Below are 144,179 nucleotides of genomic sequence, written 5' to 3' on the forward strand. Positions count from 1 at the left end.
ATTTTGATGTAGTCCCATTTGGTTATTTTCTCTTTAGTTTCTATTGCCCTAGGAGCAATATCCGTGAAGAAATTTCTTCAGCATATGTCTGACATTTTGCTGCCTGTGGATTTCTCTAATATTTTTATGGTTTCCCATCTTATGATTAAGCCCTTTATCCATTTTGAGTTTATTTTTGTGTATGGTATAAGTTGGTGGCCTAGTTTTTTTTTTTTGCATGTATGTGTCCAATTTTCCCAACAACATTTATTGAAGAGACTGTCTTAACTCCATTGTATGTCCTTGCTTCCTTTGTCAAATATTAATTGAGCATAGTGGTTTGGATCGATTTCTGGGTTCTCTATTCTATTCCATTGGTCTATATGTCTGTTGTTGTGCCAGTACCAGGCAGTTTTGAAAACAGTGGCTTTGTCATACAGCTTGATATCTGGTATTGAGATTCCTCCTACTTTTTTCTTCTTTCTCAGTATTGCTGCAGCTATTGAGGGTCTTTTTTTATTCCATATGAATTTTTGGAGAGTTTGTTCTAGGTCTGTGAAATATGACATTGGTATTTTAATATGCCGCTGGGGAGTGCATTGAATCTATAGATTGCTTTGGGTAGTATGGACATTTTAATGATGTTAATTCTACCAATCCATGAACACGGTGTGTTCTTCCATCTGCTTATGTCTTCCTCTATCTCTCTTTTCAGTGTCCTGTAGTTTTCCGAGTACAGGTCTTTTACCTCCTTGATTAACTTTATTCCTAGGTATCTTATTTTTCTGGTACGATGGTAAATGGGATTTTTTAAAAAATCTCTCTTTCTGTAAGTTCACTATTGCTGTATAGAAATGCCATAGGTTTCTTGGCATTAGTTTTGTATCCTTCTACATTACTGAATTCATTTATTAAGTCTAATAATTTTTTGATGGAGTGTTTAGGGTTTTCTATGTACAGTATCATGTCATCTGTGAATAATGACCAGAACTACTTTTGTTGTCCTAAGTATGCTATGCTATCTCATGCCTCATAGCTCCATCTCTGCTGGCAGGAACTGTCTTCCTCATCTGGGGTTCTCAAAAATGTAGCACAGCAACATATAATAAAGAACTGCACCAAAATGAAGTTACCTGGCTATCTTCTGATAACAAAATAACTACTTGATGACACTTGTACATTTTATACATAACTTATTTAATATTTAGCATCTCTTCATGTATGCAAAGAAGTATGCCAGGCTGATGTACTGACATCAAAAGGTTTCTATGGCATAATGTTAACGAAACAACTATCTGAAGAATGTACCTAGTATGATCTGTCAATATAAAAATAAACCCCAATAAAACTATGTGTATCCATATATATGTCTATATGTATATATGTTATATAGATATAGATATAGTTAAAGCAGAGAATGAGCCTTGGAAATATAGATAGCAAAATGTTAATAGTGGTACATGTCAGGAGGGGCAAGGCCAGGAGAATGACATAATTTACTCTAAAAAAATCTTTATGGTTTGAATTTTTACAGAATAAATGTATTCACATGTAAATTGTGAAGTTAAATTTATAAAATTTAAAAGACTGGAAGAGGCATAAGAAAGCATGTGGAAGATAGAATCTAACAAATGTAGATTCAAGTCCCTGCTCTGCTACCCAATAGCTGTGTGGTCTTGAGTGATACTCTCTGAGGCTCAGTTTCTCATCTGTGAACTAGTGTTTCATTCATTTGTTCTTTTACTAACTCACCAAAAATTTGTTGAGCACCTACTTGAGTGTCAAGCACTGTTCTAGGCACTAGGGATCCAATGGTGAGTATATAAAATTATGTCCTCATGGAGCTACAATTTAGTGGGGCAGGTAGACAGTAATCAAATAATCAGACAAATCAGCATAAAATTGCATGTGTGAAACTGCTGGAAAAGATCAATGGAATAGAATAGAAACCACAGAAATTAACCCAAGCCATTATGCTCAATTAATACTTGACAAAGGAGGCAAGAATATACAATGGAGTCAAGACGGTCTCTTCAATAAATGGTGTTGGGAAAATTGGGATGATACATGCAAAAAAATGAAACTAGACCACCAACATTCACCATACACAAGAATAAACTCAAAATGGTTAAAAGACTTAAATGTAAGCCATGAAATCATAAAAATCCTAAAAGAAACCATAGGCAGAAAAATCTCAGACATCTCTCCTAACAATATATTTACAGATACAGCTCCTAGGGTAAAGGAAACTAAGAAGAAAATAAACAAATGAGACTACATCACAATAAAAAGCTTCTGCACAGCAAAAGAAACTATTAATAAAATGAAAAATGAGTATTGTATGAGAGAACATATTTGGCAATGACACATTGGATAAAGAGTTAATATCCAAAATATATAAGGCACTCCTACAACTTAACTAAAGGAAGAGAAAAAATCCAATTAAAAAATGGTCAAAGGACCTAAATACACAATCTCCAAAGCCGACATACAGATGGCCAAGAGACATATGAAAAAGTTCTCAAAGTCACTGATCATCGGAGAGATGCAAATTAAAATGACAATGAGGCATCTCATCACACCTGTCAGAATGGCTATCATAAACAGATCAACAAATGACAAGTTGGCAAGGATGTGGAAAAAAAGGACCTATGTAACACTTCCAACAACAAAGATTTAATTTTTAAAAAGTGCTAGAGAGAAAAGTCCATGGGGTCAGGACAGCCTGTAACAAGATAATTTGATATAATCAAGATCAGAGAAGCCTGGGCTTTTTAAAGGGTGGTAACTGAATGAGAAGATGGCTTGAAATAGATGAAGAAGGACATTCTAGGAAGGGAAACAGCATGTAAAAAAGCCTTATCATGACAATACATGACTTATTTAAGATTCTAAAATGAAGCTAGTGTGCACTCATCTAGGGGAAAAGATGAACAACATAGACTGAAGAACAAGAACAGCATTGATCAGACTGTCAGACCTCAGAGGGAAGGTTGGGGTGGGTGGGGACAAGGGAGATAGATCAACCAAAGGACTTTTGTGCTTGCATATGAGCCTAACCAGTGATCACGGACAACAGGGGGATGGGGGCATGCGTGTGTGGGGGATTTGGGATGGGAATGGGGGGGTTGATGACAAATATGTGATACCTTAATCAATAAAGTAATTAAAAAATAAAAATAAAATGAAGCTAATGTGGCTGGTGTGTGTGTGTGTGTGTGTGTGTGTGTGTGTGTGTGTGTGTGTGTGTTTGGGGAGAGACAATATTGGTATAAAATGAGGCTGGAGAAGGACATTGGTGTCAGACCACATACAGGTCATTGTCCTACCCATAAGAACTATGTGATGGCATGGTAAGCTCTAAGCAAGGTGCCAGCATGATCAGATTTGAGTTTTGAAAAGTTCATCTGGCTTCTTTGAGGAGCATAAATTAGATGGGGGCCAGAGTAGAAGTAAGGAGACCAGTTAGAAGGCCATTGCATTGGTTCAGGTCAGAGCTAACTGGGGCTTGGATCACAGTGGTAATAATGGAGATAGGGGGAAATCTTATAGTCTCAAAAGAAGCATTTAGAATTTGGTGATGGATTGGATATGGTGATAAGGGTGTGGGGAAGAAGAAAGAGTAGGAGTCAGGGGTGACTTCTGTGTTTCTGTCTTAACTAATTCAATAGTTGGTAAGGTCATTTGTTGAGAATGAGATCACTGGAAAAATATTAGGTTTTGAGCAGAAATTGTGGGTTGGGTTTTGGACCTGCTGATTTACAGGTGATTTAGAGGCTTCTCTCACCTCCCGTATTCTAATACTACATAATCAAATACTATTTAAAAATTCAACACTCTGCCAATATTTCATATTTTCTTCTCTGCTCTATTTTTGTACCTTAGCTCTTAAGTAGGCAATTGAAAATACTGGTCTAGAATGCTCAGAGAAGTCTGGGCTATGTAAGCTGTACTTAAGAGGGGTACTTAAGAGTTTGTACCTTAGCTCTGACCTGAACCAATGCAATGGCCTTCTAACTGGTCTCCTTACTTCTACTCTGGCCCCCATCTAGTTTATGCTCCTCAAAGAAGCCAGATGAACTTTTCAAAACTCAAATCTGATCATGCTGGCACCTTGCTTAGAGCTTACCATGCCATCACATAGTTCTTATGGATAGGACAATGACCTGTATGTGGTCTGACACCAATGTCCTTCTCCAGCCTCATTTTATACCAGTATTGTCTCTCCCCAAACACACACACACACACACACACACACACACACACACCAGCCACATTAGCTTCATTTTATTTTTATTTTTTAATTACTTTATTGATTAAGGTATCACATATTTGTCATCAACCCCCCCATTCCCATCCCAACCCCCCCACACATGCATGCCCCCATCCCCCTGTTGTAACCAATGTTGGTGGTCTAGTTTCATTTCATTTCCTATTACTTTTTAGTTTCTATTCGTCTTGTTTATTGTGTTCCCCCACCAGAATGGAAACTCCATGAAAAAAGGAGTTTTGTCTATTTTATATATGCCATAATCATCAGCATCTTGAACTGTGCTTGGTATAGGTAGGTACTCAGTAAATATTTGTCAAATGAATGCACAAATTAATTTAAGTAACAAGTCAAGTAGGCAATTGAAAATACTGGTCTAGAATGCTCAGAGAAGTCTGGGCTATGTAAAGATGTTTGTCATCCACCTTAAGAGGGGTACTTAATGTAGCTGTGGGTTTGGATGAGATCACCTAGGGAGATGGAATGAAGTGAGAAAAGGGAGCAAATTAGTACTTGCCTCAGAGGATTACTGTAAGGATTAACTGAAATAATAAAAGTCAAGGATTTAGTTGGTGCCTGGCACCTGGTTGGTGGTCAAGGAAGGTTAGTTGTTAATAGTGTTGTAATTACAGACTCATGGGACTTTAAGAACAGTGGACTAAGTGAATGGCAAGATGTGGCCTCTAGCACCCTTACCAGTGAGCTCTCTACTTTTGTTAGGTGCTTATCAAACAAGCACGGTTCTGCTACTGGCTCTGCTGTGTGACTGCATCCAGTTACCTAAGTTTCATGAGCCTCAGATTCCTCACCTGTAGGTCAGTGATGATGGCAACACTTTTCCCACAGGACCAACGGACTGTTTTTAGCACTTCGCAATCTCTGGCGCCTTGCCCAGTGTTACTGGCACACAGTAAGGGCTAAACTAGTTATTCATTGATAGAAGGTGCATTGGCCTTGGCATCAGAAAATACAAGCCTTTTGATTTTGCCCAAAATCATAGCTAAGTCACAAGAGTGTTTTACGCACCAAATGAGATTGTGTATTATTTTTTAGAAGAGTCATGGTAGTTCCCAGTGATATTTTAACTTCAATGGGAAAAAGAAAAAAATAGATGAGAAAGCTGAGGCAGAGATAAAACAATGGTGGGGAAGTAAATTAGGAACCAGAGCTAAGAAGAGTATCAAAAGTCTATTCCATGGGGAATTCAAGCCTAATAAAATATTGTGACCAGACATGACACATGGAGGTGGCTAACCCTCTCCTGTTTGCCTTCTTCAACCCAATACAAACCAACATAGATACTCAGGTGAGGTTTAAAATAACACCAGCACTAGCCATGCCACCCTCCTCACCAAGACCCCCTATAGTTCTCAGCAGAATTTGGGGTTGTCCCTCTATGTCTACCCTCTCTCCAATGGTTCCTTGGCCTGTTCTGAGCAGATGACAATGACTAATTGCCTTTCCCATCTCTTCAAGATATATGGAGTGTTCCTTTAACCTATTCATGGGCACTTCACATGACTGCTCTAAGAAATAAATCCACTAATTGCACTAGTTTAATCCAAGTATTTTGATAGTGGCCTAAAAATAATCTTTTTTCACATATACATACACCACAGCTCAAGGGGGTCCCCCAACTCAAGGGGCTATTTGGTAAGTGTAGGCATTATGTGGTCCTTATGCTCTTAGGGTTATGCTGCACGTTAGATCAGCCGATCAGATCTGAACTTTTGAGCACCCAGAATTGCCCTATTATCTTCAAGACAATGATTCAAAGTCTGGTCAAACTTTATAGAGTACCTACCATGTGCATCTCACTAAATTGAAGAGGGGCAATACAAGCATTAACAATAGTCCCTGACCTCTAATAGCTCACAATTTAGGGTGGTCATTACAGAGCCATACTACAAAAATAGCTACAATTTATTGAGTACTTGGTATGTATCAGGAACTTTACATATAGTATCTAAAATTCTAAAAATAACACTGTAAATTAGATAATAGCATTATTTCTAGTACACAGGTGATGAAATGGAGGGCTCAAAGGGTTAGTAGATTTACCTAAGGTCACATATGTGGTAAGCATTTCCAAGTTTGGTCTCCTAAGTCCATGCTTGTTTTCTTAACCATCTGGCTACACAAGGAAGGCTGCGTCAAGTTCTTAACAGAGGTATTAAGTGCCCTGGGCATAAAGGGGAAGGGGAGATTAATTTTATATGGAGGCATGAAAGTGGAGATGGTAGATATACCCCAGGGATCACGTCTATTGGAGTAGGGATTTGACATTAACTGCTTGACTGGACTATATATTAAAGGCAGATGTGTGGGAGAGCACTCTGGGTGATGGGACTACACCTGGAAAGGCCCAGAGGCAGGAAAATACAAGGCATGTTTAGTGCAGTGGGTAGAGAGTAAGATGGGGCTACAGTAGGGGGCCAAATAATAGCAATGAAGTTGGAAAGGGAGATAGGGGCCATATGTGGGAAGAGGGTGTCAGTAGAGCCTTAAATGCCACAAGTTAAGAAGATTAATCATAACTGGCCTATGACTCAAAAAGGGCACTTATTTGGCTCACTGCCTTGTACTGACTATGCCTCTCATAGCATCTGAACATGTCCATGTTGCCATGGTCCAGTGGCATCTTGCTGGTCATCTATTTCAAGGTCTTTACCCTGAACAAACTCGTTGACTTTCTTTAGGAACTAGATCATGCCTCCAGTGGGAAATACAGCTGTTCACATCCTGATATCACTGTTCCCTTTGGAGTATACCCTGACTACAGGCCCCTCTAACTGCCTGGACCACGCCTGGCTCTACCACTCGACTGTTCCTCTATGGCAGGTTATGGGGTGCATTCATCTCTGCATCCCTGGAACCCAGCACACTTCAGGGCTCAATATTCTGTTATAGAAGGAAGGAAGGAAGTGGATGATTCTCATTCACCCTGATAACTTCTTTATCATAACTCATAACATTTAATACCACAAAAGGGGAACATAGCAATTTTCCTGCCTCTGCTCCCTCTGTGATTTGTGCTTAACAACGTTCACAACAATAAAATCCACTTCAACTTGATGAGCAGTTCCTGGCTTCTCTTGTGCTGGATGGATGCAAGCTTGAAGGCCAAGGGACACAACGCTCATCCCAGCAAGCTCTGGAGGTCAGATGGACATAGGCTGTATAACGCATTAGGACTCTGCAGGGTTGCTCTCCTGCTACTACTGCACAGCTGGCTCATGTTGGACATCATGTCCTTGCCATCTTTATTCTTACTCTCCACCAGGCACCCAAGTGTTTCTTGTTGTACAGTGGCTGTTCGAGTGGTAGTGGGCCGACAGGGACATAGCTTCCCTCCCACATTTGTTCTAAACAACACAAAGGGAATCACTTGGTGATGACTCACTGCCTATTTCCTAAACTCTCCTTCCTGGCTTTCCACTTCTTAGAAACAAGGCCCAGGAAAATGTGTCTGGAGTTAGGAAAGGTACTATTCCCCCTTCATTCTCCATCCTGAGGGGTGAGGCACAGGGGCTGGTTAGAAAGTAGGACACAAGGTGAATAGAAGAAATCCAGTACTCCTTGGAGATCAGCAGGCCATTTGCTCCTTGAGTCTTCACAGTAAATTTGCCAGGTTTAAAGTATTCTCCCTACTTTAGAGGTAAGGAAACAGAGGTTCAGAAAATGTAAAGCCATCAGTTAGTAAGGAGGGAGCTAAGATCTGAACTCAAGTTACCAGGCTCCAGAACTGTGGTTCTAACTACTCTACACTCTATTGGCCATAAACATATGGTCTCATTTGATCCTTTTTACACTACTCCAGGACATGACAAGGAACATAGGGTTCAGTGCCCCTCTTATCAACCTCTTCTAAGCAAGAAGAATGGTCTACAAAAGATAATGAATTTTGTTCTATTCTAATTCTGTCCTCACAGTTATTGCCTACTCTCCTTTCCTGCACACCCTCCCCTGTCAACCCACTCATTAAGATTTTATCCCCGCTGTATTTCCTATGTTATACTTTATATCCCCATGACTATTTAGTGACTATTTTATGACTACCAATTTATACTTCTTAATCCCTTCACCTTTTCACCCAGTGTCCCAACCCCCCTCTTTTCTGGCAACTATCAATCTGCTCTCTGTATCTATGAGTGTGTTTCTATTTTGTTTGTTTAGCACTGAAGTAGATGGGCAGCATGGTATGGTGAGAAGGGCATGGTTTTATTTTCATTTTAGTTTTTAAAAGTTAAGGTGGCTTTTTCCCTCTGATAGTTCAAACAATGTACTAAGTTGTAAAAAACAAATACTGCAGAAGTATAAAGAAGAAAAAAATCACTCCTAAGCCCACCACCCATGACCACTGCCAACATTTTGAGCTATACTCTTACAGATATTTTTCTAAACACAAACACATATTTGAAGAAATGGAATTATACCATTCATAATATTTTGTAGCCTGCCTTCTAAAAAATGTTAGAATACACATATTATATAATTTATTCCTCACAACAACCCTGTGTTGTGGATATAATTATCCCCTTATTAAGTTGAAGGAAATTAAGGCCCGGAGATATCATGCAACCACTACTTGGTAGAACTAGAATTTGAACTAAGATCTGTCTGTTCTAAAACTCAAGCTTTCCCTATCACATGTTCTTATTCATTAAAAAGTATTAGCATACATTTACACTTCAATAATTAAAACACTGTGGTACTGGTGCCAGAATAAACAGACTAACTTCTTCCATTCATTTGTATTTTTATGAGTGGTTATTGGGAACCTACTAGATGCCAGGCTCTATTCAAAATACTGGAGATAGAGAGTAAACAAGACAGTGCCCTTACTCTCATAGAGCCTTTAACCTGGTGAGGAAGGCAGGTAATAAACACATAAGGAGATATGTATGTAATATCAGGAAGTGATAAGTACTGTGAAGAATATAAAATTAAGGGGACAGAAAATGACAAAAGGAGCTATTTTATTTCTTCAAAGAAGGCAGGCATCTTTGAAGAAGTTATATCAGAGCAGTGACCTGAATAAATTATGGAAGCTAGATATCTAGAAGAAGACTCTTCCAGGAAGATGGAATAGCCAATGCCAAGATCTTATGGCAGAAGCATGGTTGGCATGTTTGAGGAACAGCAAGAAGACCAGGGGAATGCAACTTGCAAGGAGAAGAGCTGAAAGAGATAGATGATGGTGGAGATGCAGGCAGGGAATTAGGTCATGCAGGACCCTGCAGGCTATGGTCAGCCTTTGGATTTGATTCCAAGTCTAAGGCAGTGTTGGGGTTTGGGCAGAGGAGTAATATAACCGGAATTACCCTATGAGAATTCCACCCTAGTTGCAGACTGGAGAGGGTAAATGTGAAAACAGGGAGACAAGTGATAGGTGGGCAGTGTGTGGACAATGTCTTAAACCACTTGGGAAAAATATGTGCCTAGATTTAACAAATGACTATAAGGCTTGGTTATAGAGACAAACACAACATTGCTGCTTCCTGTAGAGTTCACAGTGCAGTAGATGAGACCAACAATTCCATGTGAGCCAGCTGTGGCAGACTTATGTATATGAACTCTGGAAACTAGAGGAGAGAATGCTATCTCGTACCTGTGATCTGGGGTCAGAGAAGGCTTCACAAAAGAGGCTTGATTTGGGTAGAATCCTGAAGGCCCAACAGGAGGTGGGAAGGAAAGAAGAGAGGATGTGTAATGGGGGTGGACATTCCAGGAAGAAGGATCGCAGAAACAAAGGTCAGAGGGAAATACTCTCAGGATGCTTTCTAGAAATGCCCTTTAATTAGTTTATGCCAGACCTGTTCAGAATAGACTACAAGCAAATGAATCAAGGTAGTAAATATAGCTGGCTTTATTTTAGATTCCTGCCCAGGAACTTTAAACATTTTAGAACATTTTAAATTTTAAACAACCATCTAGTGCAAGGGTTGGCAAGCTTTTTCTGTAAAGAGCTAAATATTTTAGGGTTTGTGGGCCATATGTTCTCTTTTGTAAATACTCAACCCTGCCATTGTAGTGTGAAAGCAGTCATGGCAAATATGTAATGAATGGACATGGCTGTGTGCCAATAAAACTCCAATTACAAAACCAGACAGTGGGCCAGATTTGGCCCATGGGCTATAGGTTTGGCAACCCCTGAGCTAGTGTCTCAGCTCCCCAGTGCTGTGCTCTATACCCCCAACACTTACCCCACAGATGCCTGTTGAAAGGGCTGGCAGGCTGACCTACAGACATACATTCTGAGTGGCAGACATTTATCAATCCCTTCTAGAGATTACTGATGCCACAAAATCAGTTAAGTAAAATATGAAAATGTGGAGATTGTGTGCCAAAGAGAATGTAATGCTTGTAAGAGGAGACTAAACTAAGGATCTGGGCCTAAGAACCATATCCGAAATAAATTAACAATTATTTCCAGGTGGGTAAATCAGAAGATAAAAACATATATTTTTGCTTTTATGTTTAATATGGAATCCACATATAGCTCTGGCAATGTCTTTCTGTCTCTCTGTCCATGTTTTAACATTTCAGTGTAATTTCAAATTAATTTCTTACATTGCACTATTGAAATAGGATCACTAAGATAACAACTGTTTGTATATCTATCTGTCTATCTACCTATCTATCATCATCTATCTAGCTATCATTAATACATTTTCCAACTACGATTAAGGAACTCAAAAGAAAGAAATATACATAGTGCAATGTCAATGACTTCAGGGCACTAAACTCTGTAATTCTCAACACAATTATAACAAAATCCAGTTCTTATCACAAAAAGGAAGACTTTGCAAAAGCCAGATCCTGTTCTTGAAGTGGACCGTTAGCTTCCATACTGGGCCAAGTATTGATTAGTTGCCACAGTTTATTTGTCATTTTCCTTTTAATTTCATCCTAGAGCATCACCCTTGGCTACATATCTTGAATGGCATCACTTGATCAGACATGCTGTCAGTTCCAACATTTCCAGGGACTTGATGCCCAGAACAACTGACTTGCCTTTTCTCACATTGGTAATGATGACCAATGGCTTTGCATTGGAGATATTTTCTCCACAGTCTTTCCACAAAGCCTCTCTGAGAAAAGAAAGGTTTTTTTAAATAGGAAATTTAAAATAATTGATTTGGGCAGGATGATAACTTTCAAAAAGGACAATCTCCAAGCTTACATCATCATCATCTTCATCACTCTCACAAGGTGCTTACTCTGTGCCATGCACTGCTCTATGCATTTTTATGTCTTTTAATTAGTTAACACCTTACAACAACCCATAAGGTATTACTTAGTTTTACTGAGGAATGAAGAGGGTATGTGATTTGCTCAGACTCTCACGACTAGAAGTGGATGATCCAGGTTCTGAACTCAAGCAGTCAGGTACAAATCCAGGCATGTTTCTGCTAAGTCAAGCAACATTGCCTTTTGATTGAGTTTTAGAAAAGAAATATCTTAGTTAGGAATTATTAGCCTAACTTGATTAAAAGTAATTAAGTTCCTTGTTATGTCTTGAAGTATTTCATACAGTTAAACTCAATTTGTTAGGCAAAAAGCAGCCTCCTTTTATCCCTGTGGGATCAGTATATCATCTCCATAAAATAAGCCCATTTCAAGATACCTGAAACTTCCCATAGCTTTCTAGGTTTTATTTCTTATAAAATATTCCTAAGCATTTTCTTGTAAGCTATTTCAATTGATGCAGACAACATATAGATGAGGTAACTGAAGCCCAGAGTCATTAAATAACTTGACCATAATTTAGTAAGTAACATGCCAACATTTTTCCTTCCACCTGACTGTCTCCTTCCTTGGGCATAAATTAAACTTGATTTTTTTTTCTTGGATTTGATGTTTGTTATTATTTGTTACTCTTAGAAAATCTCATTTTTTATTGCACTCAGATTTAGAGGTAGACACTTTCAGAGAGGACAGCCTATGTCTCCTGGCAATCTGTTTCTGATATTTTTCTTTTACCTTCTTCATGGGGAAACTTTGTTGTTCTCACCACTGATTCGAACCACATAACCCTTCCATTCTCTACCCAGAATGTCAGGAGCAACTTCTGTGGCCATACACTTCTCATAAAAAGTATAAAATTTGCATTCATTGTCCACTTCAATGAGTTTCTGGTAGCCAGTGGATAGGAAAGAGATATTCAGCTTCATATCAAAGCAGCTGACCACTTCTGAGAGAACTTGATTGATTTTGCTATATTTGTGAAAAATTACATCGTTAACTAGTATCTCTGGAAAGGATAATAGTTTTAAAGGTGCAAATTTATTCTAAATTACTGTGGAATCATTTATTATTTATGCTTCATGGCATAAAGGGGATCATGCAGGTTGGAACTTGTTCATCTGTGAGATCACATTTTGTGTTTTTCAGTAAACATGAAAATCCATGTAGCCCATATGCTTTTTCCATATTTTTCTCTCTTAATTTTTTTATTTTTTTAGTTTTATTGTTAATTTTTAAAAATCAAGATAATGGACATATAATATTATATTTGTTTCAGAGGTACAGCCTAATGAATGGATAATTGTATAGATTGTGAAATGATCACCACAAAAAGTCTTGTTAATATCTATTACCACATAATTAAACATTTTTTTTCTTATGATGGCAACTTTTAAGATCTACTCTCTTAGCAACTTATAAATATGCAATTTAGTATTATCAACTACAGTCATCATACTGTACACTATATCCCCATGACTTATTTATTTTATAACTGGAAGTTTATTCCTTTTGACCTCCTTTACCCATTTTACTCACCCACCACTCTCTGCCTCTGGCAACCACCAATCTGCTCTCTGTATCTATGAGGTTCTGTTTTTTTGTTTGTTTGTTTTTCAGATTGTTCATATAAGTGAAATCATATAGTATTTGTCTTTCTCTCTCTCACTTTTTTCATTTAGCATAATGCCCTCATGTTGGTCCATCCATGTTGTCCCAATGTCAAGATTTCCTTACTTTTTGTGGTTAATATTCTATAGTGTATGTGTATTTTTTTTTATCCATTCATCCATTGACAAAAACTTAGGTTATTTCCATGTTATAAATAATGCTGCAATGAACATGGGAGTCCATATATCTTTTCAAGTTAATATTTTTGTTTATTTTTAATAAATACCCAGAAGTGAAATTTTTGGATCATATGGAAGCTCTATTTTTAATTTTTTTTTGAGGAACATCCATACTGTTTTCTATAGTAATTTTACCATTTACATTTCCAGCCAGCAGTGCACCAGGGTACCCTTTTCTCTACATCCTTGCCAACACATTATTTCTTGTGTTTTTGTTATAGCCATTCTAACAGGTGTGAGGTGATATCTCATTTGTGGTTTTGATATGCATCTCTGTGGTAATTAGTGATGTTTGGCACCTTTTTATGTACCTGTTGGACCATCTGTGTATCTTCTTTGGAAAAAATGTCTACTTAGGTCTTCTGCTCATTTTTTAAATTGGATGTTTTGTATTTTTACTATTGAGTTGTTTGAGTACTTTATATAGTTTGGAGAGAATACTGGGGTTCTCAACACCCTCATCTCCTACTGACTTGTAAGACAGGGGTTCCACAGTGGAAGAAGTAAATTGAGGAGACCAGAGTCTACCATTCCCATCCAATGCTTGAAGTAATGACTCAGAGGGAGTGTCTATCCAAAAGAACAGGAAGCTCTGAAGCGCTCTAGAAAGAAACTGACTTTATGAAACAGTATGTGGAAATCCCAAGCTAAGGGTTCTCTAGAAAACAGTGGAGGTTTTTATAGTGAGCAAATAAGAGGAAGCTGGTAATTCTTTGAGAGCAACAAGCTAAAACATAGGCCATATTATTTAACAAATAAACCAGCTAAGAAGAGCCCTCCTAGAATTAAAGTTCAAAGACTTGCACAACACGAACTCTACCTGAATTAAATTGAATCAAACTATGCAGCAATTTGCGTCCCCCAAGAATTGTTGGAAACAATAGAGAAATTAGCCAGAAATTAGTGAAGCCTAATAATAGGAGGCAGACAGTTTACTAGAGATATCAAGGAGGGAGACAAAGAGTTCCATGATAAAACCACTGTTATCACAAGGTGACTGTGTTCATGCCCAAGTTGTGCCATCTTAGGACTGACAACAGAGAGGCTTTGATTGTATGGTATGTGAGTTATATCTCAATAAAGTTAATACTTAAAAAGTGACACAAATAAGAGCAAAACCAACACATTTTTCCTCCCCTCAAAAGTCATTTTAGAAGAACATGGGCCTGCAATTCTTTTGTGTTTATGTTTTGTTTTGTTTTTAATTTGCCACAGAGACCACAATATTTGTAAAAATAAAAGTAGATTTTGTAACAATATTGCCAATTTAATCTCCCTCCCAGAGTATTTTGTGGCATAGTTACTTAGACACCTTAAGCATTGGAATAGCAGGAACACCAAATAGGGAGACACAGAGCAGGTTGGAAGGGTGTGATGAGGTTCATTTTTTCATTCTATACCTGACAGAGTCCCAGACCTTCTTTGATGTCTCTTCTATATATATTTAAGATTACTGCATTGGACACCCCAAATTTAGATCAGAAAAGGAGAGAAAGTAGCAAGTATAACCTCTTTCACAAAATGTATTTCTTTGGAAGTCACTGTTACACCTGGTGACACAGAGATATCTCAAATTCAATGTGTCCAAAATTAAGTTCATCATCTCCCTCCCACCTCCACCACTCCTGATCCTTTCCCTAATATTGGGAGGACACAAATCAGAAAACTGGAAGTCATCATAGATGACTCCTTCCCCAATGATTACCAGCCATGCATTCAAAAAGTCATTTATCAGTCTACCTCCCTAAAAACACCACATATCTCTGATCTCTTACTGACCTAGCTCAGGCGCTCATCAATTTTTCCTTGGATGTTCATAGCCCCAAACCATTCTAGCTTATACTCCTACCTCTAGACTTATCCCCATCTGATTTGTCTTTAACAGAGGATCAAATCCAAGTTTTCTAATTTCTTACTATGGCATATAAGGCCCTTTATTATCTGACCCCTATTTATCCTCCAAAGTTCATCCCACAACACTCCATGCTCAGGCTAATCCTACCTAATAATAGACAAATATGCAAATTGACCATACCTCGGACACACCCACAAGCCACGCCCACCATCCAATCAGAGTGAGCATGCAAATTAACCCAAACCAAGATGGCTACAGCCACAGAGAGCAAGGTTTCCTAGGTAACAGAGGAAACCAAGTTTTCTGCCTGCCCTTGCCAGGCCTAAGCCTCCACTCAAGCTACAAAGTTTCAATTATAGAAGGTAAACAAATTCAAACAAATGGCAGCAGAATGGAGCTTGAGAGAGCAGGCCAGGGTTGCCGCCGGCAACAGGGGAAGCAAAGCTTTCTGCACACCCTGGCCGGGCCCACCCGCTTAAGGCAACAAAGTTTCAATTATAACCCCAACACAAATGGCTGCCTGCTGCGGAGGGAGCAGCAGGCTTGGCTCTGCTCCAGGCTACAAAGTTTCAATTGTAGAAGGAAAATAAATTCCAGATACCAGGGCCTCCGCTTGGGTTGCCAGGGGGCGTGGCTGGCCTGCAAACCACCACAAGCCCCTCGCTCAGGCCTCCCCACGCCCCAAGGGAACCCCTACCGGATCCAGGACACCCTTCAGGGAAAACCAGCTGGCCCCCACCCCTGTACCAGGCCTCTATCCTATCTAATAAAAGAGTAATATACAGATTGATCATCACTGCAACACACAGTATAGCTGCCCCCATGTGGTCAAAGATCCTGCCTCCATGTGGACACAAGATGGCCACCACAAGATGGCCAGCAGGAGAGGTCAGTTGGGAGGCACCCAGCCTGCAAGGGAGGGCAGTTGAGAAGAACCAGGCCGGAAAGGGAGGGCAGTTGGAGGTGATCAACCCTGCAGGAGAGGGTAGTTAGGGGTGACCAGGCCGGCAGAGGAGGGAAGTTGGGGGAAAACAGGATGGCATCAGATTGGTTAGGGGGTGATCAGGCTGGCAGGCAGAAGCGGTTAGGGGCAATCAGGCAGGCAAGCAGTTGGGAGCCAGCAGTCCTGGATTGTGAGAGGGATGTCCGACTGCCCACCAGATTGGGCCTAAACGGGCAGTCGGACATTCCTTGAGGGGTCCCATATTGGAGAGGGTACAGGCTGGGCTGAGGGACAACCCCCACTCCGTGCACGAATTTCGTGCACCGGGCCTCTAGTCTCTATATACTTGACTATGCTGTTCCCTCTGTCTGGCTTGAACTTGCCCATATTTTTCAACCCATTAAATCCTGTTTATTCCTTCAGAATCAGCTCAGGAGTTATTTCCTCTGGGAAACATTTCCTGACCCCTGGGCTGCATTCATGTCCCTTTCTCTATTTTCCAACAGTTATTCGTGCATGACCCCATCTCTGCACTGTACTGAAAGTCTTAGCTTACTTGGAGGTTTTCCCTATTAGACTGTGGGCTCCTTAAGGAGATGGATTGTGTCTTATTTTTTCTTATATCTTCAGCCCCTAGCACAGGGCTTTACCCAGAGGGGATGCTGAATATATGTGCTGCAAGAGCAACCCCCAAGTTGTTGCTCAGTCAATGTTTATTTAATTTAAACTCCCTGACCCTAGAGACTTGATGATGCAGTTGGTCCGATGCACCTCCTTTATGCTCCCAGACGGTTCCTCTACCACCAGGATTATCACTCTCTCAATGTCATTTTGTTGTTTACTTACTTGCCTAACTCCTCACTAAATGGTATCAGCTCTTGGACAGAAGAGCTCAGGTCTTGCTAACTGATGAATTTTTAGTGCATAGCTTACCCAGTATGCATGGCAGAAAGTAACGTCTGTGTAGGCCAGCAGATGTAAAAGAAAAGACTGCATTGGGCACACGTAGTTATTCTGTCCCATTGCACCAAACAGATGGAGTGTGGATAAATTGCAAATGTCATCCTAGCAGAAATCCCCCTCCCCAATACAAACACAAGGCCAGAAAATGAAGAATCCCACCAACAATGATTACCAGCTAAGCTAGATTAAAATTGGGCCACTCCCCGGGTGAGGCTGGGTCCCGGGCCCGGGTGAGGCCACGCGCCCCTGGGTCCGGGAGAGGCCGTGTGCCCCTGGATCCGGGTGAGGCCACACACCCCTGGGTCCTGGTGAGGCCACGCGCCTCTGGGTCCGAGTGAAGCCGGATCCTGGGTCCAGGTGAGGCCGTGTGCCCCTGGATCTGGGTGAGGCCACACGCCCCTGGGTCTGGGTGAAGCTGGATCCCGGGTCTGGGTGAGACCATGTGCCCCTGAATTCGGGTTAGGCTGGGTCCCAGGTCCGGGTGAGGCCTCGCGCACCTAGGTCCGGGTGAGGCCACGTGCCCCTGGGTCTGGGAGAGGCCACGCGCCCGTGGGTCCGGGGGAGGCCAAGCGCCCCTGGGTCTGGGTGAAGGTAGATCCCGGGTCCGGGTGAGGCCGTGTGCCCCTGGATCTGGGTGAGGCTGGGGCGCGGGTCCGGGTGAGGCCATGTGCCCCTGGACCCGGGTGAGGCTGGGTCCTGGGTCTGGGTGAGGCCACGCGCCCCCTGGGTGCGGGTGAGGCCACATGCCCCTGAATCTGGGTGAAGCCGTGCCCCTGGGTCCGGCTGAGACCAAACCAGAGGGAGTCGGACCTGCATTACCACCATTTGTCCACTATCCAGAGCTGAGGGGTCAGTGCCGACATGTACACATAAGGAACTGGTGGACATTGATATTGGGTCTCAAAAGAACTGTTGGTCCAGAAAGAAACTCACTACAGACTGATTCATTTGCCTGTCAGCATAACTATTATTGCTCGTCTCACATTCAGTTCTTATAAGTATATCTCTAGTGACACATGATCTCGCTCATCTAGGGGAAATGATGAACAACATAGACTGATGAACAAGAACAGAACCAGAAACAAGGAGGCATCGACCGGACTATTGATGGGGGGTGGGGGGAGGGGGGAGAGATCAACCAAAGGACTTGTGTGCATGCATATGAGCCTAACCAATGGTTAAGTTCAACAGGAGGTTGGGGCATCCGTGGGGAGGGGTGTGGGATGGGAATGGGGAGATGAGGACAAATATGTGACACCTTAATCAATAAAGAAATTTTAAAAAAAATTGGGGCACTCAACTTTCAGTATTGTCCAGTTGTTTCCACAGAAAGTTTTTGGAAGGGATTTTCTTCTTTGGCAATTACTAAAAAGTTAGAGGCAAAGATAGAATCTAGAGAGAGAATGTAAAGCTGTTCCAGAGGGCTGTGCTGAGAATTTGACTGGTCATTGCAGTATGGGCAGCAATTGTAACCACACTTAATTTTAAAAAAATGGGCTTTTAAAGGAGCAAATATGTGGTTAAGTAGCAATTAATCCACAGGATCATGAAAGAGTGCCAGGGTTCAGTGTTGGTAAGGTATAAAATGCCTCCTCTCCCATACTCACTCTTTCATGTACCCTGCTCTCCTTTATCAAAGCCACAATTTTAGCACATGATCAAAAACAAAATTATAGGTGTCTGTTAAAACTATGAGAAAAAATTGACCATTTTTCAGTGCTGTTAATGTGAAAACAAAGACATACTAGTACTGAATATTTGCCAGTGCTGATGTTATATTTGTCAGCCCACACAAAGGCACAAAGGCAAGCAATCTTTGTCATTCCTCTCAAATGAGCCAGTGACAAAGGAAAATATTATTTACTTCAGGAGGCCCATGCCACTTTCACTTTGAACCAAAGATGCTGGTCCAATGGTCCAGTGTAGATCATTACTGAAAAAAAGCTTTGTCAGAGAGAAAACTGCTGTGTGGTTTGGACTCTGGGATGTCCGAGTTTGTTTGGTATCCAATCTATCTCATCCACCCCCTAGATGTTCTATCTCTGATATTAATTTCTAAAGTGAAGGTTAAATAAAACTATTTTTTGTTTGGAAAATTTCTTGAGATTTCCTATCATGACCACAGACACTGTAAAGTGGGATTGAGCCTTAAATCTGGGCTTTGTTCCCCTAGAAGGGAAGTGCACTGACATTTGTTGAGTTTCCACTGTGAATAAAGCTGAGCTGTACACTTTACATGTGTCCTTTCTTTAACCCTTGAAGTCACCCAATGAAGTTTATATTGACATCCCCATTTTCCACACAAGGTGAGCAAGGCTCAAGAAGAGTAAAAACTTACCCAAGGTCACAAGGTCATCATTGATAGAACAAGTATACAAAGCCAGCTCTGGCTCACTCTAAAATGCATGTCCTTGCTTACTACTCCACCACACTGGTTCCCTGGTTATTGCATACTTGAGAGAACCACATGTAGTCAATATTCAGGAAGTTTATCAATTCAGACCTCAATTATTTTAAGACAGCTTTTACATTTGCAATGCAGTTGTGACTGTTAATTCCCCACTAATCAGAAGAGTGGTATGTTGTACTACTTTAATCATCACAGTGCTTGAAATAAATACTACATAACTTCAACACCTCCTCTCAAATCTCAAAACAGAGAGATGATGATACACTAATGAAGGCTCATTTAGCCTGTTACCAAATTTGTTGAATCATAAGTCAAACACTGATTTGAAGGGACTTATTAGGTAAACACAGTTAAAATACATATCTTTCCTGAAAGGTTGTTGATGGTGGATGTTCAAAAGGCTGTGCACAGGTGCTATTAACTTTGAATTTATCATCTGTAGAGTTTGTACTTCCAAATAACTTTTTTTGGGGGGGTTACTAATTGGGAAGTGTTCCAGAATGCATATAAGGATGGGAGAAATATTCCAAACCCATACCTGTTCAGATAAGTGGAGATATCATTAGCAACAAGAAGTAAGTGATCATGGCTTCTCTCGTTTTTCATAAATTACACTAAATAACCATAATGCTGCAATTTAGTGGTCCAAAGTTCATTCTATTCAGCAGAACATCGATACTTAACTGTTTAAAGAAAAGGGACCCGCTGAGAAAATAGTGGTCTAATCAGATGCCATAAAATTGAGCTGATGAGATGAGTCCCATTTCTTTTTTTATATGGGGATTCTAATGAAGCAACGCTCAGAGGGGATATATAACTTTGGGCTCCCTATTTCATTATTCAGATCAGCTGCACCAAGTTTCAAATGAAGCTAAGGAATCTAATCCCACTGGCTATTTGTAGACATGCTGGGTTTTGCAGGTGACTTATTAAATCCCAAATTCCTAGCTTCCAAATTGTCTTGGCTCCTATAAGGATTATGATCAAGCTTTAGGAAATAAAGCAAATTAAAAGGAACAGTAATCAAATTAGAAGTAACAAAAGATGGTGCCTCAAAAAGTAATTCATCAGATGCTAAAAGTGGAAGACAAGGGCTTAGTTCGTGAACAGCTCTCACAATAAGGTAAACACCTTCGAGGGTCAGGTAGACAAACACGAGCAGGTTTAAGAGGGAAGTTTCCATGACATATCTAGCACACCTTACTCTCTGGAAAGAGCCTGAGAAGGGAGGGAGAAGACAGGGTGACTATCTACCTAGCATCTGCCAGTCAGGCTCCTGGGCTGGAGAAATCATCCACCTGTCAATATATATCTCCTCCCAGGGAGGCGTAAACAGCCCAACTGATAGTACTTAAATTTATTCTATTAATACTCTCCTATTGGAATATAATTTCTCATGAGGATGATATTTAAAGCAATTCCAATATGCTAAATAGAAAATGGATATATTTCCTTTTGATAGCATTGAATAGATCAATGATATATTTTTAATGCTTCTCCCTTCAGCACTGGAAGACAGACAATGAAATCAGTCAACAGCTCCTGGGGAGCAGGGTGCCTTCCTGCTGTAGTTCTTGGCTGCTTCCTCCGCATCACTCTGCCCCCCCCACACTGGGTTGTGTCCTACTACCTTACAGGAAAAATTGAGGCCCTGGAGAGAAAGGAGCTCAAGCTGTTATTAAGATTAAATGAAGCAATGCATGCAAGACCCTTAGCAAAGTGCTTGGCATATAATAAGCACTCAATAAATGAGAGCTAATATTATTATTACTACTATTACTATCACCATCATTGTCACAGGGGGAGGTATAGCATATTTTGTTTTTTAATATATATTTTTATTGATTTCAGAGAGGAAGGGAGAGGGAGAGAGAGATAGAAACACCAATGATGAGAGAGAATCATTGATTGGTTGCCTTCTACACTACTCCTACTGGGGATTAAGCCCACAACCTGGGCATGTGTCCTTGATTGGAATAGAACCTGGGACCCTTCAGTCCACAGGCTGATGCTCTATCCACTGACCCAAACCGGCTAGGGCTATTGTCGTTTACTTTTTATTTGTATATTTGGAATTTCTTGTATATTTTGGAGATTAACCCTGTATTAGATATATGGTTTAGAAATATTTTCCCCATTCCATAGGTTGCCTATTTTCCTTGTTTTTTGTTTGTTTGTTTTTGCTGTACAAAACATTTTAGTTTGATGCAATCCCACTTGTTTATTTTTTATTTTGTTGCCTGTGCCTTTGTTGTCATATCCATGAAATCATTAGAAAAACCAATGTCACGAAGATTTTCCCCTATATTTTCTTCAAGGAGTTTTACAGTTTCCGGTCTTAAATTTAAGTCTTTAATCCATTATTCTTTCCCCATTGTTAATTTTTAGCACCTTTACCAAAACGTAGTTGATGGTATATGCATGGAATTATTTCTGGGCTTTCTATTCTTTTCCATTGATCTGTCTGTCTTTATGTCAGTACCATACTGTTTTCATTACTGGGATTTTGTAATATATTTTGAAGTAAGCAACTTTGGTGTTCTTTCTCAAGATTGATATGAGTGTTTATGGTCTTTTCTGGTTCTGTATGAATTTTATCATTGTTTTTCCTATTTCTGCAAAAAATAACTTTGATATTTTGATAGTGATTACATTAAAACTATAGATCACTTTGGTAGTATGGACATTTTAACAATATTAATTCTTCCAACCAAGGAGCACAGGATGCTTTCTACTTGATGTGTCTTAATTTCTTTCATAAATGTATTATAGTTATATATACAACATTTTTACCACCTTAGTTAAGTTTATCCCTAAGTATTTTATTCTTTTTGGTGCTATTGTAAAGGGGATAATTTTCCTAATTTTTTTTCAGATAGCTCATTGTTAGTGTATAGAAATGCAACTGATTTTTTAATGTTGATTTTATATTCAGCAACTTTACTGAACTTGTTTATTTGTTCTACCAACTTTCATGACGTTTTTAGGATTTTCTATATGTAAGATCACGTCATCTGCAAAGGCAGACAATTTAACTTTTTCCTCTTTTATTTGTATGCCTTTTATTTCTCTTTCTTGCCTAATCGCTCTGGCTAAGACTTCCAGTACTACCTACAATAGGAGTGGCAAAGAGTGAGGATTCTTGCCTTACTCCTGATTTTAGAAGTAAAGTTTTCAATTTTTCACAATTGAGTAGAATATTAGCTGTGGGCTTGTCACATATAGTATTTATTATGTTGAGGTACATTCCTTCTACACCTAGTTTGTTGAGAGTTTTTATCATGAAAGGGTATTGAATTTTGTCAATTGCTTTGTCTGCATCTATTGAGGTGATCATGTGATTTTCATCCTTTATTCTATTAATGTGGTGTATCACATTAACTGATTTTCATGTGTTGAAACATCCTTGCAGCCCATGAACAAATCTCACTTGGTCATGGTTTATATAACTCTTTTAATATGCTGTTAGATTTGGTTTGCTGCTATTTTATTGAGGATTATTTTTAATAACTGGTTTTGCTTTATTCTGCAGTTAACATATGACAGCCCCAAACCCAACACTTAGATTTTTCTCCTCTGAATTTTTTGTTTTTTCAGATCTATGTCAACAGAGCCCACTTTCCCCAGTAGCATATGCAGTCTGATCCTCATGCGGTGGGGACACACAGAGCCTCAAAGACCCTGGCTCTCTAGCACTGGAACCTAGGTCTGCCTCTTGGATTGCACCCATGTCTGTCTGTGCTGGGCCTCTGTCCTGGTCCCAAGACCCTGAGGTGTCCTTAGGCCAGGAATATCAAACATGTTCCATGTATGTGTCAATTCTCAATAAACATTGGGGAACTGCCTGGAGCCCAGGGGTGACACTAGTGAGGCAGGCAGTGTCTAGGTTCCATTACAAAGAATGTGGTGCTTATCTGGCAATGTCTGCCATAGCAACACCCACTTGACATGTGTGGAATGAGGATATTGGAAGAACAGACTTCATGCCAATCACCAGTTCAGCTCAGAAAGGGGCAAGGCATTCATTCCATCCTTGCCTTGGGTGGTTATTCTTCCTGGCCAGGTGGCAGTCTGAAGGCCACAAAGCTGCAAGTGGCTTCCGCAGGCCCTAGATGGAACAGCATAAGCCCAAGCTAGAGGGAGCTTCGAAAGGCAGCCTATGCAGGGCCCCAAGGTGATCTGCACATGGCAGCTCCTCCTCTGGAGGCAGTTTCATCCAGGAAAGATAGCTGGATGGCTGTCAAAATGAGTTAGACACCCATGCAACTTGGGTGTAAAAACACTTCCATGGCATTTACATAGAAATAACCTTAATCTCTAGATAAACTCTCAATAGTTTGTAGTCTAAACTAAAAAAAGGTAATCTTTAATATGCTACTGAGAAGCTAAAATAGAGTAAAATGATAGTCTTACTTTAATCAAGTTCCAGAATGAGGGCACACTGCTTTGAAAAGCACTGTCTCAGCAGAAAACTCAAGGGTGTGTGTAAAAGAATGTTTCTAGAAAATACCAAAGGTATCAAACATAACCCAAATCTGGCTTCTCATTTCCCCTTGGTGCCACTCCATACCCCAGGTGGGGAGGCTACTTTGTTCAGCTGACTGCGAATGTCATAGTGTTTCATGAGTGTGTCCAGTCATCTATTGAAGTTGTCCACTCTTTGCTTGTGGGTTTTAGAGCCTTTCTTCAGGATCCTTTCCATTTACTGCTTCTCCTGCATCTTCTCAAAGGCCTCCTGGGCCGGAGTCTGCTTGTCCAGGCCACGTCTCTTCTTCTCATTCTCTTTGCTCATTCCCATGGCTTCCAGGAGTTTTGGCTTGTCTTTGACCTTCTTTTTCTTCTTCTGCTTTATCATGTAATCTCTGTGATGCCTTTCAGCTTCAAGAGCCCCTTTAGGACCTGTTTGCAGGCCACCATAGTACCTGTAAGCTCTTGTTGAGGATTTTTGTGTCTGTATTTATCAGTTTTATTTTGTTGTAATGTTTGTCTGGTTTTGACATCAGGGTAATGTTGACCTCATAAAGTGAGTATGAAAGTGTTCCTTCCTCTTCAATTTTTTGGAAGAGTTTGAGAAGGACTGGCATTAATTATTCTTTAAATTTATTTTAAAAATACATTAATAACTTGATGTGATTATAACTAGTTTCCCATTTGTAATATAGAGTATTGTATTCATGGTGGTTGCAGCGTTGTGGGGGGAGAGAGTGGTCCTAATATGAGGTGACAGGAGATTTGACTTTGGGTGATGGACACATGGTGCTATATACAGATTTTGTAACTTAGAAATCCTCACATGAAACATATATGTTCATGTTGACCAATGTCACCTCAATAAAATTTAATTTTAAAAAGTAGTATTCTCATAAGGGGTCCAGAGGGGCTAGCAGACTGCCAAATGAAGCCAGGAATAAAAAGGTTTTGAAGCTCTATGCTGCATTAATTCACTGAGTACTCACAACCACCTTCAATGATGGGTACTACTACCAGCCCCTGACCACCCAGTCTTTACACAGGTGTACAATGGGGAAACAGAAGTCACACAGCCAGTAGTGGGGTTGAAATTTGAACTCAGACTATCTGAGTCTAAAGTCCATGCTCTTCTTAGTAAATATCCTACCTTTATTTTAAGTGTCATTATCCACATATTATAGTTGAGGAAACTGGTTCGTTTTTTTATAAAGGAGGAAGCTGAGGGTTGTTGTGAGTAGTAAAATGAGCATTTCTTGAGCACCTACTGTGACAGACTCTCTCTCTCTCTCTCTATATATATATATCTCATTTTATCCTCTTAATAACTCTCAGACCCAGGGAGGGTAAAGCAGTAAAGCAACTTGCTCAGGATCACACTGCTTTGAAGTCATGGAACCCTTGTCTGCTAACTTTCAGAGTTTCTCTCTCTATTTTCCTCCCTATTTCTCTTTTACATTGTGCTACATAATTAGTATGTAAATTATCTCCTGCAATCCTGAGGTCTTATTTCATTCATAGGTTTTTCAGTAAGGGAAAAATATTGTAAGGAAATATTCATGCCCTCTTTCCTACTAAAACCAATAAATTTGTCATCAAAACAGGTGGACTAAATTAGTGTAGATTTGCACGATGAATTGTTAAGAAAAATTCTCAAGTGAGGTATAAGAATGTCACAAAATCACATGTAAGAATGAAATTTTAAAATAAAGTAATAGATTTATATTATTATGATGAATGTTTCAGAGTGAAAACAAAACACTGGCAAAGGATATTTTCAAGCAAGGCAATTCACATCAACATAAAGAAACTTTTAAAAAAGGAATTGCAATACATTATATTGCAAACCTGTTTCAAAGATTTCATATAAAATGGTTTAAACAATAATGACTTAACATCAGAAAGTATACTCTTGCTCAATTACTTGAATGTGGTTTTTTTTTTTTCAGTAAACTTCAAATCAAAACAAAGTTTTAAGTATTTTGTATCAGTTTCAATTTACAAAGACAGGGAAACAGGTATGGATAGGAAATTCTTTTTCTGGGTAAGAACCCCTTTGCTTAAATTTGAACTGTTTATACTTACAAATCACAGTGCCGTTCAGACATTGTTTAAGCTTTTCCTTAGCAATAATGCTCAAGTGGGTTCTAAGAGAATGCAAAAACCCCACTCCCAGAAAGCCTTTTCTATTAGCCTTCTGCCTCTTCTTGTTAGGAGACCTTGGTTTCCCAAGGCTTTCAGTGGTCACAAACCATGTTTCTAATGCAACTTAAAGATTCATCTTCACGGACACTTAATGATGCCTAGTGTGTCATTATGACAAAAACAAACAAAACCTTGTGTCTTCAGAAAGGAAATCTGGGGCCTCATGGTCATGAAATGAACACAGAGGACTGAAATGAAATAGCCTGTATTTGAAGAAGCCCTCCAGGGTTCTATGGGATGTAGGGAAAGAAGCCCTGGATTTGCATTTGACAGATTTTAGTTATGGCTCTGTAACATTCAGCCCCTCTGAATCTCAGCTAATTTGTTTGCTTAATGGCATTGGAATCCATCAGCGGCAGATCCAGCCATTTATTTATTCAATACCATGTACCAGGTCCTGTGTTAAGTATTGGGTGGTTGTGGTAAACAACGCATGTGAGCCATGTATGTGAGAAGATAACTTACTGGTGTTTTGTGAGGTATCATCATCATTATATTTCATCATCTCAGTGTCTCTGAAGCTTCCCTCTTCAGTCTCCTCAGTTTGTCTTATTTCTATTTTGAACAATGTTTTTTGATGTCTCTAAGTATATAAATAATTTGTGACCCTATTCAGTGATCTGAAAAACACAAAAAGGTACAAAGAGGAAAAATAAAACACTCATAATAACGTTCAAAAGAGACAATGCCACACGGTCAAAAATACTCATTAGACAATTGCCTAAGCAGGAACAGAAGCCCATCTGGTTGAACCACACATCTATGCATGTGTTCTTCCCATGTCCATTCAATTTCTGCCCCTTCCAGTGTCAGAAACTGTAGGTAGGTTCTGGGTTTGTGAGGAGCATAGCATGGTATTGCATGGCATGGTGTAGAACCAAAGTCATCTGCATCCACTGACCCGCAGCTGCTCCCCAGAAAAGAAGCAAAGAACACTTTGTTGGCTGCCCCCGCAGCATGCCCGCTACCCACAGACTGGGGAACCCAATGGATTCGAGGGCTCATTTAATCTGGAGGGCCCTTACTCAAACACGGAGATTCCTCCATTTCTAAGAGAAGTGCCTAATCTGTGGCTGGCGGCCCTTACAGACCCTTGCACCCCTCCTCCCTTCCCCTCCCATCCCCCACTTGTATCCCTCCCCTAGGCAGCCTTTGGCTCACTCGCTTGTTGGTTTGGGATTGGATCAATGCAGTGGAGTGCTCTTTGCTAGGCCTTCTACCCTGTGATCGCCCAGCCTGGGGTTTTAGGGGCCGAGCATATCAATTCAAACCCACTGAACTGTATTTCCCCAGCCCCAGTCCGCCCCTGGCCTTTGTGCCGCACCCGCCCCGCCCCCTTTGCTCACTCTCCCTTCATGCTTTGTTTGGCAAACACAAAACTCCCGGCCCAGCAGCGGGTCCTTTTCAAGCTTAACAGCCAGCACTCGAAAACGCTGGGAGGCGTGGGTAGCTAGTAACACCTCCAGGGATGGAGTGAGTGGATGCCCAGCTGCCTGAGCCCCCATAGAGCGCGCCTCCACCCCACCCAGCACCAACCCGCGAGATAGCAGGGCCAGAGTTGGGGCTTCCCCATCACACCACCCAGATGCCTCAGAATCACTTCTTCCAGGCGCACGGGTTCCCTTTGAAAAGCTGGGGCGTTTGGGGGCGCCTTCACCTCCCTTTTGTGTTTTAAATGGCCCAGAAGTTCTCAGGCCCAGAGTTTAGAGGCCTGAGAACTGCTTTGGATGATACCCCAGACCTCTAACCTCAGTAGCCTGCACAATGGCCACTAATGACTGCAAAAGTGTGGCTCAAAATAAATAAATAAATAAATAAATAAATAAATAAATAAATACATGCAGCAACATAGGCAGCAACAGCAGCTACCATTTATTGACTACTTACAATGTGCCAGGTATCATGCTAAGTGTGTTACAAGCATGGTAACATTTACTTAATTTACAACAACCTGGTACTATGGAGATTAGGGCCTCTTTTTTTGACAAGGAAGCTAAGGATCAGAGACTAAGAAGCTTGCTCCTAAACCCTAAGGTATAAGTCCTCAGTTCCCATTACTTAAATAGTGGAATCTGTTATCTTTTAGTTCTTTCAAGAAATTATTATTTTCCATTCCTAAACATGCCATGCACTGTTGTGCTTTTGCCAGTTGTCTTCATAAGCGGAGTTGAAGAAACTTTTTAGGTGTTGTCATATAATAATTATGATTAGAGTAGACACACTTTGTTGAAGATTTATGCTACTTAACCAAGTTATTAAATACATCTTTTCATTGGCTCCTCACAACCATCTTCTCTTGTGGGTTCTTCTATTGTATCCATTTTACAGCAGGGGAAACTGAGTAACTGAAGTCACTTGTCCAATGTCACACAGCCAGTGAGGACTTGGTAGAGCCAAGGATTTTTGAAGCTAATGCTTATTCTCCAAAACATTCATTAAGTGATATTGCCTTCTATTATTACTAATTATGTTTTAATTATACATTTCTTCAAAGGATGGCCTTTCATTTTCCAAAAATTGCCTTTCATGTTAATGAGCAGTCACTTGCTTCATGTTATTTAAACACCCTTTGAGAAGATTAAAAATGGCAGCACAGTAGGTAGATGCTGCACGGACATGCTCCCATGAACAAGCAGGAATTTCAACTGAAATATGGAAAAGCTTCCTGAAAAATCAACAGAAACTCACAGGAGAGAACCCTGATACACAAGGACCGAAGGTGGAGACCACATAGAGACTGGTAAGAGGGGTGGTGAAGTGAAAGGGCTGGCCAGGTGTCCACAGGCAGGAACTGAGACCCAGGGAGATATCTCAGTTGTGGGGGGCTGCCACTGAGAACTCTGGGATCTAATCCTCAAGCAGGGCTCCCCAGCAGAGAGCACCAAACTGAGGAGGGTACCCACATAACATCTAGCTGTGAAAAGCAGCAGGGTGATGTCTGCCAGGGAGTGGCAGCTAAAAGTTCGGGCACCCTCTTGAAGAGCCAACACAAAATATTCCCAGTGGAGCCACCCATCTTGTGCTCTGGCAGAGGGAGGATGAAGTGGAATGGAGCTGTGAGAGTAGAAGCCAGGACTTGGGACTCAGGGGAGACAGCTCAGAAGGCAGACACCCCAAGTTTCCTGGGCTGAGTCATTCCCTCATGCAGCAGTGGACATCTTTCCTACATACACATTTGCCTTGCCTAGGTGGAAGAAAATTGACACACTCTATTGGAAAACACTTTGTCCTGAAGCCACTTAAGAGATTAAAAGTAACAATTAGCCTCCAGGGAAAAGCAACTGCCCCACTCTGTTGAATAGAACCTCACCACGCCTGAGGACAATTGCCTGGGGCTATTCAAGTCACAATCCTTTTAGTCTGTAGACAGAGGCAGTCTCTGGAGGCTTTGAGTCTTTGCCTGATCCAATTAGTCAGACACAGCCTTTAACACTGTCCTGCACTAGAGATTGAGAGGTGTAGAGGATCTATCTAAAACATAGTCACAAACCCAAACAGACAACCAAAGTGAGGAGACAAAGAAACAACCCTCAAATGAAAGAAACCGAGAATTCTCCAGAAGAAGAGATAAATGAAGCAGAGATAAGAAATTTATCTGAAACAGAGTTCAGAGTAATGATGGTAAAAATGCTAAACAGTATAAAAAAGATATAGTAACTATAAAAAAAGAACATTCTGAGATAAAAAATGACATAACACAAATAAAAAACACATTGAAAGGAATACAGAGCAGATTAGGGGAAACTGAGGATCAAATCAATAAATTAGAAGACAGAGTTGAAAATATCACTCAATCAGGAAACCAAAAAAAAAAAAAAAAAGCAATTAAAAAACAGTAGGACAGCTTAAGGGAGCTGTGGGACAATGTGAAACATAACAATATTAAAATAGTAGGTGTGCCAGAAAAGGAAAAAAGGGAGAAAGGAATAGATAAGATGTTTGAAGAAATAATGCTAGAAAACTTCCCTAACCTTGTAAAGGAAAAAGTCACTCAAGTTGGGGAGGCTCAGAGAACCCTAAACAAGAAGAACCCAAACAGGCCCACGCCCAGACACATCATAATTAAAATGCCAAAAATTAAAGACAAAGAGAGAATCTTAAAGGCAGCAACAGAAAAGAAACTGTTACCTACAAAGGAGTTCCAATAAGGCTGACACCTGATTTCTGTTCAGAAACTTTACAGGCCAGAAGGAATGGCATGAAGTACTCAAGGTAATGGAAAGCAAGGATCTGAGACAAAGATTGCTATATCCAGCAAGGCTATCTTTCAAAATAGATGGTCACATAAAGAGCTTCCCAGACAAAAAAAAAAAGCTATAGGAGTTCATCATCACCAAGCCAGTATTAAAAGAAATGCTAAAGGGATTGCTGAGAAGAAGAAACAGAGAGGGAAACCTAGCCATACAGAATTAAAATGGCTATAAATAAGTACCTCTCAATAATAACCCTAAATGTAAAGGGATTAAATGCTCCAATCAAAAGGCATATGATAGCTGAATGGATAAAAAAATGACCCAATTATATGCTATCTACAAGAGACCCACCTCAAAACAAAAGACACACGCAACATGAAAGTGAAGGGAAGGAAAAAATTTTTCCATGCAAATGGAAAAGAAAAAAATCTGGAGTAGCAATACTCATATCCAACAAAATAGACTTTAAAATGAAGGCCATCACAAGAGACAACAAAGCTTACTACATCATACTAAAGGGAACAATCTAACAAGAGGATATAACCCTCATAAACATACATGCACCCAATATTGGTGCACCTAAATATATAAAAAATCTTCTAGAGGACTTTAATGGAGAGACTGACAACAATATAGTCATAGTAGGGGACTTGAACACCCCTATGACTTCACTGGACATATATTCCAGGAAAAAACTTAACAAGGAAACAGAGACTCTAAAGGACACACTGGATCAGATGGATTTAATAGATATTTATAGAACAGTTCACCCCAACACAGCAGAATATACATTCTTCTCAAGTACACATGGATCATTCACAAAAATTATGCCACATGTAAGGACACAAAAGAAGTCTCTAAAAGTTCAAGAAGATTGAAATCATATCTAGCATCTCCTCAGATCACAGTGGAATAAAATTAGAAATCAACTACAGTAAAAACACCCAAAAATATTCAAATACATGGAAGCTAAATAGCATGTTATTAAACAATGAATGGGTTATCAACAAGATCAAGAAAGAAATAAAAAACTTCCTGAAAACAAATGAAAATGAACATACAACAATCCCAAATCTCTGGGACACAGAAAAGCAGTCCTGAGAGGGAAGTTCATAGCACTACTGGCATACTTAAAAAAAAAAAAAAGAAAATGAAAAATCAGCAATAAACTATTTAACTCTACAACTTAATGAACTAGAAAGAGAACAACAAGAAAAGCCTGGAGTAAGAAGAAGGAAGGAAATAATAAAAATCAGAGCAGGAATAAATAACATAGAGACTAAAAATAATACAAAAAAATCAATGAAACCAAGAGCTGTTTCTTTGAAAGGATAAACAAAATTGATAAACCATTAGCCTGACTCATCAAGAAACAAAGACAGAGGACCAAAATAAATAAAATCAGAAAGGAAAGTGGAAAAGTAACAACGAACAGCACAGAAATACAAAGGATTGTAAGAAAATTCTATGAACAACTATATGCCAACAAGCTGGACAATGTGGGTCAAATAGAAAAATTCCTAGAAAAATACAATCTCCCAAAACTGAATCAGGTTTCTTATGCAGAAAACCTGAATAAGCCAATAACAACAAAAGAAATAGATGCAGTAATAAAAAAAAAAAAAAAACTCCCTGGATGGATTCACAGGGGGAGTTTTATCAAACATTCAAAGAAGAACTAAGAAGTACACTCCTCAAACTATTTCAGAAAATCCAACAAGAAGGAACGCTTCCAAACTCATTTTATGAAGCCAGCATTATCCTAATTTGAAAACCAAAGAGAGAGAGAGAGAGAGAGAGAGAGAGAGAGAGAGAGAGAGAGAGAATTACAGGCCAATATCCCTGATGAACATAGATCCTAAAATCCTCAAGGAAACATTACCAAACCGCATCCAGCAATATATTAAAAAGATCATACACCATGATCAAGTGGGATTTATTACAGGGATGCAAGTCTGGTACAATATTTGCAAATCTTTAAATGTAATACATCACATAAACAACTTGAAAGACAAAAATAACATGATTATATTAATAGACACAGAGAAAGCATTCGACAAAATCCAACACCCATTTTTGATAAAAACTCTTAGCAAAGTTGGAATAGAAGGCGCAAATCTCAACATGATAAAGGCCATATATGGGCCAACTCAAAAAAAAAGAAGATGGCGACTGGCAGGAAGGTAGGGAGAGAGAGACTGTGAGTGAGAAACCCATAGAGGAGAGTGTTGATGTGTGTGGTGTGTGTGTATGAGCTAGGGTCAGTTAGATTCTGCACGTCTTCCAAGGGGCTGCCTAACCGGGCAGTCCTAGACGGCGGAACCCCCGGCACAAAGTGGGCATATCTCGGCGGCTGGTGAGAACGCGGAGACCACGCCATCTTTAGAAACAGAGCTGCCTGAGACTCGGATCCTGGCTTCTGACACAAACCAGGACCCTGCAGCCACTGGGGACAGAGAACTGCTATCACAGCTTCAGACCAACAAGCAACAAGAATCGAGACTTCCCGGCAGAATTCCATGAGTCAAAGAGCCTATCCCCCTCCCCACAGGCGCGCAGACAGCGCCATAGTAACTGAAAGACCCGCCCCTCACCCAAGCCACAGAACTTCGCACAGGGACTCGCTCCCCCTCAGGTAATTTGGCCCGCGGAACAGAAGCAGCTCCCTGTTGGGGAAATCTGTCAGTGTGCACAGAGGGCTCCCCTTCAGAGATTTTGGGGGAATTTGGCTTGTGGGTCACAGCTCCCCCTTCGGGGAATCTTAGTGCTTGCACAGAGGGGCTTCCCCTTTGGGGAATTTGGCGCGCAGGATGGACTCCGCCCCCCTTCCGGGACTCCTGTAGAGTGCATGGAGCCAGCTCACCTTCAGGAAATTAAGAGTGTGCGCCCTAGCCAGTTTGGCACAGTAGAGAGAGCACACACAGGACGCAGCTCCACTTCAGGGAATTTGGCACGCCGGACACAGCTGCCTGGGATCCCTGACTCACAGCGCATTCACACTAAGAGCCAGTGACACCAATTGTGGGTGCATGCACACACAGGGACCCTGATTCCCAACGAGAAACCGCACAAGGCAACAGAGACTCTGACACTCGAGGCTTGGTACAGACACAGGGAAACTCTGACTCCTGGCACATGCTAAGGATCTCATTTTCGGCACATACCAACAGTGTGGTGCAGACAGGGACCCTGATTCTAAGTGTGCACACGAGACCACACGGAACACTGGGGACACTGACCCTGGGCAAGTCTGGTTCACACCAACCAAAGGCAGCCACACGTCCTAGTGTCAGAGCACTTCAGTGAAACTCTGGTGGAGCGAAGTCCCCACAGCACATGGCCCAGGTCCAGGCAAACTGAAGCTTGAGCTTTCTGGTGATAGCCAGAATGGGGAAACAAAATAACTCACAGAGGAAAGAAAATGTGGAGTCGCCAAGAAAGGAAATCAGTGAAACTGAAGCTTGCAACATGACCAAAAAGGAGTTTAGAGTAATGGTCATGGAATTTATACATCGGATGGATGAGAAAATCAACAACTTATGCAAGAATCAGGAAGAAATGAAAAGTGATATAGCTACAATCAAAAACACCATGGAAAGTTTCAACAGTAGACTACAAGAAGCAGAGAACCGAATTAGTGAATTAGAAGATCAGGTACAGAAACAAGCTCAATCTCAACAGCAATTGGAGAAAAAAATTAAAAAGCAGGAGGAAAGCCTAAGGGAGCTTCGGGACAACATGAAACGAAGTAACATACGTGTAATAGGGCTGCCAGAAGGACAAGAAGAGCAGCAGGGATTAGAAAATCTATTTGAAGAAATAATGACAGAAAACTTCCCGGATATGGGAAAGATAAAAGTTACGCAAGTACAGAGAGTCCCAAGCAGGATCAACCCCAAAAGACCCACACCAAGACATGTCATAATTTCAATGGCAAATATAAATGATAAAGAGAGAATCTTAAAGGCGGCAAGAGAGAGACAGAGAGTTACCTACAAAGGAACACCCATCAGATTGTCAAATGATTACTCAACAGAAACACAACAAGCTAGAAGTGAATGGAAGGAGGTATACAAAGTGTTGCAAAGCAAAGGACTGAATCCAAGAATACTATATCCAGCAAGACTATCAATCAAAGTTGAAGGGGAAATCAGGAGCTTTGCCGACAAAAAAAGGCTCAAGGAGTTTATCACCACCAAACCAGCAATGCAAGAATTGCTAAAGGGAATACTGTAAAAAGAAGAAATAAACAGGTAAGAAGGAATACAGACACAAAAATAGATATGAGTACAAACAAATACCCTTCAGTAATAACTTTAAATGTAAATGGACTAAATGCTCCAATCAAAAGATATCGAGTAGCTGAATGGATAAAAAAACAAGACCCATATATATGCTGTCTACAAGAGACCCACCTCAGAACAAGAGACTCACACAGATTGAAAGTGAAGGGATGGAAAAATATCTTTCAGGCAAATGGAAATGAAAAAAAAGCTGGGGTAGCAATACTTATATCTGACAAAATAGACCTCAAAGTAAATGCCATAACAAGAGATAAAGAAGGCCACTTCATAATACTAAAGGGAGAAATCCAACAAGAAGAAATAATTCTGGTAAACATATACGCTCCCAATATAGGAGCACCCAAGTACATAAAAAAAACTTCTGGAGAATTTCAAGAGAGAGATTAATAGCAATACAATCATAGTAATACAATTAATAGCAATACAATCATAGGAGATTATAATACCCCACTATCACCACTGGACAAATCCTCTAAACAAAAAATCAGCAAAGAAACAGCAATCCTAAATGAATCACTAGACCAGATGGAATTAATTGACATCTTCAGAACATTTCACCCCAAAGCCACAGAATATACATTCTTTTCAAGTGCACATGGGTCATTTTCAAAGATAGGCCATATGCTGGGTCACAGACAAAGTCTCTTCAAATTCAAGAAGATAGAAATTATATCAAGCATCTTCTCAGATCACAGTGGCATAAAACTGGAAATCAACTACAATAAATACAATCCAAAGAAATCAAACACATGGAGACTAAACAGCATGCTATTAAACAAGGACTGGGTCACCAGAGAGATCAAGGAAGAAATAAAAAACATCATGGCAACAAATGACAATGAAAACACAACAATCCAAAATCTATGGGACACAGCGAAAGCAGTCTTGAGAGGGAAGTTCATAGCTCTATAAGCCTATTGCAAAAAACAAGAAACAATGGTAATAAATTACTTAACCCTACAACTCAAAGAGCTAGAAAAAGAGCAGCAAGAAAAGCCCAGGGTAACCAGAAGGAAGGAAATAACAAAGATCAGAGCGGAGATAAATGACATAGAGACCAAAGAAACAATACAAAAGATCAACAAAACCAAGAGCTGGTTCTTTGAAAGGATAAACAAGATTGATGAACCTCTAGCCAGGCTCAGCAAGAGGCAAAGAGAGAGGACCCAAATAAACAAAATCAGAAATGAAAGAGGTGAAATAACAACAGACCCCGCTGAGATACAAAGGATTGTTACAAAATACTACGAACAACTCTATTCCAACAAATTGGACAACCTGGAGGAAATGGACATATTCCTAGACAAATACAACCTTCCAAAACTCAATCAGGAAGAATCTAAAGAGCTCAATAGGCCAATAACTATGGACGAAATTGAAGCAGTCATCAAAAAGCTTCCGGCAAACAAAAGCCCGGGGCCTGATGGCTTCACAGGAGAGTTTTACCAAACATTCAAGGAAGAACTAAAACCTATCCTCCTCAGACTATTCCAAAAAATTTAAAAAGAAGGAACACTTCCAAGCTCCTTCTATGAAGCCAGCATCACCCTAATACCAAAACCAGATAAAGACAACACAATGAAAGAGAATTACAGGCCAATATCCCTCATGAACATAGATGCCAAAATCCTCAACAAAATTCTAGCAAAACGGCTCCAGCAGTACATCAGAAAGATCATACACCATGACCAAGTAGGATTTATCCCAGGAATGCAAGGATGGTACAATATCCACAAATCAATAAACGTGATACATCACATAAACAAGTTGAGAGATAAAAATCACATAGTCATATCAATTGATGCAGAAAAAGCATTTGACAAAATTCAACACCATTTCTTGATAAAAAGTCTCAGCAAGCTGGGAATAGAAGGATCATACCTCAACATAATAAAAGCTATATATGATAAACCCACAGCAAACATCATACTCAATGGACAAAAACTAAAAACATTTCCCCTAAGAACAGGAACAAGACAGGGATGACCACTCTCACCACTCCTGTTTGACATAGTACTGGAAGTATTAGCCATTGCAATTAGACAAGAAGAAGAAATAAAAGGCATCCAAATTGGAAAAGAACAAGTAAATCTGTCTTTTTTTGCAGACCACATGATATTGTACATCAAAAATCCGAAAGACTCCGTCAAAAAACTAATAGACTTAATAAATGAATTCGGCAATGTAGCAGGATACAAAATTAACGCCAAGGAATCTATGGCCTTTCTATACACCAATAGTGAACTTACAGACAGAGAGACCAAAAAGGCAATCCCATTTACCATCGCACCAAAAAAATTAAGATACCTAGGAATAAACTTAACTAAGGAGGTAAAAGACCTATACACGGAAAAGTACAGGACACTAAAAAAAGAGATAGAGGAAGAAGTAAACAGATGGAAGAACATACCATGTTCATGGATTGGTAGAATCAACATCATTAAAATGTCCATACTACCCAAAGCAATCTATAGATTCAATGCACTCCCCATTAAAATACCAATGGCATATTTCACAGACCTTGAAAGAACTCTCCAAAAATTCATCTGGAATAAAAAAAGACCCCGAATAGCCACAGCAATCCTGAGAAAGAAGAATAAAGTAGGAGGGATCTCAATACCAGATTTCAAGCTGTATTACAAAGCCACTGTTATCAAAACAGCCTGGTACTGGGACAAGAACAGACATATAGATCAGTGGAACAGAATAGAGAATCCAGATATCAACCCAAACCACTATGTTCAATTAATATTTGACAAAGGAGGCATGAACATACAATGGAGTAAAGACAGTCTCTTCAATAAATGGTGTTGGGAAAATTGGACAGATACATCCAAAAAAATGAAGCTTGATCACCAACTTATACCATACACAAAAATAAACTCAAAATGGATACAGGACTTAAACATAAGACGGGAAACCATAAAAATACTAGAGCAATCCACAGGCAGCAAAATCTCAGACATATGCCAAAAGAAATTCTTCACTGACACTGCCCCTAGGGCAATGGAAGCTAAAGAGAAAATTAACAAATGGGACTACGTCAAAATAAAAAGCTTTTTCACAACAAAGGAAACCATCAACAAAACAACAAGAAGGCCTACTGCATGGGAGAACATATTTGCAAATGGCATCACTGATAAAGGTTTGATCTCCAACATCTACATGCAGCTTATACAACTTAATAAAAGGAAGATAAATGATCCAATAAAAAAATGGGCAACAGACCTAAATAGAATCTTTTCAAAAGAAGACAGAAGGAAGGCCAAGAGACACATGAAAACATGCTCAACATCACTAATTATCCGAGAGATGCAAATCAAAACAACAATGCGGTACCATCTCACACCTGTCAGAATGGCTATCATCAACAAATCAACAAATGACAAGTGTTGGTGAGGATGCGGAGAAAAAGGAACCCTCGTGCACTGCTGGTGGAAATGCAGACTGGTGTAGCCACTGTGGAGAACAGTATGGAGTTTCCTCAAAAAACTGAAAATGGAACTCCCATTTGACCCAGTAATCCCACTCCTGGGAATATATCCGAAGAAACTAGAAACACCAATCAGAAAGGATATATGCACCCCTATGTTCATAGCAGCACAATTCACCATAGCTAAGATTTGGAAACAGCCTAGGTTCCCGTCAGCAGATGACTGCATCAGAAAACTGTGGTACATCTACACAATGGAATACTATGCTGCCATAAAAAGGAAGGAATTCTCATAATTTGCAGCAACCTGGATGGAATTGGAGAACATTATGTTAAGTGAAATAAGCCAGTCAATGAAAGAAAAATACCACATGATCTCACTCATTTATGGATAATAAAGAACATTATAATCTTGAACAAAAAGACAGATAAAGATACAGTAAAGCATCAAACAGACTGTCAAATTACAGGGGGAAAGTTAGGGAGAGGTGGGGGAGATAAGAGATCAATCAAAGGACTTGTATGCATGCATATAAGCATAACCAACGGATGCAAAACTCTGGGGGATGAGGGCATATATAGGAGTGGGGTGGGGGGTGGCAATGGTAAGATATGTACACATATAATACCTTAATAAAAAAAATTGAAAAAAAGAAAAAAAAAGGCCATATATGACAAACCTACAGCCAAATAATACTCAATGGGCAAAAACTAAAACCATTTCCCCTAAGAACAGGAGCAAGACAGGGATGCCCACTTTCACCACTCCTGTTCAACATAGTACTGGAAGTGCAAACAAGAAGAAGAAATAAAAGGCATCCAAATTGAAAAAGAAAAAAGAAGTTAAATTGTCATTATTCACAGATGACATGATATTGTACATAGAAAACCCCAAAGACTACATCAAAAACTACTAGACTTAATAAATGAATTCAGTAATGTAGCAGGATACAAAATTAACACCTAGAAATCTATGGCTTTTTTATATACCAATAATGAACTCACAGAAAAAGAAAGTAAAAAACAATCCCATTTACCATTGCATCAAAAAAATTAAGATACTAGGAATAAACTTAACTAAGGAGATAAATGACCTGTACTCAGAAAACTACTGGACATTGAAAAAAGAGATTGAGGAAGACATAAACAAATGGAAGATTATACCATGTTCATGGATTGGTGTAGAGAGCACCTGGAAAGGCACATGAGCATTTCTTTAATTATTGTCAGCTGAATCCAGTGGATTGGCAAAGCCATGTCCTGGAAACACACTTTGCCAGAGGCAGGACTGTTGTCAGCTTGACCTTCAGCCCAGGTGCCAGGGGTGGGTTTTGTTATTTAAATCCAGCCAAGCACCAGGAATGAATATGACTCGGGCCCACCCAAGAATGCACATAATCTCCTTTGTCTTGACTTTTAGTAAAACTTCCTATTTTTTGCTGTATAAAATAAACATGCTGTATTGGCTCTGGGTCCCCGTCCCTGTCTCTGCATGAGAGGACAGCATTCCCACCCAGCACCAGCATTTTTCTTCCATCTCTGTGTCTATCTCTTTCTTTCATTTTCTCAATCCCCAACCGCCCCTACTCAGGAACCAACTGCTCTCTAGCCCCACTTGACGTGAAGGGGAGAGAAATATTTATAGATTGGTAGAATCAAAATCATTAAAATGTTCATAATACACAAGACAATCTATAGATTCCAAGGAATCCACATTAAGATACCAAAGGAATATTTCACAGCCTTAGAACAAACTCTCCAAAAATTCATCTGGTGACTAGTGGGAGGGAAGATGGCGACCGGCAGGAAGGTAGGGAGGGTGAGTGTGTTATCAAGTGAAGGAGGGATAGAGGTGTGTGTGAACGTGTGTGGGTGTGTGTGTGAGTGAAATAGGGACAGTTAGACCCTGCAGTTCTTCCAGGGGGCTTCCAATCCAAGCAGTCTTGGTTGGAAAAACCCCGCGGCTGCTGCAAACACTCCGGGGAGGACACCAGTGGCACAGAGACCCCGCCATCTTTAAGAACGGAACTGCTAGAGACTAGAATCCTAACCTTACCACCACCCAGTCTGGTCTCAGAAGTGAACCTGGTCACTACAGCCACTCTGGTAGAAGACCTGCCACCCCAGCTGCAGATGCACGAACCCTGAGACCTCCACCTCCAAAAGTGCTCCGCTGAAGCAGTAAGTACAACCTCCCCCTCCCCAGTGCCTGAACTCAGGATTCGCCACATCCCCAGCCCATAGGCACCCAGGCACTCCAGTACCCAGGCAGTGCTTGGGAACCACTGAGAGCCCCTGAGGGGGTGATTTTGCACAGTCAAGGGTGCACGGCCCTGCAGTAGAATCTCTGAACTGCCTCTTCCTAAATAACTGCCCACGGACACCCCTGAGGTGCAACTTCAGGGCCAGGGTGTGTCAGAGCTGTGCACTGGCAGTGCGCCACCAGTTCGCGCACACTCAAGGGCAGGCAAACTCACGGCCACAGCAAGGGAAGGCGCCCTGAGCCCATATATCCATAGGGTCCTCTGGTGAGCTGCTTTGAGGCCCTGCTGGGTGTGATTCTGTACAGCCAAGGACACGCTGTCCCATAGCAGAAACTCTGAACTCCTTTCTCCTGAATAACTTCCCACATACACCCTAGCTGTTTAACTTCAGTGCAGGGTCCCTCAAAGTGCATCACAGCTGTGTGCTGGCAGGCGCTCTACCAGTTCGCGCACACTCCAGGGAGGGCAAACTCACAGCCACAGCAAGAGAAGGCACCCTGAACCCATATATCCACAGGGTCCTCTGGGGAGCTGCTTTGAGGGCCTGCTGGGTGTGATTCTGTACAGCCAAGGACACGCTGTCCCATAGCAGAAACTCTGAACTCCTTTCTCCTGAATAACTTCTCACATATACCCTAGCTGTTTAACTTCAGTGCCAGGGCCCCTCAGAGTGCATCAGAGCTCTGCGCCTGCAAACACACCTCCACAGAAGGGAATTTACAACAGGCAGGCACCCTGAGCCCATCTATACACAGGGTGCTAGTGGGAGCCACTGGGAGCTCTCCCAACAGACAGTTCCTGGGTGCCATGTGATTCCCCACTGGACACATGCGATTTCCACTAAGGGTGCAAGACAGCAAAAACTGGGACAATCCACTCCATAGCTGCTGACTTTTATACACCACAGTTGTGCCTCTCAAGCTTCCAGGCCTACATCAAAAGACCCCAAGTAGCTCTAGTAGGGAGCTATACTAGATTACCAAGCCCAGGAGAACTGAGAGATTACACCAGTAGCACCATCCCCAAAAGAACCTGGGTAGCAAAGCAAGCGGATCTACAATGAAAACATTACAGGAAAACATGGGGAGAAAAAAAGGAAATTCCCAAAGGGAGGAAAAAGAGGAATCACCAGAAAGGGAGTTAAATGAACTTGAGGCTAGCAGCTTAACAGAGAAAGAATTCAGAGTATTCGTTAAAGGATGTTTAAACGGATGGATGACAAATACACACAACTCAATGAGAACTATAAGGAGCTGAATGAAAATGTCACCAACATGAAAAGAAACCAAGAGGAGATGAAGAACGACATAGCTGCAATAAAGAACACAATGGAAGGCTTAAAGAGTAGAGTAGAAGAGGCTGAGGACCACATCAGCGAATTAGAAGACAAAGTAGGAAAAAACACACAAACACAGCAGCAACTGGAAAGAAGACTTAAAAAGCAAGAAGAGAGCCTAAGGGAGCTTCGGGACAACACAAAACGAAACAACCTTCGAATAATAGGGATAAAAGAAGGAGAGGAAGAGAAGCAAGGAATAGAAAACCTGTTAGAAGAAATAATGACAGAAAACTTCCCTGTTGTTGGAAAGAAAAAAACTATCCAAGTCCAAGAAGTACACAGAGTCCCAAACAAGTTGAACCCCAAAAGACCGACACCAAGACACATCATAATTAAATTGACGAACACCAATGACAAAGCAAGAATCTTAAAGGCTGCCAGAGAGAAACAGAAAGTAACCTACAAGGGAACTCCTATCAGAATATCAACTGATTTCTCAACAGAAACACACCAGGCCAGAAGGGAATGGAATGAAATATACAAAGTGATGCAAAACAAGGGACTGAATCCAAGAATACTATACCCAGCAAGGCTATCATTCAAAATTGAAGGTGGAATCAGAAGCTTCAGAGACAAAAAAGGGCTAAGAGAGTTCATCACTACCAAGCCAGCAAAGCAAGAAATGCTAAAGGGGCTGCTGTAAAAAGAAGAAAGAGAAAGGCAAGAAAAAACACAAACACTAAGGAAAAATATGTCAACAAACAGGTACTTATCAATAATGACAGTAAACGTAAATGGATTAAATGCACCAATCAAAAGACAAAGGGTAGCTGAATGGATAAGAAAACATGACCCATATATTTGCTGTCTACAAGAGACCCATCTTAGAGCAAAAGATTCACACAGACTGAGAGTGAAGGGATGAAAAAACATTTTTAGGCAAATGGAAATGAGAAAAAAGATGGGGTTGCGATACTTATATCAGATAAAATAGACCTAAAAGTTAAGGCTACAATAAGAGATAAGGAAGGCCATTACATAATACTAAAGGGAGCAATCCAGAAAGAAGATATAACTCTGGTAAACATATATGCACCCAACGCAGGAGCACCCAAATACATAAAAAAATTTGCTGGAAGATATCAAGGGAGAGATCTACATCAATACAATCACAGTAGGGGACTTTAATACACCACTGACATCAATAGATAAATCCTCTGGACAAAAAATCAGCAAAGAAACAGCAATTCTAAATGACACACTAGATCAGATGGACCTAATTGACATCTTCAGAGTATTTCACCCCAAAGCCATGGAATATACGTTCTTCTCAAGTGCACATGGGACATTCTCAAAAATAGACCATATATTGGGTAACAAACAAAGTCTCCCCAAATTCAAAAAGATTGAAACCATATCAAGCATTTTCTCAGACCACAATGGCATAATATTAGAATTAAACTACAATAAAAACGTTCCAAAAAATTCAAACACTTGGAAACTGACTAGCATGCTAGTAAACAATGATTGGGTTATCAATGAGATCAAAGAAGAAATTAAAAACATCCTGTAGACTAATTACAATAAAAACACAACATTGCAAATCCTATGGGACACAATGAAAGCAGTCCTGAGAGGGAAATGTATAGCTCTACAGGCCTACCTCAAAAAACAAGAAAAAATGGTAATAGATCATTTAACTCAACAACTCAAAGAATTAGAAAGGGAGAAACAAGAAAAGCCCACAGTGAGCAGAAGAAAGGAAATAATAAAGATCAGAGTAGAAATGAATGACATAGAGACCAAAAAAACAATCCAAAGATCAACAAAACCAAGAGCTGGTTCTTTGAAAAGATAAACAAGATTGATGAACCTCTAGCCAGGCTCACCAAGAGGCAAAGAGAGAGGACCCAAATAAACAAAATCAGAAATGAAAGAGGTGAAATAACAACAGACCCCACAGAAATACAAAAGATTGTCAAAAAATACTATGAACAACTCTACTCCAACAAACTAGACAACCTGGAGGAAATGGACACATTCCTAAAAAATACAACCTTGCAAAACTTACTCAGGAAGAGACTAAAAATCTCAATAGGCTGATAACTATGGAAGAAATTGAAGCAGTCATCAAAAAGCTTCTAGCAAACAAAAGCCCGGGGCCAGACGGCTTCACAGGGGAGTTTTATAAAACATTCAAGGAAGAGCTAAAACCTATCCTCCTCAGAGTATTCCAGAAAATTCAAGAAGAAGGAACACTTCCAAGCTCCTTCTATGAAGCCAGCATCACCCTAATACCAAAACCAGATAAAGACAACACAATGAAAGAGAATTATGGGCCAATATCCCTCATGAACATAGATGCCAAAATCCTCAACAAAATTCTAGGAAATCGAATCCAGCAATACATCAGAAAGATCATACACCACGACCAAGTAGGATTTATCCCTGGGATGCAAGGATGGTACAATATTCGCAAATCAATAAACGTGATACGTCACATAAACAAGTTGAGAGATAAAAACCATATAGTCATATCAATTGATGCAGAAAAAGCATTTGACAAAATCCAACACCATTTCTTGATAAAAACTCTCAGCAAGCTGGGAATAGAAGGATCATACCTCAACATAATAAAAGCCATATATGACAAACCCACAGCCAACATCATACTCAATGGGCAAAAACTAAAACAATTTCCCCTAAGAACAGGAACAAGACAGGGATCACCACTCTCACCACATACTGTTGGAAATACTAGCAATTGCAATCAGACAAGAAGAAGAAATAAAAGGCATCCAAATTGGAAAAGAAGAAGTAAAACTGTCATTATTTGCAGATGACATGATACTGTACATAGAAAACCCTAAAGACTCTATCAAAAAATTACTAGACTTAATAAATGAATTCGGCAGAGTAGCAGGATACAAAATAAATGCTAAGAAATCTATGGCATTTCTATACACCAATAATGAACTTACAGAAAGAGAGATGAAAAAAGCAATCCCATTTACCATCACACCACAAAAATTAAGATACCTACAAATAAACTTAACTAAGTATGTAAAAGACCTATACATGGAAAACTACAGGACACTGAAAAGAGAGATAGAAGACATAAACAAATGGAAGAACATACCATGTTCATGGATTGGTAGAATCAAAATCATAAAATGTCCATACTACCCAAAGCAATCTATAGATTCAATGCACTCCCCATTAAAATACCAACGGCATATTTCACAGACCTAGAACAAACTTTCCAAAAATTCATATGGAATAAAAAAAGACTCCCAATAGTTGCAGCAAAACTGATAAAGAAGAAAAAAGTAGGTGGGATCTCCATACCAGATTTCAAGCTGTATTACAAAGCCACTGTTCTGCCTGGTATTGGCATAAGAACAGACGTATAGATCAATGGAATAGAATAGAGAACCCAGAAATCGATCCAAATCACTATGCTCAATTAACATTTGACAAAGGAGGCATGAACATACAATGGAGTGAAGACACTCTCTTCAAATGGTGTTGGGAAAGTTGGACAGATACATGCAAAAAAATGAAACTAGACCAGCAACTTACACCATACACAAAAATAAACTCAAAATGGATCAAGGACTTAAACTTAAGACACGAAACCATAAAAATACTAGAGGAATCTATAGGCAGAAAAATCTCTGACATATGCCAAAAGAACTTCTTTGCTGATACTGCTCCTAGGGCAATGGAAGCTAAAGAGTAAATAAACAAATGGGACTACATCAAAATAAAAAGCTTTTGCACAGCAAAGGAAACCATAAATAAAACAACAAGAAAGCCCACTACATGGGAGAACATATTTGCCAATGATGTCAACGATAAGGGTTTAATCTCCAACATTTACAGGGAACTCATGCAGCTTAACAAAAAGAAGATAAACAACACAATCAAAAAATGGGCAACTGATCTAAATAGACACTTTCCAAAAGAAGTCAGAAGGAAGGCCAAAAGACATATGAAAACCTGCTCTAAATCACTAATCATTGGAGAGATGCAAATCAAAACAACAATGCGCTACCATCTCACACTTGTCAGAATGGCCATTATCAACAAGTCAACAAATGACAAGTGCTGGCGAGGATGTGGAGAAAAAGGAACCTTTGTGCACTGCTGGTGGGAATGCAGATTGGTGCAGCCACTGTGGAGAAGAGTATGGAGTTTTATTAAAAAACTAAAAATAGAACTCCCATTTGACCCAGTGATCCCTCTTCTAGGAATATATCCCAAGAAACTGGAAACATCATTCAGAAAGGATATATGCACCCCTATGTTCATAGCAGCACAATTTACCATAGCTAAGATTTGGAAACAGCCTAAGTGCCCATCAGCAGATGAGTGGATTAAAAAACTGTGGTACATCTACACAATGGAATACTATGCTGCAGTAAAAAAGGAGCTCTTGCCATTTGGAACAATATGGATGGAGATGGAGAATATTATGCTTAGTGAAATAAGCCAGGCAGAGAAAGATAAATATCACATGATCTCACTCATTTGTGGAATATAATGAACAACATAAACTGATGGGGGGAAAAATAGATCCAGAAACAGAAACATCAATCAGAACGTCAAACCTCAGGGAAGAAATTGTGAGGTAACCAGAAACCCAAGAATGCCTGAGAATGCCATTCTAGCCATGCTAGCAATCATCAGATGTACGGTAATTTTACCTGGGACAAGAGGGTAAGTATTTTGGTCTTATGCTCCTGACCCTTCATGGGTAAGACCCCTTAAGTGGGCTGATCCCCTGACTAATGTAGTAACCAATAATACCAAACACCCTGGTCATCCAGGAGGTCCATGGGTGGGGCAAGAAAGTATAAATACACAGGGGTCTCCACCCAGCTTCCCTTTTGTATGACACGAAATCAAAACAATGCCCCTTTGTGTGTACAATTAAAGAGAGGTTTCTGGCTTGTGTGGACACCAAAGAAAGGGTGTCACTACTATCACTACATGCCCCCAGTAGAGGTGCAGAAAATGTAACTAAGACCTTGTCTATATAAAAAGAAATGGACAGCCATTTTGAAAGGGAATTGCCATGGACTAGAACAAAGAATATCCTTACATGATATTATTCTACACTATCATTAAAATTTTTCCCGGATTTGGATCACCCCAGTACTTATATTAGTTCCTCGAACTCTTCGGGATTAAAAAAAAAATCATCTGTTTTGTGCTTGGAGACAAACTTAACACATCTCTTGATACTTCAGAATTACAACAGGATAATATACAATTATCCCAAGCAAACTTACAAACTAATTCTTTGAATGTCTGGCAGCAATTTAAAAATGACATGTAAGGATTTAATCCTTCTCATTGTGCAGAGGGCCTCCTGGGAAGGCACCTGAGCATTCTATATTGGTCCCTCTTACCCTTTAGGCCAAGAGAGACCCTCTTCTCACAATTCAATTGCTCACAGCTGTTGCATGAGCTCTCTGTTCATGTCGAGGTTGAAGTCTCGTGATGACTGGTGCCTTGGATCTGTCTCTCACCCAGTGGGGCGAACTGAGCCCTCCCTGGAGAAGAAACCCGGATTCCACAAGATATGTGATCAGTGCTGGGGCCCCCGCAGCAGGCGAGGGGATCCCAAGGCAGATGCTGGACATGGAGGCCACAGGGCCATAGGCTACCAAGGAGACAAAACTGAACCTCATGTCACCCAGCCTGGCCCTGGAGGATGGCTGGTTAGCCAGAGACGGGTAAGATTCCTCAAGGAAGGAACAACCTCAGACAGGCACAGTCGCAGAGGGGCCATCAGGAGAGAATTTGGGGATCAACAGAGGTGTTGCACAGACCCTCACCCCCCACCCCCGCCACATAGCAGGGGCCTGAACTCTAGTGCCTTCTCAGGGAGGTCTCCTGCCCCCATGGCTGCTTCATGCTTCCCATGCCCAGCTCAGATCAGGACTCAGGTGACCGACAAAGACTTGGCCGACAGCAGCTGCCCTCTCACTCCAACAAGAATTGTTTGAGTTGTCTTGTACCCATGGTGTGGGGAAGTGGGTTTACGATATCTAAATCCAGCCTAGCACCAGGAATGCTCAGGACCTACTCAAGAAGGCATATAATCCGTTCCAACAGTATTTACAGGGTAAAATAAGATTGTTGTTAGAGTAATAAATTTGACAGTAAAATAGTAGTCAAGTTTTCAGGCAAATTTAAATTGGCTAGTTGAAACAAGCGAATATTCTAGAAAAATTAATTGTACTGGACAAAAAGGTGTTTCTAAAGTGTTAACTAAAATTTTTATTGGTACTTCATTTCACGATAAAATTGTGCACCATGTAATGAACCTAAAACAGTAATATTATAGTGCAAAAAATTAAAATTTAAAAGCCATCAAGACTACATTATAAAATTTTCAAAAGCCTCCTAACATTTAAATCAAAAAAGGAGGGGATAGTAGAGGAATATCATGTAAGGAAAAATGTCCTGTAAGTAAATTACATCTAGAAAATTAATACCTTAGAAAATTAATTGTAAGGCTAAAAGCAAGACACCCATGAAAAACACACAAGGTGACAAAACAAGCCAGAGGAAAATCATTTGGGCAAAAAATGAAAAAGGATCCCAAGTCAAATTTATAGAAAATATTCCTTTATTAACTTTTGGTCTAGAATATGTTTGTATATTTTCAGAAAAACAACTCCGAGACCATGTGAATTCTAGCAACAGAGAGGAATCGACAGGACTACTCCAGCCATGAAGACAGAAGAGAAGCAGTCCAGAGACGGAAGACGCTGATGTGGCCTTCCCATACTAGCAGTTAGCAGCTGTGCATCACTGCAGGTTGCCCAGGACCAAACCAGAGAGAGTTGGACCTGCATTACCACCATTTGTCCACCATCCAGAACTGTAATGTTAATGCTGACATGCACACATAAGGAACTGTTGGACATTGAAATTGGGTCTCAAAAGAACTGTTGGCCCAGAAAGAAACTCACTACAGATTGATTCATTTGCCTGTCACCATAACCATTATTGCTTGTCTCATTTTCAGTTCTTATAAGTGTATTTCTAATAGCACATGATCTCACTCATCTAGGGGAAATAATGAACAACATAGACTGATGAACAAGAACAGACCCAGAAACAAGGAGGCATGGATCAGATTTTCAGGCCTCAGAGGGAGGGTAGGGAAGTGTGAGGGTAAAGGGGAGAGATCAACCAAAGGACTTGTGTGCAAGCATATGAGCCTAACCAGCGGTTAAGGACAACAGGGGGGTAGGGGCATGTGTGGGGGATGGGTATGGGGGCATGAGGACAAATATGTGATACCTTAATCAATAAAGAAATTAAAAGAAAAAAAAACAAACAAAAAAATTCATCTGGAATAAAATAGATCCCAAAAAGCTGCAGCACTCCTGAGAAAGAAGAACCAAGTTGGAGGGATCACAATATTAGATATCAAGCTAAATACCAAGCCACGGTTCTCAAAATTGTCTGGTATGGCACAAGAACAGACATATAGACCAATAGAACAGAACACAGAACCTGGAAACCGACCCAAGCTATTATGCTCAATGAACATTTGACAAAGGAAGCAAGAGCATACAATGGAGACAAGATAGTCTCGTCAATAAATGGTGTTGGGAAAATTGGTCAGATGCATGCAAAAAAATTAAACTATACCACCAACTTACACCATACACAAAAATAAACTCAAAATGGATAAAAGACTTAAACATAAGATGAGAAATCATAAAAAATCTTAGAATAATCCATAGGCAGCAAAATATCAGACATATGTCTTAGAAATATCTTCACCAGTACAGCTCCTAGCACAATGGAAACTAAAGAGAAAATAAACAAATGGGACTATATAAAAATAAAAAGCTTCTGCACAGCAAAAGAAACCATCAACAAAACAACAAGAAAGCCCACTGCATGGGAGAACATATTTGCCAATGCTATCACTGATAAGGGTTTAATCTCCAAAATTTACAGGGAACTCACACAACTTAACAAAAGAAAGGTAAGCAATCCAATAAAAAAATGGTAAAACCTAAATAGACACTTATCGAAAGAGGACATAAAGAAGGCCCAGAGACATATGAAAACATGGTCAAAGTCATTAATCATCCCAGAGATGCAAATCAAAACAACAATGAGATACCATCTCACACTTGTCATAATGGCTATCATCAACAATTTAACAAACAAGTGCTGGTGAGGATGCAGAGGAAAAGGAACCCTTGTGCACTGCTGGTGGGAATGCAGACTGGTGCAACTACTGTGGAAAACATTATGGAGTTTCCTCAAAAAATTAAAAATGGAACTCTCATTTGACCCAATAACCACACTTCTAGGAATATATACTAAGAAATCAGAAACACCAATCAGAAAGGATATATGCACCCCTATGTTCTTAGCAGCACAATTTACAATAGCTAAGATTTGGAAACAGCCTAAGTGCCCATCAGCAGATGAGTGGATTAGAAAACTATGGTACTTCTACACAATGGAATACTACACTGTTGTAAAAAAGAAGGAACTCTTACCTTTTGCAACAGCATGAATGGAACTGTGGAGCATCATGCTAAGCGAAATAAGCCAGTAAGTGGAAGAAAAATACCACATGATCTAAATCATTTGTGGAATATAATGAACAACATAAAGTGATGAACAAAAATAGAGCCAGAAAAAAATATATTTTAGAATATAATCTAAGTAATCCTGTTATTTGCAGATTTTTAATATTTCCTACAAGTTTTGTGATATCATACTATATTAGTACAGTTTTGGTAATATTATTATACTTAAAATCTTTTTTCTTGAAATATTAATGTTTATTACATGTAATATTATTATATTTAAAATTGTTTTTCTTGAGATATTAAAACATTGCATTGAAAATATAAATAAATAAATAAATAAAGTCAAAGGGTAGATTCAAAATTGTGAATTTTAGGTCTGAACTGATGGGTTTATGTACAGTAATGATATTTTATAAATTATTCTATCAGTTTTTTGCATATCTGTAAAAAAAATTTGGAATTATTTTTTTCCCTTGAAAAGACTAAAATAGCTTCAAACTGCAATAACACTGAAGAAAAAACAAGGAGAATGAGGCTCTTTACTTGACTAAGTCCACCTATTAATAGGTGGAGGCACAGAAAGTGATCCATGCCGATCTAAAAAAGTTTTAGAATGTTCCATCTCATTTTTATAGCAGGAGCACACAGCTTCAGGAAGAAAATAGTGAAGCTAGCTACCTGACTGAGTTTAAGAATTATCTAGCAGTGAAAGAGATTTTAGAGATCAGTTGGTCCAACTATTTCATGGTATAAATGGAGAAATTGTGGTTCAGACAGTAGGGGACTTGTCCAAGCTGAAACAAATATAGGCAGACTCCCACCCCTGCTGGATCCAGGGTATACTGACTTCATGATATATTTATTCCTGCATGGAGTCACCAGATATGCATCTAGTGCTTACAATCTGCTAGTCACTGTGCTAAGGGAAAGAGTAGTCAACAAGATGAGACTCCTGTCTTCACAGAACTTCCATTCTAGTTGGAGAGGCAAATAATGAATAAATAAAACAAACCAGTAACAAATCACAACTGTGGAGAGACCTGTAATGGCAAGGGAGAACGGTTCTATAAGAAACTTTCATGGGTGGACTTAACTCAGGGAGATCAATGCAGGCTTCTCTGAGGAGGCAACTATTGATTGGAATCTCAATGATGGATAGTAGATAACTTGGCAAAGAGAGGAAGGAAAAAGCATCCATGTTAAAGGGAATAACATATGCCAAGCCTCTGTGGTAGAACAGGGTATGGCATGTTTCAGGGACTGCAAACTCAGTGTGGCTCAAGCATAAAGAATAAGGAGGAACATGGTGCGAGATGGGGTCATCTCACACCATGATGGGGCTACAGAGGTATGAATATGGAGCCTGGTAATGATGGGCTTAGTAATCCATGTTGATGATTTGAATCCTTATCCTAAGATAACTGGGAAGCTATTGATGAGTTTATTAAGGCAAAAATTGACAGGGCATTCGTAAAATATCACTCTAGCTTCTGTGTGGAGAACTTATTGGGAAGCATTAAGAAAACCTGAGATTAACTAGTAAATTACTGTAGTTGTTCAAGCAAGAGATAATAGAGGCTTGTACTAGGGTGATGACAGTGGTTTTCTACCAAATGATTGTTTTACCAGTGTCACTCATTTAACTTCTAGGAACCTCAGTCTCCTCATCTGCATATTGTCCTCAACACCATCAATCTACCTCAGAGAGGTGTTATAAGGGTCAATCAAGAAAGCACTATACAAATGCATGCATTAAAAATAATTCAGGCTTAGTGATGTTCAATCCTAGTTAAATAATATCCAGCACTTTACATCATCATGTAATAATAAGACAGAGCTCTGCCTTTTTTTTCTGGTTGTGTTAAATATACAAGAAACACCCAAATAATTTCTCCTTGTAAAGATACACTGTTATAGATAAGGATAAAGTCTTCCTTGACTTCCGTCCCAAATCCTAGTCCCTTCTATCCTTCCTTACAGCAATGTTTAAAATGCTTGAGATTTGGATTTCAAAAACACAGAATGATGGTGCAAACCAGCCATTTGTACAGCTAGAAGCATAATATTGGAGTCACCTGGCAACACCTAAAAGAGGTCCTATCTCTGTTGGAGGCAACAACTTTGTAATGGACATCTGTGTTTATGGCTCCCTATCTCCAAGTACTTTAAAAATATTAACTCATTTAATTTTCAAAATGACCCCTATAAGATAAGTACCATAAAAATAGTACTCTTGCCATATAAGAAAATGGAGGCAGAGAGGGTTAAAAAGACTTTTCTCCCTTACAGTAGGTGGCCATAGATAAAGAAAATGGCAGAGCCTAGATCCATACCCAGATAGTCCAGCCCCAGAGCCCACACACTCTCTCCTACTCTGTCACACTGCCCCAGTCACTGAGGTGGCACTGCCCACTTGGTGCTAGAATGATGAACTGATGGACACACAAGTCTCCTCAACCAGTCTGTGCCTATCATGTGCAAGTTACTATCTCATCTCTCTTCATGTCCTAAGAAAGTACTGAATAAATAAACAATATAGATTCAGAAGAACCTAGGGATTGCTAGGTGTGAAATACAAACAGGTTTACCAAGCAATTAACTCAAGAACATGTTAAGGCTTAAATAATGAGTGTGAAGTGATTAGCGTAGTGCCTGGCACATGGCAAGTGTACGTAAATGTTATTTCACATTACACTGATAAAAATAACAGCTCACATTTAACAAGCAATTACCATGTGCCAAGCGTTTCTCTAAGAGGTTTATTTAACTAATTCAATCCTCACGAGGACACTGTAAACTACTATTGTCCCCTTTGCATTGGTCAGGGTCTAAGCAGTAAAACAGAAACCACTTGAAGTGTAAACAACATTGGGAATTTAATGGAAGGCATTGGTGATACAGGCAAGGAAAGAGCTGAGAAACCAGAAGGGATGAAGAAGCATCTGGATATTAGCAGCAGCAGGAACTGAAGGGATAGAGGGATGGGAGAGTGCTACATAGCCCAGGGTCAGGGGTCACCCAGTGGAAGCTGGAACCACAGTGGCCATCTCTGACACAAGTAATCCAGTCCCTGGAGGAGAAACTGTTTGGAGCAGACACAGGATGATTGACACTCCTGGGTTTCACAGAACTGCAGGATTCCCTGAAACACGGGACCTTCAGTGCTGAAACTAGGAGTGTCCTGAACAAACTAGGGCAAATTGGTCATCCTGGGACACAGAGAAAAAGACCAAAGAAATTCTCTGGCTTCTTCTTTCTTTCCTCTTTCCTCTTTTGCTCCAGACAATCCCACCCCCCATTGGTTGGACCTAGTGGAAAGTCATTCTGGGAAACACCCTGCAGAGGTCAGACCTCATGCCATACAGAGCAAAGCAGGCAAAAAGCTAAAAATGATCTTTAGGGACAACAGACCCAGGACTGCTGAATAAACTTTATTACAAGTGAATACACTTTGTAAGCAAAGGCAACAAACCATTTTCAGACTGGCTCTTCAAATAGCCCTGATCTACAGGTTTGGGCTTGGGCAGACAAGAAATAGTTTGGGCTACATAGGGCCATTTTCACCCCAAAGGTCTGTAACTATTCCATAACCATATTATCTAGGACTCTAGCTTTATTGCAATACATTCCCCTTACACAGGAAGTGAGGCACACTCCTGTAATAGATCCATTCTCATGCTGGACAACCATCAGCATCAGTGCTGCTGGGCACAATGATGGCATTGAGCTAGAGCGTTTATGCCAATGTCAGTTGACTATGTCACTAAGCATGCTATTTAGTTCAGCTGATGTTTTTGTCATAGCAAGAATGCTTTGATGAAGCAAGCAGTGTATTGATTTACATTCTGGCACAAGCTCATCATCTCATCATGGACCAGTAACAAATAGTTGTAGGACCACCACCACCAAGTCCTTGGCCCATACTTTTGTTAGTGTTGTCTTTAGAGTAGAAACATAGTATAAAAGTAGAGAAGAAAAAGTACTAGATCAGGGCTTGATATCTATTTCTGCCCAGGTATATCTAGTGCTCTCCAGGTCTATGATGTCTTCACGGGAAAAACACTGTGCCTATTTGTAAGAGGGCCCTGGTATCTCATACTGAGGCCAGATGTTAGAAATTGACATCTGGAGGCTGCAGCTTTGAGTGTCACTAACTCTGTGGGCAAATCCCTTAATCCTTCTCAGTCACTTTCTTCCTCTATGAAATGTACCAATTCAAGCTGCCCTGCTGAGGATACCAAATCATATTGTGAGGCACATGGGCAGGTGAAACATATGTCTGAAGGTTATTTCCTTTACTGTAGGGCTGAATCTGTGATTGGTTGGGAGAGGGGATATTATATCTTAAATCTGCCACAATACTTGGAGTGGGAAAGTGCAAAACTGTAGTGACATAGCCACCACACCCAATGTCAGAAGAAGGCAATGGGGAAAAGAAATAGCTCTCAGAAGGCATGGAACAAAATATCCCAACTGTACTGGTGTTGGGTTAAAGAGTGTGTGTGTGTGTGTGTGTGTGTGTGTGTGTGTGTGTGTGTGTGTTGGGAGACTAGAATGTAGGGTGGGTACAGAAAATGGAGAGAGTGAGGGGTGGTGTAGTGTGCCTGAGAGAATTTCCCAAGGGAAGGAGCAAGCAGATAAAATGAGTATAAGGGGAAGAGTTCAAAGACACTTGAGATAACTGCCTATGTGGGTAGGCATACCAACAGGTGGATGCCATGTGTAAGCTGCACTGAGTCATGCGAAGAATTCAATGGAAGTCGTGAGGAGGTTATGCCTTCCAAGGCTCACAACTTAGCAATGACACAGGATTCGCAGCCCATTTGGCATGTACTCCAAAAATGTGGGCATGGTCACTTTTGCCTGGCCCACAGCCTTCACCTCTGCCAGGAGGTAAGGGTCAGAGCCACCCATGTGCACCTGTGTTCACTCAACAGCTGGGCTACCCCTTTAAGGGCAGCCTTGAATTCCTCTCATCAGAGGCTAATCCTCCAGCTGCTATCCTGGAAAGGGACTTAGGTCACCAGTGAGGACAGAAGGAGACAAGGGAGACCCTCTTATGTCTCCAGATCCTACAGCTCCCTAGCTGTTCAGATGTCTGCAAGCTCTGAAAACCTTGTCTGATAGCCAAGAGGGCAGTGAGCCAGGTCAGGGAACTGGGACTCTAGCCAGCACTGCCTGCTCTGGACTATTGCCTAGTCTGGGTCCTTCCTGCCAAAATCCACACCCAAGGAATGTCCAGTGGAAGATTCAAGGATCCCAAGATCTACAGGTCTATGATGTCTTCACAGGAAAAACACTGTGCCTGTTTGTAAGAGAGCCCTGGTATCTCATGCTAAGACCAGATGTTAGAGGTAGACATATGAAGGCTGCAGCTTTGAGTGTGCTTAGGGAACGCACAGCCTATCTAGGGGTGAGAGCCATGCTTGATGCCTTGAGGAGTTCCATGGATAGATTCAGGTTGTTCTTATTCTAGTAGATCTGCTCCATTTGGTGAGATTACATGAAGCCCCCACAAAGAACTCAAAGTTCCTTGGGTTCATGCCTCAAGCAGAACTTGCAACTCCTTGCTGCACCTCCCGTCTGGTTTGATATTGGTCCCCTTACTTAATCTCCCTTCTATTGTCTCCTCCAGCTCTTGCTATATGATTCCTAGTGCTCAGCAATTCTGGAGGCTTACCCCCACCTGCACTAGTTCCCTAAACTTGTCTCCTCCTTGCTGGCACTGTACTTGTTACAGAATGCTGTCCCCGAAAATCCCCTCATTGACTTGGGTCTAGCATAAGGCAGTTCTGGGGTGGGGGAGGAAGGATCTTCTTGGCAGCATACTAAGACTAACATGGTTCCAGCTTCCTGCCTTTGCAGAGGCATCCAAGGGTGACAGCAAAGGTAGCAGCAATTGCTCTATTCACTTGACAGCGTAATAGACAAAACATTGGCCCATCTATGTCATATGCTAGGACATGGCCAGCAGGGACCCATTGACTGCAATGGAACAAGACTACCTGGGAGGGACTAGGGTATTAAACTTGTCCTGTTCTCTTGGGGAAATAACTATTAAAGGAACATGTTCAACTTTAGGTGAGAGGGCACTCTAATGGAAAGAGCATGTGCATTAGCATAGGCTGATGGCTAGCAGCAGGGCTCCAGCCTTTTGGCTGGGACCTAAGGGAAAGTCCTAGAAATATGTTCCCAGTCCTCCAAGCCGGCAGCACTAGTCCAGGGTAGTGTAGTAGAGGGAGTATTGGCTTTGCTTAGAACATGACAGGCCTGTGTTCAAATCACAGCAATGTCATTTTATGACCTGTGTAAAATTGGGCAAGGGAAAGAATCACTTTGAGATTCCTCATCTGGTAAATGCAGACACTACTGTGTAATCTCGCAGGTTTGATTTATGGGATTAAATGGGTTTATAAAAATACTTATGACAATGACTGACATTACTACTAAAATGAGTCTAATGTGGGAACTGCTTTTGGAAGGAGACAGAAGCCTAGCTATTTTTTTTTGTTTGTTTGTTTTTTTTCTTAAACATATTTTATTGATTTTTTACAGAGAGGAAGGGAGAGGGATAGAGAGTTAGAAACATCGATGAGAGAGAAACATCGATCAGCTGCCTCCTGCACACCCCCCACTGGGGATGTGCCCGCAACCAAGGTACATGCCCTTGATCAGAATCGAACCTGGGACCCCTGAGTCCGCAGGCTGATGCTCTATCCACTGAGCCAAACCGGTTTTGGCGAAGCCTAGCTATTTTGATGGGCTGTGTATGAATGGATTTTCCCAAAGAGAACATGGAAACGAGTAACAGGACCACTTGCTCCACAATTGACACAGTTCAGCAGGCCTATCTCTTCTGGAAAAGACACACTTGTCTCCTGGCAGGTCCCTGGGTGGGCAAGAGAGCCCCTAGATCATGGCTGGGAGAGGTTGAAGCTGGATGCAGGGCTGATTCAAGATCTGCAGTCAGAATGAGTGAGTCTACTACTCTGGGCTAGCTTGACTGCACCTGCTTCCAGGAGGGATTAGAGATGAATTACAGGGTCTTTTTGAGATTTTCAGTGGGACAGAAGTTAGCAGGCCTACAACTAGGGGCTCAGATGGACATAACTCCTGTTGGATTCTTGCGAGGGCAAGACTGTTCCTGGTCTGTGGCTGGATCCCTCAAAGCTCCCACAAAGACATTTTTGTCCATGTATGCTACCAAATTATTTTCACTGAGCAGGAAGATGAACAGGAGACCTCTTATTTTGTCATCTCACTGACTTTCTCTCACCATTTTCTTTAAAACTACTATTCTGTTACCTCCATCCTCATTCTCCTTCACGTTCAGCCTTTTATTTTTTTTAATTTATTGTGTAAAGTTTTACATATGTCTCCTTTGTCCCCAATTGACCCCCCCAGCCATTCCCACCCTGGGCAAGCCCCCACTGCCCCAGTGTCTTTGTCCATTGGTTATGCTAATATGCATGCATACAAGTCCTTTGGTTGCTCTCTAACCACCCCCCCTTGCTGTTCTTGTTCATCAAATTATATTGATCATTATATCCCACATATGAGTGAGATCATGTGATAGTTATCTTTCTCTGACTGGCTTATTTCGCTTAGCATAATGCTCTCCAGTTCCATCCATGCTGATGCAAATGGTAAAAGTTCCTTCTTTTTTATAGCGGCATAGTATTCCATTGTGTAGATGTACCACAGTTTCCTAATCCACTCATCTGCTGATGGGCACTTAGGCTGTTTCCAAATCTTAGCTATTGTAAATTGTTCTGCTAAGAACATATGGGTACATATATCCTTTCTGATTGGTGTTTCTGATTTCTTAGGATATAGTCCTAGAAGTGGGATTACTGGGTCAAATGGGAGTTCCATTTTTAAGTTTTTTGAGGAAACTCCATACTGTTCTCCACAGTGGCTGCACCAGTCTGCATTCCCACCAGCAGTGAACAAGGGTTCCTTTTTATCCGCATCCTTACCAGCACTTGCCATTTGTTGATTTGTTGATGATAGCCATTCTGACAGGTGTGAGATGGTATCTCATTGTTGTTTGATTTTCATCTCTCAGATGATTAGTGACTTTGAGCATCTTTTCATATGTCTCTGGGCCTTCTTTATGTCCTCTTTCGATAAGTGTCTGTTTAGTTCCTTTGCCCATTTTTTTTATCAGATCGTTTATCTTCCTTTTGTTAAGTCGTATGAGTTCTCTGTAAATTTGGGAGGTTAAACCCTTATCTGTGATATCATTGGCAAATATGTTCTCCCATGCAGTGGGCTTTCTTGTTGTTTTGTTGATGGTTTCTTTTGCTGTGCAGAAGCTTTTTATATTGATGTAGTCCCATATGTTTATTTTCTCCTTAGTCTCCATTGCCCTAGGAGCTGTGTCTGTAAAGATATTGCTATGACATATGTCTGCTATTTTGCTGCCTATTTAGTCTTGTGGGATTTTTATGGTTTCCATCTTACATTCAAATCCTTTAGCATGTTTAGCCTTTTAACTTGGAAAGAATGAAGCAATCTTATAGAACTTCTTCAACCCTGGATCTTTCTTCCTCATCACACAGCATTTAACTGGTTAATAATGTGGATTTTGCAATCAAAGAAAACACAATAATTTTAAGAGAAACATCAAAAGTGCTTTATTCAAAGTAATGTCCATCGCTAGCTACACATTTCCCCCATCTTTCAGATAATTTGTGCATACCGTCCCAATAGAACTTTTCTTGTTTTGAGGCAAACCATTCAGAGACCCAATTTTCTACTTCTTCGTATGCTTTGAAGTGCTGCTTAGAAAGTACGTGTGCCATCGATCGGAACAAGTGGTAATCTGAAGGAGCAAGGTCTGGTGAATACGGTGGATGGGTTAATACTTCCCAGGCAAGGTCTTTTAATGTGTCTTTAACTGGTTTTGAAGTGTGTGATTGTGCGTTATCATGAAGCACAATTACTTTGCCATGTCTTCTGGCTGGTCGTTTTATGATAAAAGCGTGGTTCAAATGGATTATTTGTTGTTGGTAGCTATCAGTATTAATGGTTTCACCTGGTTTTAGAAGCGCATAATACACCACACCTTCCTAATCCCACCAAACGCAGAGCATTGTCTTCTTTCTGAAGCAATTTGGCCTTGCAGTCGAAGTTGATGGTTGAACTGGATCAACCCATGATTTTGTGCATTTGGGATTATCAAAATAAATCCACTTTTCATCGCCAGTCACAATTCTATGCAAAAAAGACTTTCTTTCATGGTGTTGAAGCAACATTTTACTGATGACTTTTCAGTTTTCCATTTGTCTTTCATTCAGTTGATGTGGTACCCATTTCCCTTCCTTTAAAATCTTTCCCATTGCTTGTAAATGATCTGAAATTGTTTGCTGAGCAATGTTTAATCTTTCTGCAAGTTGTTTTTGAATTTGACATGCATCTTCATCCAATAATGCTTGTAATTGTTGGTCTTCAAACTTTTTCGGTTGACCTGGATGTTCTTTGTATTTCACATTGAAATCATCACTTTTAAAGTGTTTAAACCAGCGTTCACAAGTATCTTGAGATGGAGCATGTTCATCATAAGCTTCCCAAAGTATACGATAACTTCCAGCAGCACTTTTCTTCAAAATAAAATAATGAATTAAAACTTCCTGCAAAGGCTTCTTTTTTGGCACGAAATTCAACATTTTTAAGTGTAAAAATACCTATGATGTTAACACCTTCAGAAAATTTGACATATGAAGTTTTGAAGTTTGCTATCAATACAACAGAATAACATACATATCAAATCACTTATATGTATACTAGAGGCCTGGTGCACGAAATTCGTGCACGGAGGGGGGTTTTCCCTCAGCCCAGCCTGTACCCTCTCCAATATGGGACCCCTTGAGGGATGTCCGACTGCCCATTTAGGACTGATCTGCGTTTTATTAAGTTATATGAATTCCCTGTAAATGTTGGAGATTAAACCTTCATCAGTGATAACATTTGCAAATATGTTCTCCCATACAGTGGGTTTACTTGTTGTTTTGTTGATGGTTTCTTCTGCTGTGCAAAAGCTTTTTATTTTGATGTAGTCCCATTTGGTTATTTTCTCTTTAGTTTCCATTGCCCTAGGAGCTATATTGGTGAAGAAATGGCTTTCGCATATGTCAAAGATTTTGCTGCCTGTGGATATCTCTAGTATTTTTATGGTTTTCCGTCTTATGTTTAAGTCCTTTAACCTTTTTGAGTTTATTTTTGTGTACGGTGTAAGTTGGTGATCTAGTTTCATTTTTTTCCATGTATGTGTCCAATTTTCCCAAAACCATTTATTGAAGAGAGTGTCTTCACTCCATTGTATGTTCATGCCTCCTTTGTCAAATATTAATAGAGCATAGTGATTTGGGTCGATATCTGGGTTCTCTATTCTATTCCATTGGTCTATGTGTCTGTTCTTGTGCCAGTATCAGGCTGTTTTGAGTACAGTGGTTTTATAATACAGCTTGAAATCTGGTATTGAGATCCCACCTACTTTGTTCTTCTTTCTCAGGATGGCTGTGGCTATTCGGGGTCTTTTTTTATTCCATATGAATTTTTGGAGAGTTTGTTCTAGGTCTGTGAAATATGCCGTTGGTATTTTAATGGGGAGTGCATTGAATCTATAGATTGCTTTGGGTAGTATGGACATTTTAATCATGTTGATTCTACCAATCCATGAACATGGTATGTTCTTCCATTTGTTTATGTCTTCTTCTATCTCTCTTTTCAGTGTCCTGTAGTTTTCCATGTATAGGTCTTTTACCTACTTAGTTAAGTTTATTCCTAGGTATCTTAATTTTTTTGGTGCGATGGTAAATGTGATTGCTTTTTTAGTCTCGCTTTCTGTAAGTTCCTTATTGGTGTATAGAAATGCCATATATTTCTTGCCATTAATTTTGTATCTTGCTACATTGCCAAATTCATTTATTAAGTCTAATAGTTTTTTGATGGAGTCTTTAGGGTTTTTTACATAAAATATCATGTCATGTGTGAAAAAGGACAGTTTTAGTTTTTCTTTTCCAATTTGGATGCCTTTTATTTCTTCTTCTTGTCTAATTGCAATGGCTAATACTTCCAGTACTATGTAAAACAGGAGTGGTGAGAGTGGGCATCCCTGTCTTGTTCCTGTTCTTAGGGGAAATGGTTTTAGTTTTTGTCCATTGAATATGATGTTGGCTGTGGGTTTGTCATATATGGCTATTATTATGTTGAGGTATGATCATTCTATTCCCACTTTGCTGAGAGTTTTTATAAAAAATGTATGTTGGATTTTTCCAAATGCTTTTTCTGCATCAATTGATATAACTATGTGGTTTTTATCTCTCAATTACTTTATGTGATGTATCACGTTTATTGATTTGTGGATATTGTACCATCCTTGCATCCCTGGGATAAATCTTGCTTGGGCATGGTGTATGATCTTTCTGATGTATTGCTGGATTCGATTTCCTAGAATTTTGTTGAGGATTTTGGCATCTATGTTCATGAGGGATATTGGCCTGTAATTCTCTTTCATTGTGTTGTCTTTATCTGGTTTTGGTGTTAGGGTGAAGCTGGCTTCATAGAAGGAGCCTGGAAGTGTTCCTTCCTCTTGAAATTTTTGGAATAGTCTGACGAGGATAGGTTTTAGTTCTTCCTTGACTGTTTGGTAAAACTCCCCTTTGAAGCCGTCTGGCCCCAGGCATTTGTTTGCTGGAAGCTTTTTTATTACTGCTTCAATTTCTTCCATACTTATTGGCCTATTGAGATTTTTACATTCTTCCTGATTGAGCTTTGGAAGGTTGTATTTTTTTAGGAATATGTCCATTTACTCCATGTTGTCCAATTTGTTGGAATAGAGTTGTTCATAGTATTTTTTAAAGAATCCTTTTATTTCTGTGGGGTCTGTTATTATTTCTCCTCTTTCATTTCTGATGTTTTTTATTTGTGCCCTCTCTCTTTGCTTCTTGGTGAGCCTGGCTAGAGGTTCATCAATCTTGTTTATACATTCAAAGAACCAGATCTTGGTTTTGTTGATCTTTTGTATTGTTTTTGTTTTTTGTTTTTTGTTTTTGTTTTTGTTTTTTTGGGGGGTCTCTATGTCGTTTATTTCGGCTCTGATCTTTATTATTTCATTCCTTCTGCTTATGCTGGGCTTTTCTGGTTGCTCTCTTTCTAACTCTTTGAGTTGTAGGTTTAGGTAATTTATTACCATTGTTTCTTGTTTTTTGTTTCAGTAGGATTGTAGAGCTATGAACTTCTCTGTCAAGACTGCTTTCTATGTGTCCCATAAATTTTGGATTGTTGTGTTTTCATTGTCATTTGTTGCCATGATGCTTTTTATTTCTTCTTTGATCTCTCTGGTAACCAAGTCATTATTTAATTACATGCTATTTAGTCTCCATGTGTTTGATTTTTTTGGATTGTTTTTATATTAGTTGACTTCCAGTTTTATGCCATTGTGATCTGAGAAGATGCTTGATATGATTTATATCTTCTTGAATTTGAAGAGACTTTGCCTGTGACCCAATATATGGTCTATCTTTGAAAATGACCCATGTGCACTTGAGAAGAATGTATATTCTGTGGCTTTGGGGTGAAAAGTTCTGAAGATGTCAATTAATTCCATCTGATCTAGTGAGTCATTTAGGATTGATGTTTCTTTGCTGATTTTTTGTTTAGAGGATTTGTCCAATGTTTATAGTAGGGTGTTAAAGTCCCCTACTATGTTTGTATTGCTTTCAATCTCTCCCTTGATATCCTCCAGAAGTTTTTTTTTATGTATTTGGGTGCTCCTGTATTGGGTGTGTATATGTTTATCAGAGTTATTTCTTCTTTTTGGATTGCTTCCTTTAGTATTACGAAGTGCACTTCCTTAACTCTTTTTATGTCTTTCACTTTGAGATCTAATTTGTCAGATATAAGTATTGCTACCCCAGCTTTTTTTTCCATTTCCATTTGCCTGAAAAACCTTTTTCCATCCCTTCACCGTCAGTCTGTGTGTGTCTTTTTTTCTGAGGTGGGTTTCCTGTAGACAGCAGATATATGGGTCCTGTTTTCTTATCCACTCAGTTACCCTATGTCTTTTGATTGGGACATTTAATCCATTTACATTTAAAGTTATTGTTGATAGGTACTTGTTTGTTGCCATTTTTATTCTTTACCCCTGTGTTACTTCTTTGATTCTTATTTCTTCTTTTTACAGCAGACCCTTTAGCATTTCTTGCATTGCTGGTTTGGTGGTAATAAACTCCCTTAGTCCTTTTTTGTCTGTGAAGCTCCTGACTTCACCTTCAATTTTGATTGATAGCCTTGCTGGGTACAGTATTCTTGGATTCAGACCCTTCCTTTGCATGACTTTGCATATTTCATTCCATTCCCTTCTTGCCTGATGTGTTTCTGTTGAGAAATCAGTCGCTAGTCTGATGGGGGATCCTTTGTAGGTAACTTTCTGTCTCTCTCTGGTCACTTTTAAGATTCTTACTTTGTCATTGGTGTTTGCCAATTTAATTATAATGTGCCTTGGCATCAGTCTTTTGGGGTTCATTTTGTTTGGGACTCTGTGAGCTTCTTGGATTTGTGTGGGTTTTTTCTTCCCTATATCAGGGAAGTTTTCTGTCATTATTTCTTCAATCAGGTTTTCTATTCCTTGCTCAATTTCCTCTCCTTCTGTCACCCCTATTATGCAGATGTTGTTTCAATTCGTGTTGTCCCAAAGTTCCCTTAGGCTCTCCTCCTGCTTTTTAATTTTTTTTTCTAGAAGTTGCTCTGCTTGGGTATTTTTTCTACCTTGTCTTCTAGCTCACTTATGCGGCCCTCTGCTTCTTCTAGTCTAGTGTTGATGCTTTCTATTGAGTTCTTTACATAGCGATGCCATTTTTCATTTCTTTTTGTTTCTTCTTAATTTCCTCTTGGTTCTTACACATACTGTAGAATTTGTCTTACATTCTTTTCATCCACCTTATGACCATTTCTCTGAATTGTTTCTCTGACAGGTTGCTTGCTTCCATTTCATTTACTTCCTTTTCTGGTGATGCCTGTTTTTCTTTTATATGCCCAGTGTTTCTTTGTCTTCCCATGATCTCTTTTCTCTGGGTGTCTGGTATGTTGTTCTCTCTCTCCTGCGTTTATTTAAAGGCACATAATACAACACAACAAGGCACAATGCACAAGGTACTGAACACAAATGTATTCATGATATTAATAACCCATAATAAAGGTGACAATCAGAGTAAAGAGAATTAGGGGATAAGAAAGAAAGAAGAGGGAAAAAAAGAGAGAAAAAAAAAGGAGTGCAAAGTGAAATTTGGAAATGGAATAAAAAACTAAGAGTAAAAAGAAAGAGAATATAAAGAAGATGGGAAAAAACTATTTATATGGGGAGAAAACTCCAATAGAATAGCCACAAATCCCAACAAATGCCAGCAACAAATACCTAGAGATGAATGCAAACTAGAAACAACAACTAATATCAAGCGAGGCGAGTGAAAACAGAACCAAAAAACAAACAAAATAAAACAAAAAAAGAAACACACACAAAAAGAACAAGCAAAACAATCTCACAAACAAGCATAACAGAACCAATATAATCAACAATCAATCAAACAACAACAAAAGGACAGAGAGAAAAACAATTTTTTTGGATAATGAAGAAAGAGAAGAGAGAGGTGTGTATCGACTTGGAGCAGGGGATTGGAAAATAGCTATATAAGTAGGGTAAAATTTTAACAGGGGGTAAAAAGAAGGAATAGGGAAAATCTAAAGAGGGAATAGGGTAAGAGAAACAGGACAACAAAAGGGGAAAAGTGAGGAAGAGAGTGTTGGCATAAAGGTAAAGTTAAAATAGAGTATAATGCTGCTAAAGGAAAGATGAAAATAGTATGTAGAACACTGATCCCAAAATAAAATAAAGAGAAAATAAAATGACACCTAAAAGAAAGGTAAAATAGTAGTAATAATAATAAAAATATGGAACGCTTCACAAATTTGTGTGTCATCCTTGTGCAGGGGCCATGCTAATCTTCTCTCTATTGTTCCAATTTTAGTATATATTCTGCCGAAGCGAGTACCATACCATTCATTTCTATCTCATGGAAAAATATGTCTTAATACTCCTGAAGGCTAATTTTTTCCCTTGTACTCTGAATTCCTTCTCTGTTCCATAATGTTATTCCCTCTTTCCTGTTATTTTCAACTTTCTCTGAATAACATGTAAATATGCTTGTTAACAACAGTAAAAACAATCCCATTTCCCTCTTAAGAGTACCAGTTTCTCTTTCTCCTATCTCTCCTTTCTCTCTCCCTTTCTGATAATGAATAATGGTTTTTGTTTATTTTAGTTTATATCTATCTATCTATCTATCTATCTATCTATCTATCTATCTATCTATCATCTATCCATCCTGCCCAGGAAGATATCATATAGAATATAAATATATATTTATGTCATATACACATACATTATATATATTCATATATGTAATGTAGAATCTATCTATCTATCTATCTATCTATCTATCTATCTATCTATCCATCCATCTATCCTGCTCAAGGGAATATACACACAGGACACACACACACACACACACACACACACACACACACACACATATATGTATATATAAATATATATATATATCATATACACATATATGATATATATTTATATATATAATGCAGGATCTATCTATCTATCTATCTATCTATCTATCTATCTATCTATCCTGCTCAAGAAGATATACATACAAGATATAAATATATATACTAGTATAAATATATATATATCATATACACATATATGATATATATTTATATATGTAATGCAGGATCTATCTATCTATCTATCATCTATCATCTATCATCTACCTAGGTTTGAGCCCCACTTGTCCACAGCAGTATCCTGCTCATTAATGCACATGTTACTGGTTTTTATTCCTCCCTGCCTCACTTTTCCCAATTCATCACTTATGCTAGCTCCCAAATGAATCACCTAAAACCTAGTAGTTCTTATTTTATGGTCTGGTTTAGGTGGAGCCCAAATTAAAAGAGTGGTAAACACTGAATGAGCACTTACTGTGGGCCCAGCATTGTGATATTCCATTCATATGTCTTAGCATAGTGATTAGGAGTAAGATTAAATTAGTTGAAACACATAAAATACTTATAACAGGTCTAACCCATAGTAGGTACTCAGAAAACATTTGTTATATAGTATGCCAAGGTCCAGTCAGAGATAGATACCACACCAGTTTTATGAATAAACAGATTTTAGTATAAAGGATTGATAACTACACATAATAAAGTTGTTCCCTAGGTCACTGAAAAGGTAAAGAGAAAACTCTAAAGTATCATAGAATTAGCAACTTTAATATGCAGCACCATCCCTGTGAGAACAAAGATAAGAAGTTTAAATTATTAAAACTTAGAAGCTTAGAGGAGGGGCCTCATTGAAATGAAAGTCAGACCTCTGAGATGAGGGTACTGCTCAGCTGGTTCTGTTGAATCTAAGCTTGGAGGAGTGGACCTGCAAAGTAATGAGCCAGACTTCCCAGGAGGTTAGAGCTGGTGTCTATGAGAAGAGTGTCATAAGCCTAGTTCTATAAGTCTTGGAGAAATGCAAAACTGGATTCAGCTATTGCTTCTTGTAGGAACTGACATTGTTGGAGTAAAGTAGTATTGTTAGGATGATATATATAGGAAGATGAATCCTGTAGGAAGGAAACAGCTAAGAGCAAGTTCCTTCTTCCTCTTCAAGCCTTGCAGTCTTCCTTGAGTGCAGGGGTGGGGAACCTTTATTCTGCCAAGGTCCATTTGGGAATTTATGACATAATTCGTGGGCCATAAAAATTATCAACTTAAAAATTATCCTGCTATATTTGGCCAAACATTTAATTAACTCACCCTTAATGCCTTGGCAGGGCCAGACCAAATAATTTCACAGGCTTTATATGGCCTGTGGGCCAGACTTTCCCCACCCCTGCTAGTGACTCCATTGACAGAGCTTAACAGGAAATCAATTGGAAGATAAGAAATGTTGTCTGCGAGACCCCGGTCAAGGCATCACAAGAGAAAGTATATATGGATAGGTTTCAGAATAAACAACAAAACTCTAGTAACTGATACCCATAATCTCCACAATATTCCTTTGAGGCAGGTAATAAAGTTAATATTGGGTTCATCTTTTACTAGATTTTCTTTTTAGAGAAGTTTTAGGTTCATATCAAAATTGGCTGGGAAAAAAAAATTGGCTGGGGAAATATAGTTATTTCACTGGTTTTTGATGTTGGAACTTTGACTGCAAGTTACTATTCCAAGATGACACAGGCGATCAATGGTAGTGCCAGGATTACAATTCAGGATCTCTGGTTCCAAAGTCACTACCCACCTAATCAATTTATATTTCCTTTTCCTTTATTCCAAGCTCATATGCTCTTCAATATTATTAAAGTATTCTACAACTCAGACCATTTATACATTTGGGTAGGGCAGTTCTCTTTCTCTTCCCCTTCTTTTTCCAAGTTAGTGACTGTTTTCTATACTTTGGGGTCAGAAATGAGGTATTTATCATGATAGCACTCGAATCCTCAAAGGTTTTGGTTACCCTAGTGTTCTGTTGATCCCATTGACAAGCATGACAAACTGGTAATGCTGCTAAAAATGTGTTTGCACCCAACTGCCATTTGCCTTAATTCAGTGGTCGGCAAACTCATTAGTCAACAGAGCCAAATATCAACAGTACAACGATTGAAATTACTTTTGAGAGCCAAATTTTTTAAACTTAAACTTCTTCTAACACCACTTCTTCAAAATAGACTTGCCCAGGCTGTGGTATTTTGTGGAAGAGCCACACTCAAGGGTCCAAAGAGCCACATGTGGCTCAAGAGCAGCAGTTTGCTGACCACGGCCTTAAGTAGTAGGCAGAAGATGGAATTAGTGACATGAACAACTGCTTGCAATATTTGGTAAGGAAGAGAAACCCAGGTATATTCTTGCTTTCACTCCTGAGAGAACAGATGACTTTCTTTCCTGGGCAAAGTCTCCTCATGACAATCAGCTTGTTCTCTGATGACACTAACTTCATGTAGATCCATTTGCTCTTTCTCATCATTTCTAGTCATTATGCTAAGTCAGGAGCACTGGGGTTGAGTTTGAACGGTAGGTGTGGGGTCACCAGAAGGTCACTAATACCACTCAGCAAGTTGGGGAGCTTTGAGACAAGTGATTGTCCCATTGTAAAGCCAACACCTGATAGCCTTCATGCTTGAGGGTAGAGATCTCTACAAGGAAAACTGCAGCTGGAATCCTTCTCAGGGGCTGCCTTCAACAGGAAGTCTGGTTTCACTCAGCACGGCAATGTTGACTCTGAGTCTGGACAACGCACACGAGACCACATTTTAGAGATGACAGTTATCATCATTGTCTAAAGTCATGGTATTTTATAGTGCAGGAGTTCTTCCTTACCAATGACAGGTTGAAAGACTTCTACTAGCCTAAGTCCCCAAATAGGGTATTTTCAACAGGAAAATTTGGACAATCTTGAGCTTGGTGTGACACAGACTTTGCTCTGGGGATCTGCTTTGTAGGGGTAGAGGCTGGATATCATAATTAAGGCTATTCATAGATACTCAGTGATAAGTGACTGACATTTTGAGCTCCCTAACTGGGATAAGGATTTGATAAATCAGGACAATATTTTTTCCATAATGGTAATTAGCAATCTGGACCATCCTGACCATCTCAAGGAGTGTCCATTAGTCAACTATAGGCATTTCACAACAATGGTTCTCATTGTTAGCAGCCCACTATTAGTGCAATGTAGCTATGAAGGCTGATGTTTTCAGAGCAAGAGAAGTGAACAAACCCTATTATCTGTATAGAGGATTTCTCCCGTGATGTTAATGGGGTATTAAAGTCTCCTACTATGATTGTGTTGCTGTCAATCTCTCCCCTGATATCTTCCAGAAGTGTTTTGTTTTTTGTATGTATTTGGGTGCTCCTGCATTGGGTGCATAAATGTTTACCAGAGTTATATCTTCTTGTTGTATCGATCCCTTTAGAATTATGAAGTGGGCTTCCTTGTCTCTTGCTATGGTCTCCACTTTGAGGTCTATTTTGTAATTTTGTCAGATATAAGTATTGCTACACCAGATTTTTTCTTCATTTCTATTTGCCTGATAGATATTTTTCCATCCCTTCACTTTCAGTCTGTCTGAGTCCCTTGTTCTGAGCTGGGTCTCCTATAGACAGCATATATATGGGTCATATTTTCTTATCCATTCAGTCACTCGATGTCTTTTGATTGGAGCATTTAATCCATTTACATTTAGTGTTATTATTGATAGGTACTTGTTTGTAGCCATTTCTGTACTTTATGCATGTGTTCCTTCCTCCCTTTCTATTTCTTCTTTTTACAGCATTCCCTTTAGATTTATTGCATTACTGGCTTGGTAGTAATAAACTCCCTTAGCCTTTTTTTTGTCTGTGAAGCTCCTGATTTCCCCTTCAATTTTGATTGATAGTCTTGCTGGATAGAGTATTCTTGGGTTCAGTCCTTTGCTTTGCATCACTTTGTATACTTCATTCCATTCCCTTCTAGCTTGATGTGTTTCTATTAAGAAATCATTTGATAATCTGATGGGAATCCTTTGTAGGTAACTCTCTCTCTCTCTTGCAGTGTTTAAGATTCTCTCTTTGTTGTAAACATTTGCCATTGAAATTATGACATCTCTTGGTATGGGTCTTTTGGGATTCATGTTGCTTGGGACTCTGTACTTGTGTAACTTTTTTCTTCCCCATATCTGGGAAGTTTTCTGTCATTATTTCTTCAAATAGATTCTTTAATCCTTGATGCTCTTCTTGTCCTTCTGGCACTCCTATTATACGTATGTTACTTCATTTGTGTTGTCCCAAAGCTCCCTTAGGCTCTCCTCCTGCTTTTTAATTTTTTTCTCCAGTTGCTGTTCAGATTGGGCTGGTTTCTCTACCTTATCTTCCAACTCACTAATTTGGTCCTCTGCTTCTTCTAGTCTACTGTTGAAATCTTCCATGGCATTTTTCATTGTAGCTATATTACTTTTGATTTCTTCCTGATTTTTGCATAGGTTGTTTATTTTCTCATTCATCTGGTTTATGAACTGTACAACCATTACTCTGAATTCTTTTTCTGTCATGTTGCATGCCTCCATTTCACTTATTTCTTTTCTTGGAGAGTCCTCTTTTTCTTTCCTCTGGGTATTGTTTTGTTGTCTCCCCATTCTAACTATCACCAGAAGGTCCAAATGTTGAGTTGCGGGGGCCTGGGCCATGTGCAGTGGGAGCTTCAAGCCACCTGAATGTCACTGAAGAGCTCTGACACTAAGACGTGTGGCTGCTGAGGGTCGGTGGGAGACACACTCACCCAGGATCAGAGTCACAGGCGCTCAATGAATCATGGACCCCGCCTGTGCCACACCAAAAAAGAGACCCTGCTAGCGTATGCCAAAAATCAGAGTCCCCTAGCGCATGCCAGGAGTCAAAGTCCCTCTGTGCCCATGCCGAGAATTGAGTATCAGGGTCTCTGTTGCTTGGTGCAACCTCACACTGAGAATCAGGGTCCCTGTGTGTGCATGCATCGAGAATTGGAGTCACTGGCTCTTAGTATGCATGCACTGGGAATCAGGGATCCCATGTGTGCGCGATGAGAAACAGAGTCAAGTCACTGGTGCTCAGTGCTGCCTCTCACATGGAGAATCAGTGTCCCCAGTCTGCTTGTGGGACCAGGTTGCACAGCTGCCCTGTGTAGGCAGGAGGTCCACTCCTGCGCTGTGGGAAACAGACTTCTGTGTGCGCTCGTTCAGAATCAAAGTCATGTGGCACAGCTGCCCTGTGTGGGCGTGGGGTATGGTCGCACAAGTGTGCACTGCGGAAAACAGACTCCCTATGTCCGCCCGCCCAGACTCAAATCCAGGTAGTGCAGCCACCCTGTGTGGGCATGGGGTCTGGTCATACCAGTGTGCACTGCAGGAAACAGACTCCCCGTGTCTGTGTGCCCAGGCTCAAAGTCAGGTAGCGCAGCTGTCCTGTGTGGGCAGGAGGCCTACTTGTGTGGTGTGGGTCTAGCAGTTCCTATGCCGCTGCAGCAGGCTGGTGGGGAGTGGGATGTGCTCTGTGACTCACAGAAATCTGCAGCTGGGATGTCTGGAGTCTTGGTGTCCGTGTGTCTGCGGCTGTGGTGTCAGGTCTTTGTCCCGAGTGGCTATAGGGCCCCAGTTTGCGTCTGAGACCAGATTGGGTGGTGATGAGGCTAGGATGCTAGTCTCAAGCAATTCTGTTCTTCAAGATGGCTTGGCTTCTGTGCCAGCACTGACCACTCCAGAGTGTTTGCAGTGGCAGCGGGGTTTCGCTGTCTAAGACTGTCCAGTTTTGCAGCCCCTTGGAAGACCTGCAGGATCTAACTCTTCCTAACTCTCTCTCTCTCTCTCTCTCTCTCTCTCTCTCTCTCTCTCTCTCTCACACACACACACACACACACACACATCACACGTCCACACACTCCTCAATAGTTCCCTTACTCTCTCACACACTCTCCTTCTTGCCAGTCACCATCTTTTTCCCCTCCCAATCCCTATTGTCTGATACTCTGAAGACAATGTTAAGTTCCAGTACCTTGTATCCCCTTTCAATATTATCCCAAATCCTCTCTAATTCAGTTGATCAGGATTTAATCTTTCAGATCCTCATCTATAGCAAAACCCACCAAATGGAAACTTTTCTGGAGCACAAGATTTCTGATATATTAACATGACCTAGATATATCACGGGACCTTCAACAGGTAGATTAGTGTCATAGTTTGAATCCAAGGAGCCAACAACTTATTTATGAAAGCCAGAAACAGGGAAAAAAGAAGATGGCTGAAAATCTCAGCCATTAGAAAGCATCATGAAACAGGAGCTAGGAGGAACTTGAACAGAACAGAGTCTGAGGGATAAAGTGAAAAAAAAATCAGGTGATGGTAGAAAACACATCTAAAATGCTTGCATTTATGTGCTCTTCTCTGGACATGGCATGGAGAGGGAGGGCTGGCTTAAAGGTATAAAGTCAAAGTAGATAGCGATGGCAATGTAGGACTGAGGAGTTTCCATCACTAAGCTCATGAAGTTCTTATTGGTAATCCATATTCTGCTCATTTGTATGTTGGAGTTTGAAAATATGACACAGACCAGTTTGTATCATGTGTAAATTTACTGATGACATCAATATCTCCTCTGAAATAGAAACATCATTTTCATTAACTTTAGCAAACTTTGAAATGTGGCAGCTGGTAGAACAAGTGTTCTTTAGTGGCTCTGGTTCCACCAGAGTCCTCTGTGTATTGTAAAGACCACTTGAGGAAGCTCAGGATCACTTTCATCTGCATTGCCAATCTCCTCAACCAACTCCAACCAAATCAACCTTGAAAGGTTTGGATCCTTCCAGAATTCTAATTTTTATGCTCTAGTTATTTTATCTGGTAATTTAGTATTCTTAAAAAAGCAATATATTATTGTTTTAATGCCTAGTATAGTTTCTCAGAAGCTAACTCTTAAAATGGCATACTTTCTAGTTTAAGCCTTTACCATATATTGAGTCCTTTTCATATGCTTATTGGCCATTCCTATACCTTCTTTTATAAATTGTCTATTCAAGTCTTTTGGCATTTGGGGTGTTGTTCATCTATTATTTATTTTAGTGATCTCCTTATATATTCTGTGTACAGTTATATACAAGTCCTGTTTGTGTCTGGCCCATTCAGTGTCTTAGTTGTGTCTGTTCATAAGCAGATCTTTTAAATTTGATGAATTTTACTTTATCAATTTTGTTACCGCTAATGCTATATATATATATATATATATATATATATATATATATATATATATATTATTGATTTTTCACAGAGAGGAAGGGAGAGGGAGAGAGGGTTAGAAACATTGATGAGAGAGAAACATCAATCAGCTGCCTCCTGTACACCCCCTACTGGGGATGTGCCCACAACCAAGGTACATGCCCTTGACTGGAATCGAACCTGGGACCCTTAAGTCCACAGGCCAATGCTCTATCCACTGAGCCAAACCAGTTAGGGCACTGTTAATGCTTTTTGTGTCTTAAGAAATTTCGTCTACCCCAAGATAATGAAGATATTATAAAACTTCATTAGAAGTTTCATGATTTTAGCTTGTAAGTTTAAGTCTTTAATCAATATAAAATTAATTTTTATATGGTGTAAATTAGAGATTAAGATGTGCTTTTCCATACAGATATCCATTTTCCACCATGGTTTGTTGAAATGAGATAGTGTGAATCATCCAAATGTTTTATTCTAGATCAAGTTTTTTTTTAAGATATTCTGAAACATATAGAAATGTCAACACTGTTTTTCTTTCTCAAATGTGTTTGGTTATTCTAGATTCTTTGAATTTCCACATATATTTTAAAAAATAGATTGTTTATGACTATAAAATACAACTCTGATTTTGAGTAGGGTAGTGTTGATTTCATAGCTCACTGTGGGGAAAAGCAATGTCTTTACAACATTAGATTTTCCAATTCATGCCTAGCAGAGAAGATTACCCTGGATATGTTTCTGGGGAGTAAGAGATAGCAAGATAAGAAGGACTTCCTAGACCAGGAGTTCTTTTTTTATTTTTTATTCTTTTGTTGTTGTTGTTTTTTAGACCAGGAGTTCTTAATCTAAGGTCCATGGATTCCCATAACTAAACCCAATTAAATGGCATGGAAAATTCTGGACATAAATACAGGGATACGCTTTTCTGAAGTGAGGGTGCATTATTTGCATTAGATTCTCAAAGAGATCCATATATCATCCAAAAACAGATTAAGAAAAAGACCATCCATTGTAAGGAAGATGCACTGAGAAAGCCAATGCAAGGCTGTCTTGAGATAACTCAACCTCTGTATTTCCATGGATCATAGAAGCAGTTGCATAGGTTTCCATGCTCTTTGACTCAAGCATAGGGTATAATCCCCTTCCCCATGACATACAGACAAGATCAAATCTGGACTGCTATACTAAAACAGCCCTGAAGGAGTGGTCAGGTGAAGAGAACTTTAGCACTTGGAGTTGGTCTCCAGGGCCCTAGGATGAAGCCTAAATCTATCCCCTCCTCCACTAACCTCTGAAGATAGTGCTCTGGGTAAGGAGAGAATTTACTCTGAAGCTGGAAAGATCCAAAGACTGTGAGCTTTGACTGTGGGAGGGGGGACAGTGCTGATTGTTGGCAGAATAAGACATCAGGTGGTGTCACTAAAGTAGCCTCAAGCCAGCCCTTGGCAACTTGTCCTAAATTCCTCAACAGAAGGCTCTGTCAACTAAGGGAGCCACAACCACCTTTAGGAAGCTAAAAAGAGCTGCAAACCTTGGCAGGGAGAGAACCAACCCATACAATGGCAGGAGCTGCTGTGATGGTGAAAAAAGTCCTGCAAAGGCCATAGAGCATGGGTGCAGAAATGGCAACTGCTTTTCAGAGCCAGTTAGAGATTGACAGAAGAGTGACTTTGGTGTTAGTTGCAGAATAATACAATAATTTCCACTATTACAAGAAAATAGTATAGACTGGAAAGTCTGGGGACTTGGTAACTCTTCCAGTATGTGAGGGCTTAGAGCCCTACCTCCACCCTCAGCTCAATATATACCTGAGTTTGGGAGGCAGCAGTGGGAGCAGGCAACCCCGCAGGAAGGAGTGTTTTACCACTGACATTGTTTAGAATGGCTAGCACATGATGCACATGAAAGCAGACAGACTTTTAATCAGTTTTACTACTATTTTTGAATTATCCATGAGCATTGTACCCTTCCACTGCTTATTGCCTGCACCTGGGGTGGACCTCTCCCATCAACCCTCCCCTCTTGGCAAGCCATTACTCCAATCACTTGGGCATGAGCAATAATGGGGATGAAATTAGCCTCCTACTCTTGACAAACTGCAAAATATCTCTGACTCTCTTGGAGGGAAGACCTGTACATTTCAAGTTTTTCCCATGTAGGTCCCAGAAGGCAAGGAAGCAAAGGCTGAGTATGGTAGGTCAGCCATGGCTGTAGTGATGTCAGCCAGTATCCCACAGACAGAGAGTACTTCTTTCTGCTTCTCTCTTATAGATCATTTCAAATACAAAGGACATTGATCCATGTGTACTGCAGAAAACAGTTATATATAGGTACAATATCAGATGCTTGGTTCTTCAATTTCTTAAAGTGAATGGAAAAATACAGAGCTGACATTTCATAATGTGCCATTCTAATTTTTTGGCCATTGTTTTTTGGTCCAAAATTCAACTTTATTTTCACCCTAATAAAGATCTCATGTAGAACTTTCTTCTGACCTGTGGGAGAAATATATGCCTATTTTCTTTGCATGTTTTTTTTTTCTCTTAAAGCTGTATTTGTTCCTGTTTTTACACTGTTTCTTTCCTCTAGTCTCACTTTGGAAATACAAGTTTCCACTGGGGAGTCTATTTAAATGGATGCTGTGCTTCTTTAACTCATATACCAGAAACTTAGGAATCTGGCTTTTTTTTATTCCAGAAGGATATTTTGGGGTTTTGGGGAGAGGAAGAATCTCATTAGCTTGTCAATCAAATGTGTATTTGCAAACACTTGGTTTGCATCAAACAATATAGACTTGAATAAAAAACAAATGTTTTGTGCTCATTAAATAATTTTGTTTATAAAAATAAATACCAGAGAAAAGAAATGCATTTATCAGTGTTAAGCTATTATTTTTATATGATTTATTATTTTCTTTTAAAAAATCACTTATCTTCAAACTTAAAAAATAATAAATTGTTTTTACCATGCCTAAGTTGATTCTTTAGTGTTTGATTACTATTACATCAAAGGAAAATAAATACAATGTGTGTCATTAAAGTAATTCAGTGCAAATCGGGCATAACACAAAATTACATTATTAGCAGCTGCTAAAATGTAATTAGACACACTCAATTCACTACTCATGAACTGGACCTGATTTCTAAAATATCAATTTAGAATTTTGATTATTCATGACAAAACTGAACATATTTAGATTCTAGGTTTAAATTCTTGGTAATGAATATATCCCTCTAAGACCTTTACTGGGATTCCTAAGGGGGGGAGGGAAAAGAGGAGGAGGAGGAAGAGGAGGAGGAGGAGGAGGAGGAGGAGGAGGAGGAGGAGGAGGAGGAGGGAGGAACTGTTGTTTAAGTACAGAAGGGGGTGTTGGGGGTTATCATGGGGGTGCCGGCTATGTTCCCACTGAATCCCTGCCAGCTGCAGTAAGGCAGGAGTGCCCTGGTTAAATTTTAACTCTCTGCTGAAAAAGAGGCAACAAAGCCCAGCACAGATACTTCTACTGTAGATGTTTATGGCTGTTGCTCTTCTTGACTACCTCACTTTCTTTGGCTGTCTTTTTGACACATAGTGCTAATCTGCTTAATAAAAAATAGGAAGTAAAATAAAATAAAACTAGCAACAGTATATGGGGATGTTCATATCTGCTCTTTGCCACTCTAAAGTAGGATGGAAGCTGAATGACATGATGCCCAATAAATGCTTTGGGATCTGCAAGGGGAACATAATTGGTTCTCATTAAAAACTCCTTGGTCTAGTTACTTGGGCCCTTCATACTCTGGCCCTGATCTATCTTCTCATTCTGATTTCCAGCTTCTCCCCTCCCTGGCCAGAGCTGCTTGCTATTTACCCAAGCACTCCTTGAGAAACTTACTTCCCTCTTTCACATTTCACTCTTTCCTTCAAGGTACAGTTCCATATGTACCCTCCTTAGAGCTTTGACTAAATTCCCAATGGGAGGTCCCCTTTTTTCTCCTCAAATTCTCTATAGCCCTTAGTCTGAGCCTTTTTCATTATAGTTGTTAGAGTGTGTTTTCTGAAAATATATTGGTATTTCTCAGTGGTTAAGCACGCTGTCTCTGGAACCAGAAAAAAAATGGGTTTCAATCCTGGTACTACCAGTTCCTGATGGTGCTATTATGGGAAAGTTGCCTCACTTCTCTGAGCCTCAACCTCAGCATTTATAAAATGGACACAATAATAGTATTGTTTCCTTATCTTAAAATTCTAAGGCCATGAGAATTTTAGACGTCAGAAAATTTTGAATTTTAAAAAGTATAGCATACATTTTGTATCCTACAAAATACTCCCAGTGGTCTGGGATATGGCTTGAAAGCAAATACTTCAGTATTCAGTGAAACAAAAGAATAATTACCCAAAATGGGATAAAATGAGAAATAGCCACATGTCAGTTCATGAAAAAGTTCAGGTCAGCTTTTACTGTCAAATTAGTTATGAAAAAATGATATGAATCAACTTTGGGTTTTTAAAGATTTGTATTTTAAAATTGTGCATAAAGGACGCATGAGGATTAAAGGAAATATGTGTAACACTTACACAGTGGCAGCCTACAAAATGCATAAAGAAAGTAAGCAATTGCTATCATTGTCATTTATTGGCAACAAGGTATTGGAGAGAAAAGGAGGAGTTATATCGTATATTGCAACACACTACATTGAATTTTGTAGGTGCTTAATAAAAGATGTTTGACTGAATAAAATATATCATCTCATTGTTGTGATTGTGACATCCAGTCATAGAAACATTTAACCTTATAAATGGCTGAATAATCCAAAAACTAGACCTGAATTCCTCCAAATAAAGTTTATAGTCTGGGCCAGAAAGAGACAAAATAGATGAAAATGAAGTTATGTGAATTTTCTATAGGGAAGGTTAGACTGCTTCATTTATCATGACAATAAAAAAACATGGCCAGCTTTATGACAGAGTGGGAAAAGAATGCAGTTGTGATGAAGAGCACTATCCACAACCTGGCAGGAGCTAAAGCAAGGGCAAGAGAGAGGCATTTGACCCAGGGGTCATGTGAAGCTTGATTGGGAAATGAGGGAAAGCAGCTGACTCCTGGGTGGGATGAGTACTTTTGTGGCACGAGTTGGTGGTCTGAGGGCAGTCACCCTCCAAATGCAGCCAGCACAATCAAGACTAATTGGTCTTTGTCGGCAGCTTCAATGCAGGCCCCCATCTGAATAGATCTCCTTCTCTCAGGCAGACACCCCTAAGAGGATTCAGCCCTTGTGAGTAATTTGGCCAAGCATAACTTGAAGCAATAAAACCTTCAGAGCCCTTCCAAGATCTTTCTACAAGGAAGAAAGATCCTGCAGGAAGGTTAGAGGAGCTTGTCTTCCCTCAGCAGGGGTAAAGGCCTCAATGGATCACATTTGGGATGTTCATAGAGATGAAGGAAGAAGAGATCCTTAAGAGAAAATGAGCTATCTTCTAAATTGGCTGAGATATGGTTTATTGAATGGCAGGTCACTTCACTTGGATGTTCAGCCATTTGTCATATGTGACTAGAAGCCTCTAGGACTTAGGGACTGGGAATATGTAAGGAATCAACAGGAGTTCTGGCCCAAGGGAAACATTTTCCATCATGCATTCATTCATTAACTCCTCTAAAGTCTGCTTTTGTCTTTGAACCTTAAGGCCACTCCTGAATTCAAGATGGTCCTAAAGCATGAACTAGTCTTGTAATCAGGCTACAGGGCCTACCAAGAGCTAGTCTCTTTAGGGTCTTTGCTCCTGTAATGTTCCCCACAAAGGCAGTTATAGTCAAAGATGCTCTGGTAAGGCATGAGGCAAGTTGTATTCATTCTGAAATGATGGTGATGTATCTAAAGATATGCTTGGAAAATCATAAGCCTGGATGCTATTTGTTGAACTTTAAGCAAATGTATGTGAAACTAGCCAGCCCATAGGGGTCTAGTCAATTATCTCAGTGATGCTGCCACTATCAAAAAATTTTTAAAACCCCTTCTAGGGGACCAGCTCCAGAGTTCGGACGGTATTCTTGAGAATGTCTGTAATGGTGACAAAATTACATATTTGAAGGGTGAATTTGATGTGTAAATAGAAGCTATAAGTTACCTGAAGACAAAACTAACTAGGTAGCCCAGGGAATGACATTTAAAAATAAATTAATGAAGAAGTAATGCTTTTTCAGTGGATAATCCTAAAGGGAAAAGGATTAACTTTTTAAAAAAAAACATATTTTATTGATTGTTTACAGAGAGGAAGGGAGAGGGATAGAGAGCTAGAAACATCGATGAGAGAGAAACATCGACCAGCTGCCTCCTGCACACCCCCTACCCGGGCTGTGCCCGCAATCCATGTACATGCCCTTGACCGGAATCGAACCTGGGACCTTTCAGTCCGCAGACCGACGCTCTATCCACTGAGCCAAACTGGTTTCGGCGAAAAGGATTAACTTTTATTGAGCTTCCACTATGTGCCAGGTATCTTTATATGACCCTAATCTCATTTCACCTTTAAAATATTTACCCTGATGTAGGTATTATTACTCTTAAATAGAAAATGGGATCAGAAAAGTCAAGTAACTTCTTTTAGGCAACACAGCTTGTCAGTGAGAGAGCTGAGATCAACGGCCATTTTTTCTATTTGTCTGCAAAGCCAGTGAGTGCTCTTTGTGTTAGAGAACACTGCCTTCTTTGAAAGTCATTAAAACAAAGAAAGCCTTCCAACCTTGATACACTCACAAAACATCATTTTCACACCAATAAAAGAGGTGAATATACCTCTAAAAGATTTGTTTTGAAACAGAAGAGTTCCAGGAATGCTAGCAATGAATCAGGCATTTGTAAATCAAATGGGGGAAAAATATTTGCAAATGATACTTCTGATAAAGTGCTAATATCCAAAATATATGAAGAACTCTTATAACCCAAAAACAACAACAAAAAAACCCAGACAATTCAATTCAAAAATGGGCAGAGGACATGTTTCCAAGGAAGATATGCAGATGGCCAACAGACATATGAAACGATGTTCAACATTACTATTTATCAGGGACATACAAACTAAAACCACAATAGTCATGGGGATGTAATGTACAGTATAGGGGATATAGTCAATAAAATTATAATAACTAAGTATACTGCCAGGTGGGTACTTGAAATATCAGGGGGATCACTATGTAAATTACACTGAGTGGCCAGATTATTATGATCTCTGAACGCATAATAATCTGGCCACTCAGTATATCCTATATAATAAAAGGCTAATATGCAAATTGTCCCCTCGACCAGGAGTTCAACCAGCAGGCAAGCCGGCCAACCACCCATGTCCCCTCCCCCTGGACAAGCTGGCTGGACCCCACCCATGCACAAATTCATGCACTGGGCCACTAATATATATATATATATATATATATATATATATATATATATGCACTGGGCCTCTAATATATATATATATATATATATATATATATATATATATATATATATATACTGAGTGGCCAGATTATTATGCATTCAGATATCATAATAATCTGGCCACTCAGTGTATATGATTGTCTGACCACTATGCTGTACACCTGAAATTAATACAAAATAATATTGAATATAAACTGTAATTGAAAAAAAAATTTAAAGAAATGTGTTGGAGAAGATGTGGAGAAAAGGGAACCTTTGAACACTGTTTGTGAGAATATAAATTAATATAGCAACTATGGAAAACAGTATGGAGGTTCTTCAAACAATTAAGAATAGAACTACCATATAATTCAGCAATTCCTCTTCTGGCTATTTAGCTGAAAAATATGAAAACATTTATTTGAAAATATATGTGTGTCCTTATGTTCATTGCAGCATTATTTACAACAGCCAAGACATGGAAACAACCTAAGTGTCCACCAATGGATAATTGGATAAAGAAGATGTGGTACGTATATACAATGGAATGCTATTCAGCCATGAAAAGATGAAATATTGCCATTTGCAACAACATGGATGGATCTTTTTTTTTTTTTTAAAGGAGACTCATGAGTATGCTCATGAGTGTTTTTTTTTAATATATTTTATTGATTTTTTACAGAGAGGAAGAGAGAGGGATAGAGAGTTAGAAACATCGATGAGAGAGAAACATCGATCAGCTGCCTCCTGCACACCCCCTACTGGGGATGTGCCCGCAACCAAGGTACATGCCCTTGACCGGAATCGAACCTGGGACCCTTGAGTCCGCAGGCCGACGCTCTATCCACTGAGCCAAACCGGTTTCGGCATGCAACAACATGGATGGATCTTGATATTATTATGCTAAGTGAAACAAGTCAGATGGAAAAGGGCAAAAACAGTATGATTTATCATATATGAAATATAAAACAAAAAGTAACAAATGAACTAACAAAGAAAAATAAACTCATACATACAGACAATAGAATAGTGGTTACCAGAGGAAAAAGGGGGTAGGGTCAGGGCAAAGTGGGCAAAGGGGGACTTAGGGTGGTGAGTGACCAACAGATATTGAATTGTACACCTGATAATTATATAATGTTACTAGAGGCCCAGTGCACAAAATTCGTGCACGAGGGTGTGTGTCCCTCAGCCCAGCATGCACTCTCTCCAATCTGGGACCCTTCGAGGGATGTCCGACTGCCCTTTTAGGCCTGATCCCTACATGTCCGACTGCTAGGGATCAGGCCTAAAAGGGCAGTCGGACATCCTCTCACAATCCAGGACTGCTGGCTCCCAACTGCTTGCCTGCCTGCCTTCCTGATTGCCCCTAACCGCTTCTGTCTGCCAGCCTGATCACCCCCTAACCACTCCCTGCCAGCCTGATTGATGCCTAACTGCTCCCCTGCCAGCCTGTTTGCCCCTAACTACCCTCCCCTGCAGGCTTGGTCACCCCTAACTGCCCTTCCCTGCAGGCCTGGTCCCCCCCAACTGCTCTCCCCTGCAGGTCTGGGTCCCCCCAAACTGCCCTTCCCTGCAGGCCCAGTTGCCCCCAACTTTCCTCCTCTGCTGGGCTGGTCCCTCCCAACTGCCTTCCCCTGCTGGTCATCTTGTGGCAGCCATCTTGTGTCCACATGGGGGCAGCCATCTTTGACCACATGGGAGCAGCCATCTTGTGTGTTGGAGTGATGGTCAATTTGCATATTACTCTTTTATTAGATAGGATAGAGGCATGGTGCACAGGTGGGGGCCAGCTGGTTTGCCCTGAAGGGTGTCCCAGATCAGGGTGGGGGTTCCCTTGGGGTGTGGGGTAGCCTGAGAGAGGGGCCTGTGGTGGTTTTCAGGTCAGCCACGCCCCCTGGCAACCCAAGCAGAGGCCCTGATATCTAGGAGTTATTTATCTTCTATAATTGAAACTTTGTAGCCTTGAACGGAGCCAAGCCTCCTGCTTGCTCCTTGGCAGCAGCCATTTTTGTTGGGATTTATTTACCTTCTATAATTGAAACTTTGTAGCCTTCAGTGGAGGCCAAGGAAGGCCAGGGCTATGGAAGCTTGGCTTCTCCATTAGCAGGGGCAACTTAAGCCTCCTGCTCTCTCCAGCTCTGTGGCTGCCTCCATTTTTGTTGGGATTTATTTATCTTCTATAATTGAAAATTTGTAGCCTTGAGTGGAGGCCTGGGCCTGCCAGGGTATGCGGAAAGCTTGGCTTCCTCCATTGCCGGGGAAACCCAAGCCTCCTGCTCGCTCTGTGGCCGTAGCCATCTTGGTTGGGTTAATTTGCATATTTGATCCTGATTGGCTGGTGGGCGTGGCTTGTGGGTGTAGCAGAGTGATGGTTAATTTGCATGTTACTCTTTTATTAGATAGGATTACCCACTGTAACCTCAGGATTGCCTGCAAGGCTGTCTCAAAGTACTTACCATTGACAGTGTTCCGTATGTTGTGGTTATTCCAGGGATGGATGCTGGTGTCAATGTACCCAGGCCCCACACTGGAAATGAACATGAGGTTGTTGGAATCACAAAAGTTCTTCACAGCTTTCCAGTTCTGATGGGAAGAGCCTGAAGGAAAAACTATTGGAGAAAAGTAGTTGTACATGCCATCAAATCCAGTGGCCAGGATGTTATGAGTGTGGCCCTCCTCTACCAGCAGCGCTACAAAGACCCCACAATAGGGGGTGTTGCTGATTGAGTGCAGCTCATTTGGTTTCAGGAGATGGGCCCATGCCTCAGGGGTTGTTAGGTATGAGTTGTAGATATATAAAAGTGTGGGAGGCTCTTTCCTATGTTGTTCTTATAGCAGTAAAATGTTCCATGGGAGCCATATGTATCAATGATGTACTTGATGTTGTCATGCTGAATGATGTCATCCCGGCCCTTGTAAGGTTGGATATGCAAGGCCACCTGCCACAGATAGAAGATACTGGTCACATGAGTATCTGTCCAGAGGTCACAACCTATAAGGCTCATGCTCCAATGATGGCCTGGATGTTGTACTGATGGGAGGTGTCCAGAATGGCAGGCACCAGGTCATTGGAGGGGTCCCCATTATTATTAGCCATGCCAGGTACATACCAGGACAGGACCAGGGCACTGATGGAGGCTTCCTTAATCTGGGTCATGAGCTCCCACAGTATGTTGGAGTCTCGGGAGCTGTAGGGTCCCAGCTCCGGGTAGAAGCTGGAGCCCAAGTCATTGGAGGGGGACTATGGCATCCACTATGGTAGCTGGCTGAGATCATGGGGTCCCCGTGAGGTACCATGATGTGGTCCCAGTGAGTGTAGTGGCCCTTTCACCACAGGCTCCCATACCACAAATAGTAGAAGGTGTGCAGATCTGAGTAGATGAGCATACTGCCTGGGAGTGGGTTCGGCCTTGGCCTCTGGCGGGGGCTTGGGTCGGGGGGACAATTCTGCAGGGTCGGCAGTCCTCCAAGCATTGCTCCAAGGAAGCCAGCTCCAGGCCCAGGCCAAGAGCCAGGAGTCCATCTCTTTCAACTTTTTAAAGGATCATTATTAAAGTACTAGAGGCCTGATGCAGGAAATTCATGCAAGGGCCTTGGCCCCCACCACCGGGGCAGCCGCCTCTGCCTTGGCCCCTGCCTGCCCCGGCTTTGTCCAGAAAGAAGGACGTCCAGAAGGACATCCAGTCTAATTAGCATATTACCCTTTTATTATTATAGATGTTTGACACATAAGGAAACTGGTGACCGAAGTGAACTAGTGATTTGCCCAGAAATATAATATAGTCAGTCAATAGCAGAGATAGAACCTGATCCCAAATATTCTTACTCTCAAGATCATATTTCTTCTTTGAGGATGTATATACAAAATATTTCGAGTGCCTCAGAACTCTGTCCTTGTACTTCTTCACTTCTCTATCTCCACCTACTCTTCAGATGAGTTTATCTACTCCCATGGCTGTAAATACCAAATATAAGCAAATGACTTTCAACTTTTAGTTCAAGCCTTGACCTCTCCCCTGATTTCCACATTCCCAAATCCAACTACTTGATTGGCTAAATTGGTCCCAACTGTTTTCTCATTACCACCACCTCAACACAATGTTTTACTGTTTTCTCCATTTTCAACAATAACAACTCCATCTTAATTGTTTAGGCCAGTGGTCGGCAAACTCATTAGTCAACAGAGCCAAATATCAACAATACAACGATTGAAATTTCTTTTGAGAGCCAAATTTTTTAAACTTAAACTTCTTCTAATACCACTTCTTCAAAATAGACTCACCCAGGCAGTGGTATTTTGTGGAAAAGCCACACTCAAGGGGCCAAAGAGCTGCATGTGGCTCGAGAGCCACAGTTTGCAGACCACGTGTTTAGGCCAACAAATACTTGGAGTCTCCCTTAACTCCTTACTTTTAAAAATATGTTATTTATTTTTTCAATAACAGTTTGCATCAATCTCAGGTGTATAGCATAGTGATTAGACAATCATATACTTTACAAATATTCCCCCTGATATTCCCAGTACCCATCTGGCACCATACATAGTAATTACATTATTATCTTCTCTAATAAAAGAGTAATATGCAAACTAACCATCTCTCTGCTACATAAGCCACGCCCAACAGCCAAGCCACGCCCACCAGCCAATCAGGGCGAGTATGCAAATTAACCCCAACCAAGATGGCTACCAGAAGGGAAGCTTGGGTTTCCCCAGCAACAGAGGAAGCCAAGCTTTACACACACTCTGGCAAGCCCAGGCCTCCACTCAAGGATACAAAGTTTCAATTATAGAAGGTAAACAAATCCAAACAGAAATGGCGGCAGCCACGGATTGAGTAGGAGGCTTGGCTCTGCTCCAGGCTACAAAGTTTCAATTGTAGAAGGTAAATAAATTCTAGATACCAGGGCCTCTGCTTGGGTCGCCAGGGGCGTGGCTGGCCTGCAAACCACCACAGGCTCCTCGCCCAGGCCTCTCCATGCCCCAAGGGAACCCAACCCTGATCCAGGACACCCTTCAGGGCAAACCAGCTGGTCCCCACCCATGCACCAGGCCTCTATCTTATCTAATAAAAGAGTAATATGCAAATTGACCATCACTCCAACACAAAAGATCAAGATAGCTGCCTCTATGTGGTCAAAGATGGCTGCCCCCATGTGGACACAAGATGGCCACTACAAGATGGCCAGCAGGAGAGGGCAGTTGGGAGGGACCAGACATGCAAGGGAAGGTATTTGAAAGGGACCAGGCCTGCAAGGGAGGGCAGTTGGAGGTGATCAACCCTGCAGAGGAGGGCAGTTAGGGGTGACCAGGCTGGCAGAGGAGGGAAGTTGGGGGCAAACAGGCTGGCAGGGGAGCAGTTAGACATCAATCAGGCTGGCATGGGAGTGGTTAGGGGATGATCAGGCTGGCAGGCAGAAGTGGTTAGGGGAAATCAGGAAGGCCGGCAGGCGAGCAGTTGGGAGCCAGCAGTCCTGGATTGTCAGAGGGATGTCCGGTGTGATCGGGCCTAAACAGGCAGTCAGACATCCCTCGAGGGGTCCCAGATTGGAGAGGGTGCAAGCTGGGCTGAGGGACACCCCCCCACCCCCGTGTACAAATTTCATGCACCGGGCCTCTAGTTGAGTATATTTCCATCCCTGTAACTATTTTGTAACTACTGATCTATACTTCTCAATCCCTTCACCTTTTCCCACATCCCCCAACCCCCTTCCCCTCTGGCAATGATCAGTTTGTTCTCTGTATCTATGTTGATGCCTTGATTTTTTAAAAATATATTTTTATTGATTTCAGAGAGGAAAGGAGAGGGAGAGAGAAATAAAAACATCAATGATGAAAGAGAATCATTGATCAGCTGCCTCCTGCATGCCCCCCACTGGGGATCAAGCCTGCAACCTGGGCATGTGTCCTTGGCTGGAATCGAACCTGGGACCCTTCAGTTCACAAGCCAATGCTCTATCCACTGAGCCAAACTGGCTAGGGCAACACCTTGATTTTTAACACATATCCATTCATTCCATAAAAAACAATTCTTGGTACAATCCTCAAAATATACCCATAATATGACTATTTTCTACCACCTCCACTGTTATCAAACCATTCAACCTTCACTGCTACCAACTTTTTGATTGCACTGGTAGTTTCTTTTTTTTTAAGTTTTTATTGATTTTTTTAGAGAGAGAGGAAGGACAAGAGAGAGATAGAAACAACAATGTTACAGAAACATTTATAGGTTGCCTCCTGAATGCCCCCTACTGGGGATTGACCTCACAACCCAGGCATGTGCCCTGACCAGAATCGAATGAGTGACCTACTGCTGCCTGGGATGACCCTCAATCCACTGAACCATGCCAGCTGGCTGCACTGGTAACTTCTTAACTGGTCTCTCAACTTCTAATCTTGCCACCCACCTCAATCTATTTTACCCAAAAGCCAGAGTGATCCTACTAAAACATAAGCCAGATTATGCTACTGTACTATCCAAACCTCTCTAATGACTTGTCATCCCATTTAGAGTTACAGCCAAAGTCCTTATCCTTTATTATTACCTCTCTGATCTCTCATACTACTTTCCATTTAACTCACTCTGCTCCAGCCACATCGGCCTCCTTATTGTTTTTCAGAACTACCAGAAACACTCCTGTCTCAAGATCTTTATACTTGTTTCTCCTATATGGAACACTTTTCTCCCAAATATCATGTGGTTTGTTCCATAACCTCCTTACAGGTTTATATTGAAATGTCACTTATTCAGTGAAATTTCCCCTTATCATCCTAACCATCTCCCTTCTCTGTTTTATTTTTCTCTATAGCATGTATCACCATCTAACATACTATACATTTCACTTATTTGTTTACTAGAGGCCTGGTGCACAAAATTTGTGCATGGGGTGGGGATTCCCTCAGCCCGGCCTGCACCCTCTCCAATCCAGGACCCCTCAGGGGATGTCTGACTGCTGGTTTATAGGGATTGGGCCTAAACTGGCAGTTGGACATCCCTCTCGCAATCCAGGACCGCTGGCTCCTAACTGCTCACCTACTTGCCTGCCTGATAACCTCTAACCACTCTACCTGCCTGCCTGATCACTCCTAACTGCCTCTGCTTTGCTGGCCTGATCGCCCCCTAACTGCCCCCCTGCCAGCCTGGTTGCTGCCTAACTGCCCTCCTGCTGGTCTGGCCGCCCCCCTAACTGTCCCCCTGCTGGCTTGGTCACTCCCTAACTGCTCCCCTGCCAACCTGCCTGATCGCCCCTGTCTCTGCTTGCTGGCCTGATCGCCCCCTAACTGATCCCCTGCTGGCCTGGTTGCCCCCTAACTGGTCCCCTGCCAGCCTGGCCGTCCCCTAACTTCCCCCTGCCAGCCTGTTTGCTCCCTAACTGCCTCCCTGCCAGCCTGGCCGCCTCCCTAACTGCCCCGCCCTACCAGCCTGGTTGTCCCCTAACTGTCCGGGAGGAAGTCGGACATCTGAAAGATGTCCAGTCAACCTGGTCTAATTAGCATAATTATTAGTATAGATTATCTCTCTCCCTCCACTGGAATGCAAGCTCCAAAAGGGCAGAGATCTTTAGGTTTTGCTCATTAATGTATTCCTCAATGCCTGAAACACCTGATACATAGTGGCTTCCAATAAATAATTGTAGAGTGAATGGATTCCAGGCAGATATCCTGAAGTCCACTGCAATCTCTCATTGACTAGCACCTCTGGCATTGAGACTTGCCATTATTGAGCCATTGAAAAGCTAAGCTCTCACAGCATTATTTATTTTAAACATATTTTTTTAAATTTCTTTATTGATTAAGGTGTCACATATTTGTCCTCATCCCCCCATTCCCATCCCACACCCCTCCCCACGGATGCCCCAACCCCCTGTTGAACTTAACCGTTGGATAGGCTCATATGCATGCACACAAGTCCTTTGGTTGATCTCTCCCCCCTCCCACCAACCTCCCCTATCCTCCCTCTGAGGCCCGCTAGTCCGATCGATGCCTCCTTGTTTCTGGTTCTGTTCTTGTTCATCAGTCTATGTTGTTCATCATTTCCCCTAGATGAGCGAGATCATGTGTCCCTAGAGATATACTTATAAGAACTGAATGTGAGACGAGCAATAATAGTTATGCTGACAGACAAATGAATCAGTCTGTAGTGAGTTTCTTTCTGGACGAACAGATCTTTAGAGACCCAATTTCAATGTCCACCAGTTCCTTATGTGTACATGTCAGCACTGACCCCTCAGCTCTGGATGGTGGACAAATGGTGGTAACGTAGGTCCGACTCCCTCTGGTTTGGTCTCGGCCGGACCCAGGGGCACGGCTTCACCCGGACGCGGGGGCGCGTGGCCTCTCCCAGGCCCAGGGGCGCATGGCCTCACCTGGAGCTAAGTGCGCGAGGCCTCACCCGGACCCGGGACCCAGCCTCACCCGGATCCAGGGACACATGGCCTCACCTGGACCCGGGGGCGCATGGCCTCTCCCAGACCCAGGGGCGCGTGGCCTCACCCGGATCCAGGGACACATGGCCTCACCCAGACCCAGGGGCGCGTGGCCTCACCCGGACCCAGGGGCGCGTGGCCTCTCCCAGACCCAGGGGCGCGTGGCCTCACCCGGACCCGGGACCCAGCCTCACCCAGATCCAGGGACACATGGCCTCACCTGGACCCAGGGGCGCGTGGCCTCACCCGGACCTAGGTGCTTGAGGCCTCACCCGGATCCAGGGACACATGGCCTCACCCGGACCCAGGGGCGCGTGGCCTCACCCGGACCTAGGTGCTCGAAGCCTCACCCGAATCCGGGGACACATGGCCTCCCCCAGACCCGGGGGCGCGTGGCCTCTCCCAAACCCAGGGGCGTGTGGCCTCACCCGGACCTAGGTGCGCGAGGCCTCACCCGGATCCGGGGACACATGGCCTCACCCGGTCCCGGGAGCGCGTGGCCTCTCCCAAACCCAGGGGCACGTGGCCTCACCCGGGTCCAGTACCCAGCTTCACCCGGATCCAGGGGCACACAGCCTCACCCGGACCCGGGATCTAGCTTCACCTAGACCCAGGGGCACGTGGCCTCACCCAGACCCAGGGGCTCGTGACCTCTCCCAGACCCCTGGTCGCGTGGTCTCACCCGGATCCAGGGGCGCACAGCCTCACCCGGACCCGGGACCCAGCCTTACCCGGATCCAGGGGCACACGGCCTCACCCGTACCCAGGGTTCAGCTTCACCCGGACCCAGGGGCACATGGCCTCACCCGAACCCGGAATCCGGCTTCACCTGGACCCAGGGGCGCGTGGCCTCACCCAGACCCAGGGGCGTGAGGCCTCACCTAGACCCAAGGGCGTGTGACCACACCTGATCCCAGAGGCTCGCAGCGTCGCCTGGACTCGGGTCTCAGTGGGGTTTCGTCTTCTTGATCCCAATTCCTGTTGGTCAATTCCCTCTCAGCAATTCCTTCAGCCATTTTCTCAGAGCTCCAGGGCGGCTGCCACAGAACTCGTTGGGCAGCGGGCTCGGCGAAGCTCTGGTGTGCCCAGTGCGCGGCGGCGGGCTGGTCCGGTGTCGCTGCATCGGCCCTTGGGTCTGCAGCGGTGGCCGGTCGCCGAGCATGAGCACCTGGCCGCTTCCGGGGCGTTGAGATTCTTGAAGGACTCGGAGGTCAGCAAACGCGGAGTCTCCCACCCCATGTCTCCCAGGGGCTCATCTGTCTGTGCTCGGCAGCGAGTGTAGACGTCCCCTCAGCTGGAGACCGCCGGGGGAACTGCGCCGTGCACGTTCCATGCCGCCATTGTGTCGCCTGAGCCGTAGTTCTTAAAGTGTGGACTTTGGGTCACCGGCATCAGCATCATCCCGCGTACCCCTCTCTTTTATTCTAGTTGTAGAGCATCTGCTCAGCCAGCCCTCTGGTGGTTCTGGATGGTGTCTGCTCTGCTCTCCCATCGTAGTCTCAAAATTGTTGTGGTAGGCAATGATCAGGCTTCCGCCCTATGTCTCCATCTTGGTCCTCCTTTGTACAGTTAAGTCTTGATTGTTGTTGGTGTCACTGGGAGGAATTGTCCTCCAGGCCAATTGGCCGTGAGGACCCTCTTTGTCTATATAGGAAGAGTTGCTGTGCAGGAGACATGTTTATGGGCTGGGTCTTGATGCAGCAATGCTTTGGCGCTCACTGAGTCTGCCTCTTGAATGTATCCCTTATGCGAGTGGTTGAAATCTGGTGTCATCTCACACCAACCACTAGATGCCCTCGTTTCTGAGTCTCCGATGGAGTGTAGGTCAGCTACTGCCAGAGGCACTCAGCAGGTAAAAGCTTCTGTGCTCAGCTTGGATGTGGCGGGGTTACAGGGTGGAGCCTACAACCTTGTCTTCCTGTCAGCCCCGCCCTGTGAGGTTCCTGTGTCTGTGCCCCTCTGTACTCCTTGCAAACACCTCTGAGAGAAATGCGCCCTGGAGTTTCGCCCGCTGCCAAACAGTCTAGTCTCTCCCCTAATGAATCTGGATTCCCAGATTCTCGCCTGGAACTGGGTTTCAGTGTAGTTGGAACTGGGTCTCAGCGCAGTCTGGCGCCTTTGTCTCCTTCCCTCTAGGTCAGTTCAGTGGCGCAGGCAACAGTCCATCCTCTGCGCGCCTTCCTGTGCGCACCTCTGGAGCTCTGCCTTCCACCGCTCCTCTGTGCCTCCGCCCCACAGCCCAAATTCATTCCCCCAGCGTGCGCCTGGCTTCCCAGGGTTTCGCCCGGAACTGGGGTTCAGTGCAGTCGGAGCTGGTGTTCAGAGCAATCTGGAGCTTTTATCTCCTTCCTGCTAGTGAACGCCGGCCAGGCCGTCAGCCGCCCCTTCCTCTCCGGCTCCATCCTCCCCGCATGCACGCGTGCTCGTGTCTCCGCCTGTTTCTCCATACCTCAGGCTTTTACGGCTCCTCTGATTATCCTTGTGGTTTTCTCTTTCCTTCTAGTTGTGGGCATTTCAGTCCGCCAGCTTTCCTGTGGTTCTGGATGATGTCCGTTTTGACTTTTAGTTGTATTTTTGAAATTGTTGTGCCCGGCTGTAGGTTAGGTGTTTAACCTATGCCGCCATCTTGGTTTCTCCCTTTAAAATATTTTTATTGATTTCAGACAGAAAAGGAGAATGAGAGAGATAGAAACATCAAGAGGAGAAAGAATCATTGATTGGCTGCCTCCTGCATGCCTCCCAATGGGGATCAAGACACGTCAGTCGGGCAATTCATATAGCATTTTAGAAGGTTCCAGGTACTGTACAATATCCCAAGAAACTATGGTCTTAATATTCAGCTATAATATTTGCAGTTCAAGTCACACTTCTGAACCTTCACAGAGCTTCTTGTTATGGTTGTCTTTCTCTGTTCCAGTAAGTATCCCTTTTGTATTCCATATACCTAGAAGGAAGGCCAGTGTTCACATCCTAGTGTGATTAATGCAGTTTATAATTGTATTGTTTCACTAAATATATTAATTTTGCTAACCTTAGGTTTATGGCATTGATTCTGCAGGAAGTTACTACCACTTTTCTGACTGTTTGGCAGCAACATCATTCTCACTTTGGTGGTAATATATTGGGGTGATTTCCATGCAAAATTTAGTCAAAATAAAAAAATGTATATACTTGTATTTTAAAATGTTATCTGTTATTTAGAATTAAACACGTTTCTCTGTCTTGTCTGGTGTTGCTCAGTTGGCTGAGTATGGTCCCATGTACCAAAAGGTCACTGGGTTGATTCCTGGTCAGGAGCATGCCTGGGTTTCCGGCTCAATCCCCAGTAGGGGGCATGCAGGAAGCAGTTGATTGAAGTTTCTCTCTCTTTCCCTCTCCCTTCTTCTCTCTCTGAAAAATCAATAAAGAAAAAAAAAAAAAAACCTCTGCAAATAATACAGTGTGATACTGACTGGGATAGAGGGATGTGCAGAGTGCAATTAAATATAGCTAAGAGAACATTTAATTGTTCTAGGGTGAGAGTAGAGATAGAAGGAGTTAGGAAAGGCTTCTTCACAGAGGGTGCTCCATTTGTACTAGAGGCATTTCTACTGGAAGTAGGGATGAGAAATGTCAATAACATTCTCGTAGAAACAAAGGTCCAGAGGTCTGTAAACATATAGCATGTAGCTAAATGGGCTCTCAGCCCAAGCACAAATGAAATTAAAAAGATAAATAGCAAAACTTCAAAATTTATGACATGCTAATTCCACTACTGGTCATTTTCTGGAGGGTTGTATTAGGAACGTTTTTTAAAATTGAGACATAATTTATATAAAATAAAATCCAACCTCTTAAAGTGTGCAATTTAATGGCTTTAGTATAGTCACTGAGTTATACATCTATAACTACAATCTAATTTCAAGACAATTTCATTACCCTCCCAATAAACTCCTTATTATGCAGTCACTCCCCATTCTCCCTTCCTCCCAGTCTTTGGCAATCACCAGTGCCCTCTTTGTCTCTATGGATTTGCCTATTCTTGACATTTTACATAGATAGAATCATACAATATGTGGTCTTTTTGTGTTTGGCTTCTTTTCCTCAGCATAATGTTGTCAAGGTTCATCCACAATGCGGCATGTATTAGTACTTCATTTCCTTTTTTCTTCACTCGTCTTTATGGCTGGCTAATATTCTATTACATAGGTATACCACATTTTGTTTAGTGATTCATCAATTCTGAGAAGGATTTTGAGGCCAACTCTGAGAGCAGCAGAGAAGAGAGCTGTGGCTGTGGATGTCTGCCAAGGTACTTGGTGAGAGAACTATGGTGTTTCCCATGTGCCACAAATTTTTCATCCTGCTTATAGAGGATTGAGTTATTTGCAATTACTGCCTAATGCCCAGTGTGATTCAAGAAGTTTGACAAACTGATAAAATTGTACATTTGAGGAAATATGATAGTTAATAGTTAGGATATCTTCTAACAGATGTCCAGAGGTGTACAGCACGACCCTAAGAAGTCAGAACTGGAAGGGTTGGAAGACATCAGCTGATCCCCTCTCTTTGTTTTCTTTATAAAAGTAATCAATGCCACCAACTGCTCTTATAAAATTACATCATTTATCTTTACACAATAGCCTGTGGCCTTCTGAACAGTGGGAGAAATTTTAAATAGACCAGGGAGAATGCCTAGAAAGCCCTACTACAAGTAGAGATGGATGTAGATGTGCTGGGAAATGCAGAGGCAAGAGAACAGAGAGAAAAAGAATGGTTGCCTTGCTTTTTGATGGCTTTCCACTTTCTTCACCAGCAGTCTGTGAGACTCCTAGAATCCTTATAATGCTAGCTCAAGTGAGTTTCTATTATTTGCAGCAAGATGCCAGAAATTCATGGGAAAGTTTCTCTAGCCCAAATTGCTCAGGCTGAAGAAAGCCTTCCCTCCTTAGACTCAAGTATCTGTTTATCCAAATGACCCCTGGGGACAGGGATTCAGATACATATTCAGAGATGTTTATTATGTTTATTTATCAGTGGCATGTAGATAATGGTGTCTCCCCACTTACAAAACTCAGAAATTCTGCTTAAATATCCATGTAGTCATCACTGAACGTCCTTAACCTTCCCTTGAAGGGCTTCTGATGAATAGAAATGTTATAATATTTTGATGGAGGAAAGCGAATATAATGTAAATTTGTTGTTTGAAAAGCAAAACAACAGGAGGCAGCAGATTGATGTTTTTCTCTCTTTCTCCCAATGGTGGAAATTACATATGGACTTAGACATGTAAAACATTAAACAATAGGGAATATATTGAGAAAAGTGATCTCCATATAAAAAGCACCAGTACAATTGGCCTCAAAGCAAAATCTTGTAAAATGATTCTGGTTGTGTGCCTCTGATCAAAATGAGATAAATAAAGACACCTAGAAAGATGCAGTGACCTTTTAACAGCCACATTAAAAATAGTGAAAAGAAACAAAACCACATTAAAAAGAAATAATCTTCATTTTAATGCTAATAAACTTGATTTTATTTTGCTCTCAGGATTTTCAGATGAGGGTGAGAGTAAGACAAAACATAGGCAAACTTTCTCAAAAACAAAACATGTATAAGCCTTCTTCCATTCTTTGAAAAAGAATCAGTACTGACTCTATGCAAACACCTGCTACCTGGCACTCAGCCAACTTGCTAACCAACCCTATGTTTCAGCCCAATTAGCTAAGCACGCATCACTCAGAATGCATTAATTATTTCTAGTGATTTCCCAAAGTTTCCAATAGGATTATACAAGAAAAGGTGGACATAACCTTCTTTTACCAGGACCTTTACTAAGGAAAACCATTGCATGCATTCTTGAAAATCCCAGGGACATCCCTAAAAGTGCATAAGGTCAAAGCTAAAAGGAACCTTTGAGGCTCTCATTATTCAAGCCCCTCATCAAAGGGAGAAATCAGAGTGCTCCAATAAGCTGTGAGCAGAGAGAAGATAAATATAAAAATGAAAAACATTTAAATGAATTGCTGTTTCAGACACATTGCAGGGACAGAAAATAATTGTCATGCATTTTTTTTTTTTTGCAAAGTAAGTAATAATTCACTTTTTACCTTGATTCATTGGGTACAAAGAGGCAGAATTAGAGGGGACAGGAATTGATCATTTCAAATCCTTACCTGGCATTACTTCTCAGTAACATTCTTGTGCCTCTAATATCTCCACATGTAAAATAAGGCATAAGGGACTTTGTAATTTAGGTACAAGGACATCATAATTATAAGCATAGGCAACTTTGAGCCTGTCTTTGCCCTGGATATGATGTTGCATTTTGTGAGAGGACATGGCTGTTTTTTTTTTTTTTGTTTTGTTTTTTTTCAGATGTCAAGTTCCAAAGATTAGTAATATGCTTCAAATTAGCCCATTTTTCCTTCCTAACATAAAGGGACCTAATCTTAGATAATGATAGCCAATTAGAAAAAAACACACACTTGATATTTTATTCTGATTTCCTTCTCTGAATATTAATACTAGCTGTCATTTATTGAGCTCCTATAAGTGGAAGACATTGGGTGAAGTACACTCTATTTTATTTCAGTGAATCCCCCCGCCCCCTCCAGCCAACTTACGGGGTAAATTCTAGAATTATTTCCATTTTACAAACAGGAGGAAAGTTTAGCAGTGAGAGGTGAAGTGACTTACCCAAGCCACACATATCTTCTGAGTGGCAGAATTGGCTGAACTTTTTTTCAAAATTTACCATTTGTTTTTCTGGATTCATCATAAGATTTTTTGATATCTCCAAAATATGACATTTTAATAATGCATTAACACAGAATAGTAGTTCAGCAATCTTCAAGATATCTAGAATGTTAGAGTTACATCCCAAAATACATGAAGTTTGATTGAGGTTCAGGGCTTATGCCTAATGAAGAAGTAAAAATGAGTCTCACATGTATCATTCCTTATGTACTAGGCCACAGGAATACCTAGTGTAAATTTGTGAGGCTCTTCTGTGTCTTCTCTCACTTAATTACCTGAACAACCATAAAAGATGTCATCATTTACATCTGGCAGATGAAGAAACAGGATCAGAGTTCACATAACTTGCCGAAGGTCATACAGCAAGTAAGAAGCAAAGTGGTGATTTGAGTTCTGACTCCAAGTTCGTGCTCTTTCCACGATACCATGTTACCTTTCATACACTCATATTATCTCTACATAATCTACCATATGCCCCACAGCACTGCCTGTGCAAACTAGATATTGAATTCAGTGGCTGCTTAAATAGAGAATGAACAATTACTGTATGATGTAGTCAGTATTTTAAGTACTTTACAGGTTTCAAACTACTTTTAGTCTCACAACAGTGCTGTGAGGTTGATTCTATTATTTTAATTTTACAAATGAAGAAAGGAAGGCTTTACCTAGCCAGTTTGGCTGAGTGGATAGAATGTGGGCCTGCGGACTGAAGGGTCCCAGGTTCGATTCCAGTCAAGGTCACATGCCTGGGTTGTGCATGCAGTAGGGGGCATGCAGGAGGCAGCCGATCAATGGTTCCCTCTCATCGATATCTCTCTCTCTCTCTCTCTCTCTCTCTCTCTCTCTCTCTCTCTCTCTCCCCCCCTTTCCTCTCGGAAATCAATAAAAAATTTATTTTAAGAAAAGGAAGGAAGGCTTACAGAGGTTGAGTAACTTCCCCAAGGTCATACTACTAGGAAGTGCTTCATCTTCTGCCAGGTTCTGGCTCTTAAATTTTGGTATTCTATGCAAACCCTGAAAAGGAATCTCTCCTCCTTTGCATTCTTCCAATAGCCAGAAAGAAGACAAGAAGGACAAGGAGTCAGTAAATACAAAAGGTGTAGTTCTGCTATTAACAAAATGGGGAGGGGATAGACTGGCAGAGCCAGAGCCAGCACAGTACCTAAAAGTCAGTCAAACCAAAGTTTCACAGAGTGCCTCAGTAGCAGAACAGAGACTCTTTGTGTGACCTTTTACCAGCAACAGATGGTGGTCTTGTCCAACCATACTATTTTTTTGTGGCCATCATTGTTAACTTTAGTAAAGTTAAAGGAGAAGAGGGTCTGTTTCTTCAAATCAACATGAATTCCATCAAAAGGCACAAGGAAAGTCTTTCCTCAAGTAGCAGTCTGGTTACAGAAAGTGCCTGCAATTCAGAAACTCACTGATTTGAGGTGATTCCCCTTGGCATTTCTATCACTTCCTTCAACTCCATTCTTGTCCTTCCATGATTTTCATGAAAAATTCTGTTGGTTAGAAAGCCAGATGTGGACAAACCTTTTGTCTTATTCATGAACAGTCAACACAGCCAGAGAAGAGAGGTGGTTTATAGATCTCAAAAGCAGCAGACAACACTGTCCTTATCAAATTGATTAAAGTGTTGGATTTATACAAATATGACAAATATTTGTTATACAAATATAACTACTTGGTGGCCTTTCATAGTACTTTCCCCAAGGATTTTGGGTTTGAAAGTCAATTCATTCTGTTGCATGATTGCTTTAGACTATTACAAACTGTTCCCTTGGGAAGAGCAGGTAATCAGTTATAAACTTTTGTCTCTCAATTGAGGTACATAAAAATCACTATTCTAGTGAATGAGCCACAGATTTCCCCCTGATTTCACTCTCAATTCCTCAATTAGGTGACTATTGCCATTTAAGTTGCTGAGACTTAGCAGATGGAGGCTGCCCTTGGAAGAGGCCAAGGGACTACCTCGTAAATGATAGCACTGCCCCCTCCCCCCCCCGCAACATCTGGATGGGCAGTTGGCTCCTAATTCTTATGAGTCCCAGCTTCCCTTGTCTCTTTGGCCAGGAACCAACATAAGAGTGTGCCTTCTGGGAAGCAGAGCTGTTCAGTGGGCTCTAATAACTCTTTTTCAATGGCTGGTCATGGACACTTCTGTTCTCTTAGCTACAAGAATGACAGCCATCTCTTGCATAACTAACCACTCCCACTGTGTGACCAATTCATAATTCTGCAGATATTATGTTTGTACTCACTGTCCACATGGAGCTAAGTGTACCAAGTAAATAAGCAGATACATATCTTTGCCCATAGAGACTAGGATTAGGGTCTGAGACCTGCACAGCCCTTGGGGTAGTTTAGGCTGTATGGGAGGAAGGATTTTTCTCTCTATTTAACATGTCTTATATTTCTCTCATAGAAGAGTAGAAGGCTCATTTTTATTTTTATAACTTTCAATTAATTTTTAAGTGTACATTTCAATGATTTTTAATACAGTGACAGAGTTGTACAATTATCACCATGATTCAATTTTAGAATCTTCCTGTCACCCCTAAAATACCACTTATGTCCATTTACTGTCATTCTCCAGTCTCATGCTCAGACAACAACTAATATGCTTTTTTTTTCTCTGTGGATTTTCTGTTTCTAAACATTTCATAAGAATGGAATAATATAACATATTGTCTTTTCTGACTGGTTTTCTTCACTTAATATAATATATTATGGCTGTAGCATATATGTCAGTAGTCTATTTCTTTTAATTGCTTAATAGTCTTTGAAAGCTATTTCTTAGTTCCTCCTCCCCCAATCCCTCAGAATAAAAAAGTACCAGATGTGAGGCCCTGCACAATCCAGCTGCTGCTACCTTCTCTGAATTCATCTCTAACAATTCCTGAAATCCTCTCATTCTCCATGCTACAAGCATATTGGCCTTCTTTTGGATCCTCAAAAGTGTCAGTATCTAGTCAGCTGCAGAGCTATTGAAAATACTGTCCCCTTTTGCTAAACACTACCCCCTCCAATAGGAACATGTGTATTCCACTTGGTTAATTTCTACTCATCCTCCAGATCTGTTTAAAATATATTCCCTCATTAAAGCTTTCCATGACCCTTTGGACTTGGTCCTAATTTTCTCCTACATGCTCTCTTAACATCGCCACCAGAACTTTTATTATATATGTAATTAGCTCAGGACATATGTATTTACTTCTTTAATGTCCATTCTAGACCCTTCCCCACCCCTTCTCCACTTCTACCCAAGAGCTGTAAATACTACAAGGGCTAGCACTATGTCTATTTAGGTTGCTGCTAGCCCAGCATTAGGCATATAGTGAGTGCATAGTAAATAATTTGCTCTTTGGTGCTACAGATACTAAATTGTCTCTCTCCAAATCCAATTCTCTCAGCACAGCAAGAGGAATCTGTACTTTATATGCCATGGAGTTTCCTAAATGTGTCAGTCTATAAAGGTGTGCTGTTTTCAACTGATACCATCAACAGGTTGAAGATAAACTCAACCTGACAGCTAGAATGTAGTCAGTACAAAGTGTTTGGGAGGCCAGCTACATGGCGTGGAATGGAGGGAATGTGGCTATGTGATGAGAACTCCTGTACACTTCTCAACTTTTCAAGTACCTCCCGGGAAGACCTGGGGGCAACCTTGTTCACTGAGGTGCTCACTAACACTTTCATGTAATGCCAATTCCAGTGTGCTGAGCGGCACTTTGACTGGCTGTTTGCTTGACTCTCCTTTCAACACCTCTCTTGAAAATATGACATGTGTCAGAATGAATCCAAGTAGCCTTCCAGCCAACTTCCATGGCCACAGAAAGCTCTTCACCCATTGGACACATTGAAAGGCACTTGATGCTGTTTGAGAACACTCCTCTTAATCTGCTGATAACCTTTTCTGTCTGGCTGACAAGATGTAAGGAAATGTTTCTTTTCATTTGGGCCTGTTTAAAATAAAACATCCAAAAAAACCCATCAACTGTTTAAAACATGTTTCCTTATATTTGTGCGTCTTTACTTTTGAATCTTGGCAGGACATTCTTAAGGGGTAAATGCACTAAATGAATGAATGCCAATCACAACAGTGGTGGAGAGTAGTAATTTAATTCAACAAGCAGTTATTGAGTAGTTACACTGTTCGAGGCCCTGCATGCAGTCCATGGGGGATAGAGATGAATAAACTACAGTTTTTGCCCTCTAGGAGCTCATGATCTGGAAGAGGAAACAGACATGCACATAAATAACACTAATAAGGATGACCCTGGGAAACACAGGAATAGAACACAGGGAGGAGGGGAAATTAACTCCAACTGCAAACATAAGAAGAGCTTTCTTGGGAGAGGGGAGGGGATAAATATGACACACTGTTTTACTCTAACAACTTCAGAAGAAAGGAATGACATCAAAACTTTAAAATATTCTGCCTGTATTCAGATTGTGCCTCTGGGTTGTCCTGGACACCCAAGTTCCACTTTAATACAGTTAATTGGTCCCAGGTGAGGAATGTATAAGACAATTCCTTAAGGCCCAACAAACACCAGAATGAGCAGTTCTGCTTTACCCATTAGAACAAAGATCCAGCTCCATCTCCCTGATGTCCAACCACCAGCCAAATAGCCAACAATCTGTAAGATGTGGCACTGGTCCCTTGTTGCTACATTGAAGTCATCTCCTCCTTTTAAAACTGCCTTACATCCACTTGATGGCACAAGCGAATGAGTATGCTCTCCTGAATGGGGAGAACCTGCTTCCAAGGTACTTGTGGTCTCTGGTATGAATATGATTTCACCCTCATATGTACCTGACCTTGGAAAAGGTCAAAAATTCATCAGGGGCATCTTCATTTTAACTGGAATTCAAACTTTTACCACTTGGAGAATAGGGGTGCGCTGTGGGCTGGGCTTTACCTAAACCTTGGGTGACTACTAATTTGGCCTGAGGTAGAAAATAGTTTGTAGATTAGTGTGAAATGGTGGTAGCCCCATTTAGAAAAAAAAAAATCTTTAAAGGTTTAAGGATGAAAGCCCTTGACAAGCTGGAAACAACAGCTAATCAACATATCAAAGAGGTGGGTAACAGGTAATAAATACTGTGAATCCAGAGCCCCAGGATGTGACCTCTGAGTAACACTCACTTCCTGCACTTCTCTACACATGAGCTTTGGAATCTAGGGGGACACAAGGCTGGATCACTGCCTATATCACTTGCTAACCAGATATATGAATCTGGACAAGTGACAAACTGGGCCTCAATTTCCTCATCTGTAAGCTGGGCCCAAGGTTTGATACCTCACAGAATTGTTGGGAAGATTAATTACTGAGCTAACACAAGTACAGGGCCTAGCACAGTGCTTGGTGTATAATAGAAATGTAGTATGACTCCCTCACCTTTGTTTCTGCTTAGTGTGTGGAAGGTGTCACTTCCTCTACCCTTCTAAAACTAATCATTATAAGATAGTGAAACATAATTTTAATATTTTCTGTGGTTATTCAGTGAGGTTCCCTCAATTTAAAAAACAGATTAGTTGAACAGGTTTTTCCCCCTGCAAGGTGCTTATTTGTGAAATGGCCTGCAAAGTTTTCCCTCTAGAGGTCATAAGTTCCCAACAATAACAAAAATTTCCCCACTTCTAGCTTAAGTAAGGGAATGATTGGGGGATTCTGCCAGCAGCAAAGGGAGCTATTTTGAGTTTGGGGGATAATACATTTTCTGAGAACCCTGGAATTCATCTCTTGGAAGTGCTGCTTACTTGGCTTGTATTCAATACCTGTTCTCTTGCCTACCCCACCCTCTTTATTATTATTTTTTTGTCATATTAAGGCCAACAGTAGAGATATTCTGTTCTCTGGTCCAGAGGTCTCTAAGCAGAGCATTCTGAAAAGGTGCATGAGATATGCCCCAGTAATCAGGTATCTTTAGGTCCAGGCACAGGGGAAGCAGATGGGAGGGAGGCAGGGGAAAGGGAAAGGGAATGGTAGTTTTAAGAAAAGCCTAATTAGCAGAAATGTTCACTTGTTTCTCTAATCCCCTAGCTTTAAATACTATCTTTATGCTGAGAACACCTAAATCTAATCCCTAACAATATTTACTCCCCTAAATTCCACACTCAGGTATATACCTACAAATCAACATCTCCACTCGAATATCTAATCAATATCTTAAACTCAATATGTACAAAACTCAGTCTTTGAGCCCCTCCATCTAAGACATGATCCTCTCTCAATTATTCCCATCTCAATTAATGGAATAACCGTTCACCTGTTTGCCTCGAACAAATATCTTAGAATTATCCTTGACTTTTCTCTTTTTCTTAGCTTCCTTCATCTACCCCATCAGAAATCATATTGACTCGGCCTTCAATATATATCTGGAATGTACCACTGTCTCCCAACCCTGTCTCTGATACTTCAGTCTAAGCCACCAACATCTCTTACCTTTATTACTGGAGCGACCTCATAAATAGTCCCCTCTTGCTTGCATTCTGGCTCTCATATTTTCTGTTCAACACAGCAACAGAGTGATCTTGATAAGTGATAAATTAGTTCATGCCACTCCTCTTCTCAAGACCTCTCAATAATGATCAATAATAAAATTCAAAGTTCTTGTCATCGCCTATTAGGCCCTATATGATCTGGTTCCCCCTAACTTTATGAACTGATCTCCTACCACTATCCTGGCATTCTGAACTAGCTCTACTCACCTCCTTGTTATTCCTTAAAGATGCCAGGCATATCTCCATATCAGAGCCTTTGTATTTTCTGAACTCTCTGTCTGGAATGCCCAGACATTTGCAGAGCTTGCCCTCTCACTTAATTTAGGCTTCTTCCCAATTATCTTCTTGACACCACAGAAGAAAGAGCACACCCATATACCCTCTCTTGTTGGTTACACTCTGCTCCCTTACTCTGATTCAGTCTTCTTCTTATCAATCACTATATGGCATATTTCTTTGGTTATGGCTTGTTTCACTACTCCCTGTCCCCCTCAAAATAAAGCTTCTTTTCACTTAAAAATTCAGGTTTAAAAATAGGAGTTTCTCTGGGACTTCCTGATTCAAAATCTCTGGCTTCCTTAAGAAACTTCCCACATTTTCTTCTATCTAGGTCATCTGTAGTTATAACCAGAGTGAAATTTCAGAGAGCTTCTTAATACTCTTGAATTGTCTTCTCTTGTAGAGTTTCATGTTATGAATTTGGACCTGACTTTTTTTTCAGCCATTCTCCTTCTGAAGGTCAAAGACTTCTATGGTCCTTTGCTCACTCTCTCTTTAGGTTTTTATCACGTTTTCTTCCCAAACAATTCCCCCTGTTAGTCAGAATTAGGTGTAAAGCCATAGTTCCTCTAGTTGTTTTCTCTAGGCTTGGGAAATTATCAGCACAATTTTAATAACTTTTCAGCTATTCTCTGGTCAGGTGACCTATAATATCCCACACAGGGTACCTACTGTATATATCTACTCACAGATTACAGGACTTCCAAGCCCATGCACATTGTATAAAATCAACTAGTTTAAATGCAAATTGAGTGAAAATGGAATATTCCTCATTCTTTACCAGTTCTCCCATTACTCTCCAGAGATAAACTTTCCTAGTTCTTTGTGGACACTTTTAAAAAGTAAACTCCATTATTTGTGGGAAATGCTTTACGGCCATTGTTTTACAAAAAAACCAAACAATTCAGAAACAAAGTAAAGGAATTAATTTTTTTCAGTATTCTTTTGTATTGATTTCAGGTGTATAGTATAGTGGTTAGACCATCATATATTTTACAATGTGTTCCCCCTGATATTTCCAGTACTTAACTGACACCATACATACTTATTGCAATACTATTGACTATATTATGTATGCTATACTTTACACCCCTGTGACTAAAAAAGAGTTTTTTTTATTTTTTATTATTATTTTTTTAAAATATATTTTATTGATCTTTTACAGAGAGGAAGAGAGAGGGATAGAGAGTTAGAAACATCGATGAGAGAGAAACATCGATCAGCTGCCTCTTGCACACCCCCCACTGGGGATGTGCCCGCAACCAAGGTACATGCCCTTGACCAGAATCGAACCTGGAACCCTTGAGTCCGCAGGCCGACACTCTATCCACTGAGCCAAACCGGTTTCGGCCAAAGAGTTTTTTTAAAATCTAAAATAAAATATTACCTTCCAGAGATATCCATGTTGATATGTTCTTCTGGACTCTAGATCGCATCCCCCCGCCTCTCTCTCTCAGCATATAAGAGAAACCATTGTGTACCTGCTGTTTCATTTCCTCCCTGTTATACTGAACAGAATGTCATGGATTTATTTCCATGTCAACACCTATACATCTAAGTGAATGTCAATTTAACATATAGTATGACTTGACTTCCTCTCTTAGCAGATATACCCTTTTTAGATAGAGCAGCCTCCAAGCTTTTGGCCTGTCTAAATATTAGTGAGGATTGTGACTCCGCATGTATTGCCCTGCATTAGACCTTCAGGTTGGCTTTGCATATTACATGGATAAAGTCATAGAAATTTCAGGATCTTAGTTTTATTTATATACACTTTTCAATTGTTATTCTCATTGCTGTATTATTTGTTGACTAGAGGCCCTATGCGTGAAGATTCATGCAAGAATGGGCCTTCCTTCCCCTGGCTGCTGGCACTGCCTTTGCTCTGGTTGGAGCGGCCTTTCCGCCTTCCCACACTGCCCAGAGGCCCGGAGCGGCTGGGGCAGTGTGGAACACCTGCATCGTCACCATAGCGACGACACAAGTGTCCCGCCCCACCCCTGGCTGCTTGGCGCCTGCATATGCAAATTAACCTGCCATCTTTGTTCATTTAATTTGCATACTCACTCCTGATTGGCTGGTGGGAGTTGCGAAGATATGGTAAATTTGCATCTTACTCTTTTATTAGTGTAGATAGGGCCTTCAGAATCATCTTGGTAGAAAAAGTCTATGTAGGTCTTATGGAATAATGTTCTAAGAGAAGTAGCTAGGCATCATTAAGTTTGAATATATTTATTCATCAGATTCTGTGGTCCAAGCACTGTTGTAGCACTAAACAAAAACAAAGAATTTTGTCTCCACTCAACTTATTTTCTAGTGGGACAAGACAGACAGTAATCAAAAAATATTTCAGATAGAAATAATTGCCAAGAAGAAAAATAAATCAGGGTAAAGGGCAGAGAGTGACCACAGGGTTGGGTATATGTGTGTGTTGTTTCAGCAATTGTACTAGGATGGCCTCTCTAATGAGAAGATAATTAGGTAGAGGCCTAAATAAAGTGAGAGGCAAGTCATGAAAATACCTGGATAAAGATTATTCTAGGAGGGTTCAGGAAATACAAAGGCCCTAGTTTGAGGGTATGCTTAGCATATTTAAGGAACTACAAGGGGGCCCTTGTGGCTGGATTTGCGTGTGGAGAGAGTGGTAAGAAATAAGATTAAGGATGAACCTAAAAGGACCACTAGCTGATGTGAATAATGTCAGGAAGGGGAAAGTCTCCAATGAGCTAAGGCTAGGAGGAAATGTCAAAGATGAAAGCATGAGGCTTCATTAGTTATGTTCTAAGCAAGAACAAAGTCATCAGAGAGGTATGCTGCTTGGGACTGAAGAAGTAATGTTGATGGAAGATAGGAACAGCAGAACTCCAAATCAAATTTGTTGTATTCTCTGAAAAAGACAATGAGCTTTGGAATAAAAAGGTTAGAAAGAATTTCAGGGAGATGCAGAAGAAGCCCAAAGTTGAGATGAGAATGTTAAGAGAACACACAGGTGACTGAATTTCCATATCCAAGGGACTGTGCCCTCAATGGAGAGAGCTGGGGAAAAGGGTGTATGTGAGAGAGAGAGAGAGAGAGAGAGAGAGAGAGAGAGAGAGAGAGAGGAAAAGCTATCATGACAGAGTCTGAGGAATCTCAGCAAATAGAGGATCTGTAATCAAGAAAATATATAGTTACTTTGATCTTCAAAAATTGCAAAATGTTATATTCTAAACAATACAAATTTGTGAGTTTTATGTTAATATCAAATAAGGTTATCAAATGGAATATTAAAGGAATTGTTTAGGTGCACTTAATAGGATTTGTACTGGTTTCCAACCTGAGTTCACTAGGAACAAGGCATATCTGACTAACCTTAATTCCTTCATGATAGGGTTTCCAGATTGCTAAATATGGAATCATGGTAGGCAGAAAATCTGGACAGCATCAAGGCATTTGGAGATACTGTCACTTGGGTATTGAGCTGGAAGTAGTCTTCTGGTGGTGTGCAACAAGGGTCTGTCTTGTGCAATGATTTTATTGAAGACTTGCATGTACAGAAGTCCCACTTAGTATATTTGGATATGACACGAAGCTGAGAAAGCTAATAAATCTATTGGTTGACTGAATTTTGATTCCAAAATAATTTGACTTAATAACATGATGGACAGAATTTTACCCAATGAAATTTAATAGAGCAACTATGTGATTTTGATTTGACCACTAAAAGCACTCATGATAAGGATCTGCGAGTTTTAATTTATTCTTAAATTCTCCAGTGTGATGTGTGAGATGGCCACTAAAAGAGTAGCTGTGGATCAACCAGTGTAGCCAAGTGGTTGAGTGTCAACCCATAAGCCAAGAGGTTGCTGGTTTGCTTCCTGGTCAGGGCACATGCCCAGGTAATGGGCTCAATTCCCAGTAGGAAGTGTGCAGGAGGCAGTCAATAGATGATGTTTCTCCCTCATGGATGTTTCTATCTCTCTATACCTATCCCTTCCTCTCTTTCTAAAAAAATCAATAAAACACATAAAAAATAGCTGTGGCCTTAAGACTTCATCATACTAGAAGGACTTCTAAACTTAGACTGAGTTTTTTGGAGGCAGGGACCATGTTGATCTTGTTCACTGTCATATGTCCATGATCTTGCATGGTGCCTGCTGCATGGTATCTACTCATTGACTACATAATGTGATTATTATGCTTTATTCTTCCCTGGTCAGCTAATAGCTAGATTTTCATGATCAAGTCTGGCCACTGCACTTTGAGAGGGATATCTATAAAGTAAAAAGAGTGACCCAAATAGTAAAAGGAATAAAAACTATATCCTATTGAGTTGAGCAACAAATGTTTACTGAGCAACCTACTATGTGCTAGACAAAACATGTACAGTCCTTGCCCTCATGACACTTACATTTAGCTGGAAAGACAGACAAGCTTATAAACAGACATGGTAATCTTTCAAGGAGTTATGTGTACTACGAAGAAAAATATATCAGGGCCAAAAGGTAGTGGTGAAGATTGGGGTGGTTCTTTTAGATACAATAGTCAGGGAAGGCCTCTCTGAGGAGCTGATATTTGAGCTAAATGGAGTAAGAAAACATTGCAACTATCTAAGGGAAGAGCATTTCTAGTAGTGGGAAGAAAAGGTATAAAGACCTGAGACAGGAATATGCTATATATGTTTGAGGAATAGAAGGAGGCCATTTGGCACAGGGAGGGAGGAGGAGATTAAGTTAGAAAAGAAGCCAAGAGGTCCTTATGAAAAAAATCACAGAAGTTGGGAACATTTAGATTTAATGGTGGGAAAAGTGGAGTGTGGTGGAGCTATGGAAAGAGGAAGATGGGAATATCTTCAAATATTTACAGATCTATGATGTGTAAAAGAGATTAAACCTGTTCTAGAAGGCACCTCTGGACTCTCATTGGATTAATGGGTTGAATATACTGGAGAAAAACTCAGTTCAATAAGAAGAACTTTCTATCAGAGCTATTCAAGATGGATTGGGCTGCCTCATATAACAGTGATCTCTATGTCACTGTAGAGATTCAAGCAGAGCTGAAGCTACCTCTCCACTTGGTGGAAGCTAAGGAATAGAAGAAAACCTGAAAGGGATATTGAAAGCTGGCAGAGGATTAGATGAGATGATCTTTAAGACATGGGATCCTAATAGTCTAAACTTGTTTTCTGAAATAACATTCCCTTGATACTAATTATAGTCAAAGTAAATACTTGCTCACTGGTGGACCCAAGATTATACATGATGCTAAACTGAATTTGATATTCAAGACACTGAACCAAAATGTCAGAAAGTATCTACATGCCTTTTTTAGCCTTAAACAACTGAAGTATCATTTAGGAGAAATGTAACTGAACTAAATGGTCACTAAGCCAGTTTTTAATGAGCTTGTGCTAGCTTCTCTGGTACCTAACAATTAACATGTTATTCATGTAAAGAAAAATGAAAACAAGTACAATTAGGAAACACTAGATATTGCCACTATGGACTCTTTGCTATGGCCATTCCGAGCTCTAATCACAGGAGCATTTCTAGCTATTCTAGTTTAGATGTCTTTGATGTGCAGCATTGTAAATAATTGGCACTATTTACCTCTGTTTCAAAACATATCCTCCTCACTGTTCAAAAACTCATTATTGTTCAATACTGAGCCTATCAGGCAGCTAAATTATGAGGTCATTCTGAAAGAATTCTCAAAAAAAACCCACAAAACAAACCAACAAAAAACAAACGCATCTGCCTCTGACTGACCGGTTAGAATGGAGTGTTACAATGGGCCGAAATATATCAAATAACTCTGCACCCCTCCACTTCCTTCTGGATACACCTCAAAGATGGCTTACAAAAAAACTATGGAACTACTGAGTTAAATTTTAAGAGTTTAGACTTGAATAACTTACACAAACGTGTTAGAGGTTCATGGTGAATTTGAAGTTATGAATTAGTGCCTTCCAATTGTGGAGGCATAGGGGTATCATATTAATATTAAGTTGAGAAAAGCAGAATTAAGCAATTACATTTGTTGCCCCCTCCCTCACAAAGAATATATATATATATATATATATATATATATATATATATATATATATATATATATTTCACTTGGTGGAAGGTAAGGAACAGAGGGAAACCTGGAAGGGATGTTGAAGGCTGGCAGAGGATTAGATTAGATGATCTTTAAGTCCTGGGATCCTAATAGTCTAAACTTGTTTTCTGAAATAACATTCCTTTGCTACTAATTATGGTCAAAGTAAATACTTGCTCACTGGTGGACCCAAGATTACACACAATGCTAAGCTGAATTTATATATATTTGTTTCCTTATTTTGGATAGAGTAAATGCTTCCTCTGCTAGTATGATAAAAAGATAGGTTTCAAAGTTAGTTAAAGAATACCAAACATGTATCTCTTCTTAAATATAACAAAATATAAATAAAAAAGTAAATAACTCACAGTCAAAGACTTGAGCAAGCAATTCATAAACAAAGAAATGCAAATGACCTACATACATATGAAAATATGCTCAACTGCAAGAGTGATCAGGGAAATGCAAATTATAATCCTAATGTGATATCTATTGCCTAATAGGCAGGAAACTTTTTAAAGATAGATAATATCCAGAGTGGTTGAAGCTCTGGGGAAAATGGCATTCTTACATATTGATAAATTACTACAACTTCTTTAGAGAGGAAATTAAACATATCTGTCAATAGTATCAATGCATATATCCTTTAATTTAAAAATTTCACTTTTAGAAATCTGTCCTACAAAAATATTCATATACATGTGTAAAAATACCAGAAGTTCAGAATCATTACATCATTATTTGAGAATAAGATAAATATTCATTAGTAAGGAAATGATTAAATAAATTATAGTACATACACTGGAACACTACTGCTGCCATTACAAAAAGTGAGTAGATCTGCATTACTTGTATACGAGAATGTCCACAACATAATGATATATTGCTTAATGAATACAGCAAATTGTTTAACAATATTAATTGTATGATCCCACTTCTGTTTTAAATATATGTGCATATCTATATATATAAAGAGCCAGAGTCGTAACATCCACAATGACTGGAGGCTTGACCGAACGCCAGGTTGTGTGCGCAGCAGGCAAGTGGGCTGAACTGCTGACCTCTCAGAGAGAGAGAGAGGCGGGGCTGATCAGCAGCAGCGGCGGCTGCTGGCAAGGCCCAGAGAGAAACAGGGGTGATTAGACCCTGCTTCTCTCTCCCGGCCTCGCCAGTAGCCAACCCTCTCTCTCTCTCTCTCCCAGAGGTCAGCAGTTCAGTCCGCTTGCCAGCAGCCTGGGGAGGCTGCTGATCAGCCCCACCTCTATGATCAGGCCCAGAGATAGGCCCGAAGATGCTGACTGGCATAGAAACGGATGAATCAAAACCAAATCTGGGTGAATTGCGAGGAGCCAATGGCTGCCTAGGAGGCAGGGCTTTTGACACTGACTGGCATAGAAACTGACCAATCAGAACCAAAGAAAGAAGGCAGAACCTAAGGTGGGGGCTGAGGAGGGGTTTTAAGGGCAACAGCTGTTTGGTGTAAGGTGTAAGAAAGTGGTTCAATTTTTTAATGACCGGTTTGGCAGTATAGTGCATATGGCTGGCTATCAGTTCAGATATAGGAATTATGTGTTTTTGTCTGCCAAGAGCATCTCCTCCTGCTGAAAAAGGCTTCCCCCATTTAAGCAATCCTATCCTATATAATCTATCTATACTAATAAAATGGTAATATGCTAATTAGACCAGGTCAACCAGCCATCTTCCAGACTTCTGACTTCTTTCTGAACAAAGCCATGGTGGTGGGGACTGAGGCAAAGGCACTTAGGGGCAAGATCAGGCCTGCAGGGTAGGGCAGTTAGGGGCGAGATCAGGCCGGCAATGTAGGGCAGTTGGGGGCGAGATCAGGCCAGCAGGGGAGGGCAGTTGGAGGTGATCAGGTCAGCAGGGGAGAGCAGTTAGGGGCAAGATCAGGCCAGCAGGGGAGGGCAGTTAGGGGTGATCAGGCAGGCAGGCAGAGAAGTTAGGGGTGATCAGGCAGGCTGGAGGGCAAGGTAGGGGCAATCAGGCCGGCAGGCAGAGGGATTAGGGACGATCAGACAGGCAGGTGATTGGTTAGGAGCCAGTCATCCCGGATTGCAAGAGGGATGTCTGACTGCTGGTTTAGGCCCAATCCCACAGGGACATCCCCTGAGGGGTCCCAGATTGGAGAGGGTACAGGCCGGGCTGAGGAACCCTCCTCCATTCACTGGGCCTCTAGTATATATATAAAGTATATACATGTATATATATGCATGTACACATATTTATATTCATATGTATGTACATGTTTGTATATTTATGCAACTAGAAACAATGACTAGTGTGTGTGTATTTGCATAAAAAAGGACTGAATAGATTTCCATCAAACTGTGAACAGTGATTATTTTTGAAGAGTGGAAATGTAGAAAATGAGTAAAAAATTAACTTTCATTTTGTAACTGTATACATATCAATAATAATATTAATAACTAACATTTATTGAGCACTTGTTATATACTAGAAACTCTTGTAGATGTTTGATAGGTATTAATTAATTTAATCTCCATAACACCCCTATAAGGTTAATACTACTATTATCCACAAAGAGGCTAAGGAACTTACCCAAGGTCAATACAGCTAGTCTGTAGTCTGGCTCCAGAGCCTGTATTGTTGTGGATTATTTTTTTTTAAGCAAGTTACATGCACTTCTTTTCTACATTTTAGTCTCATGCAATCTCTATTCCCAGAAGTTCCCATAATAACATTTTGGCTTCTTCTCTTCCAGGTTTTTCCTATACACTTTTAATGAGATCACACAATACATACAATTTGCATTCTTATTTTCTCAATTTATATTATTTCACAAACTCTTCCCATATTTTCATGATAACACAAAAGATTTCCAATTTTTCATATTTTAAAGATGAAAAATGTTGCATCATTTACATGTATTGTACACCCCCCTGTTATTCCCAACATTTATTATAAAAGATAACATGATAAACAATTCTGTGCATAATTTTTAGTCTACTTCCCTTCAGATAGACTGTCTCACAAACATAGTTACTGGGTCAAAGAGAACAATTATTTTTAAGGCTTTTGTTACATATTGCCAAATTTATTCTCTTTTTCTAAAGAGGTGCCCCTTTTAGAAACTTAATACCCATTTCTTCCTGTAGTTTCCTAGTGTGCAAAATTATTGTCACAATCAGGTTAGTTAACACCTACGTTACCTAACATAGTTACTATTCTAGATACATATTTTTTAATGATTCTAGAGGAGCAATGCTAAACCTGAAGGACTAAACAGGTATTAGTTTTACATTTTAAAAAATTTTCCTGTACACTTATAATGAAACTAGAGGCCCGGTGCATGAAAATTCATGCACTGGAGGGGGGGTCCTTCAGCCCGGCCTGCCCCCTCTCACAGTCCGGTAGCCCTCAGGGGTGGGAGGCGAACCGGTGATCAGGGGATGGTAACGCCCCATCACACCTCTGCTGCTGCCACTGCTGGCAGCGCAAGTCTCTGCTGGCCCTGGTTACCTGAACCTCAGGTGGCCCTGGGCAGCTGGGCAGCCGCCATCTAAGGCTTGCCTGCACCTCGGGCCAGCCTTGGGCAGCTGGGGGGCTGAGGGGACTGGGGGACTCCGGAGGCAGGTGAGCAGAGTGGCTGGGCCCATCTGGAGGCGGGCCCAGCCTTGCCGTGTGCCTGCCGCCCTGGCAGGGCTGAGGGGACTGGGTGCTGCCATCTTGTGGCTGTGAGCACCGCCATATTTGAGGGCGTGGCAGTCAATTAGCATATTCCCTCCTTATTGGCTGTGGGAGCCGCCATCTTTGAGGGCGGGACAGTCAATTAGCATATTCCCTCTTTATTATATAGGGTGGACAGTAAGGGAGTTTTTAATCAGTGGCAGCATTTTATGGTACAATAGCAACATGGGAGAGAAGGGCTTGGTCTGTGGGACCTCCCTGGCACCTCTCTTCACATTGCTAAGTTTTGGCTGTTGGGTTAGTTATATTAACAAGTCACTGATAGAAATCTCTCACAGCTGTTGAAGGCTCAAGAATTTCTACTGAAAAAGAGGACCAAAAAGTCTTCAACTAAAAGACCACCTCTACTACACTGCAGCCACTCACTTTCAAGGTCAAACCCCAGATCTAGTCATTATCACTAAATACCGGCAGTCCTCATGGAATGCTAGGCAGTGTGAGATGTTTAAAATGGTTGCATATCTAGGATCTCTCGAATGGTGACAGTGTCAACATTGCCATGGTCCCATAGTCAGCATTTCTTCTATAATTTTATGTAGTTATTTTTTTAGTATTTCTTTGAATTTATTGGGGTGACATTTTGGCTTCTTCTCTTCCAGTTTTAAATAAAATTATATAGGTGTAAAATTCTATAATACATCATCTATATATTGTATTATGTGTTTTCCACCCCACATATAGCTTTGATTTGAATTTCACTTTTGAGATATTAATTTTTCATTTATTTGCTGCACTTTCATCTTTGTGGGCTAGTTCCTCATTTTTGAGTATACATTTTTGTAAAATGTCTTGTGGGTTTATCACTGAAAATTAAAGTGACACAAGTACATGCTTTGATGTCTGTGCATAAACTGAATGAAATGAATCACCAATACCAATCACCAACAGACTTTGAAAGAAGTGACATGATTGGTCACTGATCATGATGTGCATCTGTTATTTATGTAATGATTTGTGTACTGAAAAGAGCAATCAGCACAATCTATACTTTATGTATTCACTCAGTTAATATGCAATGGTAACTGAAATTTGAAGTGTGCTGTTGGAGAATGCTGTTATTTAATTAAACTGTGGTAATCAAATTCATGGATATCAGAATCATGCTCCCCACTTATTTTAGTTTATTCTGAAGACAGCAGCCAGAGCAATATTTTAAAAGCAGAAATCAAATCTGGCATTCTACTCAAAACACACAAATGACTCCCATTTACTTCAGAGTAAAAGCCTTCCTGTGATATATAAGGCCTTTGTGATCAGTCCCTCCTCCTCTTCTACACTTGATCTCTCTCCCTCCTTCCAACCACACTGGCTTTCTTGCTGTTTTTTGAACACTTGACACACCAGCATTCTCCTTCCTCAAGGCTTTTCTATTGGCTGTCCCTTTGACCCAAGGTTATCTCCTCTCAGATGCCCACTAGGTTAGTTTCCTCACTCCTTTTAAGTCTTTAAACAAAACTTTCTCATAGATGCTTATGCTGACCACCCTACTTAATTCTGCAATCTACTTCCTGCTCCCACCTCAGCATGCCTGATCTACCTTGCCTGGCTCTTTCTTTTATCTTGCCAACAGAATTTATTACTGTCTAACATACTATATAATTCACTTATTTTAAAATATGAATTGTTTATCATCTTTCTCTATCCTCACATTAATATAACTTCCATGAAAGTGAGGGACTTTGGATGTTTGATTTTCTGCTGTTTTCCAAGCTGCTAGAATAGTGCTTGTCATATAGTAAGTGCAGAATGAATAATTATTTAATGAATAATGGAAGAATTCATACCAGCAGTCCCAAGCATGTTCTTCTCAAACTGTGTGTTACAATTATTTTTCTGAAAACAAGATCACTCTAGGTATCTGGCACAAGGGTTGATTTGGAGGAAAACAACAACAAACAGACAAAATGTCACATTGTATGTCTTGCAGATAAGGTTAATCCCAGGTAATTCATTCAATTAGTTGAAAACATAAAACTTGCTCCTGTTGCTTTTAAAAGTAGACAAAATAACAGAACTCGTCATTCTCTCTCTTCTAAGAGGTTCTCCCATTTCCAGAATAAACACATCTGTCATTTAAATATTTTACCAGTTAAAATGGATTTTGGAAAGTGATGCGAATCATTTCATAAACTGTGTCTACTGATTCAAATCCCCAAAGGTATTCATAATTACCTTCCAGTTTACTTCAACACTTAGTGGAAGTCAAAGATGTACCATTATGCTGTATATGAGTGTTCCATGAGTCTTTGATCATCACCCAGTTTCCACATATAAACAGATGGCTGCTTTTTTTACGTTAAGGCAAAGGGATACCTAATCTTCCATTGCTTAATGTTCTAATTATCAGGGAGTATTTCTTCATTCATAATCTACCTGCAAGTGAAGGTCACTTACTTTATCTCCCTCCTAGAACAACTAATTCATCTTCATCTTGATTCATATATTTCCAGACAAGCTCATCTGGTTGCATCTGCATCTACATCTGCAAAATATTGTGCTACATTTCAGCATTTAGCAAGAATAACATTTAGTAAGAACCACCCAGATCTTGAAACCCTTGTCCTACCTAACTGTGTCTGAAGTGCAGATTATCCTCACTTCCTGAGCAGCTTCATAATGGTCATTCTAGTTTTAATGGTCATTCTTCAGGAATGCCTATTTTTGTCTTGGATCAGGTTCTCTCTTTATTTAGTTATTTATTTTTTAAAGAATTTTTGTTGACTTTTAGAGAGAGGGGAAGGGAGAGGGAAAGAGAGAGCGAAACTACAATTGGCTTCCTCCTGCACACACACACCCCCTCCCCAGGAGTCAAGCTTACAATCTGGGCATATGACCCAAACAAGAATCAAACCTGCAATGCTTCAGTGCAAGAGAAGACGTCCAACCTATTGAGCCACACCAGCCAGGGCAAGTTCTCTCGTATTCTGTGTTAGCAGACTTCTAGTTTCACACCTAAAATATTTCTAGAAACCATACTAAAACCTGGTAATTGCCTCACTTAGGATCCCATAAAGGATCTTGGGAGAATAATACGAGGTCTCTATGAGAATATTTTAATTTTGAGTTCTTATTTTGATGTTTATCTTAAAAAGACCTTAATGTAGGCATGCTATTAATTCTCTGGATGGCCACCTTATAGCAGAGCATTGGCATATGGTTCCTGGGCTTAACTCTGCTTTTAAGATCAAGGAGATTTTAAGAATTAATATTTGAACTGTATTGGGCTAATAGGTAAAGAAGAGAAGTAAAGGCCAGAAGTGTGTTGTAAAAGCAAAGGTTTCATATTAGTTTGAATGGGGAAAAAAGGAGGGAAGACAACATCACCATTTAGTAATATGACTGTCACATTTTTAATTAAGATAACAAATTTAATTATTTTCACTTACAATCAAAAGAGTCCAGATTAAAGCAATTTCCAAATAAAATATGTAAACGTTAAAAAATAGACCAATAGGAAAGACTAGAAACAATTCTAGAGCCTTTCAAATAGAAATGTGAAATAAATAATGGCATGTACGTTCCCACTGTAGAATATTCATCAACTATAAAAGACAGTGAGGACATTCTCACTACACTGATATAGAAAGATCTGCAGGGTATACCATTAAGTGAAAAGTGCATGGTGCAAAACAATATATACTAGTATAGTACGTTGCCAGTGGTGCAAAAAAGGGGGGTAAAGATTGGAGACATTTGTTTTCATTTTTATATAGAGTCACTGTCTAGAGAAGCTTAGGGAAGAAGAAAAATGGTATTATAGGTGAAGGTTAAACTTTTTGTAGATTCATTATTATATCACTTTGACTTTTAAACCACTTAAATGTGCTAACTATTCAAAACCATAATAATAACAAATATATCTACAAATTATTAAGGGGAGATACCTATTTCCAATGACCTAGGAACTATAACCCCTCATAACACTTTTTTAAGATACTCTCTCTGTGATCTATTTCTAGCATTTGGTATTTTTTCCTTTACAATTGAACACAGTTATTCACCTGAGAAGAAACAGAGCAGCTGGTAGCTTCCAACTGGTAGCCTTGACAAGCTTCTCTCTTCTGAGAACTATTTGAATAACTCTAAACAGGATGTAAATGATGCATGTTTTCAACCTGCAGTTGGAATTAGAGTGAATTAGGGTATTTGGACAAAATTTGAATCCAATTAGCTCAGTTGTTAAATGGACTAGAGGCCCAGTGCATGAAATTCATGCATGAGGGGGTGAGTCCCTCAGCCCAGCCTGCACCCTCTCCAATCTGGGACCCTGCGAGGGATGTCTGACTGCCTGTTGAGGCCCAGGCAGTTGGACATCCCTCTCACAATACGGGACTGCTGGCTCCCAACCACTCGCCTGCCTGCCTGCCTGATTGCCCCTAACTGCTTCTGCCTGCCAGCCTGATCACCCCCTAACCACTCCTCTGCCAGCCTGATCAATGCCTAACTGCTCCCCTGCCAGGCTGATTGCCCCTAACTGCCCTGCCCTGCTGGCCTGGTCACCCATAACTGCCCTCCCCTGCAGGCCTGGTCCCCTCCAACTGCCCTCTCCTGCAGGCCTGGGTTCCCCCCAACTGTCCTCTCCTGCAGGCCTGGTCGCCCCCAACTGCCCTCCTCTGCCAGCCTGGTCACCCCTAACTGCCCTCCCCTGCAGGCCTGATCACCCCCAACTGTCCTCCCTTGCAGGCCTGGTCCCTCCCAATTGCCCTCTCCTGCTGGCCTGATCGCCCACAACCACCATCCCCTGCTGGTCATCTTGTAGTGGTCACCTTGTGTCCACATGGGGACAGCCATCTTTGACCACATGGGGGTAGCCATCTTGTGTGTTGGAGTGAAAGTCAATTTGCATATTACCTCTTTATTAGATAGGATAGTAATATTATATGTTTATCACATTTAAATAGGAAGAGACTACCAAAATATTTTATAATTGAATTACTCTTTCCAAAACAAGGTAGATAATAATTAAATCAAGTATGCTGTCATCATTTCAACATTATTCTTTTAGCATTTTATTGATTGCTAAAATTTGAATTTCATGGATAAGTCTTGCTTTGTTAATGGTACCTTAGAACCAAATGTTAGGTATTCTTATTCACTTGGTACTTCAGCTTTATCTACAGTAAGGATTCTTTTTTTTTATATATATTTTTATTGATTTTTTACAGAGAGGAAGGGAGAGGGATAGAGAGCTAGAAACATCGATGAGAGAGAAACATCGACCAGTTGCCTCCTGCACACCCCCTACTGGGGATGTGCCCGCAACCAATGTACATGCCCTTGACCTGAATCGAACCTGGGACCTTTCAGTCCGCAGACCGACGCTCTATCCACTGAGCCAAACCGGTTTCGGCAGTAAGGATTCTTAACCTAGGGTCTACAGGTAGAATTCAAAGAATCTATTAAGTTGGGTAGGAAAAAGTTACATATTCACTTCTAATAGCCTCTAAGTGAAATGTAATAGTTCTGTTTGTTATGGTGTAAGCAATGGGACAAAGTAACATCAGCAGCACCTATGACTTGGTAAGCAATAGACATTATAGATATTATCATAATACCATTGTAGTTATCCCAAAATATCATCATGTTCATCACTACTTCAGAATTATATTATTAAACCCATCAGTAGATCTTGTTATTTATTAAGTTTATAAAGGTATGGCTATATCTATATCTATTGTGTAAAAAGATATTACCAATTTTCAAATAGTTAGATAGCTTTTCTCAAGTGATTATACCCTTAGTAATCCTATGTGTTTTTTTTTATTTTTATTGCTAAAACTATAAAATGTTTATAAGAAAATATAGTAAAAACCTGGCAAATTTGGCTCAATGGTTGAGCATCGACCTGTGAACCAGGAGGTCATGTTTGATTCCTGGTCAAGACATATCCCTGTGTTGTGGGCTCGATCCCCAGTAGGGGGCATGTAGGAGACAGCCAATCAATGATTCTCTTTCATCATTGATGTTTCTAGCTCTCTCTTTCCCTTCTTCTCTGAAATTAATAAAAATATATTTTTAAAAGAAAATATAGTAATAAACCTCTGTGACCTTGGGTTAGGCAATGGTTTCTAAGACATGACACCAAAAGTGCAAATAACTATAGAAAAAATAGGTAAATTTAACTCCATCAAAATGTAAAACTTCTGTGATTCAAATAACACCATCAAGAAAGTGAAAAGACAATCCACAATATGGGAGAAAGCATTTGCAAGTCATATATCTGACAAGGGACCTATATCCATAACATATTAAAAACTCTTACAAATCAATAATAAAAAAACAACTCAATTAAAAAATGGACAAAGCATTTAAATATACATTTCTCAAACGATATACAGATGGCCAAAAAACACATAAAAAGATGCTCAACACCATTGGTCATTAGGGAAATGCAAATCAAAACCACAATGAAATACTATTTTACACCCACTAGGATGACTATATAATTTTTTTAAAAGTCAATAACAAGAATTGGCAAGAATGACAGAATTTGGAAGCCTCTGACATTATAGGTGGAAATGTAAAGTGACACAGACATTTTGAAAAACAGTTTGGCAGTTCCTAAAAAAATTTAACATGGAATTATCATGTGACACAACAATCCCACTACTATATATATGCCCAAGAGGAATGAAAATATATGTCCACACAAAACTTGTACACATGTTTATAGTAGTATTATTCATAATAGCCAAAAGGTAAAAACATTCCAACTATACACTGAGTGGACAGATTATTATGATCTCTGAACGCATAATAATCTGGCCACTAAGTGTGTATCCTATATAATAAAAGGCTAATATGCAAATTGTCCCCTCGACCAGGAGTTCGACCAGCAGGCAGGCCGGCCAACTGCCCATGTTCCCTCCCCCTGGCCAGGATGGCTGGACCCCAGCCATGCACAAATTCATATATATATATACACACATACACTGAGTGGCCAGATTATTATGCATTCAGAGATCATAATAATCTGGCCACTCTGTGTACATCAACTGGTGGATAAACAAAATGTAGTATATCTATACACTAGTATATGATTCAACCAAATGAACCATACACAAAAAGACAAATGTTTCATGATTGCACTTATATGAGGTAATTACAACAGTCCAATTTATAGTGACAGGAAGTAAAATAGTGGTTACCAGGGACTGGAGGGAAAGAGGAATAGGGCATTATTGCTTAATGGGTACAGATGATAAAAAAAATTCTGTAGATGGATACTGGTGATGGTTGCACACAATTTGAATGTACTTAATTCCACTAAATGTACTTAAAGTGATTAAATTGGTCAATTTTAAGTTATGTATGTTTTACCCCATTAAAAAACAGGAACGAAGTATTCATACATGCTACAGCATGTATGGACCTTGAAAACATTATGCAAAGTGAAAAAAGCCAGACACAAAAGCTACATATTATCCCATGTATATGCTATATCAAGAGTAGGTACTTCTATAGTGATAGTGTTGGCAGAATCTCTACACTATGACACTGGATCTGAGGGTGTGAAACGGTGATTTGTTTCTCTCCGAGTGAATCCCTACAGGCACTGTGGAGGAGGTGATAACCCCTGATCTCTTTTGTTTGCTTGCCTTTGAGTGAACTGGGGCAGGGATGATTAGAGCCCCAGTATTCTCAGCCTGTCATGCCTAGGGCAGATCCCTTGCCCTACAAGTGGGAACTGAGTAGGGGAAGGGGGCACCACTCCTCTTGATTGCACCTCCTTGAATAGTGGGTCTGCAACATAGGGTTGGGGGATTAGAGATGCTATTAGCCTGCTCTTTCATTTATGAAATAGTAGCCCTAGACAAGGAACTGGGGCAGAAGAACCCCTTTTCTTAGCCACACCTGGCTGAATTAGAGCTTCCATCACTTCCCTGGGGTAGGGTGGGGCATGGGAACAGGTTTGGATTAAATGCCAAAGACTCTCAGTGTTCATACCAAGATTTAGTAATCTTTCTTAAATAAATGTATCTCCATTTCCTTTTATGCCTTGAGAATTTCCAAGGCATAATATTTATGTGTATTTTTTAAAAATATTTTTCACCCATTAAATGTAGGTTTTCCTGGGGAGAATGTCACACCACCATTCAAGATGCTCTCTTTTAATTTTTTAAAACCTCTTATTTTTTCTCTTGTCTAATTTTATCAGACAGTATGTCCAGAATAAAATAGGAATATTGGACATCTGGGTTTTGTTCCATACTTGAAAAAAAGTAGAAAGTTTAATTTTAATGACTATAAGTCATTGAAGCCTAATTGGATCAGTAAGTCCCAAGGGACATAATTTTGAGCCCTCTGCCTTAGGATACCATACTTGAAGCTCAGAGTCCCTAAATTATGTCATGAACCTTGCACAGTGAGAAGAGTAGCTCTTTATTTGGTGTGATTTGTTCACAACTATAAGCAAACAGCCCCAATGGGATTGGTTGCTTCTTGTTTTACCTCAGATTACTTCTCCTGGATTAAAAGTTAGGTCCTCTGCTAAGCACATCTTCAAAGTAACCAAAGCCTGGGGCTGCCTATGCATAGTTTAAGAAAGCCTGCTTTACAAATATGACCTCTATCTCTTCTGCCTTATTAGTCTATTCCTCTCCACTGGCATTATTCACTTGGCATATAATATACTCAGGTATCAAGTAGCCTGAAATAACCTTCTCTTATAGCTGCTATTCTTTTAAGTTACTATCACTCTGCCCCTCTTTTATCATGGTCTATGTTGAAAGAATTGCCTTTTCTTTAGTGTCTCTGCTACTCCACCTTCACTGGCTACTTAGCTTCTTCTTTAATTCATCACTAATTCTCTGCTGTCTCTAAAAGTGTCGTCCTAATGACCTCATCTCTGTCTTTATTGTCCAGATTTTTTTGCTGCATTTGACCCCATGGACCACACCTCCCACTTTCAAGTTATTTTGCCTCCCTTGGCTTCATTGACAGTGTACTTTCTATCCTCCTCTGCTCATTTCTTCAGGTTCCTTTGCTGGATTCCTTCCCAAATTCTCAGTAAGTGTGGCTTCTCCCATATTCTGCCCTGGTGACTCCATCCTCCAGAAACTGGGACAGTACTATCAGTTTTGCAGTTAGAGCCTAAAAATATAGCTTGGGATTTGTCATCGCTCCTGAACTCTACCTTATTTCTCTTAACCATTTCTATCTCCATACTCTTGATGCTTCCTCCACAGAAGAGTAATGAATACTTGCCACTTTATATAATTACCCCATTTAATCTTCTCACCAACTCTATAAAGCAGACATCATTGCCCAAGATCTATAAATATAAACACTGAGACTCAAAGGAAAATTTCCTTTTCAAGTCACACAGTGTAAGCAAGTTGGGATTTAAATCCAAGTATTTGTAATTTGTATTGCCATACTCATATCTTTCAATATGTAATCCTACAAGTTATGGTCAATATTTATAAAAACAAATTCATGACTCTCCTCTACCCCCAAACCAATTATTCCACCAACTTTTTATATTTCTGCCAATAATGCCATCATTGCCCCATTCAGTCACACTGGGGATCTGAGTCATCAATTTCTTTCTCTTCTATGCCTACATCTAACCAGTGGTCCTATGTGGTACTGCATTTTCATTTCCTGCCATCTGCTATTCTCATTTGTAGATCATTTTTACCACCAAAATCTAGGTATCTTGATTTACTACTGAACTGGTATTATGATCTCCAGTCTCACTGATCTTCCATTTGCACTGTCCAATCCTTTTACCCATCTTTTTTGAAGGCAAGTTCCATGCATCTCTGGACTCTGTTTCCCTATCTGTAAATGAAAGGATTGGTTGGATTTCAATAAGGTTCTCAACTTTTGCACCGCCCAAGACCCCTTCTTGTTTTATTATTTATTTATTATTTTTATTGTTGATAATGTTACAGATGTCTCTCATTCCTTCCCCTCTTTCTCCCCTCCACTTAGCCCCTACCCCCACAGGTCTTCACCACCCTATTGCCCATGTCCATTGGCTATGCATATAAGTATATAAGTTCTTTGGTTTATCTCTCTTCCTCGACCCACCCACATGGAGATATGTTAGTCTGCTCCATGACTCCATGCTTTGGGTCTTATTTTGTTGCTCAATTCATTTTTTTCATTAGATTCCACAAATAAGAGAGATCATGTGATATTTGCCTTTCTGAGATTGGGTTATTTCACTTAAGACCCCTTTTGTTTTGTTTTTAACCCATGGGGTCCATGATTAGAAAAAAGTTTTCTAATGTTAAAATATTCATTTGTTAAAAAAACAATTAACTTGTTTCCCCATTTTAAAAAAAAATCATTAGACTTTCATAATTGTCAATTAATGCTTCCAATCAGTGTCCCAGTTTGATTAATTCCATCCCCAAGCAAATAATATTGACACTGTAGTTGATCTGTACAACTTTATTGTGGAGAAATTCATGGTTCCCTTAAGTCTTTCTGAAACCTTGACAATCCTTCCAGGATCCCCAGTGTGGTTGCCAATGCCCCCTGGCTGATAACCATTGATTGAGTGAGCAATTTCTGAGGAATCTTCCAACCCTGTCAGTCTGTGATTCCTAAAATACAGCACTGATCATGTATCTTCACTGCTAATTATTCTGTAAGGGCTCCCCATTGCCTCCTAAATTAACTATAAACTACTTAGCCTGGAATTCAAAGCCTGCCAGGCTCCAGCCCTAACGTAATATTGTGTGTGTTTTAATTGTGAGCTGACAGCCGTGCTTGCATGAGCAACAAACTATTAAGCACAAGCATACACACAGAGCTTACTGTTCTAAACACAAATAAAACTGACAAAAAAGTTAATCTGACACATATTTAATGATATATCTAATGGTTATTGTGTTGGGTGATAATTAGTCATAAATGGTAGGCAGTTCGCATAAATGATTGTAATTAGTATTATTTTTCCACACTCAGACCAATTTTTCCAATTTCCTTCCATACTATTAGTTTTTCAGTATCCCTAATCAGCACCCGTGCTGACAATTTTTGCTGATACTATGTACCATTTAATCATCATCATCACATACATACACACACGCTTCCATACATTATGAGACAAAAGATCTTGGTTCTTCCTCTCCAGCAGCTGAGGTTCTGCTGTGCCCCTACCCCCACTGCCGCCTGAAGCCTAGGACTAAGGTCCTCATGATAGTGCTTTGTCTCCTTCATCATGTCTAGCCCCAAACCCAAAGCCCAAGGACTCTTCCACTTATCCCTATACTTGGGGTACACTGAGTGACTCAGCTCTATTTCACACCAAAAGGAATTAGGCTACAGAAATTCAGTCCCTTACAACTATATTGCTTCAGAGAGAGGAAGGGCTATAGTATGTTCCCTAGGTTATATTATTGGAAAGGGGAAGTTCAATAAGAGGAGGGCCTTTCAGGGTTGTCAGGGCTGGATAGAGAGAGAGGTGGCAGACATTGGGGACTAGGAAAGGGAAAATGTAGCTACCTTGGAATATGGTCATGACTAAAATTTTATAATTCCAAACATGGATATTAAAATGAAGGGAAATAGGATGACAATTTCTCAGTTATTTGAAAATATTCAGGTGATTTTTTTAAGTAACCACTAATATTTGTTGTATTATATGCAAAGCCTTCTGAACCAGAAGTCAAGAGAACAGGATAATGGTACTGGGGATGTTTCTCTTACTAACTCACTGTGTGACAGTGAAAAAGCTAATGGGCTCTCCAGTTTTGCATCTGTGAAATGGGTTTTAACCCCAATGATGTTGCTATTGCCTAGTTGTCCAGTCTCAAAACTGTGGAGATGTCCTCAGTGGCTGTCATTATCTCTTCATCTTGTTGGCCACAAAGTCTTTTTTTTTTCTTTTCTGGCCTTAGGTGTTTTATTTATTTATTTATTTATTTATTTATTTAATTTCTTTATTGATTAAGGTATCACATATTTGTCCTCATCCCCTCATTCCCATCCCACACCCCTCCCCACACATGCCCCAACCCCCCTGTTGTCCTTAACCGCCGGTTAGGCTCAAATGGTTGCACACAAGTCCTTTGGTTGATCTCTCCCCTTTACCCCCACCCTCCTCTACCCTCCCTCTGATGCCCGACAGTCTGATCCATGCCTCCTTGTTTCTGAGTCTGTTCTTGTTCATCAGTCTATGTTGTTCATTATTTCCCCTAGATGAGTGAGATCATGTGCCATTAGAAATACACTTATAAGAACCGAAAATGAGACAAGCAATAATGGTTATGGTGACAGGCAAATGAATCAATCTGTAGTGAGTTTCTTTCTGGGCCAACAGTTCTTTTGAGACCCAATTTCAATGTCCAACAGTTCCTTATGTGTACATGTCAGCACTAACATTACAGTTCTGGATGGTGGACAAATGATGGTAATGCAGGTCCGACTCCCTCTGGTTTGGTCCTGGGCAACCTGCAGTGATGCACAGCTGCTAACTGCTAGTATGGGAAGGCCACATCAGCATCTTCCGTCTCTGGACTGCTTCTCTTCTGTCTTCATGGCTGGAGTAGTCCTGTCGATTCCTCTCTATTGCTGGAATCCACATGGTCTCGGAGTTGTTTTCTGAAAATATACAAACATATTCTCGACCAAAAGTTAATAAAAGAATATTTTCTATAAATTTTACTTGGGATCCTATTTCATTTTTTGCCCAAATGATTTTCCTCTGGCTTGTTTTGACACGTTGTGTGTTTTTCATGGGTGTCTTGCTTTTAGCCTTACAATTAATTTTCTAAAGTATTAATTTTCTAGATGTAATTTACTTACAGGATATTTTTCCTTACATGATATTTTTTACTATCCCCTCCTTTTTTATTTAAATGTTAGGAGGCTTTTGAAAATTTTATAATGTAGTCTTGATGGCTTTTAAATTTTAATTTTTTGCACTATAATATTACTGTTTTAGTTTCATTACATGGTACGCAATTTTATCATGAGATGAAGTACCAATAAAAATTTTAGTTAACACTTTAGGAACAACTTTTTGTCCAGTACAATTAATTTTTCTAGAATATTCGCTTGTTTCAACTAGCCAATTTAAATTTGCCTGAAAACTTGACTATTATTTTACTGTCAAATTTGTTACTCTAACAATAATCTTATTTTACCCTGTAAATATTAGTGGAAGGGATTATTTGCCTTCTTGAGTAGGTCCTGAGCATTCCTGGTGCTAGGCTGGATTTAGATATCGTAAACCCACTTCCCCACACCATGGGTACAAGACAACTCAAACAATTCTTGTTGGAGTTAGAGGGCAGCTGCTGTCGGCCAAGTGTCTGTCGGTCACCTGGGTCCTGATCTGAGCTGGGCATGGGAAGCATGAAGCAGCCATGGGGGCAGGAGACCTCCCTCAGAAGGGGCTAGGGTTCAGGCCCCTGCAATGTTGGGGGGCGGTGAGGATCTGTGCCCCACCTCTGTTGATCCCCAAATTCTCTTCTGATGGCCCCTCTGTGACTGTGCCTGTCTTAGGTTGTTCCTTCCTTGAGGAATCTTACCCGTCTCTGGCTAACCAGCCATCCTCCAGGGCCAAGCAGGGTGAAGTGAGGTTCAGTTTTGTCTCCTTGGTAGCCTATGCCCACAGGCCACAAAGTCTTATACACACTGTTTCCTAATTAACTTGCCCCTCTTCATTCTTACTGCTAGCACCTTAATTCAGGCCAGCATCATCTCTCACCTGGACCACTGTGATAGGCTTCTAACTAGTCTCATTTTCATTCATGTTGTTTTCTTTTTAAAAATAAATATATTTTTATTAATTTCGGAGAGAGAGGAACAACACATCAATGATGAGAGAGAATCACTGATTGGCTGCCTCCTGCACACCCCTTTCTGAAGATTGAGCTGGCAACCTGGGCATGTGCCCTGACAGGGAATCAAACTGTGACCTCCAGGTTCATAAGTCGACCCTCAACCACCTTGCCACACAGGCTATCCATGCTGTTTTTTACTTCATTCTCCTCCTGGCACATAGAGTACATATAATCTTTCAAATTAGTGTTTTCTGTTTCTTCTGATATATACCCAGAAGTGGAATCACTAGGTCATAAGGAAGTTTTATTTTTAATGTTTTTGAGGAACCTCCATACTGTTTTGCATAGTGGCTACACCAATCTGAAATCCCACAAACAGTGCACGAGGGTTCCCTTTTCTCCACATCCTCACTAACAATTGTTGTTTGTTGATTTATTTTTGGCAGCCATTATGACAGGATTGAGGTGATATCTCATTGTGGTTTTAGTTTGCATCTCTCTGACAACTAGTGATGTTGAGCATTTTTTTCTATGTCTATTGGCCATCTGTATGTCCTCTTTGGAAAAGTGTCCACTCATGTCCTTTGCCCATTTTTTTAATAGGGTTGTTTGTGGGATTTTTTGGTATTGAGTTGTATGAGTTCCTTATAAATTTTGGATAAAAACCCCTCATCAGATGTATCATTGGCAAATATGTTCTCCCATTCAGTGGGTTGTCTTTTCATTTTGTTGATAGTTTTCTTTGTTGTGCAAAAACTTTTTAGTTTGATATAATCCCATTTGTTTATGTTTTCTTTTGTTTCCCTTGCCTGAAAAGATATATCCGAAAAAATATTGCTAAGAGGATTGCCCAAGACTTTACTGCCTATATCCGTGGTCTGCAAACTGTGGCTCGCAAGCCACATGCGGCTCTTTGGGCCCCTTGAGTGTGGCTCTTCCACAAAATACCACGACCTGGGCATCTATTTTGAAGAAATGGCGTTAGAAGAAGTTTAAGTTTAAAAAATTTGGCTCTCAAAAGAAATTTCAATCGTACTGCTGATATTTGGCTCTGTTGACTAATGAGTTTGCCGACCACTGGCCTATATTTTCTTCTAGGAGTTTCATAGTTTCAAGTCTTACATTTAAGTCTTTTATTCATTTTTAAGCATTTCCTATAATTATTTTTTAAATTTATCTTTATTATTGGAAGTATTACAGATGTCCCCTTTTGTCCTCACATTGAACGCCTCCACGCTACCCCCCCCATTTTCACTTAATATTTTATGCTGAACATTGCATATATGTCATTAAACTTGCCTTTAAAACCTATTTTTAATGATATTGAAATACCTCATGTGTCTATAGGGAAGTTAGCAACTCCTAGCTGTTAGGCATTTGTTTTCTTTCTTTTTTGGGGGGTCATTATGCATAAGGCAAATTTCTTGGTTCACAAATCTTTGTGGGCATCTGTGATCCTTTTCTTTTTTGCCTCTTTTTTTGTTATTGATGAAGGTATTATATACATGTCCTTATCCCTCCATTCCCACCACCCCCCAATCATGCCTTCACCCTCATCCCCTGTTGTCTGTGTTCATTGCTTATAATTGTATGCATGCATATAAGTCCTTTGGTTGATCTCTCCCCTTTACCCCCACCCTCCCCTTCCTTCCCTCTGAGGTTTGATGGTCCAATCAATGCTTCTCTGTCTCTGGATCTATTTTTGTTCATCAGTTTATGTTGTTCATTATATTCCATAAATGAGTGAGATCATGTGATATTTATCTTTCGCTGACTGGCTTATTTCGCTTAGCATAATGCTCTCCAGTTCCATCCACGCTGTTGCAAATGGTAAGAATTCCTTCTTTTTCACTGTAGCATAGTATTCCATTGTGTAGATGTACCACAGTTTTCTAATCCACTCATCTGCTGATGGGCACTTAGGCAGTTTCCAAATCTTAGCTATGGTGAATTGTGCTGTTATGAACATAGGGGTGCATATATCCTTTCTGATTGGTATTTCTAGTTTCTTGGGATATATTCCTAGAAGTGGGATCACTGGGTAAAATGGGAGTTCCACTTTTAGTTTTTTGAGGAAACTCCATACTGATCTCCACAGTGGCTGCACCAGTCTGCATTCCCACCAGCATTGCACGAGGGTTCCTTTTTCTCCACATCCTCCCCAGCACTTGTCATTTGTTGATTTGTTGATGATAGCCATTCTGACAGGTGTGAGATGGTACCTCATTGTCATTTTGATTTGCATCTCTCATATGATTAGTGACTTTGACCATGTTTTCATAGTCTCTTGGCCTTCCTTATGTCCTCTTTTGAAAAGTATCTATTTAGCTCCATTGCCCATTTTTGGATTGGGCTGTTTATCTTCCTTTTGTTAAGTTGTATGAGTTCCCTGTAAATGTTGGAAATTAAACCCCTATCAGAGATAACATTGGGAAATATGTTCTCCCATGCAGTGGGCTTTCTTGTTATTTTGTGGATGATTTATTTTGCTGTGCTGAAGCTTTTTATTTTGATGTAGTCCCATTGTTTATTTTCTCTTTAATTTCCATTGCCCTAGGAGCTGTATTGGTAAAGATATTGCTGTGGCATATGTCGAAGATTTTGCTGCCTGTGGATTCCTCTAATACTTTTACGGTTTCCCGTCTTATGTTTAAGTCCTTTATCTATTTTGTATTTATTTTTGTGTATGGTGTACATTGGTGGTCTAGTTTCATTTTTTTTGCATGTATCTGTCCAATTTTCGCAACATCATTTATTTAAGAGACTGTCTTGAATCCATTGTATGTTCTTGCCTCCTTTGTCAAATATTAATTGAGCATAATGGTTTGGGTTGATATCTGGGTTCTCTAATCTTTTTTTTTTAATATATTTTATTGATTTTTTACAGAGAGGAAGAGAGAGGGATAGAGAGTTAGAAACATCAATGAGAGAGAAACATCGATCATCTGCCTCTTGCACACCCCATACTGGGGATGTGTCCACAACCAATGTACATGCCCTTGACCGGAATCGAACCTGGGACCTTTCAGTCCCCAGGCCGACGCTCTATCCACTGAGCCAAACCGGTTTCGGCTGGGTTCTCTATTCTATTCCATTGATCTATACAGTATGTCTGTTCTTGTGCCAGTACCAGGCTGTTTTGAGAACAGAGGCTTTGTAATACTTGCATGGTTTTTTTCTTGCCAGTATCAGGGAAGTTTTCTGTCATTATTTCTTCAAACAGGTTTTCTATAATTTGCTCTGCTTCCTCTCCTTCTGGTACCCCTATTACGTGGATGTTGTTTTGTTTTGTGTTGTCTCAAAGCTTCCTTAGGCTCTCCTCTTGCTTTTTAAGTTTTCTTTCCAGTTGTTGCTGTGTTTGTGTGTTTTTTCCTTCCTTGTCTTCTAATTCACTGATGTGGTCTTCAGCGTCTTCTAGTCTACTATTTAACCTTTTGCACTCGGATGTCGAGTGTGACTCGACACGGTTAGCATCGGTAGCAGCTCTTTTTATACTCTTTGAATGTATCAATAATTTGAAATATAAAAAAATCCAAATAAATAAGTTTGTATGAAAAGAAACTCCAGTTTTTTATTCTACTGCCGTGCTTTGTAAAATCTGGGGTATTTAAAAAATTAAATCCCGACTAGAATAAAGGAATCGAAAAAAAAAAACAAGCGATTGCAAAGGGTTAAGCCTTCCATTGTGTTCTTTATTGCAGTTATGTCATTCTTTATTTCCTTTTCATGTTGGTGACATTCTCATTCAACTCCTTATAATTCTCATTGAGTTGTATGTATTTGTCATCCAGTCGTTTGAGCATCCTTATAACCATTACTCTGAATTCTTTCTCTGACATGTTACTTGCCTCCATTTCATTTAATTCTCTTTCTGGTGATTCCTCTTTTTCTTTTCTTTTGGGATTTTTTTTTGTCTTCCCCTTTTTTGCTGTAACGTTTTAATTGTTTCTATGTCTTAGATCCAACTGCTTTGCTACCCAAGTTCTTTTGGGGGTGGTGCTAGAGGTGCGTTCTCACAGGTCTCCTGGGCTTAGTGATCTAGCAGAATTCCCTACTTGAGCTATTTGGGTTCTCTTGATGTAGTTGGATCTTGAATGTTAGTTTCTTATTCATGGATGAAGTCTCATCATGGATTGGCAATGTGACTCACCGCCGGCTTTGTTGTGCAAGCTGTTTTGGATGTGATTGTGGTTCTGGCTCTTGTGGAAAACGTTGTCTGAAGTATGTGCTCACTATGGGTTCCCAGAGTCCATGGCCTGGGAGGAAGGAGTCTTGGGGACTGAGGCTCAGGTACTGTGACTTTGGCCAGTGTGGTGCAACTCTTGCTGGATTAGCGTCACTCTGCAACTCACTATGAGGGGCCCAGAGCCCATGACAGTGGGTGAGGGTGTCTTGTAGTCTGTGGTTGAAGGAGTGGGACTCTGGCCAAAGTGATTTCCCTCTCTGAATCACAAGGGGGTTCAGGATATAGCAGCTGGGGATGTGGGAATATTGGGTCTGTGGCTGAAACAATATGACTTTGTCCAGGGAGGCAAGTCCTCAGTAACTCGCCAAGCTTTTCAGAGGTAGGTAGCCAGAAGTGGAATGTCATGGATCCTACTGAGGGAGCCATGTGCCCTTGTTGGAGTCACATGCCCAGTGGAAGAATACAGAGGGGCCTAGGAGCCATATGCAAGGGATGTGTGCTTGTGGAGCCCACATGTTGGATTGGAGTGATTGTGGTATGCCACGGGCCCCATGGAGGGAGAAGTCCCAGTTTCTGCTTTGGGGGATGTGTGCCCTTGTTTGGATACGCATGTCCAATGGCTACTTATAGAGGCTCCCAGGAGCTGTCTTCTGGGGCAGTGGGCTCAGGGGCCCTTATGCTGGAGCAGCACTACTGTAGGGACTGGATGCCAGTGACGAGGGTTGTGCCTTGTGGTGGCTCAGAGAAACACCCAGGGGCTGCCTGCCAGGGCAGCAGGCTCAGGGGTCTTGCGTGCTGGATTAGTGTGACTACAGTGACTGGAGGTTGGCAGCTGAGGAGGGGGAAGTCTGATTTTCTGCTGCTGGGGCCTTGAGCCCTTGATTGGATATGAGTGCACCTAGTGGCAGCTTACAGAGGCACCTGGGAGTTGCCTGCTGGGGTGGTGGCCTCAGGGGACCTGTGTGCTGAAACCACGTGACTGCGGTGTCTGTGGGTAGGCAGCTGGGAAGGGGAAAGTCTGCATTTCTACTGCCGGGGTCGTGCGCCCTTGTTTGGATATGAGTTCACACAGCCAGGGCTCAAGGAGGCACCCAGGAGTCGCCTAAAGGTGCAGCAGTCTCAGTAGGCCTGCATGTTGGAAAGGCACAAATGCAGTGTCCAGAGGTCAGCAGCTTGGGAGAGGGGTGTTGAAATATCACGTGCCCAGCAGGGGCTCACAGAGGCACCCTGGAGCCATCTGTAGGGGTGGTGGGGTTCAGGAGGCCTGCGCACTGGAAAGGCATGACTGCAGTGTCCGGAGGTTGGCAGCTGTGTAGTGGGAAGACTCAGTTTTTGTTGCTGAGGCCTTGCACCCTTGGTTGGATTCACTCACAGTGGCACCCAGGAGCCATTTGCCAAGGCAGTGCACTCAGAGGGGCCCTGGCGCTGAAGCCTCATGTCTGAGGTGTCTGTGGGCAAGCAGCCAGAAGGGGGGGGGAGTTCGAATTTCTACTGCCGAAGCCTTGTGCCCATGGTTGGATTCGCGTATGCCCAGTGGTGACTCACAGAGGCACCCGTGGTCCTTTTGCTAGGGCGGCATACTCACGCACTCAGAGGGGCCCTGGTGCTGAAGCCACATGACCGAAGTGTCTGTGGGCAGGTATCCGGGAAGGGGGAATTCAGAATTTCTATTGCTGGGGAAGTGTGCCCTTGTTTGGATAAGAGCGTGCCCAGCAGGGCATCACAGTGGCACCCAAGAGTGGCCTGGGGAGCAGTGGGCTCAGGAGGCCTGCATGCTGTAAAGGCGTGATTGTGGCATCCAAAGGTTGGCAGCTGGGGAGGAGGGACATCACACTTACTGTTGCAGGAGGCGTACACCCTTGGAGGTGGAGGTCCTAGGGTCTGCAGGTCTGCCGGTGGGGCAGCAGGATTTTGGCTGGCGTGGCTGCAGGGTTGCAGGCAGTGTCCAAGGCCCAGTGTCCATTTGGGTGGTGGTGCTGATGAGTTCCTAAAAGAGGCCACTCTCCCCTTCAAGATGGCATGGGCTCTGTGTCCGAGCCCCACAGCCCGGGGAGTGCCCGCAGTGGGGGTAGGTGCTCCCAGTCCAAGAGAGCCTGGCCTGCCAGCCCCTGCTATTCCTGCTGGATTTAACTGTCCCTCACTCACTCACACACACACCACACACATCCACACACTCTCCTTTCACCCCCTCACTCACTCACACCCTCTCCCTCACCTCTGTTCTGCCAACTGCCATCTTCCGGTTGCATCCATCCTCATAGTATTATTCCACCTAATGATCGAAGTGGTGCTATGGTACATCATTATAGGTATAATTTTTTGTCACCTCAATAGCTTTTCATTTGAAGATATTAGAGTCATGTGGCTGTAGAAAATAAGATGGTTGTGGAATACTCAACAGTTTTTGCTCTAACAATGTATTATGTTGGAGACACTGGAAAATTCTTATATTGGTGAGTTACATGGAGAAAGCTCTCTTTCAGCCTCTTTCTTCTCAAGTTCTATCTTTCTCCCCACCTTGGAAACTTTGAGACAGGAGAACAACCAATATGATGCCCTTAAATTCACCAGATCCTCAGGATTAGTAGGGCCTTTTTGGAATAAAAACTACCATATTGTTTTGATTACTATGTATAGCCTTGTATTATATAGTTCAATATCAGGTAGTGTAACTTTGTACTTTTTTTTTCCTTCAAGATTACTGTGGTTAATCTGGGTCTTTTTTTGTTCCATATAAATGTTGTAACTATTTGTTCTACTTCTGTGAAATATGCAATTGGTATTTTGATAAGAATTGTGTTGGATAGTATGGACATTTTAACATTGTTAATTCTTCCTACTCAAGAGCACAGTATATATTTCAATTTATTTGTAACTTCAATTTGTTTATTCGGTGTCTTATAATTTTCTTAGTAAAAGTATTTTACCTCTTTTGTTAAATTTATTACTATGTGTTTTTATTTTTATGCAATTATGAATGGGATTGTTTTCTTAGCCTTCCTTTCTGATAGTTCATTATTGGTGTATAAAAATGCGACCAATTTCTAAATAGTAATTTTATATCCTGCTACTTTACTGAAATCATTTATCAGTTCTAGTAGTTCTTTCGAGGAATCTTTACAGTTCTCTACATACCCTATCATACCATGTGCACATAATGACAGTTTTACTTATTCTTTTCCAATTTGAATGCTTTTTATTTCTTCTTCATGTCTGATTGCTATGGCTAGTACTTCCAGTACAATTTGAATAAAAGTGAAGGAAGTGTATATCCTTGTCTTTTTCCTGATCTTAAGAGAAACACATTCAGTTTTTCCCTATTGAGTATGATGTTAACTGAGAGTTTGTCATATATGGCCTTTATTATGTTGAGGTATGTTCCTTCTATTTTCACTTTGCTAAGAGTTTTTACCATAAGTGGGTCTTGTAGTTGAGTATTGATTGCTGTCAGCTTACTCCGTGAGTGGAGTCAACACTCAGGCTGCTGACTGTGAGGTTTGATCCCGACCACAGTGTACAAGCTGATATATGGGTGCTTACCATGCAAAGCAGAATTTGCCTCATAAGGGTCTGGTTCCTGATGAGATCTCTTGTTAGGTGTGCAGCTTTTGGAGTTAATTGGGTCCTGCTCTGATGTCATCTGAAGGTCACTAGTTGGTGTGTTGTTTTTAGGGCCTTTTGGGAGAAATGGTGCAGGTCGATGTCAGATCCTGCTTCTAACTGGTCATGAGTTACATGTTTGGAGCTACAAAGCAATCCACAGTTTATGGCTGCCTCTTCTGGGCCTCAATGTGCATTGAAACGATTAAGCTGTGCACCAAGGCCAGTTTCCACCAGCACGAAGCCCAGAGAAGGTAAACAAAAGGACCAAGTCCCCCCATCCCCACCCCTCGCCAGCTACACCACTGCTTGCCAGCTGCTTGTTAGGCTTAGTCACTGAAACAACCTCCAGAGGTATGTGAGTTGCCTGAGGTAAGTTCTCAGTGGGTCACCAGGTAGGGGTGAATGGTAGTCACCAAATTTTTACAGTTTCAAACTTGGTAATTTTTGTATAATGTATAAGGTTTAGGTAAAAGTTTATTGATTGATTGATGAATTGATTGACTATCAATATCCAACTATTCCAACACCATTTATTGAATTTAATATATTTGTGTAGGTCTCTTTCTGAATTATCTATTCTGTTCCATTGATCTATATGTTTATCATTCTTCCAACAATCACACTCTCATGACTATGCTAGCTATATTGTGACCCCTAATATCTACTAGAGAGTTTCTTCCCATTTTATTCATCTTTTCCAAAATTGTTTTAGCTATTTTAGTTATTTTTTATATAGTTTTATATTAAGCATGCATATGTCTACAATCAATCCTTGATGGTATTTTGATAGGAATTTCATTAAACCTATAGATCCTAATTTGGGAGAATTAATATCTTTATTATGTTGAGATTTTCAATCCATGCACATAGTATGTCTATTTATTTAGGTGTACTTTGATATCTTTCATCAGTAGTTCTTAATGTTCAGCATATAGATTCTATATATGTTTTTTTTAATGTTTACATACAGGAGTGGGGAAAAGGAGATTTACAGTTGAGTACATGGAATAGTTTATTCTTATGTCATCATTTATTTTTATATTATTTATTTTTTACATACAACCAATTATAAACCTATTTTTTGTCCACCTCAATTTATTTGGAATGACTGCAAATGGTACTGGATTTTTAATTTCATTTTCTACATGTTTATTGTTAATATTTAAAAATATGATTCATTTTTTGTGTGTGTTCACCTCATCTCTTTCAACATTGCTGAACTCATTGATTAGGTCTAGGTTTTTTTGGTGTAAATTTCTTGCAATTTTCTCTCTATATAATCATGTTATCTGCAAATATTTCTTCCTTTCCAATATGTATTTCTAACACTTTTTTATTTCATTATAGTTTATTCCAGAAGATATTTGTTGTCTATAAATAATAATAGTTTGTTTTATTTTTCAATGTGGATACATTTTATTTTGATTTCTTGCCTTATTGCACTGGCTAGAACATGCAATATAACATTGCATAGAAGTGGTAAAAGCATAAATACTGTCTTGTTTTCAAGCTTAAATGGAAAGCATTCAGTATTTCATTATTAAGTATGATGTTAGCTGTAGGTTTGTCATAGATGCTCATCATTAAGTGGAGGAAGTCCTGTCTCTTCCTAATTTTTATATTTTTTATCACAAATATGTGCTGGCTTTTATTAAATTCCTTCTCTGCATTTGTTGATATGATTATGTGAGAGTGGGGTAAGCAGACATTCTTGCTTTGTTGGTAGTATAAGAGAGAAATTATTCAAGTTTTCACCACTGTAATGAAAGTTGTATATTTTCAGAGATGCTCTTTATCCAGTTAAGTTCCTTCTAGCCCTTGTTTCATGGGTAGTTTTATTAGGAAAGTGTATTGAATATTATCAAGTGTGTTTTGTATTTATTAAGATAAATGTTTTTTCTTTATTTTATTCATATGGTGTATTACATTGATTGGTTTTGAGATGTTGACCCAACTTTTCATTTCTGGGATAAGTTTTACTTTGCAATGATGTATAATTCTTTTATACATTGGTGAACTATATTTTCTAATATTTGTGGAGTATTTTTGCACGGAAAATAATTTTACATTCATAAGTTGGAAGCCTAAATATTTTTAAGGTGGCAAAAAAGATTAAATACAATCCCTATCAAAATCATAGCTGATTTCTTTGCAGAAATTGACATGCTGATCCTAAAATTAATATGGAAATGGAAGAGACCCAGATAGCCAAAACAATCTCAAAAAGAAATAAAGACATAGGGCTTACACTTGCTGATTTCAGTACTAACTACAAAGCTACAGTAATCAAAAGGGTGTGGCATTCACATAAATAAAGGCATGTAGATGAATAAAACTGAATTGGGAGTCCAGAAATAAACCATGCATCTATGGCCCATTGATTTTCTTTAAGAGTACCAAGACAGGTTAGTGGAAAATAATAGTCTCTTCAATAAATTGAGCTTAGGCAACTGGACATGCACATGTGAAAAAAATGAATTTGGACCCCTTCCTCACACCATATCCCAAAATTAACTGAAATGTAAGAGCTTAAACTATAATAATCTTAAAAGAAAATGTGAAATTTTTTCTATTTTTTTATGAAGGTATTATATGTGTACATATTTTACCATTGCCCCCCCACCCACTCCCATACATGCCCACACCCCCCAGTGTTTTGTGTTCATTGGTTATGCTTATATGCATGCATACAAGTCCTTTGGTTGATCTCTTATCTCCTGCACCTCTTCCTAACCTTCCCACTGTAATTTGACAGTCTGTTTGATGCTTTACTGCCTCGGGATCTATCTTTTTTGTTCATCAGTTTATAATGTTCTTTATTATCCACAAATAAGTGAGATCATGTGGTATTTTTCTTTCATTGACTGGCTTATTTCTCTTAGCATAATGTTCTCCAGTTCCATCCAGGTTGCTGCAAATGGTAAGAATTCCTTCTTTTTTATGACAGCATAGTATTCCATTGTGTAGATGTACCATAGTTTTCTGATCTAGTCATCTGTTGAGGGGCATCTAGACTGTTTCCAAATATTAGCTATTGTAAATTGTGCTGCTATGAACACAGGGGTGCATATATCCTTTCTGATTGGTGTTTCTAGTTTCTTAGGATATATTCCTAGGAGTGGGATTACTGGGTCAAATGGGAGCTCCATTCTTAGTTTTTGAGGAAAATCCATACTGTTCTCCACAGTGGCTGCACCAGTCTGCATTACCACCAGCAGTGCATGAGGGTTCCTTTTTCTCCACACCCTCGCCAACACTTGTCGTTTGTTGAATTGTTGATGATAGCCATTCTGACAGGTGTGACATGGTACCGCATTGTCTTTTTGATTTGCATCTCTCCGATAATTAGTGACTTTAAGCATGTTTTCATGTGTCTCTTGGCCTTCTTTCTGTCTTCTTTCAAAAATATTCTATTTAGGTCTGTGTCCATTTTTTTTATTGGATCATTTATCTTTTTATTAAGTTGCATAAGTTGCCTGTAGATGTTGGAGATTAAACCTTTATCAGTGATAACATTTGCAAATATGTTCTCCCATACAGTGGGCTTTCTTATTGTTTTGTTGATGGTTTCTTTTGCTGTGAAAAAGCTTTTTATTCTGATGTAGTCTCATTTGTTTATTTTCTCTTTAGCATCCATTGCCCTAGGAGCAGTATCAGTGAAGAACTTCTTTCTGCATATGTCTGAGATTTTGCTGCCTGTGGATTCCTCTAGTATTTTTATAGTTTCCCATCTTATGTTTAAGTCCTTTATCCATTTTGAGTTTATTTTTGTGTATGGTGTAAGTTGGTGGTCTAGTTTCATTTTTTTTGCATGTATCTGTCCAATTTTCCCAACACAATTTATTGAAGAGACTATCTTAACTCCATTGTATGTTCATGCCTCCTTTGTCAAATATTAATTGGGCATAGTGGTTTGGGTCAATATCTGGATTCTTTATACTATTCCATTGGTCTATATGTCTGTTCTTGTGCCAGTACCAGGCTGTTTTGAGAACAGTAGCTTTGTAATACAGCTTGAAATCTGATATTGAGATCCCTCCTACTTTATTCTTCTTTCTCAGGATTGCTGTGGCTATTTGGGGTCTTTTTTTTATTCCAGATGAATTTTTGGAAAGTTCTTTCTAGGTTTGTGAAATATGCCCTTGGTATTTTAATAGGGAGTGCATTGAATCTATAGATTGCTTTGGGTAGTATGGACATTTTAATTATGTTGATTCTACCAATCTATGAACATGCTATGTTCTTCCAACAGTTTATGTCTTCCTCTATCTCTTTTTTCAGTGTCCTGTAGTTTTCCATGTATAGGTCTTTTACCTCCTTAGTTAAGTTTAGTCCCAGGTATCTTAATTTTTTTGGTGCGATGGTGAATGGGATTGCTTTTTGTCTCTCTTTCTATAAGTTCATTATTGGTGTATAGAAATGCCATAGATTTCTTGGCGTTAATTTTGTATCCTGCTACATTGCCGAATTCATGTATTAAGTATATTAGTTTTTTGATGGAGTCTTTCGGGTTTTTTATGTACAATATCATGTCATCTGCAAATAAGGACAGCTTTAATTTCTTCTTTTCCAGTTTGGATGCCTTTTGTTTCTTCTTCTTGTCTAATTGCAATGGCTAATACTTCCAGTACTATGTCAAACAGGAGTGGTGAGAGTGGGCATCCCTGTCTTGTTTCTGTTCTTAGGGGAAATGGTTTCAGTTTTTGCCCATTGAGTATGATGTTAGTTGTGGGTTTATCACATATAGCTTTTATTATGTTGAGGTATGATCCTTCTACTCCTACCTTGCTGAGAGTTTTAATAAAAAATGGGTGTTGGATTTTGTGAAATGCTTTTTCTGCATCAATTGATATGACTATGTAATTTTTATCTCTCAATATGTTTATGTGATGTATCACGTTTATTGATTTGCGGATATTGTACCATCCTTGCATTCCTGGGATAAATCCTACTTGTCATGGTGTATGATCTTTCTGATGTACTACTGGATTCGATTTGCTACAATATTGTTGAGGATTTTGGCATCTATGTTCATGACGGATATTGTCCTGTAATTCTCTTTCGTTGTGCTGTCTTTATCTGGTTTTGGTATTAGGGTGATGCTGGCTTCATAGAAAAAGCTTCGAAGTGTTCCTTCCTCTTGAAATTTTTGGAATAGTCTGAGGAGGATAGGTTTTAGTTCTTCCTTGAATGTTTGGTAAAACTCCCCTGTGAAGCCGTCTGGCCCCGGGCTTTTGTTTGCCTGAAATTTTTTGATGACTGCTTCAATTTCTTCTGTAGTGATTGGCCTATTGAGATGTTTAGATTCTTTCTGATGGAGATTTGGAAGGTTGTATATTTCTAGGAATATGTCCATTTCCTCCAGGTTGTCTATTTTGTTGGAATAGTGCTGTTCGTAGTATATTTTTAACAATCCTTTGTATTTCATTGGGGTCTGTTGTTATTTCACCTCTTTATTTTCTGATTTTGTTTGTTTGGGTCCTCTCTCTTTACTTCTTGGTGAGCCTTGCTAGAGGTTCATCTATCTTGTTTATCCTTTCAAAGAACCAACTCTTGGTTTTGTTGATCTTTTGTATTGTTTCTTTGGTCTCTATGTCGTTTATCTCTGCTCTGATCTTTATTATTTCCTTCCTTCTGCTTACACTAGGCTTTTCTTGTTGCTCTCTTTCTAACTCTTTGACTTGTAGGGTTAGGTAATTTATTACCATTGTTTCTTGTTTTTTTGCAGTAGGCTTGTAGAGCTATGAACTTCCCTCTGAAGACTGCTTTCGCTATGTCCCATAGATTTTGGATTGTTGTGTTTTCATTGTCATTTGTTGCCATGATGTTTTTTATATCTTCCTTGATCTCTCTAGTAACCCATTCATTGTTTAATAGCATGCTGTTTAGTCTCCATGTGTTTGATTTTTTTGGATTGTTTTTATTATAGTTGATTTCCAGGTTTATGCCACTGTGATCTGAGAAGATGCTTGATATGATTTCTATCTTCTTGAATTTGAAGAGACTTTGCTTATGACCCAACATATGGTCTATCTTTGAAAATGACCCATGTGCACTTGAGAAGAATATATATTCTGTGGTATTGTGGTGAAATGTTCTGAAAATGTCAATTAATTCCATCTGGTCTTGTGAGTCATTTAGGATTGATGTTTCTATGCTGATTTTTTGTTTAGAGGAATTGTCCAATGGTTATAGTGGGGTATTAAATTCTCCTACTATGATTGTATTGCTGTCAATATCTCCCTTGATATCTTCCAGGAGTTTTTTTTTTTTTCATGTATTTGGGTGCTTTTGTATTGGGTGCATATATGTTTACCAGAGTTATTTCTTCTTGTTGGATTGCTCTTCTTAGTATTATGAAGTGGCCTTCCTTATATCTTATTATTGTCTTCACTTTGAGATCTAATTTGTCAGATATAAGTATTGCTACCCCAGCTTTTTTTTTCCATTTTCATTCTCCTGATAAACTTTTTCCATCCCTTCACCCTCAGTGTGTGTGCATCTTTTTTCTTAGGTGGGTTTCTTGTAGAAAGCAGATATATGTGTCCTGTTTTCTTATCCACTCAGTTACCCTATGTCTTTTGATTGGGGCATTTAATCCATTTACATTTAAATTTATTATTGATAGGTACTTATTTGTTGCCATGTTTATTCTTTACCCCTGTGTTACTTCTTCACTTCCTTTTTTTTTTTTTTTTTTTTTACAGCAGATCCTTTAGCATTTCTTGCATTGCTTGTTTGGTGGTAATAAATTCCCTTAGTCCTTTTTTGTCTGTGAAGCTTCTGATTTCACCTTCAATTTTGATTGATAGCTTTGCTGGGTACAGTATTCTTGAATTCAGACCCTTCCTTTGCATGACTTTGTATATTTCATTCCATTCCCTTCTGGCCTGATGAGTTTCTGTTGAGAAATCAGTTTCTAGTCTGATGGGGGTTCTTTGTATGTAACTTTCTGTTTCTCTCTGGCCGATTTTAAGATTCTTACTTTGTCGTTGGTGTTTGCCAATTTAATTATAATGTGCCTTGACGTCTGTCTTTTGGGGTTCATTTTGCTTCGGACTCTGTGAGCTTCTTGGATTTGTGTGGGTTTTTTCTTCCTTATATCAGGGAAGTTTTCTGTCATTATTTCTTCAAACACGTTTTCTATTCCTTGCTCAGTTTCCTCTCCTTCTGGAAGCCCTAGTATGCAGAAGTTGTTTTGTTTCGTGTTGTCCCAAAGTTCTCTTAGGCTCTCCTGCTTTTTGATTTTTTTTTTTCTAGAAGCTGCTCTACTTTGGTATTTTTCCCCACCTTGTCTTCTAGCTCACTGATGTGGTCCTCTGCTTCTTCTAGTCTACTCTTGATGCTTTCTATTGAGTTCTCTACAGCAGCGATGTCACTTTTCATTTCTTCTTGGTTATTTTTCTTTTACTCTTGGTTCTTACTCATATTGTCGAATTTGTATTCCATTCTTTTCAGCCACCTTATGACTATTTCTCTGAATTCTTTCTTTGACAGGTTGCTTGCCTGTATTTCATTTACTTCCTTTTGTGGTGATGCCTGCTTTTCTTTCATATGCCCAGTGTTTCTTTGTCTTCCCATGGTCTCTGTTCTCTGGATGTTTGTTTATGTAGTTCTCTCTCTCCTTATTCCAGGAGAAATCTGACCTTTCCATGGTGGAGTGTAGAGCTCCTCTGAATCCGCGTGTTTGTGCCAATTGGGGACCGCTGTTCTGGGGCTCGCAACTGTTCGGTGGTTGTAGATTTTCAGGCTTCCAATACGATCCACTTTCCCCTTTTAGATGGCGTGGTCTCCGTGTCCGAGCCAGTAGCTTTGGGAGGGGACCCAGCGGCAGTGGGGGCTGCCCAGTCAGGGGAACCCCGTCCAGCGGTCCCCCACCTTCTCCTGGAGTATACCTGTCCCTTAACTCTCCAACAAATACTCCCCATGCCACCCTCAGCTATTCTTTGTTTCTGTTCCCTGACAAGACTCAGGTCCCATCTGTCTATTCTGCCGCCATTTTTCTTCCTCAAAAATCTGTAAATTTTAATGAGTTTGGATTAGTCTCAAAGAGATTAGGTTATCTGCCAAGTTTCACAAAATTTGTAAGTTTCAGAGCCAGACCTTTGAGCCAGTTTTGTGTAGTATAGGCTGTCCACATGAAGCTATCCTGTCTTTGTAGGAGTTTGGATCAAGAATTGCAGGTGGGATTTCTCTAAGGGTTGTGGACTTCTGTAGGTAGTGTCATATTATAGAGAGACAACAACCTAGAGATAGGAAAGAAAGATAAGAAAAGGTCTCAACCCTCTAGCAGTGAAGTCTCTGTTACTTAGAATCCCTGGGGAAACTACAGAAGCAGAGTAATTAACCACTTTGCTCTTCTGATGATGAGAGCACGAGCTGTGGTTCAGATCAAGCTCAGTACAAAATTGCACTCTACTACCTTCTCATTGTGTCACCTTGGGAAAGTTAATGAAGTTTTTATGAGATTTAGTATTCTTATCTGTAAATTGGAGGTCATGATACCATGGACCGTGTGACTAAGTGGTTAGAGAGTCAGCCTGTGCACTGAAGGATCATGGGTGCAATTCCTAATCAAAAGCACATACCTGGGTTGTGGTTTCACTCCCCACCCCCAGTCAGGGCTCATGTAGGAGGCAACCAATCAATGTGTCTCTCTCACATTGATCTTTCTCTTTCTCTCTCTCTCCTTTCCTCCCTCCCTTCAACTCTCTCTGAAAAGCAATGGAAAAAATATCCTCGGGTGAGGATAAAAATATTTTAATGGGGGTGATGGCGATAATGAAATTAAAATAATAATAAATAATAATAATAATAATTGCCTTAATAGAATACCTGTGGGAACTAAATGAGCTAATATATAAAAAACACTCACCAGAGTGCTTGGCAGATAGTAAGTGTTCCATAATGTGTGTGTGTGTGTGTGTGTGTGTGTGTGTGTGTGTGTGTGTGTGTAAATTCCTGTGCACATGTAAAGAGAGAAAGAGAGAGAGCATGCATTTGCATGTGCCACTGGGCTCTCCTAGAGATGTATTCATATACTTAACACATTATAATACTAGACTCACCTTTGTGTATCCCTTCAGGGCTGAGAAGGATGTTAAGTCAATCAAAGCAGGGGTTGGGGAAAGAACATTTGAGAGGGTGAACAGAGTTGAACCCTAGGAAAGAAATGAGCTGAACAAATACCCTATTTCGGGTCCTGGGAAATCTGAGTTATGGGCAAAAGTGAACTATTAGGAGACAAGTTTCAACTGGAGGCCAAGAGTCAGTGGCCCCAAGAACCAGTCAGAAAATGCATGTTCCCATAAAGACCAAGAGAAAAGGATAATATGAGGCAATGAGTAAAAATTTTAAAAATCAAGATCAAGAAAAGATGATATTATAAAAGAATTATGAAGACTAGGGGAAGAAAACTAGGTGAATAAGTGCAGGCTGAAAAGTTCTACATAATGCTAAATTTCACCTGTGAATTAGGAACTCTGCTGCCTGAGCAGGGAGAAGGGTGAGTAATGAAGCAAAGAAAATGTCCTTATAAGTGTAGCTTGATAATACTTCATGACCTTGCTTTACTGACCTGTTCTCCATTTGTATTTCTTTTTTTAACACCATAGAAGTTTCTTATGCTTCAAAACCAGGGTTGACAAACTATGGCCTGTGGGCCAAGTAGAGCCACCTCCTAATCTTGTAAATATAGTTTTATTGGAACAAAGACACACCCATTTATTTATGTATTGTCTATGGTAGTTTTTGCGTAGTTGAATCAGACATTGTATGGCCCCAAAAGCCAAAAATATGTACTATCTAGCCCTTTTTACAGAAAAAGTATGCAAGCCCCTCATGTAAAACCACTAGCAGAACCACTAGTAAAACCACTAGCAGAATGTGATATTTCCCCTTGTTTAGAACTATGAAAGGATACTTAAAGATTTAAGGACAGAGTTACTTCTCTAAGACTATTGTCTAAGGAAGAGACCCTTTCTCTTACTTAGATGAGAAGAGAAAATAAGATCAAGAGCAATATTTATCTATTTATTTATAAATCTATATATCTATATCCTATCTAATAAAAGAGTAATATGCAAATTAACCATCACTCTGGTACACCACAAGCCACGCCCACCAGCCAATCAGGAGCCAGTATGCAAATTAACACCAACCAAGATGGCTGCGGCCACAGAGCGAGAAGGAGGGAGACTTGGGTTTCTCCGGCGATGGAGGAAGCCAAGCTTTCCACACACCCTGGCGGGCCCAGGCCTCCACTCAAGGCTACAAAGTTTCAATTATAGAAGATAAATAAATCCCAACAGAAATGGCTGCTGCCACAGAGTGAGCAGGAGGCTTGGCTCCACTCCAGGATACAAAGTTTCAATTGTAGAAGATAAATAAGT

The 144,179-nt window shown here is 40.4% G+C and overlaps 1 non-coding gene and 2 pseudogenes across 1 annotated transcript; all 3 read right to left on the reverse strand.

Annotated features, from left to right (window-relative positions):
- Window positions 1–24,061: 24,061 nt before the first annotated feature.
- Window positions 24,062–24,435, reverse strand: LOC114227658 (protein FAM32A-like; annotated as a pseudogene).
- A 2,363-nt stretch (window positions 24,436–26,798) lies between these two features.
- Window positions 26,799–83,957, reverse strand: LOC103304724 (glycoprotein endo-alpha-1,2-mannosidase-like protein; annotated as a pseudogene).
- Window positions 65,192–65,296, reverse strand: LOC114229746 (U6 spliceosomal RNA). The gene has a single exon (XR_003615684.1). It is a non-coding gene; the product is annotated as a U6 spliceosomal RNA (small nuclear RNA).
- Window positions 83,958–144,179: the final 60,222 nt, after the last annotated feature.

The sequence above is a fragment of the Eptesicus fuscus genome, chromosome 1 (assembly GCF_027574615.1).
Source record: "Eptesicus fuscus isolate TK198812 chromosome 1, DD_ASM_mEF_20220401, whole genome shotgun sequence".
NCBI lineage: Eukaryota > Metazoa > Chordata > Mammalia > Chiroptera > Vespertilionidae > Eptesicus > Eptesicus fuscus.